This window comes from Pecten maximus, chromosome 11 (assembly GCF_902652985.1).
Source record: "Pecten maximus chromosome 11, xPecMax1.1, whole genome shotgun sequence".
NCBI classification, from domain to species: Eukaryota; Metazoa; Mollusca; class Bivalvia; order Pectinida; family Pectinidae; genus Pecten; species Pecten maximus.
The window spans coordinates 5565624-5698560 of NC_047025.1; the positions used below are offsets into that span (position 1 = coordinate 5565624).

Consider the following 132937-nt stretch of genomic DNA (forward strand, 5'->3'; position numbering starts at 1 on the left):
TACGTCTCAAGTTTTATAAATATCCTTACAATGTCTCCAGTTTTATACATATCCTTACAATACATCTCTAGTTTTATAAATATCCTTACAATACGTCTCCAGTTTTATAAATATCCTTACAATGTCTCGAGTTTTATAAATATCCTTACAATACGTCTCAAGTTTTATAAATATCCTTACAATACGTCTCCAGTTTTATAAATATCCTTACAATACATCTCCAGTTTTATAAATATCCTTACAATGTCTCCAGTTTTATAAATATCCTTACAATACATCTCCAGTTTTATAAATATCCTTACAATACGTCTCAAGTTTTATAAATATCCTTACAATACATCTCCAGTTTTATAAATATCCTTACAATACGTCTCAAGTGTTATAAATATCCTTACAATACGTCTCCAGTTTTATAAATATCCTTACAATACATCTCCAGTTTTATAAATATCCTTACAATACGTCTCAAGTTTTATAAATATCCTTACACAATGTCTCGTGTTTTATAAATATCCTTACAATACATCTCAAGTTTTATAAATATCCTTACAATACGTATCCTTACAATATCTCCAGTTTTATAAATATCCTTACAATACATCTCAAGTTTTATAAATATCCTTACAATACGTCTCAAGTGTTATAAATATCCTTACAATACGTCTCAAGTTTTATAAATATCCTTACAATACATCTCCAGTTTTATAAATATCCTTACAATACGTCTCAAGTTTTATAAATATCCTTACAATACATCTCAAGTTTTATAAATATCCTTACAATACATCTCCAGTTTTATAAATATCCTTACAATACGTCTCAAGTTTTATAAATATCCTTACAATGTCTCGTGTTTTATAAATATCCTTACAATGTCTCGTGTTTTATAAATATCCTTACAATACGTCTCAAGTTTTATAAATATCCTTACAATACGTATCCTTACAATATCTCCAGTTTTATAAATATCCTTACACGATGTCTCGTGTTTTATAAATATCCTTACACAATGTCTCGTGTTTTATAAATATCCTTACAATGTCTCGTGTTTTATAAATATCCTTACAATACGTCTCAAGTTTTATAAATATCCTTACACGATGTCTCGTGTTTTATAAATATCCTTACACAATGTCTCGTGTTTTATAAATATCCTTACAATGTCTCTAGTTTTATAAATATCCTTACAATACGTCTCCAGTTTTATAAATATCCTTACAATGTCTCGTGTTTTATAAATATCCTTACAATACGTCTCAAGTTTTATAAATATCCTTACACAATGTCTCGTGTTTTATAAATATCCTTACGATACATCTCCAGTTTTATAAATATCCTTACAATACGTCTCCAGTTTTATAAATATCCTTACGATACATCTCCAGTTTTATAAATATCCTTACAATGTCTCTAGTTTTATAAATATCCTTACAATACGTCTCCAGTTTTATAAATATCTTTACAATACGTCTCAAGTTTTATAAATATCCTTACACAATGTCTCGTGTTTTATAAATATCCTTACGATACATCTCCAGTTTTATAAATATCCTTACAGTACGTCTCAAGTTTTATAAATATCCTTACAATACATCTCCAGTTTTATAAATATCCTTACAATACGTCTCCAGTTTTATAAATATCTTTACAATACGTCTCAAGTTTTATAAATATCCTTACACAATGTCTCGTGTTTTATAAATATCCTTACGATACATCTCCAGTTTTATAAATATCCTTACAGTACGTTTCAAGTTTTATAAATATCCTTACAATACATCTCCAGTTTTATAAATATCCTTACAATACGTCTCCAGTTTTATAAATATCCTTACAATACATCTCTAGTTTTATAAATATCCTTACAATAAGTCTCCAGTTTTATAAATATCCTTACAATACATCTCCAGTTTTATAAATATCCTTACAATACGTCTCAAGTTTTATAAATATCCTTACAATACGTCTCCAGTTTTATAAATATCCTTACAATGTCTCTAGTTTTATAAATATCCTTACAATACGTCTCCAGTTTTATAAATATCTTTACAATACGTCTCAAGTTTTATAAATATCCTTACAATACATCTCCAGTTTTATAAATATCCTCATATTTACGTCTCCAGTTTCATAAATATCCTTACAATACGTCTCCAGTTTTATAAATATCCTTACAGAACGTTCCAGTTTTATAAATATCATTACAATAGATCTCAAGTTTTATAAATATCCTTACTATACATCTCCAGTTTTATAAATATCCTTACAATGTCTCCAGTTTTATACATATCCTTACAATACATCTCAAGTTTTATAAATATCCTTACAATACGTCTCCAGTTTTATAAATATCCTTACAATACATCTCAAGTTTTATAAATATCCTTACTATACATCTCCAGTTTTATAAATATCCTTACAATGTCTCCAGTTTTATACATATCCTTACAATACGTCTCGAGTTTTATAAATATCCTTACAATACATCTCCAGTTTTATAAATATCCTTACACAATGTCTAGTGTTTTATAAATATCCTTACAATACATCTCAAGTTTTATAAATATCCTTACAATACATCTCCAGTTTTATAAATATCATTACAATACATCTCCAGTTTTATAAATATCCTTACAATGTCTCCAGTTTTATAAATATCCTTACAATACATCTCAAGTTTTATAAATATCATTACAATACGTCTCCAGTTTTATAAATATCCTTACAATGTCTCCAGTTTTATAAATATCCTTACAATGTCTCCAGTTTTATAAATATCCTTACAATACATCTCCAGTTTTATAAATATCCTTACAATACATCTCCAGTTTTATAAATATCCTTACAATAAGTCTCCAGTTTTATAAATATCCTTACAATACGTCTCCAGTTTTATAAATATCCTTACAATACATCTCCAGTTTTATAAATATACTTACAATACGTCTCAAGTTTTATAAATATCCTTACAATACATCTCAAGTTTTATAAATATCCTTACTATACATCTCCAGTTTTATAAATATCCTTACAATACGTCTCCAGTTTTATAAATATCCTTACAGTACGTCTCAAGTTTTATAAATATCCTTACAATACATCTCTAGTTTTATAAATATCCTTACAATACGTCTCAAGTTTTATAAATATCCTTACAATACGTCTTCAGTTTTATAAATATCCTTACAATACATCTCCAGTTTTATAAATATCCTTACAATACGTCTCTAGTTTTATAAATATCCTTACAATACGTCTCAAGTTTTATAAATATCCTTACAATACGTCTCTAGTTTTATAAATATCCTTACAATACGTCTCAAGTTTTATAAATATCCTTACAATACGTCTCTAGTTTTATAAATATCCTTACAATACGTCTTCAGTTTTATAAATATCCTTACAATACATCTCCAGTTTTATAAATATCCTTACAATACGTCTCTAGTTTTATAAATATCCTTACAATACGTCTCCAGTTTTATAAATATCCTTACAATACATCTCCAGTTTTATAAATATCCTTACAATACGTCTCTAGTTTTATAAATATCCTTACAATACGTCTCCAGTTTTATAAATATCCTTACAATGTCTCTAGTTTTATACATATCCTTACAATACGTCTCGAGTTTTATAAATATCCTTACAATAAGTCTCCAGTTTTATAAATATCCTTACAATACGTCTCCAGTTTTATAAATATCCTTACAATACATCTCAAGTTTTATAAATATCCTTACTATACATCTCCAGTTTTATAAATATCCTTACAATACGTCTCCAGTTTTATAAATAACCTTACAATACATCTCCAGGTTTATAAATATCCTTACAATACGTCTCAAGTTTTATAAATATCCTTACAATACGTATCCAGTTTTATAAATATCCTTACACAATGTCTCGTGTTTTATAAATATCCTTACAATACATCTCCAATTTTATAAATATCCTTACAATACATCTCCAATTTTATAAATATCCTTACAATACGTCTCAAGTTTTATAAATATCCTTACACAATGTCTCGTGTTTTATAAATATCCTAACAATACATCTCCAATTTTATAAATATCCTTACAATACATCTCTAGTTTTATAAATATCCTTACACAATGTCTCGTGTTTTATAAATATCCTTACAATACATCTCCAATTTTATAAATATCCTTACAATACATCTCCAGTTTTATCAATATCCTTACAATACGTCTCAAGTTTTATCAATATCCTTACAATACGTCTTCAGTTTTATAAATATCCTTACAATACGTCTCAAGTTTTATAAATATCCTTACAATACATCTCCAGTTTTATAAATATCCTCATATTTACGTCTCCAGTTTCATAAATATCCTTACAATACGTCTCCAGTTTTATAAATATCCTTACAGAACGTTCCAGTTTTATAAATATCATTACAATAGATCTCAAGTTTTATAAATATCCTTACTATACATCTCCAGTTTTATAAATATCCTTACAATGTCTCCAGTTTTATACATATCCTTACAATACATCTCAAGTTTTATAAATATCCTTACAATACGTCTCCAGTTTTATAAATATCCTTACAATACATCTCAAGTTTTATAAATATCCTTACTATACATCTCCAGTTTTATAAATATCCTTACAATGTCTCCAGTTTTATACATATCCTTACAATACGTCTCGAGTTTTATAAATATCCTTACAATACATCTCCAGTTTTATAAATATCCTTACACAATGTCTAGTGTTTTATAAATATCCTTACAATACATCTCAAGTTTTATAAATATCCTTACAATACATCTCCAGTTTTATAAATATCATTACAATACATCTCAAGTTTTATAAATATCATTACAATACGTCTCAAGTTTTATAAATATCCTTACAATGTCTCCAGTTTTATAAATATCCTTACAATGTCTCCAGTTTTATAAATATCCTTACAATACATCTCAAGTTTTATAAATATCATTACAATACGTCTCCAGTTTTATAAATATCCTTACAATGTCTCCAGTTTTATAAATATCCTTACAATGTCTCCAGTTTTATAAATATCCTTACAATACATCTCCAGTTTTATAAATATCCTTACAATACATCTCCAGTTTTATAAATATCCTTACAATAAGTCTCCAGTTTTATAAATATCCTTACAATACGTCTCCAGTTTTATAAATATCCTTACAATACATCTCCAGTTTTATAAATATACTTACAATACGTCTCAAGTTTTATAAATATCCTTACAATACATCTCAAGTTTTATAAATATCCTTACTATACATCTCCAGTTTTATAAATATCCTTACAATACGTCTCCAGTTTTATAAATATCCTTACAGTACGTCTCAAGTTTTATAAATATCCTTACAATACATCTCTAGTTTTATAAATATCCTTACAATACGTCTCAAGTTTTATAAATATCCTTACAATACGTCTTCAGTTTTATAAATATCCTTACAATACATCTCCAGTTTTATAAATATCCTTACAATACGTCTCTAGTTTTATAAATATCCTTACAATACGTCTCAAGTTTGATAAATATCCTTACAATACGTCTCTAGTTTTATAAATATCCTTACAATACGTCTCAAGTTTTATAAATATCCTTACAATACGTCTCCAGTTTTATAAATAACCTTACAATACATCTCCAGGTTTATAAATATCCTTACAATACGTCTCAAGTTTTATAAATATCCTTACAATACGTATCCAGTTTTATAAATATCCTTACAATACGTATCCAGTTTTATAAATATCCTTACACAATGTCTCGTGTTTTATAAATATCCTTACAATACATCTCCAATTTTATAAATATCCTTACAATACATCTCCAATTTTATAAATATCCTTACAATACGTCTCAAGTTTTATAAATATCCTTACACAATGTCTCGTGTTTTATAAATATCCTAACAATACATCTCCAATTTTATAAATATCCTTACAATACATCTCTAGTTTTATAAATATCCTTACACAATGTCTCGTGTTTTATAAATATCCTTACAATACATCTCCAATTTTATAAATATCCTTACAATACATCTCCAGTTTTATCAATATCCTTACAATACGTCTCAAGTTTTATCAATATCCTTACAATACGTCTTCAGTTTTATAAATATCCTTACAATACGTCTCAAGTTTTATAAATATCCTTACAATACATCTCCAGTTTTATAAATATCCTCATATTTACGTCTCCAGTTTCATAAATATCCTTACAATACGTCTCCAGTTTTATAAATATCCTTACAGAACGTTCCAGTTTTATAAATATCATTACAATAGATCTCAAGTTTTATAAATATCCTTACTATACATCTCCAGTTTTATAAATATCCTTACAATGTCTCCAGTTTTATACATATCCTTACAATACATCTCAAGTTTTATAAATATCCTTACAATACGTCTCCAGTTTTATAAATATCCTTACAATACATCTCAAGTTTTATAAATATCCTTACTATACATCTCCAGTTTTATAAATATCCTTACAATGTCTCCAGTTTTATACATATCCTTACAATACGTCTCGAGTTTTATAAATATCCTTACAATACATCTCCAGTTTTATAAATATCCTTACACAATGTCTAGTGTTTTATAAATATCCTTACAATACATCTCAAGTTTTATAAATATCCTTACAATACATCTCCAGTTTTATAAATATCATTACAATACATCTCAAGTTTTATAAATATCATTACAATACGTCTCAAGTTTTATAAATATCCTTACAATGTCTCCAGTTTTATAAATATCCTTACAATACATCTCAAGTTTTATAAATATCATTACAATACGTCTCCAGTTTTATAAATATCCTTACAATGTCTCCAGTTTTATAAATATCCTTACAATGTCTCCAGTTTTATAAATATCCTTACAATACATATCCAGTTTTATAAATATCCTTACAATACATCTCCAGTTTTATAAATATCCTTACAATAAGTCTCCAGTTTTATAAATATCCTTACAATACGTCTCCAGTTTTATAAATATCCTTACAATACATCTCCAGTTTTATAAATATACTTACAATACGTCTCAAGTTTTATAAATATCCTTACAATACATCTCAAGTTTTATAAATATCCTTACTATACATCTCCAGTTTTATAAATATCCTTACAATACGTCTCCAGTTTTATAAATATCCTTACAGTACGTCTCAAGTTTTATAAATATCCTTACAATACATCTCTAGTTTTATAAATATCCTTACAATACGTCTCAAGTTTTATAAATATCCTTACAATACGTCTTCAGTTTTATAAATATCCTTACAATACATCTCCAGTTTTATAAATATCCTTACAATACGTCTCTAGTTTTATAAATATCCTTACAATACGTCTCAAGTTTTATAAATATCCTTACAATACGTCTCTAGTTTTATAAATATCCTTACAATACGTCTCAAGTTTTATAAATATCCTTACAATACGTCTCAAGTTTTATAAATATCCTTACAATACGTCTTCAGTTTTATAAATATCCTTACAATACATCTCCAGTTTTATAAATATCCTTACAATACGTCTCTAGTTTTATAAATATCCTTACAATACGTCTTCAGTTTTATAAATATCCTTACAATACATCTCCAGTTTTATAAATATCCTTACAATACGTCTCTAGTTTTATAAATATCCTTACAATACGTCTCCAGTTTTATAAATATCCTTACAATACATCTCCAGTTTTATAAATATCCTTACAATACGTCTCTAGTTTTATAAATATCCTTACAATGTCTCCAGTTTTATAAATATCCTTACAATACGTCTCCAGTTTTATAAATATCCTTACAATGTCTCTAGTTTTATACATATCCTTACAATACGTCTCGAGTTTTATAAATATCCTTACAATGTCTCCAGTTTTATAAATATCCTTACAATACGTCTCCAGTTTTATAAATATCCTTACAATGTCTCCAGTTTTATAAATATCCTTACAATACGTCTCGAGTTTTATAAATATCCTTACAATAAGTCTCCAGTTTTATAAATATCCTTACAATACGTCTCCAGTTTTATAAATATCCTTACAATACATCTCAAGTTTTATAAATATCCTTACTATACATCTCCAGTTTTATAAATATCCTTACAATACGTCTCCAGTTTTATAAATAACCTTACAATACATCTCCAGGTTTATAAATATCCTTACAATACCTCTCCAGTTATATAAATATCCTTACAATACATCTCCAGTTTTATAAATATCCTTACAATACGTCTCCAGTTTTATAAATATCCTTACAATACATCTCCAGTTTTATAAATATCCTTACAATACGTCTTCAGTTTTATAAATATCCTTACAATACATCTCCAGGTTTATAAATATCCTTACAATACGTCTCCAGTTTTATAAATATCCTTACAATACATCTCCAGTTTTATAAATATCCTTACAATACGTCTTCAGTTTTATAAATATCCTTACAATACATCTCCAGGTTTATAAATATCCTTACAATACATCTCCAGTTTTATAAATATCCTTACAATGTCTCCAGTTTTATAAATATCCTTACAATACATCTCCAGTTTTATAAATATCCTTACAATACGTCTTCAGTCTTATAAATATCCTTACACAATGTCTCGTGTTTTATAAATATCCTTACAATACATCTCCAGTTTTATAAATATCCTTACAATACGTATCCAGTTTGATAAATATCCTTACAATACGTCTCCAATTTTATAAATATCCTTACAATACGTCTCAAGTTTTATAAATATCCTTACAATACCTCTCCAGTTATATAAATATCCTTACAATACATCTCCAATTTAATAAATATCCTTACAATACATCTCCAATTTTATAAATATCCTTACAATACGTCTCAAGTTTTATAAATATCCTTACACAATGTCTCGTGTTTTATAAATATCCTAACAATACATCTCCAATTTTATAAATATCCTTACAATACATCTCTAGTTTTATAAATATCCTTACACAATGTCTCGTGTTTTATAAATATCCTTACAATACATCTCCAATTTTATAAATATCCTTACAATACATCTCCAGTTTTATCAATATCCTTACAATACGTCTCAAGTTTTATCAATATCCTTACAATACGTCTTCAGTTTTATAAATATCCTTACAATACGTCTCCAGTTTTATAAATATCCTTACAATACATCTCCAGTTTTATAAATATCCTTACACAATGTCTCGTGTTTTATAAATATCCTTACAATACATCTCCAGTTTTATAAATATCCTTACACAATGTCTCGTGTTTTATAAATATCCTTACAATACATCTCCAATTTTATAAATATCCTTACAATACATCTCCAATTTTATAAATATCCTTACAATACGTCTCAAGTTTTATAAATATCCTTACAATATCTCAAGTTTTATAAATATCCTTACAATACGTCTCAAGTTTTATAAATATCCTTAAAGAAAATTTATATCCTGAAGGTACTTCTCAAATTTCGGCCGAGGGTATATCTGACTAGGTACAAAATGTTACATGACCTCTAATCTGTCCATGTGATAAAGTACATGGTATAAAATATATCATTATAGTAAGGTGCTAATTCCAAGCCCTTATTGGAGGAGTGACATCATGTGACAAATCTGCAATATGTAACCCATACAACATTCTATTAATAGAAAATTGTTACAGACCTCGGATATTTCCCTTCATTTAAATATTAAATAATTCCCTTGGGTTAGGTAGTAAATTGATCTGTAGCTACTCATACTGAAGGAACATACCAAATTTCAACAACATACCTTGAGGCAAGGCTGAGAAAAGTGAGGGAAAATGAGTGGATGGACTGACAGAGGGACGAACGCGGAGGAAACCTATAGTCTCCCAGGTTTAACCAGATGGAGACTATAACAATTTATATCCTAGATCTAGACTCATTTCAAGTTTGATTTTTCACGTTTTCCATGCTAGATTCATGAACATTACTCCAGATTCCATTCACGATTCCATATAATTAAAATAAAAATAAATAACTTCGGTCATAACAGTTTTAAAATAAATAATGTTTATGTAAAACATTATACAGTTCTAAATTTACATTGTAACATTTTCAAAGCTGGTTTCATGACATTATTCAGTTCTAAAATTGCAATAAACATTTTTCAAGCTAAATTCATAAACATTATTGATATTCAGTTCTCAAGTTACAAGTACATTTTAACAGTTCCCAAGCTGGATTCATGAATATAACAGTTTCACATAAAGCAACGATGAGTAGATTTATGTCGGTGATCCAAAACGTTTTAGGATGAAACTAAAGACAGACGTCTGTACATGGCAATGTCACATTGTATCCTGAGTTTCATGAAGTCCTGTCTGCACGATTTTAAAACATCCTCAAGATGTCTGCCTCCCTAAACTGGGACTAAGAAAGTCTAAAAACCTATCACAGATCAGCATATGTCCTTCACCTATAGAACAGGTGACCACGCTAATTATAAACCTAAGTTAAATCGTCATTATAAAGTGCTCAAGGGGCTGGTGTTCAATACTTCGTCCATACTCCTAATGGCACATTCTGCCTCAGTTTTTATCTTTTCTATCACCCACTCCATTGCGTCTCGTCCCTGTAAGTCAAAATATCCACTGATTAGCAATATTCAAATAAATTTGATTTATCAAAATCAGAATCCATATTAATACTAATTCCATCAGGATATTGGGATTCATGTTTCAGTCTTTAATCAAATATAAAACAATAATTCTTGAAAAATAATCCTGATTTTTTTTTTTGCTGTATTATAACTTCCAATTTCATTGTCATTATTTGTTTGTTGTTTTAAGCCACTCCTCCGACTCTGCTAAATATTCTCGACTGTAAGGTATTATTGCTAAATATTCTCGGCTGTGAGGTATTTCCAATAACTCAAGATATTTAGGTTAATGGTTTCTTACCGTACTAGTATTGCTCACTACGTTATCTGCCACCAAACTCTCCAAATATCCGGCAAATGGTATCATGCTGTTCACTGTCACTTTTGTGGAATGACTCAAGCAAGTCCTGTTAATAGACAAAGGTGAAAGTCAAATATCTCTTACCAGAAATTCCAAAAAACTACACCACAGACACTCGGCCAGCAATTAGCAACACCCCCCCCCCCCCACCCCCCCCCACCCCCATCCCAATCTCAAAGAGAAAATACAGGGGGGCTAATTACCAATCATCCCTTGGCATGTATTTAATACTTAAAGGAAAGTTCTTACTGAATATATATAAAACTCACTTAAATCAGGGATTTTCCTACTACAGAAACAGGGTCCGTTTAAAGGACTCATTCCCCTAAAAAAATCTTATGAAAATTCCCAATTTGCCACTTATTTTGAAGTCAGTTTTGAATGATTAAGTATGCTTTATATACAAAGATCTATACTAAAGCAATTTTGTTAAATAAAAAACAGCTAGAGATAACAAAATGAAATCAAAAATAATACAAAAGCAATATTCATCAAAGAAATACTGAAATTTGTATGAATTTCACTATTTTTTGTTTTTCCCAATGCAATGTCACATTTTGTGGCATAGAAATTCCCAATTCAATGGACCCTGGACCCAGTTGAAAAATTGCAGGAAAATCCCTGTAAATGAAAGTGCACCATCTATATAAACCATGATCAAACCTATGATATCCAGCAAGGCTGTAAAATCAAAATATTGTAACAATTCATTCTTTTTCACATTCAGCCTCATATATTAATCACATTGATCATTACAAAATTTTGTTCTACAATTACATTTGTATGTCACTGTCATCACAGTTTTGGTTTGTTTGTTTTTGTTTAACGTCCTTTAAACAACCAGGGTCATTTAAGGACGTGCCAGGTTTTGGAGGCGGAGGAAAGCCGGGGTACCCGGAGAATAACCACCGGCCTACGGTCAGTACCTGGCAACTGCCCCACATAGGTTTCGAACTGGCAACCCAGAGGTGGAAGGCTAGTGTTAAAGTGTCGGGACACCTTAACCACTCGGCCACCACGGCCCCACAGTCATCATAATTTGATAGAGGATGTGATAAGTTATCATGACCTCATAAGTTCCTCAAATCACCATCATCAGTCTCACGACGCAAAATTATACATACATATATATATGGGTAAAATATAAAATATGGATGAAATGTTACTGATAGAACGGGAAGGCGTTGTTCGATATTGCGCAATTTGTCTCGGAATGATAAAAATTAAAACTTACTTGTTTTTATTGTCAGAACAAGGGGAATATGTTAAAGTTTCATCAATTGTAACTAGGGAACTGTATGTGATCTGTAAATAGAAAACAAAGACAGTTTAACATCAGAACGGTATACTTAATTAAGTTTCTTAAAAACTTTTATTTTTACACATAAAATCCATTGTTAGCCGGATTCTTTACTTGAATAGATTTCCCATGTTGAAACTATCTGAGCTAAAAAATTATCTGATTTTCTTTATTTTCTCTAGCAGTCATTCTACAAAAACACTGCCCCACCCAACTTAAGCTTACCCCAAAACATATTTATTGGTACCTATATAAACTTGAATAATTTTCAAAATACTGGATCGCTCTCTAAATTAGTATTAATTTTTAATAAAAACAAATTCTCCATCAAAAGAAAAATCCCATAAAACGGGAAAATCTCCAAATATTGATGAAATATGTAAGTATTATAGCAAAGAATAGATGTGAAATGTTAAAGTTTAAAGAATATTTCAAGACACTGTGGCCCTTCATTTCCCCTAAATTTCATAATGGGTAGTGTTCCCAAAATCCAAGAATAACCAGGCCCTGATATAATTATATACATAATATATTCTTGTAGGAAGATTGTTGCTACAGTATTACTTACATTCCTGGAGACGAGTGTTAGTGTTTTATTTCTTGGGTCACACTTTGAATGTTCACTTCCATAAGCAAGTTTTTGGTCTCCTAGTAACTACAAAGAGAATAAAGATTTAATTAGATGACAAAAATCCAAGATGGCCACCGGATCTGTAGGCCATTTTTGTTTGCTCGATTATAATTTCATAATCAAAGATACACAATATGGAACCACGAGGAACATCTAGATAAAACTTTAGCAGTGTTCGAAAGTAAAGGTGGTCCGATGGCCCGAGGCTATAGAAAACCTGGCCGGTCTATGTAAAATTTCTAAATGTTGGCCCGATTGGCTATGAAAAGTCCTGACATACATTTTAATTCATGTTAACAACATTCCTATATTTTCTGACAAACGATCATATGAAATCAGAGTTTACAATCAAGGTGTTTTTACTGAGAATAGCGCGTTATTGGCTTCAAACATTTAAGTGAGTATGAACTTGATGATGCAAGCTTTTGCGTGATGCAGTTATGCTACTTTAAACAATATAATAAATTTATGTTTACAAAATAGGTCTATCGAAAAATAACTTGAGCTAAGGGATTTAAATTTTCTGTAGACCAATTGTCTAAGGAATTTTCATACATACTTTCAAACACTGCTTTAGGTCCATCATGTATATAGAGAATTTTAATTGTCAAAGAATACCATATACTTGGCTGTGCAAGAGAAGAAAAGCTACTATCAAAATGAGAAAAATGAATCCAGTATTACGTACTTGACAGTTCAAACAGAACAGATCTTCGCTAGCTTTTTAAGGGTTATGATCTGCCTATAACCCTTTTCAACCTTCGTTAATAAGGCCAACATTTAACAATTCATGCAGATTGATTCCTACTGGATGCAGCTAAAACTGGAGAAGAGGAAAGGTGGAACATAACCCTTGGCTAGCTAAGAGACATTACCCAAATGTTTGATAATTTGTCCCGATGATCTGATATATTTTAAAACTATGAAGAACTTACCCCTCTGGCAATCGATGGAATAAACCACTTGGTCTTCATCAATCTGTGTGTTTGAAGGATTCCCTCTTTACTGATTTCTCGCTCCACTATATCAGTTCCAACAACAGATTTAGTCAGTGGATTGGGGTATTTCCTCCATACTGCCTGTACGACTGTGTCCCACGGATGTCTGTGGAAATTTGGAATATATGTTGTTAGGACAGATTAGTAATATTTTATTCAATCCAAAATTGACGTATATAATCATCAGTGTACATTTGAAAACAATTCATCTCGGGATTTTTATTTTACTCTAAGGATTTTACAACTGAGAGTCACTGACTCCTGAGATTTTGATCCTACTTTCGTTTACTGTTCAGTAGTTTCATTCACTATTCAGTACAAGTTATAATAACTATAATTTACTTGTTGTCAAATTGAATACTATGAATCAATTAATTTGTGGGGTTTTTTTGTTGATGAATTCAATATGTTTAGTAAAAGTGTCGCCGCGCGCAATCTCCAGTTTGAGCAAAGTCCTCAAACTGGAGTTCCTCAAACTGGAGTTCTCCAGTTTGTCAACATTTGACCCTTGACAGGTATGGATTACAGCATATTTAGTAGGAGAAAAAAATGTCACGACCACTGTCAACCAGATATGGACTCGAACCAGGGACCTTCAAACTCTAGACAGACGCTCTAACCATTTGAGCTACCTGGCCACTGGCGTTCAACCCAGTCTAGTTCCACTACATTCCTCATTCTTTCAACAATGTTTTCGGCCCTGAAGACACACAGGAGACCCTATACCACCTTCCATCTAGGTCTTTAGTTGGATTAATGTTACAGGAGAGGAAAAATGCAACAGCTAACCCCAGACTCGAACAAGAGACCCCCCCCCCGACTCTAAGCGGACACTGTCACTCTAACCTTACCTTAACCCTACCTCACCTCTAGCATTCAGCCAGTCACGTTAGGCTAAAACATATTCAGAAACTAGGCGTACCTAAGGGCAGAACATACAGTACACGCCCTTCAAACGTCATATAGTGTTATCGGCGAATGCCAATATTGTTATTACTATCTTTCATTAAAATAATATTTGCATCATCTTAAGTGTGGTTAGCTGGCATGTTATTTATCTCACTTTTCACTACAAACAAAGACAATGTTTGATTTTCTAACAGTTTGAGGAAAAAAAGTAATTAAAGGTCTTAAACTCATTAAATACCACTTGGTACTATAATTGGTTTCAGCCTACCAAGTTTCAAAGAAATTGGTCGAAAAATGTCTCGGGACAATATTGAAGTACTAGAAATAAACAAATGATAATAACTGTTGCAAAAATACCGGTAGTTGAATCAAAATTTCTTTCCTGAAAACACAACTCCAAATCATGATTATAATGTATACCGAGTTTCAAGGAGCAAGATCGATAAAAATTTATATAAGTTTAATTTATTAAGAGGGGATTACTACTGGACAACTCCTTTGATATATATAGAGAATACATGGTCAGTGTCTTAAAATATAAGCTGTATTTTGGCAAGGGTAAAGAAAGACCAAAATGGCGAGCCACTTTTGTCTTTTTGTCCGGAGTATTCTATTTATCCTGCGCATGCAACATTAAAAAAATAATCATCAAAAATAATGATTTTGAAGTGAAACAGTGTCAAAAATGACAGATATATGTTCGCCTTTTACATACATGTCAACCTCTGAAACCTCCAATGAGGGAGATCTCCCTCATTCCACATCCAAAATGAGGGAGAAAGTGCGTGAAAAAAATCGCGACATTTTTGTTGCATTTAGGTGATGTTCCTAATGAGCCTGTGCAGGTGTAAATTAACTCGGGCTACATTTGATATTAAAATTTGACTACAATGGTTAATGTTCTTAGAAATTTCATAGAGAGGAACTGTATTTAGTGATTAATAATGATGTAGTCACTTGAAATCTGCAACCAGTATACAAAAGTAACTACTTATCTCCTGATTTTTTTATTTATTTTGTTCTGAAATATATAAATGTATTTATCAAATTATCTCCCTTCCTTTCTCAAATAATAATTACACAGTAATTTATTAATTTTTGTTTTACTACTAGTTCTATTGTGACATAAAACAAACTTCTTAAAAAGTGTTTTAAACGTTGTTTCACTTTGAAATAGGTCAGTCAAATTGACACACGTGCTAAGATTCCAAAATACAGCTGTTTTCCGTCACTGCCATATACAGCAAAAATATATACGGTGGGTGTATTCCGACAATGCAGTGGCAGTTGTAGGATAAAAATATTTCCATTGCCAGCTATTGTTGGGCTTTCAGAACCAATGAGAAGATCACAGGCTACATGATGATAGCTTTTAGTCTCTGGCTAATTATTTTCATTGATGCCAATGCAACCAACAATTCAAAGCACCTGTCATAAGTGTTTTGCTATGTAATCCTCCAACATTTTTGGTCTAAAATTCACATAACATGAAGTTATTGGTGCATATATATAGAGAATACATGGTCAGTGTCTTAAAATATAAGCTGTATTTTGGCGAGGGTAAAGAAAGACAAAAGTGGCGAGCCACTTTTGTCTTTCTGTCCCGAGCCAAAAATACAGCTTATATTTTAAGACACTGACCATGTATTCTATTTATCCTGTAACAATAAAAACAAAATTATCAAAAAATAGTCATTTTGAAGTGAAACGGTGTCAAAAATGACAGAAATATGTTCGCCTTTTAAACATAGTTTCACTTTGAAGTAGGTCAGTCGAACTGACGCACGTGCTAAGATTCCAAAATACAGCTGTTTTCCATCACTGCCGTATACAGCAAAAATATATACGGTGGGTGTATTCCAACAATGCGGTGGCAGTTGCAGGATAAATATGGTGATAGAGATGACTGGGATATTTCTTTGTGCAGAAAAATCCACAAGGAGCACGAGAGGACACTGGAAGTAATGTCTAAAACAAGCAAATCAGTGTTTTTATATTCAACTTCAATGTATGATCTACTTTTTGTGTGTAGATATAGACATTTTCTTTTGTTAAAATGTTCTTGATCATGTTCAACTGAAGGAGAAACATCAATTTGGAAATATGCCAAGAGAATATTTCACAGCATCTGAAACCCAGACATCGTAATTTTATGGTAGTCTCGATTCTTGTTTCCTCAACATTTGCTGAGCCAAACTAGTTAGGCCTTGATAACAAGAATGTTCATGGTGTGTACTGCATTTTAGATGTTTTATATACTATCTAATCAATGAAGTATTAATAGATCCACTGGGCCAAAGGGGCATGTCAAGTCTTATATATATTTAAAAAATAGACAGAAATGCCCGTGTTGGGTCCAAAGAACGATTATGCAACCCACTAAGGTTATCGGAACTGCTTAAATAATCAGGTTCCAACATTATCCGACTGCAGAGTCACAGATGAACCGATCAGTAATACTCATTATGACTGCCGGGTGCCCTGGAAATATGAATATCATTTAAAAAGAAAACTCTATAATTATATAAATTGATGGCGTAGTTGCCGGCAGTAGACCTTGACGGCTTTAATGTCGAAAGATTCAAGGACATCGAGAAACCGGAACGAATCACTGTTCATGATTGTGGAGAGGAGTATGATCGAAAATATCATGACAATATCATATCATAATCAAGAGGACACACATACACCATATTCATAGTAAAAGTAGATTTTATGGTCGGCCTAACGCCAGTTTACACCAGTCGGAAATGGGACGAAAGGTCCTACAATCCGACAGGCATCGGAAGCTATTCACGAATCACGGATGAAATGTGACAGAAACACAAACATTTTTTTCGTTTTATATCAATTAATGAATAATATACTTACTGAAAAACGTGATTTGATTTAGTCTCCCTTCATCTTACCGGCTTCAATTCAATGTCAAAAGCTTACGCAACGAAAATGTGTATTTCGCACATGCCTGGTTACACTAAAAGGAAAGATGGATTTTAAAGACGACAACAAGCGTCTAACGTTAACAGTTTTTAAAATAACTTTAATGTAAGCTTACAGTATAGATTCATGGATCTTGGGATAAACTTAATGAAATCGGGATATTGGAGTATTAAGATGGTTGTTCTGATGTCTTTAGTATATCTTATATCGAATATATAATTACATTTGTAAAATATGTTCTAGAGAATGTGTTCGCAAGATATCCGGAAGTTGTCTCCCTTAGCCTGCAGGAGAGCAACATTACAGAGTGTAAAGAACGATAACTCTGGAAGTTGGAAATTTGACAGATTCCAACTAGGCCCTATATATGGGACACCTTAGAAGCAGCATAGCATTGACGATATAAATCACCAGAAATATCAAGAAGACTTTACTTGTCCAAGAGATTCAATTTACGTCCGTGTTTGTATTTTATCAAGATTGAATTGTCGGTTTTCGCTTTTGTGATTGCATATCTATTTTTGTTTCAAACTCATGTAGTTACATTTATACTATATATACTCACATTATACCACTATAGTTTGAATTAAATGCAAATCGTGTTGTTCAGTCAAAATGTCTTACAAGACACGCTGAAAGAACAAGTTCTTTATCAAAAATTAAAAAACGATTACAACAAAAAATCAGACATAAATTAACTTTTTTGTTTTTTCCCCTCTAGATAATTATAAAGTACTGTCTGTACTGTTATTTTTCGGCATAGCCGTATAATTTTTTTTTTTTTTTTGACCCCGATATGACGCGACAGGTGGCGTTACTGGTCCAGATGAAGTATGTGATTGGTCAATGTAGCAGTAAATGCAAAATGCAATTATGCAGTTAAAAACGAAACAAAGTTTTTTTTATATTTGTTTTATTTTTTAAGACATTTTTAATACATAAATATAAGAACCACACACACACAAACACACATCACTTCCAATTGGTATGGTTTGCCTGTCATCATAATCATAATTGTATCATACTAATCATCATCATAACCTCATCATCATCATAGTAATCATCATAATCATCATCCTTGTAATCTTATCATCGTACTCAACATCATACTAATCATCATCATCATCATAGTAATCATCAAAAATCTCATCATCATCATCATCATCGTCATAATATCATCATCTTCATCATCATCATAATCATAATCATTGTAATCTGATCATCATCAGCTCATCCTAACCATAATCTCATCATCATTGTAATCTTATCATCATACTCAACATCATACTAATCATCATCATCATCATCATCATCATCATCTCATCATCATCATAGTAATCATCATCATCATAGTAATCATCATCATCATAGTAATCATAAAAAATCTCATCATCATCATCATCGTCATAATATCATCATTGTAGTCTTATCATCATGCTAATCATCATCAGCTCATCATAACCATAATCTCATCATCATCATCATTGTAATCTTATCATTATACTCAACATCATACTAATCATCATCATCATCATCATCATACAGTAGTAATCATCATCATCATAGTAATCATCATCATAGTAATCATCAAAAATCTCATCATCATCATCGTCATAATATCATCATCTTCATCATCATCATCATCATCATCATCATCATCCTAATCATCATCATTGTAATCTTACCATCATGCTAATCATCATCAGCTCATCATAACCATAATCTCATCACCATCCTACTCATCATCATTGTAATCTTATATTATCATTATAATCATCATCATCATCATCATCATCATCATCAATTAAACAAGGAGATAAATATATAAAAAAAAATATACATACTCCTATACTTGTATATATATTCTGATATACATGTACATACATTCACACACACACACACACACACACACACACATACATATTCAGTTCCCTGGTAGCCTGATCAATCCTGTCGAGGGCTCAGCTTCTGTGTTGGTCATATCAACTCTTGCCACGTCAACTGAGCCATCGGCACGATTAACCAGGCTCCACACTGATAACACCAACTACATCTAGCATTTACACACAAAACATACATACACATTCAAAACAATATCATACCCACATGTACCTGAGAGAGAGAGATAGAGATAGAGAGAGAGAGAGAGAGAGAGACTAGACAAGAGATCACAAAAGCATTTTGATAATTAACATTGATTCCAATTGTTATTTATTCAAGTGGTACCATAAACATATAAACTCCAGCATCCAGCAGCTCAAGTAGGGAGAAGTAGTTTACATACAAGCATACAAGGTACGCATGTATATTTACATAAATAATAATACATAATGTACATGTATTATCATATATTGACATACTAAATCAAAATTGTAAAGAAAATTAACTATCAGATAGTTCAATAAGTTTTTCCCATTTTTTCCATTCATTTTCACATTTCAGCTGTGCACCTCCACCTTTACTGTTGGCTATATACTTTTGAAATATGTAATGTTCTTTAATTGAATTGATTAAGGCATGAGGACTTAAGGCTTTATGCAAGCATCTTGTTTTGTATATAAAAAACTTAATTATGATCAAAATTTCATTGTCTATTCTATTTAAAGGAGAATATCTATTATTTAAAAACACACCAAAAAGAAAACTTTGTTTATTGTATTGGAATGGGATATACAGCGCATCCAAAAGTGTCTCTATACTTTGCAAAAATCTCTGAGTTTCTCTACATTCCCATAAGATATGAACGATAGTTTCTCTTTCACGATTACATAAATTACATATTGGATTATTTACTAATCCCACTTTGAATAAAAACGAATTTGTCGTTAAAATATTTTGAACTATCCTATACTGGAACCATTGTAATTTTGTGCTTTTCGTAACCTTGAACGGATTATTATATATATTGACCCAATTCAATTCAATATCTTCAAATGATTCTTCCCATTTTCTTCTACCAGTTGATATAAGAGCATTTTTTACCATAATATTATATAGATCCTTTGTCCCTTTGACACTTTTCATGAACAGTAATATATTATTGGGAATAACTGGATATACTATTTTCGTGTGATTCTCAACATTCAGCCTCGTTAAAAGTACTTTGACAGCTGAGATTACACCCTGAAATTGAAGAAAGTTTGTATTGAGCTGATATAGCTCTTTAAATTCTTGAAATGTATAGAAGGAACTTGTACCAGGATCTTTTACCAAATCATTAATTATTGTTACACCTCTGTTATACCAGGGCTTGTAAAAGACTGTCTTCCCTCCAATAATTATACTTTTATTATACCAAAGAGGTATTGTCAATGTACCTGTCAGCCTTTTTATTTTTTCTTTCACCCCCTCAGCATCAATAAATTGTTTCCATGCTTTTAAAACATCTTTCCAGAATTTATTCTTACATTTTGTTCGGCATTCCTCAATAAACTCGCTACCACATGTTGATAATTTTTGTATATCAGTGTGTGATTCAAAAATAATTTGCCATTTGCATGTTTTTTTTAGCAACCGCCTTACCCAGCTAAGTTTCAGTGAATCAATAAATAGTTTTACGTTTACCATTTTCAGACCCCCTTCATGATAATCTTGTGTTATAATATCTCTCTTTACTTTATCTACCTTACTATTCCATAAAAAGTTAAAAAGGATTGAGTTGAGCTCTTGAAGAAATTGTTCATTTGGATTAGGTAGAGAAATAAATAGATGGTTGAATTGAGATAACAAAAGAGACTTAATTAAGGCTATTCTCCCTATGGGTGTAAGTATTCTTCTACTCCATGTCTTTATCAGTGCTTTAAGTTTAATTAACTTTTTATCAAAATTTAGTTTGGGAATTACATGCAGGTTCACATCAAATTCAATTCCAAGCAATGTGAATTTTGTTCTTCCCCATTGTAAATTTAATTCCGGTAGGAAGGTATCATCACTGTAACTTTTGCTCCCTATCCAAACAACCTGTGTTTTATCAACATTAAGTTTTAACCCAGAGATGTTTGCAAAGGTGTTCAACTCAGTAATGGATTCATTTAAAGATAATTCCGAGCCATTAAGTATAAGTGTGGTATCATCAGCATACTGCGAAATTAGAATGGGAAAAACGAAACAAAGTTAAGAATGCAAGCTGAATGAGTGAATGTATCTTTTCAAATGACACATTAATACAATTATATTCATGATTCAAATGCAGTCTTACTTATTATCAACAAAAATGATTCAAACTGATCTAATTTTGTTATCCGTGCTGAAACGCATTAGTTCGTTAATTTATTTCACTATCAGTTTTACATTATAACCACCAGCATAAAACTATGCCGTTGATCTTTTTTAAAGATATTTCTTGTTTTCTCCGTACTATTATCCCCACAGTTATCCTATAGTAAATCCGAGACGAGATATGATTCAAAACACAATATAGAACCTATGCCATGTTAAACTTTTCAAACTTTTCAAAGTAACACTACGTACGACACTTACTGTATGTCTCGGGTCATGTATAACCACTTCCCTTAATGACTTTTTAAACTGTTAATTGTCAGCGTCAAACTATCTACCTAGTGTTTAATTTGGACAAGCGAAAATCAGACATAACCGTTTTCGTTTTTGAGGTCAAAACGGTTGAGCCAGTTGGACCAGCGTTGTTCGAGGTAAAGACGAACCTGGTGATTTATATTGTTTTCAGACGAGCCTGGGCAAAGACTTCCAAGGTCTGTATATTATTATTTGCAGGTCCGTCGGGATATATGTTTGAAATAATACGTTTAAAAACTGCCGAACCGGTTTGTACGCATAAACGATCAGCCCTCTATATATATACAATATAGCCGATCGAGGCACAGGTGCCCGACTCGTCTCATCTATATATGTACTCTTATATGCTATTATTTCATAAAACAAGTCAGGCACCTGTGATCGAGGAAAATCGAATCTGGAAGAAAGATTTTATACAAAATACACTGTATCTTTTCGGCTCTTTTGTTCTCATGTATGTGAATGTTTTACAACGCGTTTTAAGGTTTTGTGATGACCATATCCGCGCCCGGATACTCACCACGATGTACTTGGCTGGTAAGGTGGTGTATAATTAGACAGAGCTCGAGCACTCTTTATAACATTATATAATACCTAAGATCAGTTTCATACTAAAATTTTAAAGACAATTTCTTTATCTATTTATTTAATGGCATATGTACAAGTGGTTATAATAACTTAATAAAGAGTATATCTTTGAAGTCCTTACCTAATAATTATCTTTAATACTGCATTCACAACAGACTCGGGGAGACTATTCCGATCTATCTACTGCTCTAAATCAGACGATTTGTTGCTGTTGTTGTTGTTGTTGTTTACTGTTGTGGTTTTTTTTCATTAGAAAGTGGAGTCGACGTCACAATTTCAATGCAGTCTAAACGTACGTACACCACATACATTATATGATATTTTGAAGATTTTTCAAAATCGCTTTTGCAAAACCCACTGTACGCCATACATGTAATAACGACAAAATATTTGTCAGACTTATCTATTCCTTTAGTCTGAGATTCGATTTTTAGATTAATCCACATGCCTAATTTTCCCACCATGTAATACAGCTTTATAATGAGCATTCCTTGGCTATACCTACGCCAGCCATTACACAACAACATGTACACCATGCACAGCTAGACTGGACACATGGACATGCTGGCTATTTGTTAGGACTAGATACAGTAAGTGTTTTGTATATTTCCAGACGTTTAAGAGGTTAACTTGTTTAGTGGATCCTATTTCATTGTATGTTACATGTACTTTTCTTGGATGATACATTATACAAACTTACGAAATAAAATATGTTTTTTTTACGAATATTCGGTAAAATGACACACTCCCGTGTACATATACATTGTAGCTTGTACAATTTATCTGCAGGGAGATAATTTCTTTATAATTTTTTAATTGACTAAGTAATTGAACTTTTAATGACCATTTTTATGTCGATACGAACATTTTACAGACACTACAATAGCCTGATTCAGTGATTTTTTATCAGTCGTTCGTATGAATAATTATCCATTGAGCTTGCAACATGATTATATTCAGTTCATAAAGGTCATAATAATCATATTTAAAAATGTACAATACTGTTAACTTTGCCAGTTATCTTTCAAAACACATATTTCTTGTTTTGCGCGCGTGTTATACTTAACAAAAAATTATAAAACAATAAAAACAAAACATAAAACAAAATGGAAAAGAAATATGCAAAGTTAATCTAAAACATATACTTTCGGGTACAAAGTCTTTCCGCAAAATTTGATTTTACTAGATTTCTTTGTATTTTCAACTTGTTGCGAAAGTTTGTGTATATTAACAGCGACCTATATATGTCTCTGATATTAACTACTGTTAGTAAATAAATAACTTCAAATAACGACAACGGAAATAAATGGGATTCTTGTGAAAATGAACTTGAAGCATGTCAACAAATTTGGGGGAAATATTAAAAATAATTTTAAAACAAACAAGAAATATCTTTAAAAAAGATAAACGGCATAGTTTTAATTGTATCAGTTTGAATCATTTTTGGTGATAATAAGACTGCATTTGAATCAGGAATATAATCTTATTAATACGTCATTTGAAAAGATACATCCACTTATTCAGCTTGCATTCAATCTTATCTTTGTTTCGTTTTTAACTGCATATCTTCATTTTGCATCTACCGCTACATTGATCAATCACATACTTCATCTTGATTGTAACGCCACCTGTCGCGTCATATCCGGGGCCAAAAGAAAATTAGACGGCTATGCCGAAAAAAAAACCCAGACATTTCTCTCAGATGTGGCCACCGTGTACCTCTTGTTGTCGCTTGTTGACGCTCTCGTCGCTTTTATGTAACCCATATCTGATATGTGTGTGTTCGGACTTCATGTGCTGAGTTCAGACCACCGAAGGATAGGTTATCTGGTTCAGTGATAAATATAGAAAATGATGATGTTTTCAATCATTAATAAAGAAACATTATGTTGTCAAAAGATAAAGAAGACAATATTTTGCTGATTAGTTCACAATTACTAACAAAATGTTTCATTGGTTAATTCTTCCGTAGAAGCCTAACGCTGACCAATAGAAAATCATTTACTATACACCATAGGCTGAAGAGCGCTATAGCAACAGACAGCAATATGGCGTTCACAAACAACCCAGTTTTGTTTTAGTGCTAGATATTGTTTGATTTTACATATTGAAGAGGTATGTAGGACATGCATTGTATTTTCATTTGAAGTCATGATTCTGTTTATGCTCACGAAATCAATTCTTTGTATTTCTTTTTTATCTCTCTCAACGTTCTCGATCTTTTTTCAGTCTTTGGATTTTAGAAAGATCCATCTTCATTTGATTTTGGACCTATATAATACCTCAGTATGACTAGTTTTTGACACTATTTTTGAGTTGATCTCTCTGACAGTTATGATTTGAACAAAAAGGAGCAATCTGAATAATATTTTCAGCTTGTCTTAATTATTCATAAGCCTTCGGAACATTTGTTCTGGGGATGGGGGTTCATGATCAAAACACGCACCTGCTTATTTGCCTTCTCGGCTGTTTTTGATTTTATTTTTAAAATATGCATAAAAATACCGAGTTATTTCATTTAAACAATATTTTGCTAGTTTATTCGTTAACTGGTATATAATAATAGGTTAAAAATCAACTGAAATTAACTCGGGCATATTCCATCATTTCTTGGCATGTTGATATATGTAGCCATATACGGTATTTAAGAAAATATGTGTTGTCGGTTAATAACACCAAGTAGATATCATTTTCAGTTTATGATAATGGAAGGTAAGTAAAATGCTAAATGATACAAAATTCAGAAAACAATATACTGACAATAACTATTAACGGACTAGAATTTAACTGATATGTACTACAAAATACAAAATGTAGATAGAACACACACACAAAATTTAATAATAATAATCATAAAAATATGTCATACCAATATTTAAGAATACATTTTTAATAAATACCTACTTAATTACAGAATAAGTGTTTGAAGGAATAAACATATACTAAGTATTTTTTTAATTATCTAAACTGATCAACACTGTATGATTAATTAACTAATAATTAGTCTTATATTAAATGAAAGTTGGAATTAATGTATCAGGAGGAAAATTATTGAACTGCAAACAGATAACTGAAACATTTTGATGATCTTTGGTTGTTCAAGAATTAAGTGATCGATGATACAGGAAATTGAGAGAATACTTTTCATTACTAAGATTTAGGTCCATATAATAGAATTTACAATGTAAATGCTACTGTGCATTGCTTTTAATCTGATTGCTTTAGTGTTTATTTTTTTGTTGACAGCTTTTCCAAAAGTTAATGAGAATTTTATAATTTTATTTATTTTTTTGAAAAGTTATGTTTGGCTATTTATTACAGGTTTGAAAAGCTTTTGCTCACAGGAAGCTTTATATACATCATGTTGATCCAGAACTTTATGTTTTATATTGTTTCAAACCTGTATGTGAACTTTTGTATTGTTTCATATATATTTACAATGTATATGTGTGTTTTGCATTTGTTTCACACCTGTATATTGCATTGTTTCAGACCTCTACCTAACCATCATGCCTCTAGGGCCATTTGGAGAGGTGGTTGGGACCACTGGCACTCTAGAGGCCCTTGGTCCGGAGGCTGCCAACTACAGGAGCAAAGTCATTGCTCCTAGGAACCCCAAACTCCTGAAGCCGGGAGATGAGGAAGGACACAAGGTTATATCTGTTTTCTAGTGTACCGCCATATCAATAGCCCAAAAAATTGCAAAAATAATAAAATTAGAAGAAAAAATCTTTGTTTTCTAAGAAATTTCTGTACATATGAGTTCACAATAACAGTATTATTTTTTGTTAATATAATCAATTACTATTAAATTTATGTTTTGAAATTTCTTCAATTTTGTAACTCAAGGGAGATAATCTGCGATTCTCATCCTTTTTTGCATTTATCATCTTTTTTTTTTTATATATAAATTTTATGACTTATTCATCATTTTGAAGCACTCAATAAGTAATAACAGTTTACTTCACTAAACCCATAACCAGCTTCTTATTTCTCAATGTTTTACACACAATTTTATTGATGTTTATTCCACATCGTTTTCCAGATGACACCGAGTAAGTTTTTGTTCGACATGCAAATGGACACTGAACAGAAGCTGGCCAATACACATTACATGAAGGTTCCAAGGAAAATCGAGCTGCTGGATATGGCCGACACCAGCTTACAAAGGGTCAGTACAACATTATCATTGTTTATAGACCAAGTTTTATAGCACATGAACTGTTAGTGGTAATTATACTCTGCTCATATAACACCATTTCTACTGTAGTGGGACTGGACTGGGTCGATACGGTGGTGGTATAAGGGTCTCGTGTGTCTTCGAAGGCGAATACTTGGAAAAAAGGAGGAAGGTGTGTAGCGGGACTGGACTGGGTCGATCATCGGTGACCAGGTAGCTCAGTTGGTAGAGCATCCGGCTAGTGTTTGGAGGTCCCGGGTTCGAACCCCAGTCTGGCCGCTACATTTTCTCCTCTCCTGTTACACTAATGATAATATTCAGTTTGTCTGCATTTAAAAATCCATAGCTGCCTCGTTAAAAATTATGCTTTAACAATCATTTTCTGATATATTTGTTGTGAGGTTGTTAAACCAAGATGTTTTTGTAACAAAGGGAGGTAATCTAGTTTACGTTTGTCTCATTGGTGATTATAACATTGTGTGATATGTCTGTAAAAACTTTTCATTTACAGGAAGAGGAAATAACAAAAAAAACCTCGGTAATGGCTAACAAAGTGTCACTCAATCTTAAATAAAGCTTGATCACTCAGTCTTGAGGTTGTCGAAAATTTAATATCATATACAGTATAGGAGGCAGAAATACTGGAGCCAAATTACATATGTCATTGTTTCTTTTAATTATTACTTAAATAAGAGGTAAAAGAGGAGTGATCTAGTTTTGATAAGATTGATCTACATTTATATATATTGATATTGTATGCACTGACCAGTGTATGATATATAATGACCAGTTGTATCAGATCCTCATCTGGAAATAGTCAGACATGAAATATTTACCAATAAAAGATCTTTAGAGCCTATCATCAATTATTGTGATTTTTAGGTCCCACCACCAACTTTAATGATCTAAAGACCCCATTAATAATTAAAATGATCTTTATTTCCCACCACCAACTATAATAATGATCTTTAGCCAAGGTCCTGTCACCAATTATAATGATCTTTAGGCCCCAATCACCAATTGTAATGATCTTTAGGGCCCCATCACCAATTATAATTATTTTTAGGCCCCAATCACCAATTATAATGATCTTTAGGCCCCAATCACCAATTATAATGATCTTTAGGCCCAAATCACCAATTATAATGATCTTTAGGCCCCAATCACCAATTATAATGATCTTTAGGCCAGACACCAATTATAATGATCTTTAGGCCCCAATCACCAATTATAATGAACTTTAGTCCCCAGTCACCAATTATGATGATCTTTAGGCCCAAATCACCAATCATAATGATCTTTAGGCCCCAATCACCAATTATAATGATCTTTAGGCCCCAATCACCAATTATAATGATCTTTAGGCCAGACACCAATTATAATGATCTTTAGGCCCAAATCACCAATTATAATGATCTTTAGGCCCCATCACCAATTATAATGATCTTTAGGCCGAGTTGCTAATTATAATTATATTGTAAAGGTCTTGTCACCTGTCAAATTGATCTGTAGGTCTCGCTACGTGTTACAATTGTTGAATCTCGATCATTTCCTGGTTTACAATGTCTGCCCCAGTTAAACTGGTCCTGTATAATCACGCAATAGCATGTGACTGCAATTACCCAGCATGCATCATATATATATATACAGCATGTATGTATCAATCCAGTTGTATATTTTGTTGGGCGGGTGAGACAATCATTATTGTGATCACTGTTTTTCAAACATTCGAAAAATAATCTACACTTTTTGTTATTTTCAGCATGTCTTAAGTAAAAATGGAACATTTAAAATCAATGGACATCAGATCGGTCAAATCTTTGTTATAAGTAAAAAAAAAAAATCAATTTCAGCTTCATATGCATGATTGGCCAAATCATTTTTTTTTTTAAACAGAAACACCAATAAAATAGTGTAAGTTTAGTATTAAAATTTTCAGAATATAAATTTACTTGTGAGTGGATAATGATTTTCAAGATAATTATCTTTTTTTTTCATTGCTGTCTGCAAAATATTCTATTCAGGATCATAGCTTTGTGCAAATTAAGCAATATATAAACATAGCAGTTTCTTCATTTTTTCCCCCCCAAAAAAATGTTGTGTATGTTGAAGGACACTTATAGCTAAATTGGTTAAGTTTTAGTTTTCTACCGGACTCTGAACAACTGTTTTATTGTAAATCCTTACAACTGACTAGATACTTTGTTTTGACAGTTTTCACAAGTCAACATAGATGAACCAATGTTCCAGCCCTACCCATCAGAGATATTTTTCCAGAACTTTAAGCCCTTCGAAGTGTATGAAGTGCCGCTGATTTTGAGGAACAATGACAAGGTAATTAAGATGGGACATATAGTGTTAACACCCATGTTCGTCCTGTCTCGTTGCATTGCGTCACGATGGAATGAAATTAGCTAATCCCAGGAACTGCTGATACGATCCTCACGAAACTATGTTTCGGGGTGTCAAGTTACAGCAGGGACACTTATGTCTTACAGACGTTTTCTAGTTTATAATATTTTTGTCCTAAATAAGCATACATAGTGATTTTGGATATTTCAACCAATTAGCCTTACAAAAACCCATAAACATTCTTCAGGATATCGGAGACAGTTATACTTCAGAACAAGGCCCAGTTGTCAAAAGGATATTAAGCTAGTCGCAATATATAACAATTTTAAAAACCATGATAAATTCATTTCTGGTAAAAGTAACCTGACAAAATTTTACAAAACTCTATAGCACTCGACCAGTCTCTTCCTACATGTCTATTTCAAGGAATATACACAGAAGTAAAGTGGAATTATGATTTTTACGAATCAAGTGATTAAGCTAATCACATTTAAAAAACTGGATCCAGTTGATTAGTAATATCCTGGCAGTTAATGAGTGTTTATCTCAGTTCTGTTTACATTTCAAGGTCTAACTGTCAATCATATCATGAATGCTTAATCATAAATAAGAAGTTTGAAAGACTCGAAACTCTTTTAGAAATCCGTGTAAAGGATTGTGCTTTTTAAGATGTATTCAATATAACCTTGTGATATTACAGGTTCCTCGCCTAGTCAAAGTGACCCAGGCTGATTCGCCGTATTTCAGCGTGATTAGTCCTCATGATGTTGGACATAAAGTGGGACCAGGACTCCCCACAACCTTCAAAATACAATTTACTCCCGATGAGAAAAAGGTAAGCTTATTAAGAAGTACAGTCTACCCTCGTTATATCGCCATATTTCCTCCGTGTCAATTATGGCGGTATAACGAGGGTGGCGTTAGTATAGAATCATGAAAATTACAACAGTAAAAGATAATACCCTAATTCTATAAATAGAACACTAAAGAGTTCCTCCATCGCAGAAAAAACGGACCAAGATGGCGATATCGTCGAGGGTAATATATAGAGTTTGGGACGTTTGTATTGTTATGAATGTCGCGGATGGTGGTATGCGAGGGTGGCGAACTTAACAAGGGAATTATATAGAAGGGAAATCCGTTCTAGGGGTGTAGGTGGCGGTATGCGAGGGTGGCGGTAGATTCGGGTGGCGATAGGGTCGAGGGTACACTGTATATACATTCAATAAAGGCATTATTTAATCTGAGCTGTTGTTAAAATTATATAAATTTACCTAGTGAATCAGAAAACACTGAAGGCTGAGAACGGAGCAAGGAGGATGTTCATTTGATAACTTTCCTCCATCTCCCTGTGACCTCTCTCCATAGACAGTCTACTTGATAGAATATGTATTAGATATATTTGAGTTCACCAGATACCCTAGCTAGAAGGAAAAAAATTAGGCTAAATGACAAGACTTGTGCAGATAAAAATTATAATTTTGAAGTTTTTCTTCAGGAAGATTCTATTATGTTTTTGTTTACTTTTTGTTTACTTTTAAAATCATAATTTTCTGTTATCAGGACTACAACCATGAGTTGGTGTGTATTACGGAACGTGAGAAGTTTATTGTTCCTGTCAAAGCGATCGGATCACGCGCTATACTGGACTTCCCGGATAACATTGTCTTTCCTGTGGGACCGGTCAAAAACACAATGAGCAGGACACTTCTTATCCGAAACATTGGCAATAAGGAAGCCAGGTTTACTCTCTCTGTAGACAAGTAAGTTGAACTTATTATCCATAATTCTAAAAAATGTAACTTGAAATTACAGGTATAGGCCAGGTTTTGTATATTTGAGTGATATAAATTTCATCCAAATCGTTGAGAATTTTACATTATGCTTGATATTTAGACTGGCCCCCTGTTTCAAGAATATTAAAATTATAAATAAAATTGAGGTTCTCTAAGATATACATTCTGTATGTCGGATTCTAGACCAAAGTTTCAAACTAGGGGGAGATAATCTAGTATTAGACATTTAGCATAGCAAATCTTAACAAAAAAACCTTAGGGGCTGGTGACCACTATACTTAAATTAAAATACTTATAAAAGTATACTGTGTATATTTACAAATTAAATAAAGATACTGACTATTTATTAATATTATCAAATTTCCAGAGATCTTTTATCATTTTAATTATAACTGCTCATTTAACTGAACTTTTCTACTTTGTATTATATCTAACAATAGATTTCTACTTGTTTTTTATTTTTTTATTTACCAAGCTATCAGAGGATGTAACAGTTCCAATTAATTATTTTTCAGACCATTTACAGTAAGTCCAGAGATAGGAACATTGCCAGTACAGGACAGCATGCAGGTCACTGTGGAGTTTAGACCAAACAAGACTGGCGATCACATGAAAGATCTCAGCCTCCATTATCATACAGGTAATTTGGCTGTCGTATATGTATGTAGGGCCAAAATAAAAATAAAGTTGGTTTTGGTGTAACCCGCCCGACCCCAAAAAAATTTTATTGTGAAAAATAAAACATTGATTTTTAACGTTTTGACCGTTTTGGATATTTATGTCTGGAAGTTGCTGTACAGGTTTGTAACTAAGTCTCCCAAACCCAAATAAGGTTGGTGTGTGTTTCTTTTGTTTAAAAACACATAATTAATAATGATTTCCATATTCTGGTTTGTTTTCGTATTAGAGGTTGAAAATCTTTTCAGAACTCAATAAAAAAAATGTCAGCCCTACCTACCTACCCATATGTAAGATCCCCAGGTCCGGTTACAGCAAACCAAGATATTTGTAAGGGCTGGCCTAGTATTTTAAATTGATAAAGTTCCTGCACATCAAATATTTAAAAACTTAATCATATCAAAAAGTTTTGATTTCATCATGTAGTTTAAAAATCCAGTAAATAGGTTTGAAATTAATATGTAAGAGGATGTCATATGAAAGTTATGATTCAATTTATTTCATCTTTTTATGCCTCTGCCATGAAATGGGGGGGGGTACCCATGTCTGTCCCGACCCGATGCAATGTAACTAGCTTATCTCAGGAACTGCTGATGTGATCCTCACCAAATTGTGTTTCATGTGCTAGAGGAGACATTTTTGTCTTACAGACATTTTCTAGTTTTAACTATGTGAGGCATGGGACCCAGTGTCCAATATGACTCAATGCACAACAGCTAAACTTTCTTAATTCAATAAAACCAACCATTTCAGGTGAAGATGTATTGATAGCTCTTCACGGACAAGCTCAGGACGGAAACGTACGGCTGGATAAAAACTCTCTGAGAATTGAAAACACCTTTATATCCATGGCCAATGAGAGAACAATTATGATTCACAACAGGACCGACGTGATCGCTCACTTCCGCTGGACACAATTCGCAACACAGGAAGAGGAAAACCACCAGAAAAACAGGTCAGAACCGATTTTTAAAGTAGATTCATCATTTGATAACTTAGTAATAATTTCAACTCATCCGATTTTGTGACATGAGGTTAATTAAGGTCAAAGGTCAAGATAACTGTTGTATGTACCATATGAAATTTATCCTCCAATAAATCCCCTCCCCTAGTGTTAAAGGTTTAGTACCACATTTATCCTCAAATAAACCCAATCCCCCAGACTAGTGTAAAAGTTTGGTATTAATGTTTGAGGAGGGCTTATTTATGAACTACTTCTTGAACCACAATTTTAAAATTGATAATTCTTCCAAATTGAAAAGGAGGGCTTATTTATGAACTACTTCTTGAACCACAATTTTAAAATTGATAATTCTTCCAAATTGAAAAGGAGGACTAATTTGTGGCCAGGAGCTTATTTGGGGATAATTATTGATTTTTCCTGTAAGCACATACCATTGATTAGAGGTTGTAATTGTGACTGCATCTACTAGAAAGTACAACATTATCATTCAGGGAGGCTGAATTCTTATCTCGGACCGGACAGGATGTTTCACTAAAAAAAAATTAAAATTCTATTAAATTGGTGCACAGTGAAATGATCTCCAGTTTAACCTTACTGCTATACAGATTTTGGTTTGTAGTCTACTGCAGCACACTGATATACTGTTTTCAACCCTGCCTATAATTATATATTATCTGTACAGAATGACCAGCACACTAACATCAGAGGAAGAGTCCGATACCGAGAAGTTCCTCCAGGAATGTGTCCAGGATCCCACTCTTCGTGATAAACTTTCCATACTGGGACGGACTTTCCAGAATAGAAGGATGGTAGGAACAAACTTCTCTTATTTACCTAAAAAAAAACAGGGGTTTTCAGTAATTTTTTGTCAAATTTTATAAAGCATTACCGCAATCTGCATATTTTCTTGGATTCAAAGTTTTTTTTACTTATTCTGAATAGTTCTATATAATATCTAATATTTGTAAATTAAGGAGATTGCTTTAACTTCACAGGATTTGCCTGTTCACAATTAAGTTCTTATGTTAGATTGTTTGCAATTTCTACAAAATGAAATGTTCTGAAATGAAAAAAAAAATCTGTGTAAGTTATGACACTTAAGAATTCATCATCAGAAATTTTGGTTTTCAGCTGGTGGAAAATGACAACATGCTTTTTAACGATGATGTGGTTAAGATTGAGCCTGTCGAGGGAGACATTTGGCCAAACTCTAGCTTTGAAGTCAATGTAATATTCAAGCCAAGAGAAGCTCAAAGCTACACAAGGACTGCCTTCTGTGATGTAACTGGGCGAGAGAGTCGTCTGCCCTTGAGGATTCGCGGCGATGGTATTGGACCGAATGTACAATTCTCGTTTGAATCCTTAGACATGGGGAATATTTTCATTGGCTCTAAGCACACTTACGAGGTTGTGCTTGCGAATAAAGGTGACATTGATGCTATTTATAGTGTGATGCCGAACTCCAGCATCTTTGGACCGTGTTTTAGCTTCAACCCTTCGGAAGGCATCGTGATGCCAGGCGGCCACCAGGCTATCCACATCTCCTTTTCCAGTCCCTACCTCGGAGACTTCCAGGAAACCTTCAAGTTCCAAATAGATGGCCAGCCCGAAATACTGGAGGTCCAGTTCAGGTACAGACTTATATCTATATACACTAGTTTGTGTATAATAAACTTTCCATATTGTGTCCCTTTCGTAACATTAAAATCTTGATACATTTTATCTCATTTAATAAACGGTTTATAATTAATTTTTCTTTGTTTTCATGGTAAATACTCAAATGTGATTGGTCGAAAAATCCTTTCATTCTTCTATAAAGAAATTCCGAGAATGGCACGAAAAATGTGACGTCACAATACGACAATTGACGTTGCGTATTGATTTGAGAAAAAGGATCCCATTTAAAACCAGTAAAATTGTACATAAAACATGTTTTAAATTAGAAAATCATTTTCAAAAATTGATTATAAGCGTTGATGTCAATTTTTTTTTAGTTAAATTTTGTTTGCGGATTCATACAGTTTGCAAACAAAATTTGTTTCATACCCCGATGAAACTAAAAAAAAATGACATCAATGCTTAAATGTAGGATCTTAAATGAGTTTTCAGTTTGTATAGATTTCATGAAACAACTCTTAGAAGTTTATATTTTTGCGAGCCTTATTGTCAACAACAAAATAAAACTTTTAGGCAAGTTTCATAAAATCTCATATGAAATGAAAACAAGATATTAAAAAGATGCTTTTTATCTCATAACTAAAAAAAAACATACGTTTTGACAAGTTTGTGGAGGGCAAAATCATACAAGAGTGGCCATTTTCTTGTGCTATGTACATTTAAAATACATGATGTCATTGTCCATATTATGATGTCACAATGATGATATTAGTCTGTCATTTTCAGTCCTAACTGAATCTCTGCAAATATTTATTGAAGAAAATGAAACCCAGAAACATCTTATTCTTTGATAAGTAGTTTGTTGTCTTTGCCATTTTTTTTATATATATATATATATATATTGTCATGTTGAGATATGGTTATAGACTTATTTATATCTATTTCAGTGGCTCTGTGATAGGACCAACTTTTCAGTTCAATGTCCCAAAGCTCAGGTTTGGGGTTGTTTCATACGGTAAGTCGTGACGATGGACTGAAATAGTGTATAAATCATACATACGTACGTACGGGGTATTCTAAATTTTGAAGCACAAGATTTTTAATATGTTTGAATTTAACTTTGGTTGAAACCAATTTGGGACAGGACCCAATAAATGGTGCAGGCAATGCTTTATATGAATCCTCCCCATGTATCACTCATGATATACATGTTTTATAAAATGAAAGTTTGTAATATATTACAACAACCTAGATGCTTTGGTGATAAATGGTACAGAGTTAAATATATCAAAAATGTGAGAGAAAGTCTTCATCACTGATTCGTGAAAATACTGTAAGCATGGAAATTTATGTGAGGGGAAAATTCTTTTGTTTGTGAAGATTTCCCTCATGCGTATAATTTGGATATCAATTTGCATAATCTCGAACTACAAATGGGTGGATCGAGCGCGAAAATTACACTCATGGGTATAGTTTACATATCAAAATCACGAAATTAACCCCCCACGAAAACAACCACGTTTACAGTAAATGATACAAATTCAGATCATTTAGATTGCACAGAATTAGCTCCTGTTTCCCAGGAACAGAACTTTTATTTCCTATCTCTGTTTTTGTCAGGATTCCTCAACACCCAGACTTGTATGTTAAAAAACACATCCCTTGTGCCTATGACTTTCCACTTACGAGTGCCGGGAGACGGTAACACGGACAGTATCTGCTGCACTAGCGACCTCGAAAGTGATTCCAGCTCTCCCCTACCCAAACCAGGGGCAGGGCCCTCGAGGGAGTTCGAGATCATTCCAGCATCTGGAACTCTTCAACCTCAAAGTGAGACCAAAATCACCGTTAAGTTCATCTCGAACACGATTAAGAAGTACGAGATGGTTATGGTGGTTGATGTAGACAATGTTGGCGAGGAAATCCTGTCGCTGCCGATTCACGCAAAGTATGTATACTGTGGTCTCCTGCCTCAAAGTTAATGATGCAAGTATTGAATATAGGTCTGTGATGTTACAAACTAAATTTAATGGCCACATAAACTCTTGTGGAATGGACACGTTTTAATCTTTTCATCTGCTCAGTAATCGTCGTTACATGTGGTGATTGAATGCGTAGGATCTGCAATATTTCTTCATGAAAACGTCATCCGTTTCATTTGATATATCTACATAATGTGTAATGTAAAAACGTAATGATAATGAAACTTTTTTTCCTTTGAATATTATGCAAGACATGTGATTTTATCAACATGTTGGAAATCATTAGGTTGTTATAATCGGTATGATAATAAGTTGGTGGAATACAATCGTCAATATCTCCAGAATTACGATTATGAAATTGAAAACAAAACAATTTAAGGTATTTTTGTTATTCATTTAATATTCAACATAACGGTCGTTTCCTTGAAAACTGGACTCTTATTTTTCTTGTGAAATCAAAGAACGATCCCATTGCTTACTCTCACATCAGGATTACTGATCAAATTCAATTTGATGTCAGTAGTTTTTGGGTGGTACATCAAAAGGTTTTATTAATAGCAGTTTTTCACAATATTTTGTTTAGTTATTAGCTCCTGCTAAATTGTACAAAAGTTACAATCATGCCAAACCTTTGTATTTACAGGTGCATTGTGCCAAATGTGTCCGTACTGAGTCCGATGCTTGACTACGGCCGATGTTTCCTGAGGCATTCCTACGAACACAGTGTCAAGCTCCATAACGACACTGATCTTCCTGCCAAATACGAATTAATCCAACAACATATAGATAGAGACACACCAATCACATACAGTAGTCCTAAACCAAAGGTAAGTCCTACTCCAGGTTTATCATATAAAATAGTCCTAAACTAAAGGTAAAGTCCTACTCTAGGTTTATCATATGAAATAGTCCTAAACCAAAGGTAAGTCCTACTCCAGGTTTATCATATAAAATAGTCCTAAACTAAAGTTCAAGTCCTATTCAAGGTTTATCATATAAAATAGTCCTAAACTATCAAAGTCCTACTCCAGGTTTATCATCAAATACAATAATTGATCATCAGGCATCGTGGAGCCCATTCTCTGTGTAAGACACAGGAGCCTGTGTTGTATATATATTAATATGAGGTAGTGATGACTTTGTAGGGAATCGTGGAGCCCCACTCTCTCTGTGTCAGACACAGGGGCCTGTGTTGTATATATATTAATATGAGGTAGCGATGACTTTTTAGGGAATCGTGGAGCCCCACTCTCTCTGTGTGAGACACAGGGGCCTGTGTTGTATATATATCAATATGAGGTAGCGATGACTTTGTAGGGAATCGCGGAGCCCCACTCTCTGTGTGAGACACAGGGGCCTGTGTTGTATATATTAATATGAGGTAGCGATGACTTTGTAGGGAATCGTGGAGCCCCACACTGTGTGAGACACAGGGGCCTGTGTTGTATATATATTAATATGAGGTAGCAATGACTTTGTAGGGAATCGTGGAGCCCCACTCTCTTTGTGAGACACAGGGGCCTGTGTTGTTTATATATTAATATAAGGTAGCGATGACTTTGTAGGGAATCATGGAGCCCCACTCTCTTTGTGAGACACAGGGGCCTGTGTTGTTTATATATTAATATGAGGTAGCGATGACTTTGTAGGGAATCATGGAGCCCCACTCTCTTTGTGAGACACAGGGGCCTGTGTTGTTTATATATTAATATGAGGTAGTGATGACTTTGTAGGGAATCGTGGAGCCCCACTCTCTTTGTGAGACACAGGGGCCTGTGTTCTAATATTTATATGAGGTAGCGATGACTTTGTAGGGAATCGTGGAGCCCCACTCTCTGTGTGAAGTCCCCATGGTTATACAGGCTGAGATGTTGGAGGAACAACACGTTATTTCCTATTTCTCCATATTTGGAAGTCCAGATCCTCCACTGGTAAGTTATCTTTTAAATTAGTACTATTTCTAGATATATGATATTATATATGATATAAGTAATAAATGATTATTAGGCAGGTGGTAACAGTCTTATATTATATACCAAACATTTTTTAAAAATTTTTTTACTTTTATTTTAAATGTAAAAGGAAGAAAAATTCATTCTTAACCGTCATACTGGTATGAAGGAAAACATTTTACATTTTCATTTTGTACGAAGCCAATGTTATATATATATATTAGAGACAATGGTTATATAACTTGCTGTAAATGTACATATTATAGCGGTAATCTTATTTTAGCGATTTTTACGTTTGAAGAATTTCGCTAAATTTGTATTGTTTTAATGGTAGCTTAATGTTTTATGAGACAAGAATTGTCGGTGTACTAATTTATCATTCCACTAATCAGTTTTAATTTGGTTCTGCGCTAAAATTTTAGCACGCTAAAATAAGTATATTAACAGTATTTATCAGTAAGTAGTAAAAGTATACAAACTTATGGACACGGTTGTATAACTGGTGTGTCTTTTCAGTCTGTACAGATGAGCTGTACTGGAGAGGGTCCTGTCGTACACATCTCTCCGATGGACATCGACTGGAACGTAATCCCGGTACTGACGGACACTCCTATGAAAGTCACACTGTCTAATGAATCCCTCATTCCAGCAAAGTTCACGGCACATATGGTAAGATCAAGTTCTTAAATTCAAAAGGTAAAGAATGAATTAAGAAGTTTTGGTTTTAGTGATTCATGGAATGTTACTTTTAGAAAGATTTTGCATGAATAAGTGAAATACAATTATGAAACTTTTTGATCTCGGACACTGATACCTCAAAGCTTATCATGATGTTCAAATTCCAATCCTGTTTCAGGTGAAAATCTATATAAAGCATAATCGTTAACCTCGACTACTCTTATGTCTCAACAGTTTTTATTACCTGGCCGACTGAGAGATAATGAGGTTCAAAATTTAATGCATAATTTAATGGTCTCTCAGATTTCTGTTTCACCTTCATCAAAAGTTGAGAGAAATCTTAGAATATTGTTAACCCTTATCGTGCTAAATGCGGCAAATGCCGCGGCGCCGATCCAAGTCTGTGTCTGCTAATCGCGACATATGCTGCTTTCCGAGGTTGTGTTTATATACCGTCCAAAAATAGATACGGGATTGCCTGCAATCGGTAGTACTATAATAGTAATTGACGTCATACCTTCCCAACATGCCTTTGCAGTAATTCTGAGTAATTTGATTGGCTAATAAAAATACTATCGGAGGTTTCCTTCACTGTTGTGACCTTCGATACAAAATGTCTGACTGGAGTGAGTCAGCTTTTGCGGACGACAAAGAAAGGGATGCGTTCCTCCGTGAATATTTTGATTCTGACGCCGAGGAAGAATTTGAAGGTTTCGAGGACATTGATTTAGTAAATAATGTTGTAATTCAAAGACAGATCCCGATGGATCAAAGCGTAAGAGATCGTGAATTCGAAGAAGATACCGACTGGTCTCGTAATGATACAATACCAGTAAATGCGCCATTCACAGGTACGTCTCGTATCAAGTTTAACTTAGATGATGATATGGAACCGATCGATTTTGTAAACAAATTCTTTACACAAGAATTCGTTGAGACTGTTGTGACGGAAACAAATAGATATGCTAATCAACGTCTTGAAGCAAATCGCGAGAACCTGGCCCCCCCATAGTCGAATTGGCAAATGGCGTAATACCAACGTACCTGAAATAAACATTTTTTTTGCTCTAATTATCGCCATTGGGATTGTTCATAAGAGTCAACTTGTTGAATATTGGTCAACATATGAAGAGGAGGTTGTAAACTTTAAAAAAAAGTATATGGTTTATGTAGATAAACCTGAAAATGAATTCACAGTATTAAAATGAAAAGTAAACACATTTTTTGCTGTTTTTCACTGTTTTATTCAGCATTGAGGGCAAAGGGAAGTAATTACATGATTAGCATGATAAGGGTTAATAAGGATTGTTTATTAAGAGTGTTGATTAGGGGTAGATTTGTAAAAAAAATTTTTTTTTAGGTGAGAAACAAATCGGTGTTCCGTGTAGAGCCATCCGAGGGAGAAATCCCAGCAGAGAAGACGCTGGAGCTGACAGTAACAGCTAACCTCAATGATTGTGTGAGGTAAGGGGGTCGCTCAGTGATGAAGTTGGCACACAATTCTTTTTTAACTGATTTATTGGAATCTATCGCAAAAATATGTACCATTGTAAATATGTTTTCAGCATAATTATTGTTGTTGTTGTTGACAGATTCCAGGATAAATTGCAAGTGAACTTTTTGGAAAGTCAGGTTCGTCACATCCCCCTGACTGCATACGGACAAGGCACTACTATTGTGTCTGATCCTCCACTGACTTCTCACCTCAACCTAGGACCAAACTTCAGGTAAGTTACGACAAACCTCAGGTAAAGTTATCACTGACAAACCTCAGGTAAATGACAAATCTCAGGTAAATGACAAACCTCAGGTAAAGTTATCACTGACAAACTTATGTAAAGTTATCACTGACAAACCTCAGGTAAAGTTATCACTGACAAACTTATGTAAAGTTATCACTGACAAACCTCAGGTAAAGTTATTAATGACAAATCTCAAGTAAAGTTATTAGTTACAAATCTTAGGTAAAGTTATCACTGACAAACCTCGGGTAAAGTTATCACTGACAAACTTCAGGTAAATGACAAATCTTAGGTAAAGTTATCACTGACAAACATAAGTTAAGTTATCTCTGACAAACATAAGGTAAAGTTGTCACTGACAAATCTTAGGTAAAGTTATCACTGACAAACCTCAGGTAAAGTTATCACTGACAAACCTCAGGTAAAGTTATCATTAAAAACCTCAGGTAAAGTTAAAATATCACTGACAAACCTCAGGTAAAGTTATCACTGACAAAACTCAGGTAAAGTTATCATTGACAAACTGCGGGTAAAGTTATCACTGACAAATCTCAGGTAAAGTAATCACTGACAAATCTTAGGTAAAGTTATCACTGACAAACCTCACGACAGGTAATTTTGTCATTGATAATGAAACCGCAGGTAAAGTTGTCGCTGACAAATATAAGGTCAAGTTGTTATCAACAAACCTGACAATATCTTATTTGAATATACCGGGTACTGATAGATCTGTTGTCTACTAAGATTATGTAACATATTTGTGTTTATTTTACCAGTAACCGGCCCCTACAGAAGACCTTCACCTTGACCAACAAGAGTCGACGCCACCAACAGCTTGTCTGGAGTTTGGATGGCTTTGGTCCCATCGCCAAGGCTAAAAAGGAAATGGCTTCCTACAATGCACTTGACATGAAGTTCAAAGTACGTCCAAGTTTTTACTGCTATCTGACTAGAGCAATTGTCTTTTTCTTCATAAAACTGTATTTTTGTTTACTATGTATACAGTATATAATTATGATATACAGTTTTAAACTGTATAATTAATTATGATATGTTATTATGATATAAAGTTTCAGATTTTATATGATGATCCAGATTAAAGGATTTAATGATATAATTTTCAGAACACTCCCCCACCACCAGAACCGAGACGGCCCATATTCAAACTGAACCCCAACAGGTTTGACCTTTCACCTGGTGCCAGTATGGACATGCATATTGAGGGACTGGTTGACAGGTAAGTATCTTATTCAGTCTAGCCTTACACACGTTATATAATTTAGGTTTTTTGGGATAACTAGAAATAGAAATTACGAAATTATCAGGAAAACGCAGGAGAAATGAAATCCATTATTTTAAAAAAGATCCAGGGCAAAAAAAGCTGAGTTCAGGTGACGAATATGTGCTATTCCATTAGAAAAGAGCATCGGAACATTTTAAATGAAATTCATTGTCTGTGTAGTTTTGATTTTGAGAAAGTAAAAATTATTTGACACAAATTTTACTTTTGTGTTTTTTTTTCTTTACAGTCCTCAAAATGTGAAAGAGAGGATGTTGTGTCACGCGATCATTGGACGACAGGGAGGGAAGGAGTTAATCATGAGAGTGGACGTATCAGCCGACTTCATCAGTCCGCTATTAGAGTTCTCCACCAAAGCAGTATACTTCAGGGTTGACAAGGTTAGAGCTATAGCTGTATAGAGTATACATCAGGCCATTGACTGGCGATCACTGATATGCCATGATTTTCATTTCACAGAAAAATTATTAAATTAATTCAATGGGTAATTGGGCAATAGGCTTAATGCCCATATAAGCTCTTTCACACAAGTGTTGAAAGGGTACTTTTAGATATGTTAGTTGTAAAGGATAAACTTCTTATAAATGACAGGCCAATTGAAATATGGAATGATGGTGAAGAAGAGTTATTTCCCTTAGGCCACATTCAATTGTCTCTGACGGGTCATTGTTCTCTGATATATGGAAAAGAATTTTGATGGGGGTTCAGATAATTGTGGAAATGTTGGAATATGGTACTCTCCTTGTACTGAGGTAGGGTTGAAATACCTGGTATTGGTTTGGAATTGGTTTTAAGTCTACTACAGGCTAGACTCGAATATAGCAAATTAGCAAACTTCAGCTGTCAAAATCCAATATGGCCACCTGTCAGCCATTTTGTATTCCTGATCAGACTAAAAATTGAGTAGGCACAACAAGAGACCAAGGGAAATTTGAAATGTCCTTCAAAAAACTTCGTACCTGAACCTCCATAACATGACATATTGTTCATCATAAGTAATTAAGATGGATAGTAATTTTTTATACTGTTACACTAACTGTAAATACTACATATTGTGGCGCAGTGATGCACACACAAGGGTTCTTCTCTGACAGATGTCGACCGATTCTAATACTAAATATTTCTGTTAATACAGAAACCAGAGGAGGAACTCAGCCTCCAGGTTAGAGAGCTGAAAATGACAAATGTGTCCACGTTGCCCCTGTCCACCGGTCTGAAGCTACAGCATCCCTTTCAGATTATTTTGGACGATGGCTCACCAACTTCAGAAACGGTGAGTTATATAACCAAACCTCCATACAATCAATTTTAAAGTTATATTTACAGTACAGCAATGCAATACAGCAATCAATTGTAACGTTATATTTACGGTACAGCAATGCAATACAACAATCAATTGTAAAGTTATATTTACAGTACAGCAATGCAATACAGCAATCAATTGTAAAGTTATATTTACAGTACAGCAATGCAATACAGCAATCAATTGTAAAGTTATATTTACAGTACAGCAATGCAATACAGCAATCAATTGTAAAGTTATATTTACCGTACAGCAATGCAATACAGCAATCAATTGTGAAGTTATATTTACGGTACAGCAATGCAATACAGCAATCAATTGTAAAGTTATATTTACAGTACAGCAATGTAATACAGCAATCAGTTGTGAAGTTATATTTACGGTACAGCAATGCAATACAGCAATCAATTGTAAAGTTATATTTACAGTACAGCAATGTAATACAGCAATCAATTGTAAAGTTATATTTACAGTACAGCAATGTAATACAGCAATCAATTGTAAAGTTATATTTACAGTACAGCAATGCAATACAGCAATCAATTGTAAAGTTATATTTACAGTACAGCAATGCAATACAGCAATCAATTGTAAAGTTATATTTACAGTACATCAATGTAATACAGCAATCAATTGTAAAGTTATATTTACAGTACATCAATGTAATACAGCAATCAATTGTAAAGTTACATTTACAGTACAGCAATGTAATACAGCAATCAATTGTAAAGTTACATTTACAGTACAGCAATGTAATACAGCAATCAATTGTAAAGTTACATTTACAGTACAGCAATGTAATACAGCAATCAATTGTAAAGTTACATTTACAGTACAGCAATATAATACAGCAATCAATTGTAAAGTTATATTTACAGTACAGCAATGTAATACAGCAGTCAATTGTAAAGTTATATTTACAGTACAGCAATGTAATACAAAAATCAATTATAAAGTTATATTTACGGTACAGCAATGCAATACATTTAGCAATCATTGTTATATTTACAGTATTGCAATGATGTAACAGCAATCAATTGTTATGTTTACAGTACAGCAATGTAATACAGCAATGAATTGTCACAGCACGCTGTAATTGCTATTTTTATATCTAACAGGAAGTCCGACTTGATGTTAATGAAGAGTATACGCTGATGATCCAGTTTGATCCGGCCTATAAAGATGACCTCCACATACGTACCATTGACGAGATTCTCCATGTCACCTACCGGGAACATCCTCATATAGTAAGTTTGATTGCAAGGAACATATAGATAATCTTTATTTATTTATCAATAATAATTATTGTGAAACAAGTTTTTAATATATCTAAAACTTATAAAACAGAGTACGTGGAGAAAACGTGAGAAAGAGGTCGAGTCTGTGACCTTCAAACTTTTTTCACAACTTTTCATCAGTTTTGTTACCAGAAAATTTTTTAAAAACCCCTGTAACGAAGTTAGGAGCAGTATACTGGAATCAGCCTGTCTGTCAGTCTGTCATCCATATATCTTGTCCAGACAACTCCTACTAAAGTACTGTTCCAATTTCAACAAAACTTGGCTTGTATAATCAGTACAACATGTAGTTGTGCATCCCGACTTTTTTTTTTTACGATATGCATTTTTCAAAATGACCATGGCTTTGATTGGTTGAGGCTTGTCCGGACAACTCCTACTAAAGTACTGTTCCGATTTCAACAAAACTTGGCTTGTATAATCGGTACAACATGTAGTTGTGCATCCTGACTTTTTTTTTATGATAATTGCTTTTTTCAAAATGGCTGCTGATTGGTTGACACTTGTTTTTTCCAGGATTACATAGCATTGAGAGGAGAGGTGTACTTTCCTAACATTGACTTTGAGAAGACAGTGGTAGACTTTGGATGTATTTTAAATGATACAGAGGTCACTCGGTACGTTAACATTACCAACAATAGTCCGATGGAGGTGAAGTACCGCTGGTCGTTCCTGGTCGGTAAGGAGCCGAATGTGGTGATCAGACACCCGCCAAAACCGGTAGTGACGCTGCCCCAGATCGAGGAGACAGAGGAGGCGGCCGCGGAGGTCCAGCCGGAGATAGCTGTCCTCATACAGGAGCCATCACAGACACATCTGGCCGACAATGAGGAGGTGAAGGAGGAAGAGGAGAAGGCCGACCATGAACCGACAAAGGTTTGTGTTAACGTAACAAATCACGAAAGACCGTTCAAATCTCGGATCCTTAAACTGTTACTTTAGAAAAAAATTATGTTGATAATTCTCTCCTGAACATTTTGTGGAGTTAGTATGTAACTCTATCTTTTACTTAGTTCACATTTCAATTTCAATATGAGTAAAATTATTTGTTGCTAGGAAAGTGATCACATTTCAACTTCAATATGAGTAAAATTATCTGTTGCTAGGAAAGTGAGGTGTTGCTAGGCAGCAGTATCCATGGTGACGCAGAGGACCTTCAAAAGGAACAAGAGTCTGACCGCTCATTTGACAACAAAGCCACAGAGGAACACCAGTCCAGCTTCCACACACAGGACGACGAAAGTCTGAAGGCTGTCGACAGCGATGATGAAAGGCCGGAAAAGGGCCAACTGGAGCAGGAAGAGGCCCCAGAGGGAGGTGTTGATAAAAACCAAATGGAGGGATTGCGCTTAAGTTTGACCTCTCTCCGTGACATTGCCCTTGATGAAGATCCTCTTCAGACAAATCGCGCCCTGAGCGCCTTGTTGGAGAACAATCGAGAAGAAACCCCAGTAGGTATAGAGGAGGTGTTCGATATCCTGCCACTGTATGGAATACTACAGCCAGGCGACACTGAGCAAGTCACCATGACCTTCTATGGCCATGCAGACATCTGGGGGGAGACCAAGGCGATCTGTGAAGTAGAGGGAGGCCCCACCTACGAACTTCTCCTCAAAGGAGAGGCTTCCTTAGTGGACTACAAAATTGACTGCAAGGAGATTGATTATGGAAAACAGGTATGTGAAAAATATTGATTATCTAAAACAGGTATGTGAAAAATATTGATTATCGAAAACAGGTATGTAAAAATTTTGATTATCTAAAACAGGTTTGTGAAAATATTGATTATCTAAAACAGGTATGTGAAAAATATTGGTTATCGAAAACAGGTATGTGAAAAATATTGATTATCGAAAACAGGTATGTAAAAATTTTGATTATCTAAAACAGGTTTGTGAAAATATTGATTATCAAAAACAAGTATGTGTAGGGGTTGGGAGATGAGAGTAAATTGCCTTCTCGCATTGTATTCTATGTAAATAATCCATATGTAAAGTAAGGGAGTATGACTTGTTTGTTTACAGATGTATGACCATGTGGCTTCAGCAGAAATAACCCTTTGTAACACTGGGAAGGTCGGTTTTGAATTTTGTGCCATGGGAATGGACCCTACTCTGTCCAAGAAGCCTGCTCCTGGAATTCCTATCATGGTACCTCACACTGTAAGTACTCACTAGGGTAAACTCAGAATAGTCAGAATTAGGACCTTCAACTGAGGTCAAGGTCACAATTGAGACCTTCAACTGAGGTCAAGGTCACAATCGAGACCCTCAACTGAGGTCAGGGTCACAATTGAGACCTTCAACTGAGGTCAAGGTCACAATCAAGACCTTCAACTGAGGTCAGTGTTACAATCAAGAACTTCATCTCAGGTCAAGGTCACAATCTAGAACTCTATCTCAGGTCAAGGTCATAATCTGGAGCTCCACCAGAGGTCAAGGTCACAATCAGGACTTCTATCTCAAGTCAGGGTCACAATCAGAGCCTCCGTCTTAGATTGAGGCCAGTATCAAAATTTGATATGCTGATATGATAGAGATAATATTTGATTAAGCCTTGAGAGTGTAGTTTCAATGTAGAAACACTGGTATAACTTACTGTTACAATTGTATTCTTCTGGAAAATAGTTTTGCTTTTCTTAGGTTTATCTTATTTATATCAATGAGTCTGGTGTAAAGGACTTATTTCAAGTTCTGCAGCAGAAATTAACTTAACTTATATAAAAACCTGACTATTGACTTGTTCAAGGGTTTTGTGGAACCATTGTCGGAGCAGAAGCTAGTCATCAAGTATCTTCCTGGCGTGCCAGAAGTGTTCTCCAAAACATTCCACATCCAAGTGGCTCACTTTGAACCAGACAAGATTTGTATCCAAGGAGAGGGTGTGTTTCCACGGATATCTCTTGACCTGCCACGGACTTCGGACCCAGAGGGACATTACCAGGAAACAGTAAGACAAGCAAAGGAGAATCTATATTCTGCCAGAACTTTCAACAAACCACTGACAGAACGTCCCCAGAGTTGTCTCCCCTCGTCACAACGTGTGCCTGGGGACCCGCTCATGACACAGGTAAAGACTTTCTCATCTTTCCAACAATTTTCTGTACCCAAATCTTGCTTATGCTTTGCCTAATTGTTATTTGTGAATTTCTTTTTTCTTTAATATTTGTAACATGATAGAACAAAAAAATTTTTTTTTTTTATTACTGAACATCTGCAGAAACCTGTACGTGAATGAATTGTTTCAACCTTTAAAAGAAAGCTTCAGTTGTTGAGATATATATTTATGGTACAGGACATGCCCACTCAGCCACCAGAGTTGGAAGTGCAGATGGAGCTAGAAAGGATGACTGTCAAGGAGTTCGCCATGGATACGCAGAATAACCAATCGGCACGAATAAATGCTGGACTTGACACAACCCCGCCGGATAGTAACGAGACCCGTGAGTCTACTGACACGGAGGGGCGACCCAGACGAAAGAAAGTCAAGTGAGTTCTTGTTAGTTACTACAGGGGTCGCGATGGCCGAGTGGTTAAGGTGTCCCGACACTTTATCACTAGCCCTCCACCTCTGGGTTGCAAGTTTGAAACCTACGTGGGGCAGTTGCGAGGTACTGACCGTAGGCCATTGTTTTTTCTCTGGGTACTCCGGCTTTCCTCGACCTCCAAAACCTGGCACGTCCTTAAATGACCCTGGCTGTTAATAGGACATTAAACAAAAACAAACCAAAGTCACTGCAATATTAGCAACATCATCATCAATGATAATATAGCTATATATGTTAAATAATCTGAATGTATTATGATTATATTAAATGTATTTTAACCTGATTTTTTTTATACTCATTCTACTGGTCCAGGAATGTTTTGTCTTTTCATCAACATTAAGAAGTTGCTAGAATTATTAATCCCCTACCTGTGAGAAAAGGTGGACTATAGGTTTCCTCTCCGTCCGTCTTGTATGTAATATGTACAAAATACACCCTCACAGTTATTTCTTTAAAGAGTTTTGAGACAAGAAGGTTCAAGCAGGGATAGCACATGGATTTTCCTACAGTAGAAACAGGGTCTGTTAAAAGGACCCATTCCCCTAAAAAATCTTGTGAAATTTCCCATTTTACCACTGAAAAATTCCCAATTTTGAAATCACTTTAGAATGATTAAGTTAGTTTTATCTACAATGACATATACTAAGGCACTTTTGAAAAATAAAAAAACAGCTATAGATAACAAAATGAAATAAAACAAATTAATATAAAGGCAATATTCATCAAAGAAAAACTGAAATTTGTATGAATTTCACAATTTTTTGTTTTTCCCAATGTCACATTTTGTCGCGTAGAAATTCCCAATTCAATGGACCCTGGACCTAGTTGAAAAATTGTAGGAAAATCCCTGTAGCAAGACATTACAAAAATTTTGCTATTAACCATAAAATTTACCTTGCAGATCGAAACTACCAGAGTACCTGCTAGACTTTGGCTACGTCGTGTTGGGAACGGTGAGGACACATATTGTACGAGCCACAAACACTGGCTGGTTCCCTACGTCCTTCCAGGTGGAGCGAGAAGATATCCACCATTTTGGATTCCACGTGGAGTTGGACCGGGTCAGGAACCTTCCTGGATCACCCGATCACGAGACAGTGGACTTTGTTGTTAGTTTTGATCCAAGAGGTGCGAATCTATCGGAGGGATCTGTGGAAACCGTTGTTCCTATCAATGTAAGTATACCACTTGAGGATTATTGTAACGACATAAATCATTTTTCACTTGCCATTATCAAAGTTTGTATTGATTTAAGAATCCAATCTTTTCCATTTAACCTCAGTGCTTTGAATTGTCCTCGTCTTGAATCATGATGCTAGAGGGCTTCCATCGTGACCATCCCATATAGTTCTAGTTGTGAGAATATTACTTAACCTGCCAGATTTGATCTTCATTTGTATGGTGTTAAGTCTATAAAGCAGAAAATGCTTAACCTTCCGGAACACCTGGTCTTAGTCTTCCTGTACATTCTCATAGGTCTCAATGTAAAACTATGTTTTATTTCTATTTTGTCATCTTTTTTATTATTTTGATTTAGATTTACGATTTCGTTTCCATGTCTTTATTCTCTGTTTTTTTTCAGATTATAAATGGGCCGGTTATCCAGATTCGACTCCGAGCGAAGGTGACAATGCCAGATATGGAAATCTCTGACGATACATTAGACTTCAACGAGACAAAGTGTGGTGAATGTAAGGTCATCACTATCCAGCTTCACAATCATCAACAGGTCAAGTGTGAGTGGAACTCCCTGCCTGCTGACAAGGACAGCAAAAAGGTCAGTATTATCTCACCACAGACGGAAAAATAGAAAATAAAACATCATCACAAATCTACATAATAATAAAATTGTTAGTACCATTAACTGCAAAGTTTGAAAGGCATTTTACGTTTTGTTTTTCTCGTTCGACAGTTGGACAAACATGTCCCCATGCACTTACGCCGTAAGATGAAACAAGAGAAACAGAAGCCGCGACACTTTGAGATAATGCCAGCTACTGGTACTCTGGTACCTGGCCAACGACAGAATGTTCAAGTGAAGTTCATGCCAACGGAAGAGGTATTAATAGTTACTGTTAAAGTATTACTGGTGTTTTATACTGTCACAGTGTTACAGGACTGTTGGGTCATGCAGACAAAATAATTTGTCAATTGAATGAATATTTGTCGAGACTTACCTTGAAAGATATATATAAAATCCAACAAACCTGGTCTTAAAGCTAAAACCATTTTGACCAGGTTAAGCAAAAGTGGGTGTTTATAGTTGTTTACTGTTTACATAATAATGTGACATGATTAAATTAGTTTTTTTTCCAATGAAGTTGAAAATCTTAGGAACCATGATGCAGAATGAATAATATTTTATTTTTTTTTTTTTTTTCAGAAATACTACGAACAGCGTATCCTCATCAGAATAGCTCAGAGTAGCCAGAGGATTTTGCTGTTATGTCGCGGCCAGGGTAGGGAGCCTCACCTGGACTTTGATAGAAACATGGTCGAGTTTGGACCCATTCTCCCCCATAGTACTGGTGATGAACAGGACATTATAATTAGAAATCCTTGCAGCTTCCCTATTGAATTCTACAATCTGGAATTTGACTCTAACTACCTAGAGGAAGAAAAGGTAGGTGCAAATCTTCACTGTTATGTTTTTTGATAACCCTACTTAATTATCATTGTGGACAGATTTTGACATCAGCCTGTTTTTCATCCATCCTACTAAATTTGCTTGGAATGCAGCCTATTGCCTAAGATACTTAATGGATTTTGATGAAATATATCAAATTTAGAATGGATTTTGATGAAATATATCAAATTTAGAATTGACTTCTGAAAATGAGTTTTAATTTCAAGTATGTGTGTGCATTGCAGTTGTAGCTCATGCCCAGCCCAGCTGAAATATTAAGAAAAGTTCCCAGCAGCACAGGGCAATAAACCCATCAAACAAACAAACAAATAATCGGCAATACTCAAACAAAGACTAAAATTCCGAACCTATCAAGTTCCATTTGACAATGATTTTCGAAATTAATTGTATAAGTGATGGTAATTTTACTTTTCTAACAGATACTGCGTCTGATGAAGGGCTACGATGAAATGAATACCATCCTACTCCCACCGCGTGGACCATCTGAGAAACTCCCACAGGAACTCACAGAACATTATGATGGTATGTAGAACTTAAGATTAAAACAATGGATGTAAACACCTGTATTTCTGACTTAACAATGACTAATTATTTCATCACTTATAAAGTTTACCTGGAACCTTCAATTAAATGAAAATGAAATTATTCAAATTAAAAGTCATCAATTCTATTTAGTTAATTTGTTCCCTGCAGCAGCATATCAAAATGCTTGATATACAACACACGTTATTGCTAGAAAAATAAATCTATGGTTTAAGCCGATCCTTGATCAATGTGGGCATTAATTTCATTTTATAGAGCAAATGAAAAAGTTGGAGGAGATTGAGCGTACCCGGAGAGAGGCTGAGGAAGCGGCTGCAGAAGCTGCTCGTTTAGAGGAGGACAAAGATGGTAGGTCTCTCTAGCAAGTCTGTCTGGCCGCCATACTTTTGTTAGACTTGCTTTGAGGTCCATTTTTTCATTGGAATTTGTGAGAGTTATAATCAATATACTGATTTTTACGCAAATGTTCTTTTTAGGTAATATCAAATTGAATGTTATTAAAATAAAAAAGTTTTTCAAATTTGTGATAAATTTTGAGACCAAAATCAAAAGCTTAAAGTTAATTAAAATAAAATTTGGATGGTTTTTAAGTGGTAATTTATGACGTGACGGTTTGACAGGTGAGAGCGGATATGGTGATGGACGAGGAGAGGACTCTGAGGTAAAGACGGATGGAGCTTTAGGTACGGCTGCTGGCTCCCACCCTCCGTCTGTCATAGAGGATATCGAGGATAGACTGAAGAAGGAAGAGGAAAGTGAAGGTAATGCTTGAATGGTGAATCTGGGGGAAGGAGAAGTGGGGCTCTATATATGGAAATAGAAGTAATTCCTTTGAATGAAGTATTGGGTGAGCATTGCAGGCCCAAGGGGCCTCTTGTTGTGAGATATGTTCAATCAGTATTACCGGAGGTATATGACATCTGATTTACAGGAAACTATTGCATTAATCAAAAGAATTATTAATATGTATAAATTTGAACAATGCCATTTTTGCAAAAAGTTATAGGATGCTTTTTGTCAGGTTTTTTTTTTTTTTTTTGAAAAGTCAATGTCTCTGAGAGTGTCGTATTAATAGCATCTTTGCTGTTGTTAGCCCGGTCCACCAGTGCACTTGGAGTTGGCGAGCTTGAGATTACGCCAGTATCAGCTGCCATCGCCCGCCATCTTGGGATAGACCTTACACCAGAAGGAACAGCTGCACGCAACCGAAGGGGGATAGCGGTCATTGTCAACGGTGCCCCGATGTCGGGTAAGGCATCACCTGTCTATAAAGGCCACCTCTGTGTAACAACATGTCTATAAAGACAACCTCTATATAAAAACAACATGTCTGTTAACGCCACCTCTATATAGAAACAACCTGTATATAAAGGCCACCTCTCTATAACAATAACCTGTATATAAAGGACACCTCTGTATAAAAACAACCTGTCTATAAAGACCACCTCTGTATAACAACCTTTCTGTAAAGGACACCTCTATATAACAATAACCTGTCTATAAAGCCACCTCTTTATAACAATAACCTGTTTGTAAAGGACACCTGTATATAACAAACCTGTCTATAAAGGCCACATGTATATAACAACCTTTCTGTAAAGGACACCTCTATATAACAATTACCTGTATATAAAGGACACCTCTGTATAACAACAACCTGTCTATAAAGGACACCTGTATAATAACAACCTGTCTATAAGGGACACCTCTGTATAACAACAAACTGTCTATAAAGGACACCTATATAACAACAACCTGTCTACAAAGGACACCTCTGTATAACAACAACCTGTCTATAAAGACCACCTCTGTATAACAACAACCTGTCTATAAAGAGCACCTCTGTATAACAACCTGTCTGTAAAGGCCACCTCTATATAACAATAACTTGTCTATAAAGGATACATCTGTATAACAACAACCTGTCTATAAAGGACACTTGTGTATATCATTAACCTCTCTATAAAGGACACCTCTGTATAACAATAACCGATGGTTAAATGTTTCAACCCCCAATGTTAACAATTCATTTTATATAAAACTCTATATTAGAACACCTGCCTATAAAGGCCACTGTTCTCTGTTCCTTGAGTGACTGTTATAGACAGGTTTGACTGTACTTTTTAGGGAAAACCGTAACGGCCGTGGCACTAGCCAGAATGTACGAAGCGGCTATACTGACGATAGACCAGGTCGTCCTGGACGCTATCTCGACGGGAACAAAGTCAGGCATGCGCGCCCGTGAGATGTGTCAGGAGGCTGCTCGTAAGAGGGCCGAGGAGCTAAAACTTTTGGAGGGGGAGGAAATCGAAAAGAAGGCGGGTGGAGGTCTGAGTGTCGAGGCAGTGACTGCTCACACACAGGGAACCAGTAAGTACCACACCAAGATAATGGACATTGAGTCTTCATGATAATGAAAACAAAATTTGGTCTTTCTGACGATGTAAACGATCATTTCAATTTCTATTGGAATTGTAAAATTATGATATTGGTCATGATCCTTCTATAAAATTTGATTCCCTCTTCATGAAAAGGAAGTTTTGATTTTATCTTATTTTATAATTTATAACAAGACGATATTATTTTGACATTTTGGAAGCACTGGTTAATATAATTATGATGTCATCTTTTCTCAAACTGCTTATTAATGCTATGTCCATCCAGGATTGTGTATTGAAAGCCAAACCAATTAATATGTCCATGAATTGTGTGTTATAAGTCAAATTGCTTAATAACATCTGTCCAAGGATTGTGTGTTGTAAGTCAAATTGCTTATTAATGTGTCCAAGGATTGTGTGTTGTAAGTCAAATTGCTTATTAATGTGTCCAAGGATTGTGTGTTGTAAGCCAAACTGCTAAATATGTCCAAGGATTGTGTGTTGTAAGTCAAATTGCTTATTAATGTGTCCAAGGATTGTGTGTTGTAAGTCAAATTGCTTATTAATGTGTCCAAGGATTATGTGTTGTAAGCCAAATTGCCTAATACGTCCCTGGATTGTGTGTTGTAAGTCAAATTGCTTATAAATGTGTCCAAGGATTGTGTGTTGTAAACCAAAGTGCTTAATATGTCCTAGGATCAAGTCTCACTACTAATTTGTCACTTATAAATTTAATACACTTCCATAATGTGTGTCAATTGCTTATTGTGCTGTCAATGGCTTGTGCTGTCACTTGCGTTTTGTGCTGTCACTTGTGTTTTGTGCTGTCAATGGCTTGTTCTGTCACTTGCGTTTTGTGCTGTCACTTGCTTTTTGTGCTGTCACTTGCTTTTTGTTCTTCCACTTGCTTGTTTCACTACCCTAACCTTGCATTTGTGACCTTCACCTTCAGCAAGCACTGCGGCTGTCTCACAGGCTCACTCCGTCGTGTCCAATCGTAAGACTAGCACTGTTTCAGATGTGAAGGGCAAGGACAAGCATCACGGTGGCAGCGTGGCCGGGGCGAAGACCGGGATCAATACATCATCTATAGATGGAGCCACTGGTAGCCAGGTCAGTATAACCCTTCAGTCCATGCACTAGTGTGACTTTACATCAATGACTTGCATGTTGTGCAGAGCAATATCATAATTTTTGTTGATTTTTAATAAAAAAAAAAAAATATTTAATTAAAATATGTTGAATTTGAAGTCCATATACTGTGAATTTGTAGAATCTAAGACATTCTGGTCAGAGTCGAAACATTTCCGAAGAATTCATACTTTATTTATAATATTCATATTTCAAATATCTGATAATCTCAAGTTATCTAAGGAGCTCTAGGATATGGGTGAAAATACTAAAGAGGGATACTTTTTAAGTATTTGATGGCATGGTATACTGTAAAACGTGCTTATTTTAGCGCAAACACAGAAAAAAACGTAAAATATGTTTTATCAGTGTGTGGATATGAATTAGTGCAGTTGGGAGATTCAAATCCAGAAAATCTTCATCTCAGAAACCAGCTCAACATGCAACTGCTTTCCAGTTTTAAATTCAAAATTTTAGTGATGTGCCTAAATTAGCACTGCATAAACAGTACGAAAAGCGCTAAAATCAAACTACCTCTGAAATAAGTACATTAACAGTATATTTTAAATAAACTTGCATATAAGCCATTCTCTGATCACGGTAGGCAGCTCTGCATGAGTCCAGTTTGGTGAAGTTTCATATCCTCTGAAAAATATTACAACTGTGAGATTTAGGGAATTTGTACTGATATCCTGCCAGGGTTTCACACTGGTGAGAAATAGGTTCTTGTACTTTTATCTCTCATGATTTCAAGATTACTTTCAAGTTTCACACTAGTGAGAAATACGTTCTTGTACTTTTATCTCTCATGATTTCAAGATTACTTGACTACACAGTTGAGGATTTATCAACAAAATTCTAACAAATTAACTTAAGCAAGAGGAGTGTATGTCCATACTAAATCATTTCAACAGGTAACTTACGGAGGCCACGGGGCAGTTCGAGCCAAGCCAGGGGAACCCCCTACCTCTAATTCAGACAAGGTTACAATTACCTTCATGCACCTATCGTACTATATCATAGCTGTTAGTTCAAAGTTCAAAATGTACCATATTTGATAAAACCACAAACATATGAACAGACTTTGGCATATATCACAACCAGTGTATGATTTGAGCATGGCGTTTTCCATGATTTGTGCAAGATGTTTCAAAAATGTCACACCTACCTACATGATACACTGGTTGTGATACATATACCAAAGTGTGTCCATATTTATACTTACCAGACCTGAACAGCATGTTTTATGATACATTACAAACATTTATATAAACAATACAATTTTTTATTTTGTTGTTTGTATCTATACAAGTTTGTTTTGTAATTGTTCCAAAGTCAGGTCAGTAATATCAAGTATGGTACTTTTTTGATTTTTTTTTTTTTTTTGTTGTTGCAGCAGTATTTTTGTTATTTTTTGTTTAAATATTTTTTTTTATTATTTATTTATTTTTATTTTTTGTTGTAGCATGTCTTTATAAAGGATGTGATGAATAATATTTTTAGTTGTTATTTAGTTTAAGGTCCCGACCAGTAAGACTATAGTGGGAGCTATGTTAGTAGACCTAGATTTTATTTTCTTGCCTTGTTTTTGATTTGGAATTACAGTTTTATTTTCTGGCCTTGTTTTTCATTTGGAATTACAGTTTTATTTTCTCGCCTTTTTTGAATCGGAATAAAAAAAAAAAAATTTGCCTTGTTTTTGCATTAGAATTACAGTTTTATTTTCTTGCCTTGTTTTTTTGAGTTGGAAATTATAAAATTTTATTTTCTGGCCTCCTTTTTGAGTTGGAAATTATAAAATTTTATTTTCTCACCTTGTTTTTGAGTTGGAATTAAATTATTACATTTTAATTTATACATGATCTATTCTTTCTCTATGTTGACAAAAGTTGTTTTGCTTTTTGCATGTGTATATGGTAGCTAGTGTACTAATTTTCAACTATAATTACAACACGTAACAGTTTTACTGATTACCGGCAGCTAGGTCAGCAGGACATTTGATAATAAATGGAGACTGGTGCTATACTCTCTAACACAAGTAATTGGCAATTTTGTTGGGTTTTTTTTTGCGTTTTTCTTCATATAATTATAATTAATTTTTCTTTGTTTTCATGGTAAATACTCAAATGTGATTGGTCGAAAAATTCTTTTCATTCTTCTATGAAAGAAATTCCGAGAATGGTGCGAAAAATGTGACGTCACAATACGACAATTGACTTGAGAAAAAGAATCCCAAATAAAACCCGTAAAATTGTACATAAAACATGTTTTGAATTAGAAAAAGACAATTAATTGAAATTAATTATAAGCATTGAGGTTGATTGCTTATGAAAGGAATTTTTTTTGCAAACTTTGTAAGAATCCGCGGCATAGCGGATTCTTACAAAGTTTGCAAAAAAAATTCTTTCATTCCCACGATGAAAATAAAAAAAATCAACCTCAATGCTTAAATGATATATTTTATATTCATAGATATATTTTTTGAGAATGACACTTTGTGGGGGGATTATAGGCAAATGGTGCATGCATTTTTGTTTTGTTATTATATATCACTTTTTCTGTGCATGTAATATTAGAGACAGCTGCTGGATATTTTCTTAATTCCACACATGTCTGCATGCTCTCTGACTTTATCATCAGTTTATTATTTGCAAATCTCTCAATTAGTAAAATTTATCATTTACTTAATAAGAATTTTCTTAATATCTCAGTAATGCAGAGAAAATATTTTTATTGTAAAATGTAGTATCTCCAAAGAGGTTCTTAGACATAGACAGGCATTTGAAAATGTTTTCATCATAATTGAAATAAAAAATATTGAACAGGAATTGGGCAAGTCAGACTTTCCCTATAATAATACAAGCCCTCTTCATTAAAGATATAAGGGGCCGCGGTGGCCGAGTGGTTAAGGTGTCCCGACACTTTATCACTAGCCCTCCACCTCTGGGTTGCGAGTTCGAAACCTACGTGGGGCAGTTGTCAGATACTGACCAGTAGGCCGGTGGTTTTTCTCCGGGTACTCAAGCCTTCCTCCACCTCCAAAACCTGGCACGTCCTTAAATGACCCTGGCTGTTAATAGGACATTAAACAAAATAAATAAAAAATCATTACAGATGTAAGGGAGACAATTTTTGGAGTACGAGTGTGTTACATACAATGATGTTGATGTAGTCAGCCTTTTTTTCTGGTCTTAAAATGCTTTGCTAAATAATCAGTGAAATATGTACTCAAGATTTGGTGGTACTTCTTAGTCTTGTATACATTTGTATTAACTGTTACGAGCGTTATATTGACTGAGTTAAATTTCACCAACAATGTTTGTTTTCTTCAATCCTTTTAGGATTCTGTGTTGTTAGTTCAGGAAAAATCTCAACTACAGGTTCTCAAAAAACTTAAGCAGGTACAGTGCCTGTCTAACACCTGAGTGTTACAGCATATTACAGCGTGATTACAGCGTGATTACAGCTTGGTGGTGTGTTGTGACATTACTGTAATTAATCCAATGATACGCTGACCTTGTCTTTACAGGAACCCCACTATAATATTGAGATCATTTAAGAAAGAAGTCAGTGTGGTGTTTAAATGTCTTTCCTTAAACTCTAAATATTGAAGACATCTAATTTAAAAAAAAAAAAAAAAAAAAAATCTGAATAAATTTTTTTCTTTTTGATTTGCTTGTAAAAGAAAATTACGTACAAAACTGGACCTAAAAAAATGGTGTTAAAATGACTAGCTACACCTGTCCTTGACCTAATTAAATTTCTATTGTTATGTAAATGATTCAACTGCTTGTGTATATCAATTAGGACAGTAATTCAGTGTGATACTGAAGAACTGTTCTACAATTAGATAGTCAAATAACATTAGACAATTATTTGCTTCACATGATCAAATTTAATTTGTGTAGATAACATCAGTTATGTTGATTAGAACAGTAACTTAGTATGATATACATTGATTTACTGTTCTGCCATTAGATAGTTAAATAACATTAGTCAGTTTTTTGCTTTATATTATGATTATGCAAATTTAATATGTTCAGGAAATATCAGATAATTAATCCAAAGATAAATCGTCGCTTAATTTCTTTGTGCTTGATATATACACCTAGCTTCCAGTTTGTGTTTTATCGTCAAACTGTGGCCACTAATCAGTTGAATTGCATTGTATTATTTATATTCTGAATTTTAAGTCTAAATTAAAAAATCACTTTGATTAAGGCAGAAGCCTCCTAATTGTTATGAAAAATGATAAAGTTTTAGTTAAGTTTACAAATTTTAAATGAAACACCCTGGTGATAAACCCAGCAAAACAAAACAAAAACAAATATTAGGCCACTTCCCTTACTCCAGGGATAAGCTTAAATGTAGTTCCTGAATTTTGTGAATCTTCAAGTTTCAAGTTAAAACAGACTATATTGCTTGAAGTGGTTATTACGCCCATGTTTTTATCCATTGTGACAAGAGTTTAATGTTTTAACAATATGCAGTAAATTAAATTAATTGTGTATTTAAATATGTAAGATGATAAATAAATGTGAAAGTTCCATAAACAATGTACCATTGTAACATTGTCTTGTTAAATCTTATGATTAGGAAAGGGTTTGCTAATAATACTTTGGTATTTTAATTAGTCTAGAGTAAAACTAAATTAATTTCAAATGTAAGACTATTGTTACAAGAAATATTTGTTTGGTTTTGTACTGGGGTTGATTAATGGACCAGTAGCCACTTCTAACAGTTTGAACGGTGATGGTAGATCTAGTCTGTTTAAAATTAATCTGATATTGAATTTGAAAAGCCGAAATGTGTTGCAGGATGTAATAAAAATCCACTAGACACTTCCATATGGTATCCAGTTTTAGTAAAATTTAAGAAAATGCAATAAGTCAGTAATGCATGGGGCAAGTATAAAATAATACATTTTTTCTTCAATAATTTTTTCAAGTTAAGATTTACTTTAAAAAAAAGTATAACAATACATTGTATCATAAAAGGTTGTTTTCTTATCCTGGACTGCCTCTTACTTCTACAGGTACCAAGCAGCCCCCCACCATTAGCAGCGCCCATTGCTCGACGACTCAGCGTCAGCGCAAGTGTCGCCGGCGAGGAGGGACTTATGAGCTGCGTCCTCCCTGAGGACCTCCTGGTCGACATCATCTCAGAGAGATTACAGGTAGGTTATACAGGGTTCACGGAGAGGTCACAGGTAGGTTATACAGGGTTCACGGAGAGGTCACAGGTAGGTTATACAGGGTTCACAGAGAGGTCACAGGTAGGTTATACAGGGTTCACAGAAAGGTCACTGGTAGGTTATACAGGGTTCACGGAGAGGTCACAGGTAGGTTATACAGGGTTCACGGAGAGGTCATAGGTAGGTTATACAGGGTTCACGGAGAGGTCACAGGTAGGTTATACAGGGTTCACAGAGAGGTCACAGGTAGGTTATACAGGGTTCACAGAAAGGTCACAGGTAGGTTATACAGGGTTCACAGAGAGGTCACTGGGAGGTTATACAGGGTTTCCAGTGAAGTAACAGGTAGGTTATACAGGGTTCACGGAGAGGTCACAGGTAGGTTATACAGGGTTCACGGAGAGGTCACAGGTAGGTTATACAGGGTTCACGGAGAGGTCACAGGTAGATTATACAGGGTTCACGGAGAGGTCACAGGGAGGTTATACAGGGTTCACAGAGAGGACACAGGTAGGTTATACAGGGTTCACAGAGAGGTCACAGGTTGGTTATGCAGGGTTCACGGAGAGGTCACAGGTTGGTTATACAGGGTTCACGGAGAGGTCACAGGTTGGTTATACAGGGTTCACGGAGAGGTCACAGGTAGGTTATACAGGGTTCACGGAGAGGTCACAGGTAGGTTATACAGGGTTCACGGAGAGGTCACAGGTAGGTTATACAGGGTTCACGGAGAGGTCACAGGTAGGTTATACAGGGTTCACGGAGAGGTCACAGGTTGGTTATATAGGGTTCACGGAGAGGCTATAGGTAAGTTATGTGACAGGTTTTCATGTACAGTCTCCAGGAGTGGGGGCAATTTCTTGAGTTTCAGTAAACAAGAGGTCTCTTGGTGATGCTAGCCAAATGTGATTAGTTTTTTTAACAGTCCACCAAAAACCAGGATGACAGACAACATGTTGAATAATTTTGTTACGAAGTTCTCAATGGTGGCCAAAAGTTGGTAATCTAAAATCATGGATTTCCACTTACAGAAGCTAAGTTAGAGAACATCACCAGACTCCGGGCAACTGAATGTCTTTCATTATGTAAATGACTGCCATTGCGATTTTGTAGCTGTACAAATTTCATTCTGTTTATAGCTGAATGACTGCCATCGTGGAGTCGTACTAGATGGCCTGGAAACTTTGTTCGCTCAAAACCTCCAGACGGCCGCCAATGTTATCCTGAAGGCCCTGAATAATAGACGCTTCATCTATTTCATCTCACTAAAGCTTGACTACAGTGTATTGAAGGAACAGGAGAAAAAGGCCCAGGAGGAAAATGGTAGGTCACATAACACACTTTTATATTAAATATCTACTGTTAAAACAATATTTATCACATAACTGGCCTGTTCAGACTACTTTGTCATACGGCCATAAATATCATAAGGGACATGGCTTATGTTTCAGTAGTATAAGTTGTGATGCCATGAATAATTTATGGCAAATGTATGTGTGACGCCACATGATTGTCTCATTAAAGAAAATCATAATTTGAGATTCGAGACTTGCCTGTCTTACATAGAAATATATTTAGAATTTTTACTTATATTCTTACTTATAAATATGAGTTTTGTGAGAAATAGAATTTTATACTTGTGGCAGAATTTATTAAACTTGTTAAATAATTTTATATGCCACTAAAGGCTTGTTAAGATGTAGCATGTGAAATTCCATATATATTGAGCCATTCATGGAAGATCTAGTTTAACTAACACACACTGATCATAGTTTGGTTTATAACTTTTACAGAACGCCTGGCTAAAGAAGAGGAAGAGAAAGACAGGATGAGATTGGAAGAGATGTCGGAGGATGAGTATGATGCCCTGCCAGAGAAAGACAAAGCAGCTGTTGACATGAAAAGACTGGAAATTAAGAAGGAAAGAATCAGGAAGTGAGTATTCAGCATATATATACAAGTATTCAATATGTATCCAAGTATTCAACAAATATATACAAGTATTCCATGTGTATCCAAGTATTCAACATGTATCAAAGTACTAATATTCACTATGTATTCAAGTATTCAATATGTATTCAAGTATTGAACATGTATCCAAGTAATTAATATGTATTCAAGTATTCAATATGTATCCAAGTACTCAATATGTATCAAAATATTCAATATGTATCCAAGTATTCAACATGTATCAAAGTACTAATATTCACTATGTATTCAAGTATTCAATATGTATTCAAGTATTGAACTTGTATCCAAGTATTCAATATGTATCAAAATATTCAACATGTATCCAATTATTCAATATGTATCCAAGTATTCAACATATAACCATGTATTCAACTATCCAAGTATTCAACATATATTCAAGTATTAAAATTTTTTTTTAGCAAACCAAATTATTCCAATTTGTGATTTAAAAGTTATAGCTACTAATTATTTAAATCTGCTTTTGTGATAGGGAAAACGAAGAACGTATGGAACGTGACCGTTTGGAGCGGGAGGCTGCTGAAGCTGAGGCCCGGAGACTTGAGGAGGAAAAGTAATTGATTAATTAATAGTAATTTCAAAAATGTATTTTTCAGTATACCTCATAATATAAAGTGTCATTTGTAACTCAGAGTCAGTGTAATCAAGTATACTTCTGAGTCAGTATAAATTAGTGTAAAATTTCTTTTCTTTGTGTCCAAGTTTCTGACCAGTTATAATTATGTAATGTCTGTTTTAGACCCAAAAAGAAGGGTAAGAAGGGTCCAGAGAAACCTAAAGAAGAGCCTGCTAAGGATGGTAAGAAAAGTGTGGTTGCCACAGGTAAAACAGCCAGCACTGAGCGTGTGCAGAAGTCCCAAGGCGGCCCTAAACCCCATGACAGTGACCACCCTGTCAGTAAGGCAGGTTCTAGTGTCACAGACCGACCCGAGTCCCACCAGACCGAGAAAAGCGACACAGTTCTGGACGATGGAAAGTAAGTTTAAGGGATAAGATTTTAATAAAACTGTCATATACAATATACAGATACCTAATAATGTACCTACCGTATTGGTTGTTATTAACGCCCAGGGCGGGTTTAAGAAATGGTTAAAGAGGGTATGCTTATTTAGGTAATTAAATCTATATTATGGACAAAAAGTCAGTAAGATAAATGTTTGATGCAATGTAACCTGGTATTTAAGATTTAGTGGGAGTCAAGCTCTAATCAACAAGCTTAAGTCTCGACATATAAAATGTATATGTAATATGAAATTGCTTTAAAATTAGAAGGGTCGTTTATAGGAGAAGGGGCTCTAATTGTGGCAAATATGGTAAATATATAAGTCAAATATATTGTCAAGTCAGAAAGGAAGGTCAATCCAGTCATGTTCTACATTCAACAGCAATCTATTCTGCATCATATTTTGATATTGTGGCTTCAGTCATGTTACTGCAGGGTGGAGGACCAATTTCTTCTCTTCGTCTATTCAGCTTTCACTGTAGGGCTCATTTTTATCTCTGCTTGTCTTTGATACAAATCATATACTGTTAACAGACTACGTTTGGCGTACACAAATTTTCATGTAATACCAAATTAAAACAGATTAGTGCAATAAGAATTAGATTTTCCATAGAAATATTATATAGAAAATGTAATTAGCACAGTGATAATTTCAGACAATGCTTCTAGAATGAAAAGTTATAGTATTTGAAGACTACCACTAAAATACATATGTTTTAACTGGACCTAATCAATGTGATGTTCTATGTTTTTTAAGGAAGGGGAAAAAAGGAGGCAAGGATGCAAAGAAACCTGGGGATGGAAAAGGAAAAGTCGGATAAAGAAAAAGGAGAGAGTGAGGCAGAAATTTGCCATGATCCTCTCAAAGAATCCGAAATCTTACTCATGCAACGTTTCCGTACTATAGAGCATTCTAGTAAGGAGATTGCTGACCTCATAGAATTCTGGGACAGGACAACTCTGGGCATCAAACGACCACCCACTCCATCAGAAAAGTCCGAGGAAGATGGACAACATCATCCACCATCTGGCAAAAAAGCCAAGGGAAAAGGTATGTATGCATATAATTTATAAAAAAATTTTAAAAAAAATTATAAATTACCTCCCCTTATAAAATTCTTAACCATGATTATCTCCCCTTATGAAACCCATATCAATTATTACCTCCCTTCAGTAAAGGATGACATATACCTTTAATCCACTGCAAAAGTGTTACAGTATTAAATGTGAAGAAGTTTGGAATCATAGGTTGTCTCCCCTTATCAAGCAGAATCTCCTTATAAACTGTAAACAAAATTGTGTATGTGTATAAATTTTTCGCTTCAAGTCTTATTTAGACTCATTGTTGACTTGTCAATTTCATTGTCAGTTCATATATTTTCATACCTTATTGTGCCTTTAATATATTTTTTTTTTATTTTCTGCTCTTTTATCTAATGATTCCGAAGGTGGTAATTTAAGATACTAATTGATATTAGCCACAGACACATAACTATTACTCTTTCCGTCATATTTGTATTAAATGAACCTGTACAATTATCCCGGAGCTAATTGTAACATATAGTCAAACTGTCATTTCTGTGGACAGATAAACACGACAAACAGGAGAAAGAAAAGGAGAAGGAAAGACAAAAACAGATTGAGAAAGAAAACGCTGAAAGAGCCGCTAAAGAGGTAAATATCAGTCACTGTTAAACATGTACAATATTTCCTCACAAAAAAATTGTCTTTGTTTAATGCAATATATTATCTTCAATATGCCCTCCCATATGTCAATTGTCATTGTTAAAGTTGTATAATCGATGATATTTCCTCACAAAAACGTTGTCTGTTCTAATTGATATAACTTAAACTATATGATATGTAATGAAATGCGATGTTTTTGTTTTGAAAATATGTAAGTTATTATTATTGATATTATCATAATTTGTCGAAAAAACAATTGTCAGTATATTTTTGATAATGATTAGGAATGAAAACAAAATAATGTAAGGTATATTTTCTTAATTCAATTTTTCAACTTCATTGCTTGTCCCTGAAAACTTGACATATGTTTTTCACATGAGTATATATATATTGTAGACCTTTAGAGTATGATTTTATGTAGCGTTTGTTACAATAAGTATAACGCTTGTTCTTGTTTTCGGGCAATATTTACATTTTTGTTAATTGTCAGCTGATATTTACAGCACTAGTAAAGAACCATATAAAATATGTTCTATGTTAATATTTCTTTGAAAATTGAGATGAATTATACAGACCCCGTTGGCATGTTGCTTATATATGTGTGATATGTGATTGTGATGTAGATCAAATGGGAGATAACTTTGGTATTCACATTGTAGGCTGCGGCAGCGGCTAACCAGCAGGGAGATATGGCAGATGGCGAAGCTGTAGAAGAAGCTCCAAAGGAGGATGACAGTTCTGGCATCCCCCATTTCCAAATAGACTGCTCCGACAAATCCATCACACCCTTCGATAAGCTCATGGACCTACAGAAACTGCCGTCCATGAATGAGGTACTGTATGTCGGAGTGAAGAGCGATGACAAAAAATATGTCCTAGTTTCTAGGTAGACATATGATCTGTTTGGAACAAAAAATGTATCTTCAAGAGTCAAAACCAACTGTTGGTGATAGTCTTAAGAGACTGAATTTACAAAATTTGTTCCAATGTCTATTATAGTTGTATATAATCTCACTAGATAGCTGATCGTGAACGATACATGCATGCTCCAGGTCTTCCATGACTTGGTGTTTAGATGTTTAAAGCAATAAATTATTAATCTCTAAAACCTTTATAATTAGATTTTGTTAGACATTCAGGGTTCAGGGGGGAAAAGTTCAAGGCTTAGCCACTTTTGAAGATTCAAAACAAATATAAAGATATAAAAAACAGTTCACATTTTGTTATAAATATCATCCCCAGATAGGATTTAATGTCCAAATTCAGTTAGTTTATCGGTAGATGATAATCCTGTTTTAGTTTCAGCTGTTAATATATAAATATATTTATTTTTTTGCAGGTCCTGGATGGAATTGGACTTGGCCCCCGAGGTCCCCCTATACCTCCATCTGCCACATTCGCCGTTGTGCCCTACCCTGTGAAGAGACGAGCTCCACCTGTCTCCGAGTTCGGAGGTCGCTACATATTTGTTGCTTCGTCTCCAGATGATCCGTAAGTGTTGCCATGGTAACTTGTCATTAGTGGTGTGCACATTTTTATCTGACCTTTACATAATGTTATTTGGTAATTAATGCATAATGTCAAAACAAGCCAATTATTAATTTATAAATTTAAATTTCAAAATCTTGCGACAAAACTTTTATATTCCATGCGACTAGTTACAGATGGGATATATAGTTTTGTATCATATTTCTGTCCATATTTGTTTCCGAAGGCATGAAGGACCTCTTTTAGATATTTTCTCAATATTGTATAGTATCGTATCTGTCTATGTGTATGTCCATATTTCTTTCGATCGCGCGAAGGTCTGCCAGAGCAACCTTGCATTCGAAGACAAACTTTCGAACTTGGCACGCCTATTCCTGTCATGAAAGAATGAACCTGTTTCTTAACACTTCATTGTCAATTTGGGTCGTACAAGAAAACAGTTTTTCCATGTGATTTAGTGATTCTGCAGGATTTGAAATAACTGAAGCTTCTAACTTGTGATTCCAGTTAATGCTAAGAAAAGCTGTCAAAAATACAAACATTAAATTGGTACTTAGTTTACAAAGTTATTAATATTGCGAAAATGTTGGAAATGATATATGTCACAAACCATCAATAGAGAAATTGTATAATATCAACTTAATGTACCTGGTAGTGAGAGGGTAAATTGTGTTGTTTTGTGTTGACAGAAACATTGGTTTGCTCGATGCTAAAGATCCCGAACCCGAGGAGGAAAAGTCAGTTACCCCAGACAAAGGTAATGATTTGACAACGCCAACCAAGGGAAAGTCAGGAAAGACCGACAAGTCTGCAGGAAAGGAGGATAAGAAAGGCGAGAGAAAGAAGAGTGCTGAGAGGAAACAGACCTCCAAAACGACATCACGTCGCAATTCAATGCAGGTTCCGTCCCCACCCCCAGGGGCTGCCACACCTGTGTCGGACCTAGACAGGTATCTGTTACAACAATGCTTAACGATAATTATTAATTATAGGAAAATTTCAGAGTAGCCTAGCTTATCTACATCAATATGTCAATAATCGACAATAAGAGTGTAGAAAATTAAAGAGAAATATTTCGATTGTTTAGAGGAACAATGACGTATCTCCAACATGGAGTGCCTAGAAATAAAGGGCCGTATCTCAAATTTATCCAATTTTAGATTTTAATCAATTACAATTAAGAGTGAAATTTTCTTAAAGAATTTGTACATTATATCATTTGAAATGGTCTAGTTCTGTTAAAATACTATGCATTTTAAAAGAATTAGACAATTTCCATTGATATTAAGTATAAATTCTATAAGAAAAGCTCACTCATAATTGTAATTTATTAAAATCTAAAAACTGATAAACTTGAGTCACGGCCCTTTACTTCTAGGCACTCCATGTTGGAGATACGTCCTTGTTCCTCTAAACAATCGATATATTTACAAAAGTAAACTGTTACAAATGTTTTAAGTCTGACTTGATGGAATATTAAAATTTTCTCCATACTTCGGAAACTGTTTCTGATTGTTAGCATGAGAATCAAATTTGGAATACACACATTTCTATCAGGGTATTCAGTATATAGATACTTACTATATAAATGTTTTGATTGGTTGATTTTTTGAGTGTTTCTCCACTGATTGGTTAACGTCTCGCTGTAGAACTTCCAACTAAAAGTTTAATCTGTTTGTAGGATGTGTTTTAATATCTTGATGCAGTGAATTTTTTCCCCTAATAATCAGCATGGACTTGCTTTGATATTTAACCAGTTTGATCTGTTGATTGTGTGCTAGCAACTTGATTCTTCTTCTACTTGACCATACCTATCACCATTGTGCATGCTGCATTCAGGATTTCCTACAGGATTTCATTCAGGATTTCATGAAGGATTTCCTGTGAAAACAGTTTCAACACCCACTTAAATCCCTCAAACAGATTTCACAAGTAAAAGTCAATTTCAAATAGGTTGTTGTAAGTATTAATGGAAATAAATCTGTAATATCACAATTGAATGACCCTGTAAGCCATTAAGGAATTTTAATTTGATGTAACGCCAGCATAGTGACATAGAAAGTTACTGTCAGACTCAAATTCAAGTAAGTCATTGTGCTGATCTGAATCAATAAAATTCATTTAAAGTTCATATTAAAGATATAGACATAGAGTGCAATATTTCTGAATAAAGAATAAAATTCAAGGGGTCATATGGTGTCAGGTTTTTTAGTTGAAATTTACTTCTTTTTTTTTCATAGATATTAGCTTTGAATTATTTAATAGAAACTTTGAAATAAGAGCTAAATCCAGTAGAAAATATCTTTGTTTGGCTGTTTTTTTGTTGTTTTTGGAAATTTTGAATTATAAACATTGGGAGTATTGTGCAATAATCAGTTTATAAATTTTAATCTTCATCTATCTTAAATATAACCGCACATAATTTGAATTTTGAAAAACTAGTTGAGTGAAACTGAAGTATCTTTAAAATTTTATTATGAAAAAAAAAAATTTAAAAAAAAAAATTTCTAAAAAAATATGGTATGTGATTTTTATGCGAAAAAAAAAGAATCACTTTTGGATAATGTTTGATTTGTAACCTCCCCTGTTCGTATCTCGTTTGATATCACATGTGAATTTTAACAAACACACACCTGTTTTCAGATCACTTTATATGTTGTTGTCTCCCTTTGATCCCCCACTGTTCTGCCACATGTGTCACAACTCTCATATTAATTCTCAACAACAACTAGTCGTCCCGAGAAGAAGATTTACGATTGTTGTTGAGAATTCCCTAGTGCACCATTGTAACTCTGTAGCAGTGCATGACTGGCTTCTCCTTGATTCCAGCACTACCGGGGAGGGCTTTGGTGTAGCTGATTCCAAAACACCGAAGTAAGTACTGTCAGAGCACTGCCTCCTGGCTCACCTACACTATTACGCACGGGATCATCAGGCTTCAAAACACCGGCCACAATTCTGTTTTAGGCTTCAAATCATTGTAGCTGTAAATCTTGTCTGTGCTTCAAATCATACCATACGTTTCTTAATGGTCACTGTCTTTATTGTACCATCTCACAAATCGTACACCTCTATCCCTGATTCTCACCATTAGTGAAGTGATACATTTGATATGTGTTAGATTTATACATTTATCATAATATATACAAGGCTTCAAATTGCAACTCATCATTCTAGACAAAATGTAATGTAGAACAACGTTTTATAAGTTATATTCTTTATGCTAATTCTAAAAGTGTTTCTCACAAAAGGAAAATTCTAAAATTCTAATTTTTTTTTTTTTTTTTTTTTCAATTTCATTTTTATTTTTATTTTAATTGTTTGAATTTGAATACCTTTACTTTTGCTTTTTATATTTTGATAAAATATGGGTAGCATGATTTTGGGATTTGTACCCACTCATGTAGAAAGCCAGAATGTAAACCACTTTATATTGGCCAAACCCACCGGTAAGCTTGTTCGCTATCAAGAGGAAGTCGTTTTGAGGTTGACCTATTTTTGAAAAGGGAAATCATCATTCAACAGCATACAGGTGAGCAAAACGGGTCTTTTGGACCTTTTTTTGTACATTTTGGATGTAAAAAATTATACGTATATATTAGGATATTGATATTTCCGTTGCAAGTCGACCAATCAGAGTAGAAAAAAATCAGTGACATCTCTTACATCACAAAGATCTGTGACATCACAAAACATGTCTGTGGTATCACAAAGATCTTTGACGTCACAAAAATCGGTGACATCTCAAAAGTCAGTGACATCACAAAGATCGGTGACATCGCAAAGGTCGGTGACATCGCAAAGGTCGATGACATCACAAAGGTCGGTGACATCAGGAAACCTGAAGTTGCTACAGCAACAGCATTTGACAGGACTAGAAACAAGCGAAAACTCCGACAACATCAGGAGAGAATTGGAGCTCCAAGTACTCCGAATGGTCCCTTTACCGTAAATATCACAGAGAGGAAAATACATTAAACAAAAATAATTCCATTTTCACTTTTCCATTATTTCACACAAATATTTTAGAAAATGGGATTATTATTTATTTAGTTCTTTATTTTTCTCATAAGTCGTTTAAATTTTTTGTGTTTTTTTTTTTTTTTTTTATCTATCTTTATAGTGTTAAAATTTTGCAGTACAAGTGTGTGATTTATATATATCACACAAAAAAAACTGGAATTATCATTTATATGTTTAAATTTGGATATTGAACTCAGACAAACAATAGTCCTAATAATATCTGGGGCCAGAATGTTGAATCTGGCTCGACTGCAATCATGATAGCATAATTGTGCCAGAGTCTTCAGTCTCAGCTAACTATTTTGCTGATTTGACCTCAGGTAGTGGAGTCAGAAATTTATCTCACCATGCTTTTTATTCAGTTTCGCTGCCAGAATGTTTTATTTTTACAACTTGCTAGTTTTGACTTTTCCTACTGACATTTCATTATACTTGCACTATAACTCTACTAATATCCTGTGTGATGGCAGAAACATGCAACTTTTCCTCACTCAATGCCAATTCCAAATGAACAATAACATTATGTTGGGTTTTTTTTAATCTTGATAGCTGAGATTATATTTGTTAATTTTTTCCGTTGGATAAAAATTCTACATCTGTGAGGACATGTTGCATTTTCTCTAAAAAAATATCTTCTTAACCTCATTAGTCTGACATTAAAACCCATTTTAACACAGTAATCTGTGATGATATACTTTGTAGGTCAACCGAGACGAAGGTTCAAATGATCTATTACAATCATCTATTTCAATACTCCCTTGAATAATCACCTTTAATATTTATTTCTTGTCAAATGTTCCTGAACCAAGCTTGGTAAAATTTAACAGGTGAGAGGTAAACTTAAAAGGATTAATTACTTTCGTTGGAAAAAATTGGATAAAATTGAATAAAATTTCAAGAAGCTTCTTCTGGAGATTGAGATAAGCTTAAAAACAACGGAGAATACAGTCATAATATTGAAACCATAATTCCAACTTAAAATCGATGAATCAAGGGCAAAATGCTATCAAAAAACATTTTTATATAGACCCAAGACAAAGTACAGGAACACCAGGTGTTTTGGAAGGATAATCGTCTTCTGCGTCATCGATGACACTCAGCATACAAACCTTCTCGAAATGAGAATGAGAGGGAATTTAAAAGAAAATTGGATGACTGCATTCCTAAGATTTGATAAGAAATAAATGCATAATTAAAAAAAAAAAAAAAAATGCAAAATTCATTTAAAAAAATCTTTATTAAAAACTGTTGTGTAAATGTTACAACCATGTTGTTCCTGCATTCTTCGTGTTTTTACTAGGTTATCAATCTTCCGATGGATTGTCCCAGCTAATGGGGAGGTAATTCTACGCCTGCGCTTCCAGTCCGAGGAGCTTGGCCAATTTGACCAGACGCTCAACTTTGAAATTGTTGGTACTCGTCGACGTTACCAGCTGTATTGCCGTGGGATATGTGCCTTCCCCTCCATCAGTAGAGAACCGAGGTAAGGATATTATATCATTATATCTCATTACAATCAAAGATTAACCAATGTGGGACTATAGGTGTTATTTTTCCAACAGCGTCAGCCGTGTTGTCCGTGATAAAAGGTTGTTTTTTCATGCCCCCAACTTTTGGGCGCAAAGGGATGTCCAGGGTTGTTTCTGAAATTTTCAATTTAAGGTGACATCATAATTGCTACTTATTATGGATGTAAAAAAAAAAAAAAAAAAAATTAAATTGAAATACATGTTTGAATGTTACCCATATTCCACAACAGTGGTGTCATATGTGAGTGCCAGGTTGCTTATTTTTGTTTTTGTTATTTGTAGAATTGTGTTCCCGAGCCGTAAGAAGAGTAAGAAATCCGATGAAATTGTACATAAGAAGTACATCCTGTCGTCAGATACATTTGAGTTTGGTCCGCTGCTCATCATGAAATCTAGAGAAAGGTAATAACTGATATCTATTACACACATAAACATCATCAACTGAATCAAAACAATTATCACACACCTTAATTTTATTATGAATTATGGTTATATAATTCATAAAATTATAATTTTAACAGAAGTTTGAACAACATGTACCAGCAACTGTAAAATTAAAATGTATATTGAAGGTTTATTAGGAGGGCTGGTACTCAGTATAATCCTGTGACTATTACATTGTAATAATTGGTCAAAGATTGAAAATAATTAAAAATCAGTCAAAATAATTGAAAATTAGTCAAAATAATTGAAAATTAGTCAAAATAATTGAAAATTAGTCAAAACAAAAAAGTAAAACCAATCATCAATGGTGTATAAAGTCAATTAAAAAGGAAACTGAAATTATAAATATTTGGCTTCATGTATTTCTGTAACCAAGAAGTAGTTGACCTTATATATAAATATAAAATAAAAAATGTTAAAAATCATTAAATGCTCTGTTTGTGTTCAGTTTAAAAAAAATTGATAACAAATGCTATGTAAAATATGTAATAAATGTACTTAGATGTACAAAAATTTTCTACAAAAGGGACAATTCTGTTCTAAATTTAGAAAACCGATTATAATTAATAGTCAATCTTTTTGAGTATCGATTATCAATTCTGGAAGTGAAACCGATTCCCATCACTAATGACTATAATGCTATGTATTTTATAGGTACAAGGAGGGCCGGTACCCAGAAAACATGGAGAAACTATTAATAAACAACACATCCCCGTTAGAGGCCGACATCAGCTTCTGTTTCCAGCATGACAGTAAGGGCGAAACATTCCTCCTCGACCCGCCCAACATGACGCTGAAGCCCGGCGACACACAGACTCTCACCATATGGGCGTACCCACGCTCCCCAGAGGTTTACGAGGACGCTATAGTTTGCTGTATCCGGGAGAATCCAGAACCTGTTGTCTTCAAAGTTACCTGTGTCGGGGTGAAAGCTGAGCTGGAACTGGACAAGAAGGCGTTACACTTTGAGAAAGTCCTTCTACACAGGTACATAGATAGCTTTAAGAAGAAAACATAATTTCAAAACATTTTCTTTTAATTCTATTTTATATTATTGTAATTAAAATATGCATTTTAGCTAGTTTCTTGTCTATTTTGTATTGTTTGGGAGCTGCTCTGTGATGTGAACACACAGTTTACTGACGAGTTGGAATATGGACGTAATTAATCTTTGTTGATAGATCACATTAGACTTGAGAAGATTAACAAGCTAGATACAAACTGCTGTAACGATAAAAGTCAAAATTGCTGAATATCGCTCAACTTTGTTTATAATTTTCAAAACCCTATGGCAAATTTTAGATATGCCAAACTACTTCCTCTTGTCAGATGGAATTCATTATAAACAAGTTTTATTGTAATATTGAATAAAATCATCTGGTTATTTTTGATAAAAGTGTTTTTAGAAAGTTTTTATTTGTCAAATGACAATGTGGAGATATATCAAATTTACAGGAAGGACACTAAGACGATCTACCTAAGGAACAGCACTATGCTGCCAGTAAGATGGAAACTCAGCCTGTTGGAGAACCTTGGGGATGACTTCACGGTGGCTGCGGACAATGGCATTGTAGAGCCTCGGTCTGAATATCCACTGCATTTTTACTTCCGAGCTATGAAGCCTGTACAAAGTGCTCGCAAAATGATCCGACTAGAGGTCAGTAATTATGTGAATGACATTGACACACTTTCAAAATGCGACCAATGTCAAATGATTTTTAATCAGCCTTGGAATAAATTGTTTGACTGTTATCTTTTTGAAATTTATAAAAAAATAAAAACTTCTGTAAAGTTTGAAAGTCACGCTTTTGAAAAAGTTGTTCAGATGTAGATCTACTAAATACATTTTTGCCTTCCCTGCATTGTGATAAGAAATTATGAATGAACATCAATGTTCGTTTAAAAACCACTGGACTAATCCACATCAATGCTGCTTCCCTATAACTCCTATAAAAACTACCCAATATTATGTTTAAATTTCATCATTTAAAAAAGTCATATGTCAACATGTCCCATCCCTGGGGATGATTTTTTCTTCCTTATTGAGCTTTTAAATCAATACACAGTTTCAGCATTCTAGCTGACCTGCTTATGTTCAACACCAGTTTTTGAAATACCGCTGACTTGTTGTGTTTCAGATTTATGATGTAGACGAGATATTCGGCATGTTTAGCACAGAGAACATCACCGTCACAGCCGAGGCTTATGACATCGCCCTGGACATGAGCTTCCCCAAAGGTAGGTAGTCATATTTTAGTAAGATCAGAATTTGTATACCCCTGCAACGAAGTTAGGGGGGTATACTGGAATCAGGTTGTCCGTCCGTCTGTCTTTAGACACATTTTGTCCGGACAACTCCTCCTAAAACAATAGGCCGATTCCAATGAAACTTCACACACATATTAATGATCATGTGTTGATGTGCATGCCACTTTCTTTTTCTCAAAATTATGGTTGCTATGGCAACTGGTCACTATAAACAGGTTTTCTGATAAGAACCATAACTTTAAGTTTGTCCGGACAACTCCTCCTAAACCGATGGGCCGATTTCAATGAAACTTCACACAAATATAGAGGACCAAGTGTAGATGTGCATGCCACTTTCTTTATCTCAAAATTATGGTTGCTATGGCAACTGGTCACTATATTTTTGATAAGTCAAGAGCCTTTCTTACATATGATTTTCACACCAGAGCTTTTTTGGGGTATATTTTTGTGAACCTCTCTATTGACTGTGTTTATATATTTTTTGTGTAGGAGCTGATGGTGGATTGGATTTCGGAACAATACGGGTTGGAGAAGAACAGAAACAACAATGCACTCTGAAAAACAGAGGCAAATACGAAATACAATACCAGTGAGTATTTGTTTGGCATATTGTTAATTCACATGTAGACTTTAGTCACTTAATTAATTTGAAATCATCCGGATACTGAATTTATTTTACTTCTTAATAATGACAATATACAAAGCTAATTATATATCGTAAGATACACGTGATATCAAGTCCCTTTGGTTGATTTACCTAGTACATAAATTTTACTACTTTACAGATTTGATCTGGAGGACTGTGATCCAGACAATCCTAGCGCATCCAAGCTGTTCACTATTATACCTCAGAAGGGCAGCTTGAGTCCCCTGGACCGACCGACCCAGGTCACGGTCTTGTTCAAGTCCATGAAGGAAGTCCACATCAAAGACCAGGCCATCCTAAAGTGCCTGGTTATCGAGCCGAACGTGGCTGAGGGAGGAGAAATCATCGCTAGTATCCCTGTCAAAGTCACCGTAAAGGCCGGCTTTAATAAGTACAACGTCTTACCGATGAACGACATCAACTTCGGCTCAATGATTGTCAACAGCAAGAAAACCCGACAGTTCGTTATCCAGAACAAAGGCGAGTTCGACATGAAGTACACCATTGTTAAGATGATCAAGGAAACTCAGCAGTCGCAGACTCGTCACGCTCGCCCGTAAGTTTCCATACTTTAATTACTAAATAACTACTAATTGGCCTTTTCCCTTCCTACAATATGTTCGTCTCTGGGTTGTGGTTATCTCAGCACACTAGCACCAGTTTGTAATAGTTTCGTAAAGTGTCTGAAAAAATAGATATTCAATTTTGTTCTCATTGCTCAGATTTTATTTGGTCACTTTCAGTAATTTTTTAATTGATTACAAAATTCTGAATTGAAATTGATGAGGAAAATGCTTGTTATCATGGTTAAATACTAATTTGATCATGTCTTTATACAATTTTCTCTATCTTGGTGCTTAGGATAGAAAAGAGTAAAAGGGTCAATATCTTGTCTGAAAGATGGATTCCTACATATCTGCTTTATGTCAACCATTAGGTTGTTTTACATTAAATGCCAAACTGCAGCATCTGTCGTGTGTCCTCAATCCAGCAAAACTAGTCTAGCTTACCAAGAGAATACATCTAGCCTTGACACTGCCGCTTGGAAATAATTTGCAATTTATATTACAATCGATGGAGAATATTTTGCAATGATTGCTAATTATCCTGTGAGCAATACGAGCCCTTTGGACCTTTTTTATGTATAATCTGTGTCAGCTTCAACCTTCATGTACATTTCAAACATGGTCTTATATTTTGCAATGATTATCCTTATCCTGTGAGCAATTCAGGCCCTTTGGACCTCTTGTTTATATATACATGTGTATATATATATATGTGTCAGCTTCAACCTTCATGTATATTTCAAACATGGTCTTACATTTTTGCAATGCGTATGCTTATCCTGTGAGCAATACGGGCCCTTTGGACCTCTTGTTTGTATAATCTGTGTTGGCATTAACCTTCAGTGTGTATATATATATATATATACATTATTTCAAACATGGTTTTATGCTTGTCAGGTCATTAATATAATTTCTTTCAGAAAATTTTGAATTCAATAAATGTATTTAATTATATCATGAATTAATTATGTAGAGGAATCCATCTGGCCACAACCTGTAATCACTAATTATAGACCGTGTATATAAAAATACACCTAGTAAGTGTGTACTGCAGCTTCAGCTTGTTTATAACAGCACAAATTTCATGAGCATGCAGAATTAAGTAAAATGTTTCATGACTGAACAATTGGTCTCAGTCTTATAGAACATTAACTGTTAATATTTAACAGTAACTCGGATAATAACTAATGTTTGTTTGTGGACGAAAAAAAGTATACTAAAATGCAATTTGTGCTGATTGTAACATATATATGATACCTTTCTCATATATACAAATTAAAATATCTATTTATTTTGAAAATGGCAGCCATTCTTTATCTTTCTATCTGGTGAAACTCTACAGTAGAATGTGTGCAGACAGATATTTATTGTATTTTTGTTAATTTTGGTGGCGATGAAATTTTTTAAAAAGTTTTTGAGCATGGTTTTGGTATAACTACTTGAAATCTGAGAGAAAATTTTGAAAAAAATTTGTTGAGCATGGTTTTGGTATAACTATCTGCCCGCTGGAATTGAAAAATGATATTTGTCTGCTACACACTACGTAACACTGACTGATATATACCCTCTATCACCATCAGCCCAATTAAGGACAATAAGCGAAGTAAGTCACGGGACGGCTCTAGCTCCGGCCGGTCAGTGGCCAGACCAAAGAAGGCTGACTCCGTGAGGTAGGTGTCTCACTCAGTGTTGGTGTTGTCTCCACTGGCACACACCATGGACACCTGTGTAATGTAATGTGTTGGCTGCTGTGTAGTGTGACCCCAGTGTGACCTTGGCTGTGTAGTGTGACCTTGGCTGTGTAGTGTGACCTCAGTGTGACCTTGGCTCTGTAGTGTGACCCCAGTGTGACCTTGGCTCTGTAGTGTGACCCCAGTGTGACCTTGGCTCTGTAGTGTGACTCCAGTGTGACCTTGGCTGTGTAGTGTGACTCAAGCTGTGAAACATAAAACCAATGAGACCATTGCTCTGTAGTGTGACCCTAGCTGTGTAGTGTGACCCCAGTGTGACCTTGGCTAAGTAGTGTGATCCCAGTGTGACTCAAGCTGTGAAACATAAACCAAGTGAGACCATGACTCTGTAGTGTGACCCTGGCTCTGTAGTGTGACCCGAGTGTGACCCTGGCTCTGTAGTGTGACCCCAGTGTGACCCTGGCTCTGTAATGTGACCCCAGTGTGACCCTGGCTCTGTAATGTGACCCCAGTGTGACCCTGGCTCTGTAGTGTGACCCAAGTGTGTCCTGAGCTGTGTAGTGTGACCCAAGTGTGTCCTGAGCTGTGTAGTGTGACCCAAGTGTGTCCTGAGCTGTGTAGTGTGACCCAAGTGTGTCCTGAGCTGTGTAGTGTGTCCTGAGCTGTGTAATGTGACCCCAGTGTGACCCTGGCTATGTAATGTGACCCCAGTGTGACCCTGGCTCTGTAGTGTGACCCAAGTGTGTCCTGAGCTGTTTAGTGTGACTCCAGTGTGTCCTGAGCTGTTTAGTGTGATCCCAGTGTGTCCTAAGCTGTTTAGTGTGACTCCAGTGTGTCCTGAGCTGTGTAGTGTGACCCCGGTGTGTCCCGAGCTGTTTAGTGTGAGTCTAGTGTGTCCTAAGCTGTTTAGTGTGACCCCAGTGTGTCCTAAGCTGTTTAGTGTGACCCCAGTGTGTCCTGAGCTGTTTAGTGTTACCCCAGTGTGTCCTAAGCTGTTTAGTGTGACCCCAGTGTGTCCTAAGCTGTTTAGTGTGACCCCAGCTGTGTCCTGAGCTGTTTAGTGTGACCCCAGCTGTGTCCTGAGCTGTTTAGTGTGACCCAAGTGTGTCCTGAGCTCTGTAGTGTGACCCCGGTGTGTCCTGAGCTGTGTTATGTGACCCAAGTGACTGTCTTTAGCTGTGTTGTGTGACCTTATTGTGTCCTGAGCTGTGTTGTGTGACCTTAGTGTGTCCTGAGCTGTTTAGTGTGACCCCAGCTGTGTCCTGAGTTGTTTAGTGTGACCCCAGCTGTGTCCTGAGTTGTTTAGTGTGACCCAAGTTTGTCCTGAGCTGTCTAGTGTGACCCCAGTGTGTCCTGAGCTGTTAAGTGTGACCCCAGTGTGTCCTGAGCTGTTTAGTGTGACCCAAGTGTGTCCTGAGCTCTGTAGTGTGACCCCGGTGTGTCCTGAGCTGCGTTATGTGACCCAGGTGACTGTCTTTAGCTGTGTTGTGTGACCTTATTGTGTCCTGAGCTGTGTTGTGTGACCTTAGTGTGTCCTGAATTGTTTAGTGTGACCCTAGTGTGTCCTGAGCTGTGTAGTGTGACCCCAGTGTGTCCTGAGCTGTGCAGTGTGACCCCAGCTGTGTCCTGAGCTGTTTAGTGTGACCCCAGCTGTGTAATGTGACCCCAATGTGACCCCAGTTAAGTCCTGTATGATCTTGTGTCGTATGTGTGATTTCAGCAGTATGTTTGTGTCCCTTTAAGTTTGTGTAGATTTTATTTAGCTGGAGAAGGAAACTGCACTCTTTTTTGTATTTCTGCACACTTTTAATACCTTGACATTCTGCCTTTATTAATCTTATATTGATGGTGGTAGCTTTTCTGTCTAATACATTGATTTCATACTAGAATTGATTAAAAACGACCAAGATTTCATCAGAAAAGATTTCTCATTAATGAATTTTTTTAAATATATGTATAGGTATTTGAAATATATAAGTTAATTATTTTTGTTACTTAAATTTGTTTATTTGTTTATATGAATGTTTAAATGACCTCTGAGAATGTAATATTCTGATGTAATTTTGAGAGCTTTTAACATCTATTTTGATGTAATGAACACGACAGTGAATACAGCACCACTCACAGTCAGGTCCAGCTCACTAGCGGCGTATCACGCATGAACAATGTGGTAGTTAATAGACGCTTACACAACAGCACCAGGTAATGTCTCAAGTGGGGGCAGGCTGAGGGGCTGACTTGTCAGGGGCAGGCTGAGGGGCAGACTGAGGGGCTGACTTGTCAGGGACAGGCTGATGGCTGACTTGTCAGGGACAAGATGAGGGGCTGACTTGTCAGGGACAGGATGAGGGGCTGACTTGTCAGGGACAAGATGAGGGGCTGACTTGTCAGGGACAAGATGAGGGGCTGACTTGTCAGGGACAAGATGAGGGGCTGACTTGTCAGGGACAAGATGAGGGGCTGACTTGTAAGGGACAGGCTGAGGGACTGACTTGTAAGGGGCAGGCTGAGGGGCTGACTTGTAAGGGGCAGGCTGAAGGGCTGACTTGTATGGGGCAGGCTGAAGGGCTGACTTGTAAGGGGCAGGCTGAAGGGCTGACTTGTAAGGGGCAGGCTGAGGGGCTGACTTGTAAAGGGCAGGTTGAGGGGCTGACTTGTAAAGGGCAGGCTGAGGGGCTGACTTGTAAGGTTCAGACTGAGTGGCCAACAGACAGGTCATAAACTCTCCTGTGGGATTATATAGACTTGTGTTAAACTTCTCACTCTGCCCTCCAGATGTTAGATGTTCAAATTAAGGCAGCAGTCCAGTAGGTGGTGACTTTGGGATATTTTGTATAAGACCCTATAATTCAAAGTGAATCAAAATATGATTGGTTCTTAATTGTTTGTGACCTGCTCTCAATATTCAAATTGATAATTAAATTTTCTCTTTTGTCAAGAGCAAACTATTGAGATTTGGCAAAATTTTAAAATTTTAAAATGTGTACATTTTCTTGAATGTAATAACAAATATTTAGCATGTAACATATATATGTTGTCTGAAAAGACGACGTAGAATCTACGAATAAAGCATCAGTCATCTTCACTGAAAAACACGTACATTATTTTTTGTACATGACCTCAAAGTCTAAACCAGTAGTAGTGTATCCACATCACCATGGTTACACGTTGGAGTCTGGACTGCCTCCCTTAGATCGGCGTTTGTTCATTTATGCGTTATTTGTTAAATATACTGTATATTACACTGAAAATATGTTTCACTAATATTTTATATTTATGTTATACATTACTAATATGTTTATATTACTGTTATTTAATCTTACACTATCTGTATATAAAGTTATATTTCAACTCAGTCTGATTAAAATTTATCAAGTTGCCAAAATTCATGCTTGTGCTGATTTTTTTTTTTTTTTTTTTTAATCTGTTAATATTTTTTTCAGGTTAATAAAACTATGGCATCTACCTTATCAAAAGGCTATAATTGTTTTATTATAAAATGATTGTCTTTATTTTTATTGATCGTTCTGATCCTAGTCTGTTAAGCTTTGTTTTCAATTAAGTTTTACTGAATTAACTTTGATTAATAATTTAAAATCAAAATCACACGCATCCAAGAAGTTCAACCAGCGATGAAAAGTTAACTTATTTGTTTCCACTTTCCAGACCTTCGACGTTAAATATAGCAAATACTTTTTTGTTATAATATCATAGTCCTGCGAATGATGCTGTACTGGAGTTAAAATTATAACGGCTTCATGATTAGAAGCAGAATATTGAGAGTCTAATGACAAATATCTATAAAATATCAGAAAACTTAAATATTAATGAAAATTGACTCACTCTACAGTTCACAGAAACTTGATGAAGAAAAAATGAGCAATAGGCATGCCCCTCATGTTGAATTTAAATCAGGAACATTAAGAAAAAGGATATTACATATTGTACATCTGTTAGGTCTAGCTTGTAAAACATTTAATGAAGCTGATATGTCCATGTTACCTAGCCTACGAGTGATGATCAATGTTGTACTTCATCGTAAAGTGTCCTAATTAAATACAGGATAAAAATCTGTTGAAATCCGATAGAAAATAGAAAACTTGAGAACGATCAGATTAATGATACTGGTTGGCGACTGCATGTTGAAGATTTCTAATACTAAGTCCTGTGATTGGTTACAGACAAGAAGGGGTAACACAGTCACGCCTGCCACTACAGATGTTTGTCGTTTCACCAGCCATCGGTATGATATCCTGTAACAATAGTCAGGTGATAAACGTGGAATGTATAGCAGAAACACCAGGCAGCTGTGAGGAGGTAGGTGTAACAATATGTCCTCAAGTCGCAGTCTTCGCTTTGTGCTGCAACAAAAACTATAAGCTTGGTAATTTCTCCCAAGAGTGAAAATTGATAGCTCTGCAATAATAAAAATGTTTTCTGCTAGTAACAGTACAAAAACATATAACCGTTAGTTCTATTTTAACTGCTCTGAAAAGTAATTTGGATTTCTCTGTTAAGTGTTTTGGGCTCCTAACAGTAAAGTCTCTTAGTTAATTAGTACCTGGACATTTCTGTACCAATTATATGCTGTATGTATTCATCAGATATGTTCTACTTAGAAGATGATAGCTCTGTATTCTAGACTTTTCTTAATACACACTTTCTTAAATATGAATTATTAATTTTTGAAAACTAATGAATTACATTGAATTGTGTAGGAGCTGGCTATAGATATTTCTGACCGAGACCCTAACGACCATCCTGGCGGTATTCCCTACAAACTCATCGCAGAGGCATGCATTCCATCCATCAACGTGGACGACATCGGCTCAATCTTTGAGGAACATAGAGTTTGCAAGAACCTTAGTGTCTGGCAGCATAACAACCAGGTAAACAAACTGATGACAACTAGATATACACACACGACAACTAGATATACACACATGACAACCAGGTATACACACATGACAACTAGATATACACACATGACAACCAGATATACACACATGACAACCAGGTATACACACATGACAACCAGATATACACACATGACAACTAGATATACACACATGACAACTAGATATACACACTTGACAACCAGGTATACATACATGACAACTAGATATACACACATGACAACTAGATATACACACATGACAACTAGATATACCATTTGACAACCAGATATACACACTTGACAACCAGATTTACGCACTTGACAACCAGATATACACACATGACAACCAGATTTACACACTTGACAACCAGATATACACACATGACAACAAGATAAACAGCCATCATAACTAGATATACACATCACAACCAGTAGCAGATGTGTTTATTTTTGAATATGGGATAAATGACAACTCTACTTATTTTCGTCACAGCTACAAATGGAAAATGAAGGCGGAGTGTATGGAGAAGACGAGAAGAAATTCGTATTTAACAATGTGATCGTGGGACACAAAGCAACAGCCAGATTCAAGATCGCTAATGTGAACAAAGTTCCTTGTGACGTTGTGATGTCACTCAAGCCAATCCTTGTAAAGGGAATGACAAAGCACTTGGACGTGTTTGAGATTGAGCCAGCGAAGGCTCTGATACCAAACCATAGTCATGTGTATGCTACAGTTACATTCACACCTCCATCCATGCAGACATTCTCCGCGACATTCGAGGCTAGCATTGAAGGTGTTCCGTCCAACCAAGCCAAAGGTCGTACCTTGACCTTTGACATTTCTGGTGAGGGCAACTTGCCTCGCATCAGCATCCAGAAACCTACAGTTAGGAACAAGAGGGGACAGCCCGTTGGTTCTGTTTAAGCGTATATTATTGGGACGAAGTGATGTGATGCCACTGATACTGGTCAATGATGGCACTCTGCCAAGTAAGGTCGATATCGACCTTATTGACCCGGACAAAGCCTTCAAACTGAAACCAAAGGGCTCTACACAGGCTGTAATGGAGGATGACTTTGGAGGTAATATCATCGGTTTGTTTAAAAAATAATTAACGATGATTCGTGTATTGTTGCAGGATATACAACGAGGACTGAGGATATTTTGCAATTTAATTAATAACGAAGGCCTGCAGGCCTGAGTTATTAATTAAAATTGCAAAATATCCGAGTCCGAGTTCTCAGCTAATTAGTTATTATAATTCAAATTTAAATTATAATTATGATATTTCAAAGTTTCCTGCAAAAGTTTTCGGAACAAATTCTAGAATGAATTAGTCAAAAGCTCAGGTTTCCAGTTGGATTTCAAGCACAGGTTTCTATGCAGTGTAAGGGTTTCCAGAAATAAGATTTCCAGTTAAGGATCGATTCACCCTGGAGTCCTGCATCTTGTTTAAATAATTATTGGTGTGCCTACCTTAAACCTACATTAATTTCCATTTTTGTTTCGGCCCTCTTTTGAAGACTTAGACCCTGGCTTATGCTGGGCATGAAAAGATGAACACTATCATGCAACTAGTTAATTTGTCCTGTCCCACCACTTATCTATTGGACCCGGATAAAATGAAAATTGTTCAGATCCCCTCTCTTTTACCACAATGTATAACCACAATGTACAAGACAGTTGTAGATTATTAAAGAAAATAACATAACATTTACTGTAATAAGATTTTTATTTAAATTTTTTTTTTTCTCCATATTTACAGAAGTCACCAAGCGCCCTCACACAGCTTCTGTGATCGTGAATGTAGGCGAGGCTGCGGCCTTTGATGTGATCTTCAAACCTGGTGCTGTACAAAGATCTCAGGCTCACATTCGACTAACTGTGATAGATAACCAGTACGAGGATTCTGTCATCCAGCTGGTTGGAGAGGGCTACGAAGAGGAGATAACTCTGGATAACATTACTAGTGTGGACGTACCTGTGGATCCCGAAAATGAGGAGGGCAACATGGCAGAGGATGATGTGGGAGGTAGGTTGTCCAGCTGTACAGGAGAAGTCCCTGGTCGTGGTATAGAAATGGTCTGTGTCCTATGACCAGATAATTATTCATGTATTATTTTTCTGGGTGTTAAGAAATGAAAATACCGTATTTATTCTAATAAACGCCCCGGGGGCGTGAAATTTTTCCAAGGGGGGGCGTTTAATGGAGATCAAAATTTCAGAGTCGGTAAGTTGTGAGATATGTTGTATGTACCCATTTCACGCCATGAAACATGTGTATATGTATCCAAAACATTGTAAAACTAAGTGACAAACATTTTGTGTATGAAATTGCAAGAAACATAAACTTTGTTATTTATACTTACGGTAGTTGTACATTACGTACAACATATACATTGTTTGAAACACGGGGTCGAGTGTGTTAAATTGCGTCATAAACCGGTCACGATCCAGTTTACTCTCATCACTTGTAGTTTATTATATCTGCTATCAATCATGTCGGGTTTGAAGTGAAGTTATATGAAGTAAGTTTCAAACTGAAAGTTGTAAACTACGCCGAGCAAAAGGGAAAACATGCGGCAGCTACTGTGTTTAAGGTTGACCGGAAACGAGTGCGGGACTGGTGCCAAAACAAACAAAAACTAAAAAACATTTCTAAAACATCAAAACGCTGTAAGGGAGGAGGAAGGTCAGTAAAATTCCAAAATATTGACGTCCAGGAAGCTGAGGATGTACTGGAAAATTTAATGGGAGGTGCAGTTGAACTCGGTGAAAGTGAAAGTGAATCCACCGGAAGTGATGATGACAGCGAGGTCAGTGGCGCGTATGACAGCCCGGGACATTAACGTTTGTTGATACGATATAGTGGTACTGTGTATATAGTTACTGAAACTTTGTTTTGTGGTTTGTGTTAGTTTTATGTTGGATATCCTTTAAATAATTACCTCTGGACACACGTGGATGTGCCACGGTAAGTTCTTTTTCTCGAATTGAGGAATTTTCTTTCCAAAAAAAGGGTGGGGGGGCGTTTATTAGGGTGGGGGCGTTTATTAGAATAAATACGGTACTCATTCGATAATGATTGTCCTGGGGTTTGTCCTAGCCCTTGTTGACTGAATCCGTAAGTCAAACTATGAAATAGATTCAGAGCTCCACTCTTTAACTTTATATAAAGTTGCTTGACATGAAGAAGGAACATATTCATGCTACCATGTTTCCCCTAGAAAACTGCTTGTCCTACTAATGACTTGTTGGGTCGATATAAAAAACACCAGGGCCCTGAAAGTCATACCACAAGGGACTACAACAGGGGATTACCCCAGGGGCCAGTCATACCACAGGGGACTACCCCAGGGGCCAGTCATACCACAGGGGACTACCACAGGGGACTACCCCAGGGGATTACCCCAGGGGCCAGTCATACCACAGGGGACTACCCCAGGGCCCAGTCATACCACAAGGGACTTGGTCTTAAGCAAGTGATTTATATTAATTGATCATTCTTATGTCTTTTTTTCAGCTGCCAAGCCAAACTTGATAAAGTTCGGTGATTGTGCCATCGGAGAACCTCGTACCCTCACATTTGCTATGACCAACCATTCCAAAACTGACATTTACCGCTTCCAATGGCCAGAGAATGCACAGCTGAAATTCTCACCAAATGTGGGCCACCTTCATCCAGAAACAACCAAAGATATGACCGTCACGTTCAAAAGTGACCAGCCGAAAACTTTAACTGAGGAAAAGGTCAACTGCAAGGTCAACAAGATCACGTTCGAGAAACCGGACAAAGTGGCCGACTGGGACGATCGAATCAGGACAGTGAAATGGGTAGATGTACCAACTTCTCCGCAGCCTTCCAGTGTCAATGATGGGTGTGTATTACACTGGACACAATGTCCTAATTACACATAGAATAATTAATCATCATCTCATTATCAGCCCCTACCAGTGAAACCTGGGGGACTGTCTGTCAGTCCATCCACTCAGTTTTCCGCACTTTTCTCAGCCATGCTTCATGATATGTTAGTGAAAGTTGTTATGTAACTTCAGTATCAGTAACTACAGATCAAGTTCGAGTTTCGTTGTTTTGGGGTCAAGGTCAAGGTCACTTACTATTTTTACTGCGGCCAGTAGGGCACATGTATTGCTTTAGCAATACCCAGCATGTAAATCTTCATTTTGCTAGTCACCTGGCCACAACTCAAAAGTCTTTACACTGTTGTACAGTTGTAACTGCTCTGATCCTGGCCTTAACTGCTGAGCACTGAAATTTTCCGAGGCGATTTTGTAAATCTCCTCTGGAAACTAATAAAAATTATCATCAGCCTTGTATCTAGTCAAGAGTTTTCCTTGTTCCTGGCCACAGTGCAGACAATACACTTCACCATATAATGTAACTCACCTAGAAAAGATTTAGCATTCTCGGCACAAATATCTTTACTTCTGCGCCACGAAATGTTATTTGAATTGATTCTCAGTGGTTTCGGTTTATAACAATATTTTGTGTGTATAAGTACATTGTATGTAAACATAAAAAATAGTTTATAACAAAGGACTGTGGTCATTCTATAAACACTCGGGTTGTTGTTTCAGTGGTAACAAAGCACCGCTGTCATCCCGACCAGCCAAAAAGAAGGTGATAGAGACGGAGGCAGAACCAGTGTTTACTGAGGTTCCCGATTCTACCCGCCAGGTGGACCTACTGGTTACTGCACTGTGTGACTACAGCAAATATAAGTGCAAGATCGAGGCTGTCAACTTCCGAGACACTCTCATGTTCCAGACCAGGGTGTATGAGTAAGTCTTGAAACTATTCTATATTTTATCCTCGGGGGAAAATTATGCCATGGAGACCCATTCACTCAGCTTTTACAGTCGTAAGGCTGACGTAATGTTTGTATGCTAATTATCATGTGATTTAGAGTTTGGACACACGTACACATTTTCTAGATCCAGAAATCAATTATTTTCCCCATTAGCAGATCATTGTAAAAATTTACAACAAAAATCAGTTAAAGATCTGAAATATTTAAACTAAGATATGGCTATAGGAATTATGTGTTTATGTTGTTTATGCTAAAACTCAACATTTGAAATATAAAATGAATTATTTGTTTACTTACAGTTTTACTCTGAGCAACAAAGGCACTGTGCAGATGGACTATAGTTGGCAAGTAGTTATGGAAAACATGCCTACCTTCCAGCGCGCTGTCACTTTCATGTCTGAGGCAGAACGACCGGAGTCACGCATGGATCTGGCCGATAGCAGTTATGTCCCGTTCACCGTAGAACCAGAATTCGGAACTTTACAAGCTGGCAAAAAAGCTAGCTTCAAAGTGCGATTCTCACCGTTAGATATGAATGATTACGAGGCCAGACTGATATGCTCGTAAGTATTCAAATTTGGATGAAGGATATTTTTAAAATAATGATGGAATTTAACTTGTCAAGTATTCAAACTTGGACGAAAGATATTTTTAAAATAAGGATGAAATTTAACTTGTCAAGTATTCAAACTTGGACGAAAGATATTTTTAAAATAAGGATGAAATTTAACTTGTCAAGTATTCAAACTTGGATGAAGGATATTTTTAAAATAAGGATGAAATTTAACTGTTAGTGACTGATCAATTACAAAATATAGTTTATTCAGTTAGAAAATCATCTAGGTTCATTATTATTTATCATTTCAAATTAAGACAATAGTTGATAATCATGTAAATACATGTTTGTTTGTTTGTTTTTGTTGTTTTTTTTCAATTAATTTTTTCAATTTTCATTTTTTACACTTTTCAGTGTCCCAAATCTAGAGAAGACCCAACAGGGGCCAGTTGTGGCCCTCAGAGGAAAGAGTCTGATGCCATATTGCCACTTTGAGCTGGAAGACTCCGACTATATTTCCAGCTCCAGGCGTAATCCGGAGATGAGAGGGCCAAGGGGAGCTCCTGCAGGCTCCACTCTGGACCCCAATACTCGAGTCATAGAGTTCAACTGTATCGGAGTTGGTGTCAAGAACCTCAAGTAAGTCAGACAATTAATAGACGAGTCACCTGTGTCACATTACTTACTCTGTAACTTGATATATATATATATTTGCCTTCCTGCTTTTATGACATTCAGCCCCTAAAAACAGCAAAATTTGCTAGATTGATAAAGAGAATTATTTTTTATGCCCCCTGCCATGAAAGGGGGGGGGGGGGGCATATAGCTAGTGTTACCCAAGTCTGTCCCATCCCCTCCCATCCCGTCCCATCCCGTCCCATCCCATCCTGATGCAATGTAACTAGCTAATCTCAGGAACTGCTGTGGTTTCTTGGTGTCAAATGGCAAGTTACAGACATTTTCTAGTTTTTGTTCTTAATCACAAAAGTTATATATCTCTATATAGACTAGTACATGTAGATGTTTAAATGACTGTTGTTTAGCAAATTTCAAGTTCACTGATCAATTTCTCAAATGTTTGAAACAATATTACCTTGACCTGATTTCAAGATAATTGAAGTTGTCAAAAACTAGTGATATTCTACCTGTATTGTAAGGTATGAAACTTAAAGACTTTAAAAGTCATTGATATGAGCTGCTTGGCAAAATGGGAAACAGGTACACAGCACTTAGACCAAAGTTTGACTGATAATTAAGTTAGCGATGAGTATCTGTATAACCAAGTTAACGATGGTTGTATGTATTTTTCAGAACTTTTGCCATCGTAAACCCCACCAACCAACCGTACAACTTCGAGTGGACATGCGAGGATGATGCTGATCCAAAGAAGCCTGCATCCTTCAACTGTGTTGTACCCAAAGGCCTCATCAAAAGTGGGAAGAAGTTTCAGGTACTGTACTTCATCAGTAGTTTAATATATACCCTTTGATATGTAACTCATCATTTATGTTACTGATTTTTTTTTTTTTTTTTGATTTTTCTATTTTTTTTTAAATGGCATTTTTTCCCCATTAAAAAAAATTGAATTGAAAATTGAAAAAACAAAACAAAAAAAAACCCAACATTTTTACTAAATGATAAAAAATGAAATACAGCCTGTATATGTGTCAGGTTGAATGTACTTGCATGTATTAATTTCATGAATTTTATAACAGGTTTCCTTCGAGTACATCTCACATCAAGTGGACATTGTGGAGTCCTTTTGGAAGTTCCATATCCCTGAGCAGGACATCACTGTTCCGTTCCTGTTGGTTGGAAAGGCGCGTGAACCAGACATCTCCATGGATCGTTCTCACATGAACTTTAAAGCGCTCCTAATAGGTATGTAGTGGGAATGTATGATTATATTAATTGATAATTTAAACAAATAAACAAAACCCTGTCGAATATCATTATCTCGAAGTTACAGTTGGGTCATTAAAATCATTGAGATATCGAGTTATCTGAGCATATCTTGTATATATTTTTGCTGTTAGAAATTAATTTTTACTTTGAGTTCAGGGTTTATCAGGGTTTGAGTTAATGAAGTTTGACTGTTAGATATTGGATTAATTGTCTTCTGTTGAATTAAACATTGTAATAGTTTTAAACTAATACCATCTAATTCTTCGTAATATTTATCTTGAGATGTTCACGGGAACAATGATTATTTACATATACATGCCATTGGCAAACTATTGATTTAAGGAAGAAAAAAGTGAGATTTAAAGGATATTCACCGTATATCCATCACATACCCATTCTGACATCCTGATTATGGGGGATGATGACAGTTCACTGTCAAAATAGCTCTTCCACCTAAACCCTTATGCTGTCATAATGAATAACTTTAACATTTACAATCCAAGAAAAAATGGCTCTTTAAACCCTCACACTGTCCGTATTGAATAATTTCGATATTTGAATTTAAAAGTTACAATCCATCAGAAGAGCAGGGATGTAAATTCAGTAATTGAACTAGCATACAATATGATATTTAGTCATTTTAATTGACAGAACTTTACAGCCAAACATTATTTATTGTAACCTAGCAGGCAGTATGTTTGCCAATAAATCTCTGTCATTTAAAATGGCCATAATACCATATCAGGCCTATTCATAATTACTTAGAAATGGCTGTAGCTCCAGAGGAAGAGAGGGGCCGCGGTGACCGAGTGGTTAAGGTGTCTCGACACTTTACCACTAGCCCTCCACCTCTGGGTTGCGAGTTAGAAGCCTACGTGGGGCAGTTGCCAGGTACTGACTGTACGTACACCAGTAGTTTTTCTCCGGGTACTCCGGCTTTACTCCACCTCCAAAACCTGGCATGTCATTAAATGACCCTGGCTGTTAATAGGACGTTAAACAAAAACAAACAAACAAACAAATCCAGAGGAAGAGAATGATGTGAGTAATATGTAACTTGATTTCCAGGTCACCAGGCCGTCGAGCGGGTGTATCTGATCAACCAAGAGGACCAGCCGTTCTACTTCTGCTTTGAGGAGGATTCATGTCACTCGGCCGGATACTCCGACCACCTTCGTGTGGAGCCGATGTCTGGCAACATTCCTGCGAAGTCCAGGTAGATCATCATCATCATCATCTTTCCTGTGTTATCATTAGATATGGTACAACATCAGGTTCTGTTGTTGGTCTGTCGATCAGATGTGAATAGCCTTACCTATATATATATCACAATCAGTATAGGAGTTTTTATGTGTGACTTTTCGGTGACTACACTGCCATTTTTGTTAGACAACAAAAATATCCCATTCTTACTTACAAGTTTACTTATTGTATACATTTGAATTATAGTTTAATAAAAAAAAAAAAAAAAAAATTTTATTTTAAATTTGTTCAAATTGTCCAGATCATTTTGTCTACCATTTAAAGTCCTAACAAACATCGAAAGAAAATCATGGTATTTCTACAATGATATGGCAATTGACATTTAATTTGATTAATTATTTAGTGTTATGCTGGATTTCTCAAGGGAAAAAAAGATTGTATAGGTATAGCTGTAAAATGTTGGTAGACTAGTGTAGACTAATCTTTGGTGTTTATTATATATACAGGTTGGGCGTGGACTTATACTTCACTCCTACCACAGACAAGGAAGTCAACTTTAACATCGTGTGTAGGATCAAGAAAAAGGTGCTACCGGTCACCTTAAACGTGAAGGCTGAAGGCTACTCCATGAACTGTACTCTCACCTGTGAGGACTCGCAGGGTAACAAGCAGGAGTTCTTCCAGGACACCCGCAACATCATCAAGTTCGGAGAGGTAAGAACTGGGTCAGCTGACTCGGCATGGAGCTCTAACCACGCATGTATTTATATCTGTTTCTGACAGTCACCAAATTTGTGTTTACAATGGTAGCATTCTTTATGAAGACTTATACAAAATTTACATGTCAATTTTGAGATTAAAATATCTCAGAAAATCATAAACATTATATTTCAATTTTATCAAAAACGTGTAAACTGACGCTTAATGTAATCTTCATTTTCATCTGTATTTCCAGGTTGAAGTGAATGAACAGCAGATCCGGAACATCTTTGTGATGAATTCGGGCAAATTTAACTTCGACTTCCAGTGGGAACTCAATACTGGGAACAAGAAGCGAGACATGGTGTCAATTTCACCGATGTCCGGAGGAGTCACACACGGGGAAGAGCAGAAGTGTACCCTTCTTTTCTGTCCTCCGTGTAAAACAACACTGAAGGACTGCTCCCTCACTCTGCGGGTAGGTACAGCTCTTACTGTAGTGAAAATGTCTTATATTTCATCAAACATTAATTTTTGTATATCTTAGAAAATGTCTTATATTTCATCAACCATTAATTTTTGTATATCTTAGAAAATGTCTTATATTTCATCAAACATTAATTTTTGTATACCTTAGAAAATGTCTTATATTTCATCAAACATTAATTTTTCTATATCTTAGAAAATGTCCTATATTTAATCAAACATTAATTTTTGTATATCTTAGAAAATGTCCTATATTTCATCGAACATTAATTTTTGTATATCTTAGAAAATGTCTTATATTTCATCAAACATTAATTTTTGTATACCTTAGAAAATGTCTTATATTTCATGAAACAAAGTGAGTTAGATTTACACGACATTTCTTTTTTGTCCCATCAATTTGTACCTAAGCTTTTTTCTTTGTTCTTTGAAGTGTTGACCTTCACTTTCACCTTGAGGAATCTGTAAATTAGGATATTTTTATCTTTTGACAGGTGTCTAATGGTCCGAGCTACCATGTGGCCCTGGAAGGACTTGGTGTCACCCCCGGACTCCACTTTTCTTTCCAGACCTGTAACTTTGGTAGCTGTTTTATTTACCGTGCCGGAATGCCTGCACACTACAAGGTCCTGAAGCTCACAAACAAGGACAAGAAAGAAATTAGGTAAGATTGAGAGTGTTGACTCACAAACAAGGATTGGAGGGAAACTAAGTCAGAACTAGTACACATGATTGACATGAGTTTTAATTTGTATTTGTCGTTAAAGCTAGATCACAGTCGGACACAAGGACAGGTGAAACCTAGGAGTCTCACATCATCTTAACTTGACAATATAGACTTACATGGAGGATTTTCACCCTTTCAACCCTTAGAAATTTAGTGGACTCTGCCATTCATTCATCTTTTTAAGTTCAATATAGTCAGTAGGGGTGAAAGGGTTAAGAAGACAATAAATTGTAAAATAATACGGGGTATTTTTACAGTTATATGAAATATCGTATTTTATTAGCCTGGCCTGTGAGTATTAACACATTGAGTCCGTAAGTTCATCAACCATTTGTTTTACAGTGTCGACTGCTTGTACGCCCAAACCAACCATCTCCATCACAACTTTGAGGCGTGCGTTATCCAGCCAGGCCAGTCTGTTGACGTGACCATTACGTTCTACCCACGCCAGGCAATCAAGTACAACGAGACCCTGACATTTGAGATAAACGGCCTGTCCAAACACAGTATACAAGTGCTCGGAAATGGCACAGAAATGAAGGTAAAATTCTTCAGATTTGGCCGATATTGTACTGATATTCCGAATCACGTGGACGTTTTTTTATTTTTCAACAGTTAAAATGTTAGCTGTAATAGCATTGAATTAAACAGTATGTTTGTATGGTCCTAATGACTTATATAGGTTCATTAAGTTAATTAAGGTTCAGATTACCGTATTTATCCTCAAACAGGTCCCCTCTTAGTTTAAACATTTAGTACCGTATCTATCCTCAAATAAGCCCCTCCTGGAGTGTAAATTTTGAGTACCGTATCTATCCTCAAATAAGCCCCTCCCGGAGTATAAATTTTGAGTACCGTATCTATCCTCAAATAAGCCCCTCCCGGAGTATAAATTTTGAGTACCGTATTTATCCTCAAATATGTCCCCTCTCTTAGTTTAAACATTTAGTACCGTATCTATCCTCAAATAAGCCCCTCTCTGAGTGTAATTTTTTTAAATAGTATCATATCTATCCTCAAATAAGCCCCTCTCGGAGTGTACATTTGTTAAAGAGTACCGTATCTATCCTCAAATAAGCCCCTCTCGGAGTGTACATTTTTTAAAGAGTACTGTATCTATCCTCAAATAAGCCCCTCTCGGAGTGTAAATTTGTTAAAGAGTACCGTATCTATCCTCAAATAAGCCCCTCTCGGAGTGTAAATTTTTTAAAAGAGTACCGTATCTATCCTCAAATAAGCCCCTCTCGGAGTGTAAATTTTTTAAAAGAGTACCGTATTTATCCTCAAATAAGCCCCGCCTTGGGTTTAAAAGTTTTAGATATTAAAGTCTTAGGACTTATTTGTTTTACCTTACTGCTTCAAAATTTATGATTATGCAAAACTTAAGAAGGGGCTTATTTGTGGAAGAATACGGTTTTAGTCATTCAGTCGATACCAAAGTTTATATATATCTTGATAAATAATGAAAGTGAATTAAATGTATTTCGTTAATCTGATTTCAGATCGAGGTTGCTGATCCAAGACACAAAATCTTAAACTTGGGTCCACGAGTCGTAAACGATGTTGTCAAGAAGTACATTCCGATTGTGAACAACAGCCCGGCACCAATAACCTTTAACCTAGCTCTGACCCCTGTGTCGTCAGCCCTTCAGAAACCAGGGGTCATCTCCGTCTCCCCTACCAACACCATCACTCTGGAACCCAAGGGAGGAACCATCAAGGTGGAAGTGATATTCGCCCCCAAGTGTAGGATTCCACAGTTTACGGAGGAGGTGATGTTGGAGTGTGCTGGACTCTATCAGCCCCTGTTTGTCCTCCAGGGCTCCTGTCTCGGCATGGAGATCACTCTGGACACCTATGCCATTCCATTTGGTGCTGTCGTCAAGGACAGTCAAAGTACACGCAAACTCGTGATGAGTAACACAGGCGATATGAATACCAAGTAAGTGTCTAATTCATGGTGACATCACCTCAGTCAGTTGTCAATGGTGACATCACCTCTGTCAGATGTCAATGGTGACATCACCTCAGTCAGTTGTCGATGGTGACATCACCTCAGTCAGTTGCCGATGGCGACATCACCTTGGTCATTTGTCGTTGGTGACATCACCTTGGTCAGTTGTCGTTGGTGGCATCACCTCAGTCAGTTGTCAATGGTGACATCACATCAGTCAGTTGTCAATGGTGACATCACATCAGTCAGTTGTCAATGCTGACATCACATCGGTCAGTTGTCAATGGTGACATCACCTAGGTCAGTTGTCGATGGTGACATCACCTCAGTCAGTTGTCAATGGCATTACCTCAGTCAGTTTTCGATGGTGACATCACCACAGTCAGTTGTCGATGGTGACATCACCTCAGTCAGTTGTCAATGGCATTACCTCAGTCAATTGTCGATGGTGACATCACATCAGTCAGTTATTGATGGTGACATCACCTCGGTCAGTTGTCAATGGTGACATCACATCTGTCAGTTGGCAATTGTGACATCACCTTGGTCAGTTGTCGATGGTGACATCACCTCGGTCAGTTGCCGATGGTGACATCACCTTGGTCAGTTGTCGTTGGTGACATCACCTTGGTCAGTTGTCGTTGGTGACATCACCTCAGTCAGTTGTCGATGGTGACATCACCTCAGTCAGTTGTCGATGGTGACATCACCTCAGTCAGTTGTCGATGGCGACATCACATCGGTCAGTTGTCAATGGTGACATCACCTCAGTCAGTAGTCAATGGTGACATCACCTCAGTCAGTTGTCAATGGTGACATCACATCGGTCAGTTGTCAATAGTCGAATAGTTTTTGATGTAGAAGTGACATACTACCATCCCCGACTGTTTAGAGGTTATATAGTTAATGATATTTGTCTTGTTTCAGGTTTAAGTGGGATAACCGGAAATTTCAGCCAGACTTTTCTATTTCCCCGGCCGAGGGTTACATAACATCAGGAATGGATGTAACGTTTGAGGTGACCTTCCATCCCAAACAGCTCAACCAGGATATCAGATATGATGTAAGTGTGTCTTCCAGCTGAGTAAACAACTAAAGGTTACACTACACATGTGTACACAAGCAATTCACACGTACACAAAAGATACAAGTGAACATTAACAATAACAGAAATGTACACATAGTCAACATTTAGGTTAACACATGTGTACACTGTTGAAAATAAAATGTACACATGATACATATTAAGTGTACATGTATATTGACACAAAAAACTTATAATGTATATACAGTCAAACCTGCTCTAACGGCCACCTTGAATAAGCGGCCACCTCCGTTAAGCGGCCAGTCTGTGGTCCGCCCAATGGAAAACACTATATAATGAACCTTGAATAAGCGGTCACCTGTCTTAAGCGGCCAACGGCCACAAAATCTGCCCCGAGTCGTTGTATCGTCCTGTATTCAGCGGCCATTCTGTCCGGAAGTAGACATCCGCGATGATCACATGACTAGATATTTTTATCGAATGCATCAAAACTTTGTTCTTTGTTGGTATTCATTTCAAAATACACTGTACATGGTATATATATATTGTTATCAAAATCAATAAGTGCATTATAATATGATAAATTCTATAAACTTTTGAAAAAGAATTGGGCAACAGTCCGTTTCTGGCCAACCTGGTTTAAGCAGCCACCTGTCTTAAGCAGCCGATATCTGTCGGTCCCTTGGATGGCCGCTTAATACAGGTTTGACTGTACATAACAACTTAAAATCATACAAAGACTGCAGGGTAAACAGTTTGTTTGGATACAGTATTCTTGTCTGCAGGTTTCAGTTTCTTATCAATTCTTCTTGTAGAGCTTACGCTGCATGTTCCCGGAGTCGAGTCCTCACAAGCCAGTGACCTTGACCTTGACAGGGATGTGTGTGAGTCTCCCGCTACCTAAGGAGACCCAACACCTGTCAACCCATGTGAGACAGGCCGAGACCAAGTTCCTATCCATCCCCAACAAAACCAACATGACCTGGAACCTCAAACCTATCATTGACGGCGAGTACTGGTCAGGGCCGGTCACCTTCACTGTGGAGGCTGGTCAAACTAAACAGTTCCCCCTCACCTACCGTCCACTGACCATGACACCGGAGGGCAAGAAACACCAGGTATGTAATGGTCAGATGAATACAGATCTACAAAATATGTGTAGTTGAGTCTCAAAAATGAAGTAATAAAAACAACGAAATCTATTCTTTTATTCCTGAGTTGACCCTTGACCTGTTTCTTGTATTTTTCAGGGAACTATATTTTTCCCAATGCCTGATGGCCAAGGTTTACTGTTCAATATGATGGGAGTTTCCGAGCCACCAAAGCCGAACGGAAAAGCCTCACTTTGACGTTCCTTGTAAGGTGGCTCATACAGAACTTCTGAGTGTTGACAACTGGCTCAAAAGGCCACAGAGGTAATAGTATAGGATGTTGATAGTAGGAACACGGTCGGTCCCCAACATCCCTAATTATAAGTTCCCGAACCATAAATCTGGATAGTCTGTAAACGATGTAGGGTGTTGAGATGTCAATTATATCATACTTACAATGTATGCAAACTTTGTTAGAATTGGATTAAAATTTTCGAGCAACAGAATCTGATTTACATTCAAAACTTGGAAAAATACCCAAAAAAAAGTTGACGACAGTGCATTTACAAATTTAGTATTAATCATGGCATCACTTTGGCTTTTGAAACAACAGTTTCGCTCATTACACAAGTTAACCAATCTTCATATTGGTGTAAACTTTGACCTTATAAACTTATGGTAAAATCCAGGATATATATTACCGACAACGGTGTTGTTATAATTCTTATCCACCTTTTTATATTTTCAAATTGTCAACAGACACCATAGCGATGTCACCCTTCATAGTAATGCTACACAGATGGCTTTATAAAAATTCAGATGGTCATGTGATGTCAGTTATCCAATGAAATGTCTAGATCAAAATGTGTTTCTAACCCTCCACCCTACAGATTTGCTGTGCTGAGGGAAACCATCAAGGCTGAGAAACTAGACACAGGGACTTCAGTAAAGGGTATGGAGTACATTGACGTCCCTGCCAGTGGTAAAAAGGACTACAAACTGACCTTTTACGCCCACAAGGAGGGCACCACCATGCTCAAGGTAAGCACACCTATGTTCAGGTAGTTTAAACAGTCAAGTAATAAGCATACCTGGTCATAAGTTAGTATACTGGGTTACAATAGCATAGGCCTGTTGGAACTCACCCCATGGTTCCTACAGAATTGAAAAAATCTATGAATTTAAGTCAGAAAATTCATGAAATGAGTGTCATGCCTTGAAATTCTTGGAATTTGACATATAGATACTTTGAAAAGTATACAGATACAGGCCCTCTGGGCCTCTTGTTTGGTATGTGGATTGTTTGTCTTAAATTGTATTGTAATATAAATAATATACACTTGTATCATCAATAAACAATTAATGTAACAGGAAATCATGTTACGTAATCTCAATTTCATCTGAAGGTGATCTCTGTCCCTGAAAGTACTGAAATTTGGCAGCTAAATGTCAATGTATCGATAACCAGTGAGTCAAGAATAAGCTAAATTTTCTGCAAATGAAAAAAGTCTTTGCTATTTACTCTGAGTGCAAAAAAAAAAAAAAGAGAAAAAAAAAAAAAAAAAAAGCTAAATTTGGATCTAAAAGTTGGTCTGTACTGATACAGTAAATGACTTATCTTTTACTTATAGGTAACATTTATCAACGAAAAGACACAGGAGTACCAGTTCTATGAGGTGACTTTCCGGGCCACAAAGCAAGGCACTGTTGGTTCCATCGATCTGTCCACCCCGGTCAGACAGAGCGTACTCCACACAATTTCTATAGAAAACCCTCTGGCCTATGCTGTATCTTTTAACGGCACATGTACAATTCCTGAAGTCCTTATGCCACCTCAGTTCAACGTACCAGCTAACTCAACGGTAAGTTATTAAAAATGTTGTTACCGCCGCGTGCAGTATACCCTTTAATAGTTCTTTTAACCAAATTCAGTTTTCAAACTGAAAATAAAAGTGCAGAGTTCTTAAGTAAGAAAAATAGCAACCTGTTAAGTTGTTTTTAGGATATTTTAGCTGAAGATACTTAATATATATACATGTATATATATATAACTTAGCAACACAAATGACGAAGGAAGACAACTTTTTGACTCGTGCCCTGACCGGGCCTCGAACTCACGATCTACGGCACCCAATCGCCTAGCCAGAAATACCCGCAGTTTATATATATATATATATCTGAAATAATAGCTTATCGTCCGATGTGAATTATGCATTATTACAAGTCGTATTATTGAACAGCATTTTCCTTATATATGCAATTGTTTGTCTTTCTCTCTTCTTGGCTTGTTTTCAGATAAAATTTTAAGAAACTTTGTAATGGTCAACTTGGTAAAAGACAAATATCGTATCTCCTTCACAATCTGTTTTTTACTTCACTCATTGGAGGGGCTGCATTAGCTCAGTCAGTTAGAGTGCCAAAGAATTTTAGGTGAAGCTCCGAGGTGCATGATTTGACGCTCCCTACCAGTGTCATTTTGTCATTCTCGGGAAGCTGAGAACCGGGCAGGTCTGTGCTGTCATGGTTGTGTTCTTGGGCAAGACACTTTACCCTTATTGCTCTGGATGACATGTGACGGGCCTCCAGTATGTTGTTCAGAGAACAAGGATACCCTGCCTCAAAATGACCCTTGCTGTTCATGGGGCAATAAACCTAGCAAACAATCTTGACTTCACTCCTAGCCCTAGCCCGTGTTTCCCCTGGCCCTGACACCATGTCTGGTGTAGGACATGGTGTCAGGGCCAGAGGAAACTCAAGCCCAAAAGAACTTTTGTTAGGTATATATATATATCACCAGTACCGTTTTTCTTGTTTCAGGGCGAGGTTAGCATCGAGTACCAGCCTCTGAAGGTTGGCGACTTCCAGGGCAAAATTGAGTACGTATGTACTGACCTGGGCAGTTACACATATGATCTGAACCTGAAGGCGACTGCGGCTGGACCAGAGAAGGCTTTATACTTCAGGACGTGTCTAGGCCAGGCCCAGTCACACATCGCCAAATTCCTAAACTTCGCTAAACAAGCCAAAGCAGACTACACATGCAAAGTAAGAGCTTTTTTTGCATCTAGGTTTGGAAGAACACACAAATTTGAATCAGTTTTTATAGTACATACATGTATAACATCTTGGTCTTTTCACTTCACAATTTCGCCATTGGATAAGGATATCCAGTTTTAGCGGCTGTACTTTCGACTCTGGGCAAGAACTAAAAAATATAGACACTATGACTTATACAAAAGACTTTGTTGCTCTGTACATCAATTTCCTGCATCCATAGCAAAATGCTTGTGTACAAGATATCTCCTGAATCTCAAACAGATTTGGTTGGATCAAGATATCTACATTTGATGAAATTTAGTGGTCACCGTCAAGATTTAAAGGGTCAAAGGTCACACTCTAACTTTTGGAAAATGTTTACAGGTGATCAACGTTCAAATGTTATTTAATTGGTATGCTGGTAACCATTTGAATGAAACCTGGGAATATTTGGGGGAAATTTTATCACTTTGATAAGAAAAGTTGCTGAAATGTCCGAACATAAAAAGTCTAAAAATAAACATAAAAGTTGTTAAATATAGCGGGTAGTTCTATATGTAATTGTTTGTTGATTCATTGACATCAGATCGATATTTAAAAAAAAAAATTGATGAAATATAAGAATGATCCATACTATATAATAAGTTGCCTTATACTGTCAACCATAGTCCTGACATTTAGATTTATGACTTGTTGATGACTTTTAGCTGATTTGCCCTATAAAAAAGTTGATGAAATATCAAAATGATTCCTGCTATATAGCAAGATGCCTTGTACTGTCAACCAAAGTCCTGACTTTAGATTTATGACTTGTTTATGACTTTTAGCAGATTTGCCTTTTGTCTCGAGAATTCTTCTATTGATTGTTGGTTCCTATTATTTTCCAGACGGATAATTCCGACTTCCATGTAGAGAAATCCGTGGCCGCAGCTCCTGGCTCGACAGGAGGCACGGAAGTGAATCTAGAGGTGACATTCGAGCCATCACGACTAGGTGAACAAAGGGCTACGTTAACGGTGAGCTCTCTACAAGGAGGAGAGTACATATTCCCGCTGTTCGGAACATGTATAGTGCCGAAACCTCAGGGACCTTATATCATCAAGGCTGGCGGTACAACCCACATCTCATTCCGTAACGTGTTCGCGAGTACCACACCATTTATGTTCCAAGTAGACAATCCATTGTTCCACCTAACAAAACAAAGTGAAAATGTGCGGTCTCGGAAGGAACATCGTATTGTTGTGGGCTTTGATGGAAACGACAGCGGCTCTAAAGCTGTCGTCATGGGTAAACTTGTTGTGTCGTGTGCGCGTTCAGCTGGTGGTAGCTCTAACGCCCAGTGGGTGTATTACCTAAGGGGCGTCACATCATAGGCACAATAACAGCTGTGCAAAGACTAATAATATTTATTATAGACCTTGTAAAGGTTGAATATTCATAAAAACCTTAGGAGTTTAATATGAATATAATGATTTTAATGATAAAGGAAAAAAACAACTTGCTGGAATTAAAGATAGATTTATGCAGGAAAATTAGTATCTTGGAAGTTGATTTTCAAATTGAATTCCTGAAAGAACTTTACAGTGTAATATAAATGATAAGGAAAAACAGAACTTGCTAGAATTAAAGATGGACCAAATGAAGAAAACTTTTGAATTGCTGAAAGAACTTTACAGTTTATTATTCAACACATTCCGTCCAATGAAAATAATGTACATGATATTTATTGAAAATTTTATATTTTTACATTCTGCTTGTTTTGTAGATTTTCTATCTGAAATGTTACTTTATATTCAGATAGAAAGACGGAATCGGACAATATATTTCTGTATATGTTGAAATGTAGCTATTCAAAACCAAATGTTACAAAATATTTATTTCCTGTTACCAATATATTAGCATTTCATTACAATAACCAAGTGCTGATGTTATGTCTGTGATAATTTAAAGCATGTGTCACTGAAAACAATAAAGATATTTAATGTATTATTCGATGTGTTTTACATTTATTCCATACCAAAATCCATCACTGTTCTTAAAATGGAATCCGTATGAAGTTACTAGTAAGTTAATCATACAACACAGTCTTAATTAAAAGTTACAAGTAAGTTATAACATACAACACGGTCTTAATTAAAAGTTACTAATAAGTTATAACATACAACACGGTCTGAATTAAAAGTAACTGGTAAGTTATAACATACAACACGGTCTGAATTAAAAGTTACTAGTAAGTTATGACATACAACAGTCTTAATTAAATATTACTAGTAAGTTATAACATACAACACGGTCTGAATTAAAAGTTACTAGTAAGTTATAACATAAAACACGGTCTGAATTAACAGTTACTAGTAAGTTATAACATACAACACAGTCTTAATTAAATATTACTAGTAAGTTATAACATACAACACGGTCTGAATTAAAAGTTAGTAGTAAGTTATAACATACAAGATGGTCTGAATTAAAAGTTACTAGTTATTACATACAACACAGTCTGAATTATAAGTTACTAGTAAGTTATAACATACAACACGGTCTGAATTAACAGTTACTAGTAAGTTATAACATACAACACAGTCTAAATTAAAAGTTACTAGTAAGTTATAACAAACAACACGGTCTAAATTAAAAGTTACTAGTTATAACATACAACACGGTCTGAATTAAATATTACTAGTAAGTTATAACATACAACACGGTCTGAATTAACAGTTACTAGTAAGTTATAACATACAACACAGTCTGAATTAAAAGTTACTAGTAAGTTATAACATACAACACGGTCTGAATTAAAAGTTACTAGTTATAACATACAACACAGTCTGAATTAAAAATTACTAGTTATAACATACAACACGGTCTGAAATAAAAGTTACTAGTTATAACACAACACAGTCTGAATTAAAAGTTACGAGTAAGTTATAACATACAACACGGTCTGAATTATAAATTACTAGTTATAACATACAACACGGTCTGAATTAACAGTTACTAGTAAGTTATAACATACAACACGGTCTAAATTAAAAGTTACTAGTACGTTATAACATACAACACGGTCTGAATTAAAAGTTACTAGTTATAACATACAACACAGTCTGAATTAAAAGTTACTAGTAAGTTATAACATACAACACGGCCTGAAATAAAAGTTACTAGTTATAACATACAACAAGGTCTAAATTAAAAGTTACTAGTAAGTTATAACATACAACACAGTCTGAATTAAAAGTTACTAGTAAGTTATAACATACAACACGGCCTGAAATAAAAGTTACTAGTTATAACATACAACACAGTCTGAATTAAATATTACTAGTAAGTTATAACATACAACACGGTCTAAATTAAAAGTTACTAGTACGTTATAACATACAACACGGTCTGAATTAAAAGTTACTAGTTATAACATACAACACAGTCTGAATTAAAAGTTACTAGTAAGTTATAACATACAACACGGCCTGAAATAAAAGTTACTAGTTATAACATACAACACGGTCTAAATTAAAAGTTACTAGTAAGTTATAACATACAACACGGTCTGAATTTAAAGTTACTAGTAAGTTATAACATACAACACGGTCTGAATTAAAAGTTACTAGTAAGTTATAACATACAACACGGCCTGAAATAAAAGTTACTAGTTATAACATACAACACAGTCTGAATTAAATATTACTAGTAAGTTATAACATACAACACGGTCTGAATTAAAAGTTACTAGTTATAACATACAACACGGTCTGAATTATAAGTTACTAGTTATAACATACAACACGGTCTGAATTAAAAGTTACTTGTAAGTTATAACATACAACACGGTCTGAATTAAAAGTTACTAGTAAGTTATAACATACAACACGGTCTGAATTAAAAGTTACTAGTAAGTTATAACATATAACAAGGTCTGAATTAAAAGTTACTAGTAAGTTATAACATACAACACGGTCTGAATTAAAAGTTACTAGTAAGTTATAACATACAACACGGTCTGAATTAAAAGTTACTAGTTATAACATACAACACGGTCTGAATTATAAGTTACTACCTATAACATACAACACGGTCTGAATTAAAAGTTACTAGTTATAACATACAACACGGTCTGAATTAAAAGTTACTAGTAAGTTGTAACATACAACACGGTCTGAATTAAAAGTTACTAGTTATAACATACAACACGGTCTGAATTAAAAGTTACTAGTAAGTTATAACATACAACACAGTCTGAATTAAAAATTACTAGTAAGTTATAACATACAACACGGTCTGAATTAAAAGTTACTAGTAAGTTATAACATACAACACGGTCTGAATTAAAAGTAACTGGTAAGTTATAGCATACAACACGGTCTGAATGAAAAGTTACTAGTAAGTTATAACATACAACACAGTCTGAATTAAAAGTTACTTGTAAGTTATAACATACAACACGGTCTGAATTAAAAGTTACTAGTTATAACATACAACACGGTCTGAATTAAAAGTTACTAGTAAGTTATAACATACAACACAGTCTGAATTAAAAGTTACTAGTAAGTTATAACATACAACACGGTCTGAATTAAAAGTTACTAGTTATAACATACAACAGTCTGAATTAAAAGTTACTAGTAAGTTATAACATACAACTCGGTCTGAATCAAAAGTAACTAGTAAGTTATAACATACAACAGTCTGAATTAAAAGTTACCAGTAAGTTATAACATACAACACGGTCTGAATGAAAAGTTATAAGTTATAACATACAACACGGTCTGAATTAAAAGTTACTAGTAAGTTATAACATACAACACGGTCTGAATTAAAAGTTACTAATTATAACATACTACACGGTCTGAATTAAAAGTTACTAATAAGTTATAACATACCACACGGTCTGAATTAAAAGTTACTAGTAAGTTATAACATACAACAGTCTGAATTAAAAATTACTAGTAAGTTATAACATACAACACGGTCTGAATTAAAAGTTACTAGTAAGTTATAACATACAACACGGTCTGAATTGGAGACAAACCTATAACTAGAGAGTGTGCATTGCCTGGATCCAATTTCAGAAAAAGAGAAACAAAAAAATATATTTTATCCTAAACAACTGTCAGATTGAAATCAGAAATGTTCATATGACCTAGATCTGTATGACTGACGTCGTCAATGAAGCAAGAGACTCTTGCCATTCCGGAACACATGGTCTTGATTTCATTATACTTTCTCCGTGTAAATCTATTTCTGTTCGTATTCTGACCCCGTTTTATTGATATTGAGTTAGATTTACGGTTTCATTATTTTGTTCTTTTTAGTGTTGACGCCGTATAGTCACAGGTTTTAGTATGTCACTATAGTATCTGTATATCTTCTATTGTTATTTACAATGTGCATGTTTACATAAAATACTTTACTTATTCTGCAACATTATGTTAAATATGTTACTACAATTAATACAAATTATGTAAACAAGTACAGATGTACTTCAAAAGTGTTTTATTTCATTTTCTCCTGGCCGCCGCCGTGGTTTTGCACGTGCCTGTGACGTCATCATATTGACTGTTGCTTATACACCTCCTGATGGTGTACTTATCGCCATTACAAACAGCAAATTTGGTTCCGGATTTGATGCACGCCTGTTTACTGCCGTGTTTGCAGGGACCACACGGCGTCTTCACCACACACCCATGTCCGAGGAGGCAGCCTGAAGGGTAGCACATACATATTATTAAATTCAACTTATTATATTTTACGTAACTATGGAAACGCGAATCGTCCTAGGAATCGCACCCACGTTAATTGAGTCGTCTTAGGAACACATTTACACGGATACGTGGGTCGTCCTAAGAAAATATTTGCATGGAAACGCGAGTCGTCCTAGGAAAACATTTACACGGAAACGTGAGTCGTCATGGGAAAACATTTACACGGAAATGTGGGTCATCCAAGGGAAAACATTTACACGGAAACGTGAGTGGTCAAAGGGAAACATTTACACGGAAACGTGAGTCGTCCAAGGGAAACATTTACACGGAAACGTGAGTCGTCCAAGGGAAAACATTTACACGGAAACGTGAGTCGCCTTAGGAAGATATTTACACAGAAACGTGAGTCGTCCAAGGGAAACATTTACACGGAAAAGTGAGTCGTCCAAGGGAAACATTTACACGGAAACGTGAGTCGTCCAAGGGAAACATTTACACGGAAACGTGAGTCGTCCAAGGGAAACATTTACACGGAAACGTGAGTCGTCCAAGGAAAACATTTACACGGAAACGTGAGTCGTCCAAGGAAACATTTACACGGAAACGTGAGTCGTCCAAGGGAAAAATTTACACGGAAACGTGAGTCGTCCAAGGAAAACATTTACACGGAAACGTGAGTCGCCTTAGGAAGATATTTACACAGAAACGTGAGTCGTCCAAAGAAAATATTTACACGGAAACGTGGGTCGTCCTTGAAAAAACAAACCCAAGGGCAAGCGAGTCGTAAAAAATAAGCACAGGTCAAAGTGAGTCGCACTAGGAAAACATACACACGTCAACTTGTGTTGACCTAGAACATACTCCCACGAAAAGGTGTGTCGCCCAAAGGAAAATACCCCCACGGAAATGTGAGTCGCCCTAAGAAAAATACTCCTACGGAAATGTGTCGTCCTAGAAAAATATTCGAGAGCGAAAAAAAACGCAAATTTATTACTAAGAAGTGCTTTACATTACCTTGTATGGCGGTATCCGCACTTTCCACCACCTTGGCCGTGGGTGACTTGGTGACTGCGATGTGCAGGGACGGCGCCACGCCTGTAACTGGCAGACGGACTTCCGCCCACGGCCACTGGTTCGTGTAATCACAGAAGAAACGCAAGTGGGCGTAGTTATCGTCAGGCCTCGGGCAGTTCCCGCCACTAGGAAATTTCCAAGTATCGAGAATGATCTCGCCATATGTTCTGCCGTACAATTTGGGGGCACTAGTTGTAACACGTATGGCTCCTGTGCAAGGATGGAAGTCGTTTTGCGGCGAGCCAGGTGTCCTACAGTACGGGACGACATACACGCCCACAAGAGTCGTGCGCTGACACGTGCACTTCCGTCATCCCGGAATCCGGTGATTTCACTGCAATATAACCGGTCGTTTTTGAGATTGCCAAACGGTTGTCTACCATAACAAATTCACTGTATGATCCGTAATGATTCAGGCCATTAGACTCGATAAAGACTTTGCCGGCGTTGTTGTGTGGATCCGTGCATTCGCTGTACTTAGCAGGATTTCCTATTTGGAGGGAAGACGCGAGTCCTACATAGGAGGTAGGGGAGTATATATCACTGTTGATCATCCCTTGTCCGTTAAACACGGGATATGATTGATATTGCACGAACTCCGGAGGGCGTCGATACACGATGTCTACCGGAATGTAGGACCACTCTCGGATGTCTGACTGGTTAGTACACATGTACTTGTTCTGCACTGCTCGCTGATAACCAGAACAGGCTGGTTGGCTTTTGGCTTTCCGTGTGTGACGTTTGAACCTCGCACCTTGTGCTACCTCGTCCGTCCGTAACGAGATGCAGCGCGGTATCGCCCTGTTGGTGTCACAGCGAAGATAGTCTGAGCCGCACGTTGGTCTCTGTCTGCGGCAGGTCGGCGAGGCCTCGTACTGGTAGATATTTGTCGTTATCAAGTTACTGTAACCATTGATGTTCCTCAGATTTCCAAATCGCATGGGAGCTTGTGGGGCCTGTTGAGGCGAGCCAAACTGGGCAGGGTAATCGAGAGATGGATCTATCCCATTCTGGACCTGCCGCTGTCGGAACTCCTCCCAGAGGTAGTCTACGAAAGCGTGATGACTAAAGAAGATTGGATCCTGGGCGGCAACGTTAAAGTCATTCATCTGCCCATTCCCTCCCCCTACCCATATATGCACGCCGTCGTGTGCGTCCTCTATTCGGTTCTCTGGAGCTCCACTAGGGAAGGTGATTTCGGAAGTTCTAGTCCTGTTCAGAATTCGCTCGATTCTGTCATTGCTAAAAAGTTCTCCAATAAGACCTATATTCCTGATAAGTGGTCCACTTTGTGTCTGCCAATTAGCATATGGACCGGAAGTGACGAACCCGTCTCCATTTCCAAAAAACAGATCCGACCAAATGACTGACTGAGTCTGTTCGGCCGTGTCTAGTTCCTGATCTAAGGACGAGGCCCAGTATGGGATGGTCACGCCTGGCACGACTTGTCGGAGGGCATTCTCGTATCTGTAACATAGCGCCTTAAATTACAATTAATTTATAACTCTAAACGACGGGGTACACTTTGACTGAAATTAATTAAAGAATGTCGTATTTCTCTTGTGTTTTCAGCGCAAGATTTCTTTTCTTTGCCCTTGATATTATTTTGATGTTCTATTAATCGTTTTTGACAGCAGGCATGTTAAATATATTTCCCCGCCAGATGGCGTAGGAGGAAGTATGACAGTTGATCAGCCTTGCGTTTGATGACTATGTTGGCGTATTGGAGACAGAAACCGAAGTCTGATTAACAACACTGAATATAAGGAGGATATAACAATACTGAAAACATTGAGGGGATCTAAGCATAAAAACGGTAAGTCATTACTCTCCCGTCATGTAAAAGCCTCCGAACAAATTGCGTAATTCTAAACACACATATATATATGTAATCTTAATATGATTTATTTTGTTTTACGGGGTTTAACGTCCTCGTAACAACCAAGGTCATATGAGGACGGGCGTCAAGGAGACACAAACAGCCAGGTCATATGAGGACGGGCGTCAAGGAGACACAAACAGCCAGGTCATATGAGAACGGGGTTCAAGGAGACACAAACAGCCAGGTCATATGAGAACGGGGTTCAAGGAGACACAAATAGCCAGGTCATATGAGGACGGGCGTTAAGGAGACACAAACAGCCAGGTAATATGAGGACGGGCGTCAAGGAGACACAAACAGCCAGGTCATATGAGAACGGGGTTCAAGGAGACACAAACAACCAGGTCATATGAGGACGGGCGTTAAGGAGACACAAACAGCCAGGTCATATGAGGACGGGCGTCAAGGAGACACAAACAGCCAGGTCATATGAGAACGGGGTTCAAGGAGACACAAACAGCCAGGTCATATGAGAACGGGGTTCAAGGAGACACAAATAGCCAGGTCATATGAGGACGGGTGTCAAGGAGACACAAACAGCCAGGTCATATGAGAACAGGTGTCGAGGGGACACTAACAGTCAGGGTCATATGAGAACGGGCGTCAAGGAGACAAAAACAGCCAGGGTCATATGAGGACGGGTGTCAAGGAGACACTGACAGCCAGGGTCATATGAGGACGGGCGTCAAGGAGACACAAACAGCCAGGTCATATGAGGATGGGTGTCAAGGAGACACCGACAGCCAGGTCATATGAGGACGGGTGTCAAGGAGACACAAACAGCCAGGTCATATGAGGACGGGCGTTAAGGAGACACAAACAGCCAGGTCATATGAGAACGGATGCCAAGGAGACACAAACAGCCAGGTCATATGAGGACGGGTGTCAAGGAGACACAAACAGCCATGGTCATATGAGGACGGGCGTCTTGGAGACACAAACAGCCAGGTCATATGAGGACGGGTGTCAAGGAGACATAAACAGCCAGGTCATATGTGGACGGGTGTCAGGGAGACACAAACAGTCAGGTCATATGAGGACGGGTGTCAATGAGACACAAACAGTCAGGTCATATGAGGACGGGTGTCAAGGAGACACAAACAGCCAGGTCATATGTGGACGGGTGTCAGGGAGACACAAACAGCCAAAGTTATATGTGGACGGGTGTCAAGGAGACACAAACAGCCATGGTCATATGAGGACGGTTGTCAAGGAGCACACAAACAGCCAGAGTCATAAGAGGACTGGTGCCAGGGAGACATCTATAGAAGCACAGAAAGTCAGAATAGTAAGGAAAGAAATGAATTATTTAAGATCCGAAAAGTTGTAATGAGGGCAGAAGATTTATTTCTCTTCATGGTCCCCTGAATAGAAGACGGAAGAAAATCCCGATTCGTCAGGGGACCACTTTTAGTCGACGTCGACGATAAACAAACAGCGAGATACAGCAGACATGTTCTTTCCACGCTCCCTGCACGGGTTTAATTCAAATATATTTAAATATATAAATGTTTAAAGTACTAAGGCCAGACAATAAACGATATTTGAGACGAAAAAACAAAAATATTTGCTACATAATACGAGTGCCTATTGAATACCATTTCAAATCTAGCCATCTGCCACAGAGGGTTTATAGACTGAATGTACAGTTAAAATGACATGAGATTTACGTGTATGTACATGTCTACGTCAGATATATCATAGTACCTACATGATGAGGTAGACTCTGTGCCACCCGAGGAAGTTCGGTCCCCTGTGAGCTAGTGGAATAGCGTCCCCTCTGTGGATGTTCGCTATAAAGTCGTATCTTGTGGTGTTTGCTATCTGTAAAAAATACATATAGACCTATATAACCATATATCTATATAACCATATACCTATATAACCATATATCTATATAACCATATACCTATATAACCATATATCTATATAACCATGTACATCTTATTCTGAAATACCATGTTAGTGAAGATATAATAATATATAGTTAGATAATATATGGTGTTCCGTTAGCGCCAAATTTCCAATACCGCTCCTTCGCTCCTTCGACCTAAACGCAAAGGAGCGAAAACACGATGGCGAACGAGCGAAGAAGCGAACGAGCGAAGTTCCATCGCTTCTTTGCCATCGTGTTTTCGCTCCTTCGCTCATAGTGCTTTCGCTTTCGAAGGAGCGAAGGAGCGATATTGGAAATTTAGCCCTAACAGAACACCATAAGATACTGAATTCATCATCTATATCTCAGGACCTGTATACTATCCACAGTACGGGAGATCGCGGATAATATACATGTAGTACTGTGAATTATTTAGATTTCGCAAACAATTTATTTTCGCGAACTTACCTCTTCAGACATATTAGCGAATACGTGATATCGTGGACTCTGATCTAGTAATGACTTTGAATTCGGGAATGAGGAGCTACTATGGGTCATTGACTCCCCAAGATCCCTATATCGGATACAGATTACTTCGCCATCCAAAGGTGTAAATTTCATACAAACAATCGCGAAGATAAATCCAACACGAAATATAAGTGATTTACAGTATATACAGATTATACATGATGAATCTACAACTTAAATATGGAACATCTAATTATGATATTGATTCATTCTCCACATGACAATTTAGGCTTGCCACAGATCACATGATTCTGAGTCAGAAGACTCCGGTCAGATTTAACCTAATGATCATTAAAATGGAGGCATTTATCACCCAGACGAAGTCTTTCGGTTACCCAGAAGAAACGAGTTTTGTCGAATTTCACTTCTCTTATTAGTTATAAGCCAAAGTGCTAGAATTTCAAGAGAAAGTGTTTTGGTCTAAACACATTTGAGTGGATATCAATTTCGATAACATTAAAGTGCACTTACATGGACAATTCTTTAGTAGTTCCGACCACGTTTTCGACATTTTATGAATTTTTTCAACTTCTCACTCAAGAACATCGCTGACAACAGCAATCAACCATTACACAATGCAGACGACTGCATCCTCTATACACCAAAAGCACACTGACAGATCAGACCAAACTACAGGACGACCTAGACATACTATACAATTGGGCAGAAACTTGGCAAATGGAATTCAACGACAAGAAATACAAAGCCATGCAGCCCATCACTACCATATGCAAGGAAATGCACTGTCATAAGTAGAAGATATACCTAGGAGTAGAACATTCGATAAACTTTAAATTCCACACGCAGCATATTGTCAGCAAAGCAAACATAATTTTGAAGAGGATTTTTGGACAAGAACTTGAAACACAACCCACACAAAATCAATGGTATAGTACATAATTAAGCCTAGAAATACCAAATCTAGAAGTCTAGCAGCTCATGCAGCATAGAGCCAACATTTTTTTCTCAGGGCGTCAAGAACATAGACATTTATATAGAAAAATGCAGGGCGATTCTACGTCCACAAACTGCTGAACCGCAACCAACCAGACAGAGACAGTACAGACGGCAAAGGGCCGACGTAAACGGCAGACGTCATCTTCATGCATACGTATTACACCATGGCGTAGCAATCCCTACAACTTACCGCCCCACCTACTCAACTGTAACGACAAAGAACAGCGCTTGCCACATATACCGACACTCATCCATCCCACAGACCATCACAATATGGGACCCCCTGTCATCCAGCGTCGCCATGATTGAGGACCCGGATGCCTTTAGGTGGTAAAGTGGAGAAAGGTGGAAGAGACATTTCCTTCCGACTCGTCTACGATTGTTGCCGAGTACCACATTGAAGTTAAAGATGAAGTTTAAATTGCATGTATGATAAAGATAAATATTTCTATATCAATGAACACAAAAGTCCATGCATGTTTGGTATGGTGTTGTTTAACCCTGGTAAATACTAGCCGCAATATACCGCTAGAGATTTTCTCTTTAGCTCGATCGGTTGAACCAAGACTAGTAAGCCAGAGGTCACTGGTTCGAACCCTGGCGGAGGCAATGGTTCCAATACGATTAACCATGCGCTCTGTTACATTGCTACGTGGGGCTGGACGCTGAATGCTATTCAATCAGAGACTTAGATAACCATGTAATACATATATCTCTGATTCAATTGATAAACCCTTGTCAATGAAATATATAATAATAAACATTCTCCAAGAATTATTAACTATTTAAAAACTCGTTTGGCGACCAAATAGTTTTTTCAGTAGATAGAACTTATCGTTTTAAAATCTCGCGAGACTTACTGGTATTTGTTTCAGTAAGTTGACAGCTCGGTGGTAATTTTCCCGCTCTTGGTTGCTCATGCGCCTGTATTCCCGTCGCACGCGCGGCATTTGACTTTGTCGTTTTTTTCTTTTCTTTAGAGCAGGGATTGATGTGATGCTCTCGATCCACTGTTGATCGGCGAGAGTGATATTCAAACTGCTTTGTTCTAGAAGATTCCAAATATACATCTGCATACATTTCCAGTGTATGTTATAACCGACAGATCGAGTAATGTCCGATGTTCGCCGGTAGGTGTCGTAACAGTTTAATATGTCCGCGTGAATACTGACTTCCTCTATTGTTCCTTTTACTCCGGAAGGGACAAAAGCTAGAACTGTGACGATGACCACTACTGCCAGTGACGTCATCACGAGGCTGGGAATATCACTGTGGGATCAGATGTACCTGTAAAAGAACCGAAATACTGTTACATTATGGCGGGAAAATTCATCTCGTGTCATGGATTATTGGAGGCACGATTCAATGACTTTCATGTTAATATGAGAGAGCCATCGATAAAATGAATTCATTCAAATGTTTCAGCTTTATACTCGGAAACGAGCCTTGAGACACTCTCTGAGAGACGAAAACGAAGAAAATTAAGTCTATTCTACAAAATGGATAGGAACTTAACTCCACATTATCTTAATTCTCTTCTTCCTCCAAATGTCGGCGATACTAACAACTACATCTTACGAACTAACAATAATTACAGAATTCCCCACTACAGACTCTCCCTTACTACCTCCTCCTTTATACCTTCATCTCTACACATGTGGAATGACCTGGATGAATCTACTAGATCATCTCCTTCCTTGGCAACTTTTAAAAAAAGTATATCCAGGTCTGATGAAGATAAATACCCAACATTTTATAATTTTGGTGACAGAAAGACAAATATTATCCATACTAAATTACGACATAGATGCAGTGCATTGAATTATGATTTGTTCCGTGTAAATCTCATAAATAGTCCAGATTGTAGTTGTGGAAATCGTTGCGAGAGTGCCTATCATTATTTCTTTGAATGTGAAAAGTATGTAAATTGCAGAGGCATTTTATTTGACAATTTAAGAAACTTAAATATTAATATAACATTGAATACTTTATTGTATGGTAACAATCTGTATGCCGATAATGTAAATCTAAATATTTTCAGACATGTGCATTATTTTATAAAGTCCAGCAAAAGATTTTAAGATTTTAAGATATGCATTCGTATTATATATACATGTATATAATGTGTTATATTTCATCAATATTGTCTAGGCCAATATATATTATATTGTATTTAGGAGAGGGCGTCAATAAGTTGACATAACTTGTGCCTTATCCTTTTGTTCACTTAATTGACAATAAAATATGTTTAAACTACTAAAAAAAAATGAATTCATTACAGGCACATTTCATTTTAGCTGTATCATCAGTTTCACGTTGTACGATAAGTGTTATTAACCGGGACGGTTTACCGCTAAGTGGTATGATAAATGTGACTAACCGGGACGGTTTACCACTAATCGGTTTAATAAGCGTGACTAACAGGAACGGTTTACTGCTAAGTGGTATGATAAATGTGACTTACTGGGACGGTTTACCGCTAAGTGGTATGCTAAGTGAGACTTACTGGGACGGTTTACCACTAAGTGGTATGATAAGTGTGACTTGCCGGACGGTTAACCGCTAAGTGGTATGATAAGTGAGACTTACTGGGACGGTTTACTGCTAGGTGGTATGATAAGTGTGACTTACTGGGACGGTTTACCGCTAAGTGGTATGATAAGTGTCACTTACTGGGACGGTTTACCGCTAAGTGGTATGATAAGTGAGACTTACTGGGACGGTTTACCACTAAGTGGTATGATAAGTGTGACTTACCGGGACGGTTTAACCACTAAGTGGTATGCTAAGTGTGAATTACAGGGACGGTTTACCGCTTAGTGGTATGATAAGTGTCACTTACTATAAAATTTACCGCTAAGTGGTATGATAAGTGAGACTTACTGGGACGGTTTACCGCTTAGTGGTATGATAAGTGTCACTTACTATAAAATATACCGCTAAGTGGTATGATAAGTGTGACTTACTGGGACGGTTTACTGCTAGGTGGTATGATAAGTGTGACTTGCCGGACGGTTAACCGCTAAGTGGTATGATAAGTGTGACTTACTGGGACGGTTTACCGCTAAGTGGTATGATAAGTGAGACTTACCGGGACGGTTTACCACTAAGTGGTATGATAAGTGTGACTTACCGGGACGGTTTACCACTAAGTGGTATGATAAGTGAGACTTACTGGGACGGTTTACCACTAAGTGATATGATAAGTGAGACTTACTGGGACGGTTTACCGCTAAGTGGTATAATAAGTGCGAGTATTAGAGACGACTTACCGCTAAGCTGTATTTTAAGTGTTACTAAAGATGGCCATTTACTACTAAGACTGACTTTTCTGGTTTTCTGACTTTTCTGGTTTTCACTCGTGATTATCCCTCTTGACCTATTAACTTCTCCATCTACAATACCTATATACGATATGACCATTTTGTGACTTCTGCACTGACCAAACTAGAACAATGACCAGTATATATGACTCATATCCTTGACCAGTACAATGTCTGTCCGTAACTACGCTGTAAATATCATGTACCGAACGAAACAAACATACCCGTCAATCACGGGCGAAAAATACGTTGTATACCGTAACATGTAATGGAGTGTATGAAAACAAATAATTAAAACTGAGAAAAGTGTTAATTAACTTACCATGGAGCTGTGCGTTTCCTGAACAACCAAAAAGTTTCGATGGTGACCACTAACAATATCGCCCTGCGGGGATGAGAATAAACCCGTCAATCTGTCATGTCCATCACCGCCAACACACAATCAATTCTTTCTCTCCAGGTAAACCTTTTGTACATATGCTATATACATTACGTCCATACTTACCAATGTTTATAGAATCATACAAACTCTGACAAATTGTATACATGGATACCGTCGGCATGATTCATATAACGATAGGAGATATATATTGTAATTTGACGTTTTTTTAACAATGAATTTCGTAACTAAAGTCAAGGTTCATCAAGTCCATCTAAAATATCAGCACAAATTAATGTTGACAGATTTGATTTTTTTTAATCTTAACTCCTGACTTGATTATTGACTTCCGAGTGATAGAAGTTGTTCAAATATAAAAAGATTTTTTTTGAGTACTTTTCTTCGCGGTTTCATGCTATCTAAATATTTTCGCGGTACAAACTTTTGTCAGTAATCCTTCAACCGTGAATTCGCTATGGTTATTTGTGTGATTCCTCAGCAACCACGAAAACCGCGAATATATTCCATGCTATAAAGTATCAGAATACTCGACCTATGTGATATCGACATACAGAAATAGAATATTGCTTAATGAACTGTTAGACATTTTGTTTTTTATCTCAAGAAATAAATATTTGAATCAAAATGGTTGCGAAGCATTGTACAGTGATTCCGGGTGGTCCTTAGACCTGACAGTGGCGTAGCTAACCTGTATGACAAAACATCCAATATTTTTCCGAAAAAGAAATGACTATGGATTAAAAAAAAATCCGGGAGAGAACGAGAGAACAGGTCTATTAAGCATCCATATTATTTTCGCCAAGCCGCCTACACCACTGGTTCCATACAGGTATTTTTTTACACCGGTCTTGTTAGGTTACAGTAAAGATGAGTTTGCAGATTTTTCTGCATAAAATCAAGCAAACAATTAACGATTGCATCCAAGATTGTTTTGTAAATTTGAACACTTAGTAATCCTAAGTAATATTCCACAAAATTAAAATTGTACCTTCAGCCAGAAACATATATACATGTGTATATATGTCTATGCTTTCATTCAATATGGCGTGTCAAACGTTGCAATATTCAATGATTGTAAATATATGTGCAACAATATATATATATAATATATATGCAGTAAAAAATATTTATGTGCAATAATTGTAAATATATGTGCAATAAATATATATATATATATATATATATATATATGCAATAAAAAATATTTATGTGCAATAATTATATTTGTGTTAAATAATTACAAATATATATGCAATAAAAAAAGTATGCATTAAAAAATATTTATGTGCAATAAAATATATAGATCTCTATTTGTTCGAAAAAAAAATATTTGTGCATATGTGCGATAATTTGCATTGTGGGATAGCATCTGTGACCTCATCTGAGGTTGATGTAACGACGTTTTTGATTGGTTGAAGAAATCGTCCTGGCGCTTTCACATAGGCAGTCCGGGAAGTTGCGGCGATGAAACGTAAGTCAAAGATGGAAGGGAGTTGTATCCGAGTCAGAAATGACATTGTCGTATGAAGTGTCTTAAACGAAGATCAGTAGTTTGATTTTCAGGATCAGTCAACTTCTACATGGTCGATATAAAAAGCATCGGTGAGATAAAAAAAAAAAACACCCAGCTTGCATGCATATCATGTCACTCGTCTTGTGCACATTACTGCCAAGAAGGTGTTGCGTGTGTACAGTATGTAAACACATGTTATTGTAAACTTGATATTCGAGATATTTTTTATTCTTATTTACAATAACATTTAACCGTTACTACATTAGATACGAAACTTCCGAGTTAGCCTCCCCTTTCGAGCTCTTCAAAAGGAGGTAGAAATGTGTTGCCGCCTTGACGTTTGGTAGTGCCAATGTGAGAATGGATTGGTAGCACAATTGATGGCGAATAGAAGAGGGTCGAACAGGGGGAGTTTCATTACATGAAGGTCAATTCACAACGGCAGAATTATTGGAATAGAGAGATTGTAGAGGGATGTTTATTATGATGTTATACAAATGTAGCGGGACTGGACTGGGTCGATCATCGGTGACCAGGTAGCTCAATATGGTAGATCATACGGCTAGTGTTCGGAGGTCCCGGGTTCGAACCGCGGTCTGGCCGCTACATTTTCTCCTCTCCTGTTACACAAATATTTTATATAGACTGTTTTATTACTTGGAAAGCATTCGTGTTTTAGATATAAGTAATGAAAATGATATGTTTTGTCTACATTATGTTTATGTTTTTCTCCCTCGTGTACAGTAGTGAAAACGGACTCAAGCGCGCCGGTGACACGGGTCAGCATGCGCGAGCGATTCACGTGCGCACTTAAAGAAGAGACTAGAAATTAGACAACGCAATCAACACCACGAGGTGAATTCGTAAGCGGAAAGCTTATTTAAAGTCGTCCAAGACATCCCGGTAAAACGCTGCATACGTCGCTGGAACCCCCAACCCTCGATTGACCCCGGTGCAGGAAGTAGGGAACTAACCACCTGTAACAAGGTAAACGGTAAGCTGTCCTCGTGAAGCACGCGTTGACACTTTACTCGTATTGATAATGCACTTGATGAATTCAAAGAGGCTTATGATCATCATAGCATTCACAGGGGGCTAACTCAATGAAAATGGAATTTACCATACATATTTCGTATTTACTGGATGGACTGGTCAATATACTTAACGACCATATGATTTTTTTCAGAAAAATCGAGATTTAATAAAATATTAAAAAATCGAGGTAATTACTAATAAAACTGTTGACGTCACTGGCAGTCCATCCAGTAAATACGAAATATGTATGGTAAATTCCATTTTCATTGAGTTAGCCCCCTGTGATAGCATTCGCACAGAAAGAGGATGGTGCTCGTACAGAATGTGGGTAAATGGAATGATAGATGCAGATCGACAAAACAGTACTGCAGTAAGTGATGTCAGGAATTTTGGAAATATTCAAACTTTTGGAATAGACCCCAATGAAACTTCCGTTGTTGAGGAAAATGATATCACTATCCCAGAGATAAACCTGCAGAACATAGATAATGTAGAATCAACGTCTTCAGATTCTCGAACGCCAAGCACAGGGACATGTCAAGTCTTATAGAAACAGATAAACTGATAAAATAAGCCAGAAATACCACGATACAATGGGAGGTGCAAATTGGGTTCTTGGCTTTGAAAAGATTTGCTGTTTTTCCTTTGTTGATCAATTTTATTGTTCTTTTTGTTATTTATTCCAGACATATTTACGTGTATATAGAATCTATGTCTCTGTTTATTCTTAATTTCTTTTTGTCAATAATCACACATATAAACGAATTGAGTGTCTCTTTTTGTTTTTAAAGAACAAATACATTTACTACAACGATAAAATGAGATACCAGGCTACTCACTGTACAGTAGGCCTAATAATTTTTATACAAGTTCGTTCTGGCACTACCAAACGTCAAGGCGGCAACACATTTCTACCTCCGTTTGAAGAGCTCGAAAGGGGAGGCTAACTCGGAAGTTTCGTATCTAATGTAGTAACGGTTAAATGTTATTGTAAATAAAAATAAAAAATATCTCGAATATCAAGTTTACAATAACATGTATTTACATACTGTACACACGCAACACCTTCTTGGTAGTAATGTGCACAAGACGAGTGACATGATATGCATGCAAGCTGGGAATTTTTTTTTTACATTATTTGTATCTCACCGATGCTTTTTATACCGACCATGTAGAAGTTGACTGATCCTGAAAATCAAACTACTGACCTTCGTTTAAGACACTACATACGACAATGTCATTTCTGACTCGGATACAACTCCCTTCCATCTTTGACTTACGTTTCATCGCCGCAACTTCCCGGACTGCCTATGTGAAAGCGCCAGGACGATTTCTTCATCCAATCAAAAACGCCATTACATCAACCTCAGATGAGGTCAACATATGCTATCCCACAATGCAAATTATCGTACATATATATATAGATTTTATTGCACAATTTTTTTTTTCGAACAAATATATATTTTATTGCACAAATATTTTTTATTGCATATATATCTTTTTATTGCATATAGATTTGTAATTATTTAACACAAATATAAATATTGCACATAAATATATTTTATTGCATATAAATATTTATTCATGCATATATTTTTTTTTTATTGCACATTTATTTAAAATTATTGCACATAAATATTTTTTGTTGCACATATATTTACAGTTATTGCACATAAATATTTTTTATTGCATATATATATATATATATTGTTGCACATATATTTACAATTATTGAATATTGCAACGTTTGACACGCCATAACTCTAGGGAAAATATTGTTATGTGTTCAATGTAATCGAAATAGGACAGGTGTCGAGGGGCCACTAACGACCAGGGTCATATTAGAACGTGTTGGGGGGACACTTACAGCCAGGGCATACGAGGACGGGTGTCTAGGAGATGCCAATTAACAGACAGGGTCATAAGAGGACAAGTGTCGAGGGGACACTAATAGCTAGGGTCAAATGAGAACGAGTGTCTTTGGAGACGCTTGGAAGTTATGGGCTGATGAATGCCAACTGGACAAAGGCAAATTTAATGAAGCGCGCTAGCACTTCATGTTGAATTTGCCTTTGTTCAGTTGGCATTCATCAGCCCATAACTTCCAAATGAAAGCAGTTCAATGCTTATACTAGTATTTACATTTGACAACAAAGAAAGACTATATCCAGGAATTTTACTCTGATAATGAATAAACCACTATTATCGTCAAAGACGGAACAGCATTTTCAACAGCCATCTTTCGTTATCGCCGACGTGACCATTATGACGTCACTATACTTATGACGTCATAATAAAGATTTGGAAGTTATGAGATTGGTTAAGTTATATAGTGGGACTGCAGTGTAAATGTAAATATTTGAGTATGGCTGTATATGAGGACAGGTGTCTAGGAGACACCAATTTAATATAAATATAATTTCATCCGTTTTACGAAATTAGGATGAAATTAATTTCTCCTTGTTATATTACGCCAATAAGTGGCGCTGTGGGGGTATTTGCACGTGCGAGTGGTGCAAATACGGGCCTGCACGTGGTTTAGTACCTGGACTCGTTATTCAGGCGACATAGGTAGGGTAGTACACACATATATTTTTATTCTGATAATGAAATCTGCTGTCGAGCGTATATATAATTTGTAGGAATTTAGTGGCTTTTGATAGCTTTATGGAACGGATAGTATTAATTATGTTGTTTTTATGTTTGATAAATGCTGTTTGAGTTGATTAAATCATGCGGTACCTCTGTCGCTATGAAATGCATTCATGTGTTTGTTTTGTTTATCCTATTGGATAAGTTAAAGGAGAATCAGCTAGGATCATATGAGGACGGCCAAACAGTCAGGGTCATATATGAGGACTGATGTCGAGAAGACTTTGGAACTCTTTTGTTATCGCAAATCTTTATGAAAAAAAAATTAACAAAATACAGTAGATGTAGATTAGAAAATATTTTCGAAACAAAAATTGATAGGTAATCAAGAATTTGGCTTTTTGATATAGATTTTTTTCTATGCCTATATATATCAAGAAATAATTATATTTTGAACGAACATGTGGACGGCCCGATTTTATTTCCATTAGGCCCTAGGTATATCATGTACTGCTCGGTTCCGCCAAACTTTTCCAGTTATCTCCCCTCATTCACATTTGGCCATGCCATTATGCATATCGGTATTTATTAGTTAAATGATGCCTACATTGTGTATGTTTCGGCAATGGATATTGCTTTAAGATGCGTCTGAGGTTATAAACTAAGCATATTCCCCATTTCGATGCCTTGGCTGTCAAAATGATATTATTTACTTCCCGTCCCTTCGGAACATCAACATCTCGGACTTTTACATAGATATTACGTTAGGCATTTATCAATAGAAAATGGCAGGACTCATCCAAGAATTTCAGGAAAATGAATTACATAATGCTGGTTTTATCTGTCCAATATGTCTTGAAATATTCACGAATCCGGTAATATTATCTTGTGGGAACAACCACGTGTAAGTAGTATGATTATACAGACGTTCTCCTAATGAAAACCAGCCTAGATCATGGTCGTGTTTGTGAGTGTATCACAGAAAGATTCGCCTACGAAAGTAGACTTCAATACATTATTTGCATCAGAGTTAGATCATCCTGTCAATGGATTGGACTTGCATGCCTGCGAGTTCAACATCTTAGAATTTCCATTGATGAAATATTGTAGAATCTACGTGTTCAGATTCTCGAACGCCAAGAACGGAGACATGTCAAGTCTTAGTATAGAAACAGATAAACAGATAAAATAAGCCAGAAATATGTAGGCCTATTATTGGCAAATCATCATGGTTTGTTTTTGTTTAACGTCCTATTAACAGCCAGGGTCATTTAAGGACGTGCCAAGTTTGAAGGTGGAGGAAAGCCGGAGTACCCGGAGAAAAACCACCGGCCTACGGTCAGTACCTGGCAACTGCCCCACGTAGGTTTCGAACTCGCAACCCAGAGGTGGAGGGCTAGTGATAAAGTGCTAGACATGTCCCTGTGTGTTAAGTGTAAAACATTATATATTGAATAAATTCACATGTATGTAGATCTGGTTCTCCCTTGGATAATACGAGAGGTATTAAACTAAAAATGCATATTTTACAATCATATTTAGTAGGTAGTATAGTGCACCTGACAAATAAAATGAAAAATTAGGGTGAAAAAACCTGGGGCGAACGAGATTTACCGTGAATCAACTCTTAGGGCGAACAGGATTAAGGGCGAACCGACCTGTTACTGTAGTGGAACTGGATTGGACTGCAATGCTCGCTAGTGGCCAGGTCAGGTTGCTCAAATGGTTATAGAGTGTCCATCAAGAGTTTGGAGGTCCTGGGTTAGAGTCTGGTCATCCTGGGTTAGAGTCTGGTCATTGCATTTTTCCTCTCTTGTTACTTTTGGTGCCTAATTACCCACAGTGGTGGTATTAAGGGTCTGGTGTGCATGTCTTCGGTGTTGAATGAGGGAGCCAGGAATGTTGCGGAACAGTGGACTGGGCTGCAAGCTGGTGACTGGGTATCTCAAATGGAGTTTTGAGGTCCCGGCTTCGTGTCCAAGTCTGGTCGTTGCATTTTTCCTTTCATATTCATTAGGGGCCGCGGTGGCCGAGCGGATATAAGTATGTGTCCCAACAATTTATCACAAGCCATTCCCCTCTGGGTTGCGAGTTCGCCACCTACATGGGGCAGTTGCCAGGTACTGACCGTATAAGCCAGTGGTTTTTTTCCTGGTACTCCGGCTTTCCACCACCTCCAAAACCTGGCACATCCTCAAATGACCCTGACTGTTAATAGGATGTTAAGCAAAAACCTAACCAAACCAAACCATATCCTTTCTCCCATCATTTGTTGTGAATGAGCTACATCATAAACAGTTTACCTGTTGATTGTTACCTGTATGATGTCTGTTATCTTCATGTACAAAATAAGAAATGTCAGTGATCTTATGTATTGAAATTTTATGATACATGTGCTATAATTTTGTCACCAAAGTAAGTATGTTTGTAGTATATGTTTATCCTCAAATAAGCCCCTTTCCCTTGTGTAAAAGTTTAATACAGTACAGTCGAACCTACCCACCCAAGGGACCGACAGATATTGGCTGCTTAAACCAGGTTGGCCAGAAACGGCCTGTTGCCCAATTCTTTTTTTCAACAGTTTATTGAATTTATCATATTATAATGCACTTATTGATATTGATAACAATATACTATGTACAGTGTATTTTGAAATGAAAACCAACAAAAATCAAAGTTTTGATGAATTTGATAAAAAATACCTGGTCCTGTGATCATCGCGGATGTACTTCAGGAGAAAATGGCCACTTAATACAGGACGATACAACAACTCGGGGCAGCTTTTTGTGGCCATTGGCCACATTAGACAGGTGACCGCTTATTTAAGGTTCATTATATAGTGTTTTCCGTTGGGTGGACCACAGACAAGGTGGCTGTTAGAGCAGGTTTGACTGTATTTATATCCTCAAATCAGCTCCCTCCCCTAGTGTAAAAGTTTAATACAACTGTACAGTATTTATCCTCAAATAAGCCCCTCCCCTTGTGTAAAAGTTTAGTACTGTATTTATCCTCAAATCAGCTCCCTCCCCTTGTGTAAAATTTTAATACAACTGTACAGTATTTATCCTCAAATAAGCCCCTCCACTTGTGTAAAAGTTTAGTACTGTATTTATCCTCAAATCAGCTCCCTCCCCTTGTGTAAAATTTTAATACAACTGTACAGTATTTATCCTCAAATAAGCCCCTCCACTTGTGTGAAAGTTAAGTACATTGTTTATCCTCAAATAATCCCCTCCCTTGTGTAAAAGTTTGATACAGTATTTATCCTGAAATAAGCCCCTCCCCTTGTGTAAAAGTTTAGTACAGTATTTATCCTCAAATCAGCTCCCTCCCCTTGTGTAAAAGTTTAATACTGTATTTATACTCAAACAGGCCCCTCCCCTTGTGTAAAAGTTAAGTACAGTATTTATCCTCAAACAGGCCCCTCCCCTTGTGTAAAAGTTAAGTACAGTATTTATCCTCAAATAAGCCCCTCCCCTTGTGTAAAAGTTTAGTACTGTATTTATCCTCAAACAGGCCCCTCCCCTTGTGTAAAAGTTAAGTACAGTATTTATCCTCAAATAAGTCCCTCCCCTTTTGTAAAGTACAGTATTTATCCTCAAATCAGCTCCCTCCCCTTGTGTAAAAGTTTAGTACAGGATTTATCCTCTAATAAGCCCCCTCCCCTTGTGTTCCCCCTCCCCTTGTGTAAAAGTTTAATACAACTGTACAGTATGTATCCTCAAACAAGCCCCTCCCCTTGTGTAAAGTACTGTATTTATCCTCAAATAAGCCCTTCCACTTGTGTAAAAGTTTAGTACTGTATTTATCCTCAAATCAGCTCCCTCCCCTTGTGTAAAAGTTTAATACATTATTTATCCTCAAACAAGCCCCTCCCCTTGTGTAAAAGTTTAGTACTGTATTTATCCTCAAATAAGTCTCCTCCCCTGTTGTAAAAGTTGAGTATGGGCTTATTTTTAACCATGTTTAGCTTACTACATGTGACTTAAAATTGATGATTGCTTGTTGGAGGAAAATGATCATCTTCAGTGTATTTATTTGGACAGGTATTGTGAGGAATGTGTGCGACCGTACCAACACATGTCTGAACCAGAATGTCCGCAGTGCCGGCGGCCATTCAGACTTGACCAAATGTACCAAGCCCGGGACCTGATGAATCATCTCTGCTCAGCTGTGTCAAGATGCAAATGGTGTGGCGTGAAGGTTAGTAGTATTTGATTAAAGGTCAAGGTCAGTACATAACTCAAGATCAGTATTTAACTCAAGGTCAGTACATAACTCAAGGTCAGTATATAACTCAAGGTCAGTACAAAACTCAAGGTCAGTATATAACTCAAGGTCAGTATATAACTCATTGTCAGTATATAACTCATTGCCAGTATATAACTCAAGGTCAGTATATAATTCAAGGTCAGTACAAAACTCAAGGTCAGTATATAACTCAAGGTCAGTATATAACTCAAGGTCAGTACATAGCTCAAGGTCAGTACATAACTCAAGGTCAGTACTACAGAACGTTTAGAAACCTAACAGAATGGAACAGGTCACTATGAGTAAAGTATTGTTGGAGGGTAAATATGACTAAATACGAATATTTTCCATACAGGTCTGAAATGTTATCTGTACTGTAAAAATGCATGTTTTGATGTCTAAGATTATGGCATGGTCATATGTCAGGGATTTTTCTGCAATTTTTCAAGTGCATTTTTTTGGGTCCAGGGTCCATTGAATTGGGAATTTCTCTGCAACAAAATGTGACATCGGGAAAAACAAAAAATAGTGAAATTCCTACAAATTTCAGTTCTTCTTTGATGAATATTGCCTTAATATTATTTTTGATTTGTGTCTTTTTATATAAAACATACTTAATCATTCAAAAATGACTTCAAAATTGGGAATTCTTTTAGTGGCAAATTGGGAATTTTCACAAGATTTTTTTTTAGAGGAATGGGTCCTTTTATAAGACGAAATTACATTATAAGAATTAACATTAATTATTTTTTCTGTTATACAGTCATAACATAAAAAACTGAGTATACTCCAGTTTTTTCTGTTATGACTGTATAACAGAAAAAATAATTGATGTTAATCCTTAAATAATTAGGAAAATACATGTAAAATTTAATAGGAATCTGTATTCTTATGTTCAGATTTAGGGAGATTGATCAAGGAAGCGCAGCATCTTTTAATGAAGGATCCTGAATATTGTTATCATGTTTTAGTCACCAACATTGCACCCCTCCTCCTCCCCATCACCCACAAGGTACTTTCATGATTTTTGTTTGCATTTTTGCAGCTCACATTACCAGACTTAAAATCACATCTCAAAATATGTCCTCAACGAGACACCTCAATCCAACAGTTCAGGCCTATTGGCAGCACCTCACAAGCAATTCCAAGGTTTGTATACCACAATCCAATGTTAACCTTTATTAGGTGCGACTTGTAAATTCCTTTTCCTTTCAATTAGGTGTCACTTGTTGATTCCTTCATGAGATCTGACTTGTTTTGGATGTTAGAAGCACATAGAAAGTTTTTAATACCACAGACATCTGCTTCTGATTAGTATTTATAGAAAACAAGAAATATCTTTAAAAAAAAGATAAACGGCATAGTTTTAATGCTGGTGGTTATAATGTAAATTTACTGCTGGTGAAATAAATTAACGAACTAATCAATTAATGCATTTCAGCACGGATAACAAAATTATATCAGTTTGAATCATTTTTGGTGACAATAAGACTGCATTTGAATCAGGAATATAATTTTATTAATGTGTCATTTGAATAAATACATCCACTTATTCAGCTTGCATTCAATCTTAATTTTGTTTTGTCTTTAACTGCATATCTGCATTTTGCATTTACCGCTACATTGAACAATCATATACTTCATCTTGACCAGTAACGCCACCTGTCGCGTCATATCCGGAGCCAAAAGAAAATTATACGGCTATGCCGAAAAATTAAACCCTACTCCTACTATATCAACAACTTGAAAAATCTACGATGCATCAATTGTGGAATGGAAGTAGTCTTTATTGGTTGACAATTATAGGTAGTATTGTTTATAGAGCTGTCGACCAATCAGATTGCCCCCTGCACACTCTACTCTGCATATACCACTCTAAGATATACAAACTACTTCCATTCCACAGTCGATGCATCGTCGGCTGTCACGATCCTGTAAGATCCATCTTCTCATCTTTAAATCATTGTCACATGACAAAAGAATAACGTGTTTTGATATTTAAGGATTCTAAACCAAGGTGCTATGCCTGTGTTAATACAGATGCATATTTGAAATTTAGTTTCCTCCTCCTTTTTGTCAGAAAGCTAGTTTCCTTTCATCAATGTACATTTGTATGTTAAAATCTTTGTTTTACTTTAACTACATTTTGTAGTACCTAAGTTCATAAGGGAGCTATGGAGTTTCGTTGTATTTTGATCAAATTTCAGGATCACCTTTCTATGCTATTAGGAATTGTACTTAAAGTTAAATGCTATACATTTATATCACATTTGCTGGATGTTTCTTGAGAGCTACAAAAGTGTTAGGAATTAATTCCTAAATTATTTAATCATTAGTTTACTTAAGTTATTTGTTTTTCAGTAATTTACCAAATCGACTGACCTTCCAGTGTCCGTTGTGTGACCAGCAAAACCTCACCTGTAAAGATCTTGTCCAACACTGCAATGAACGCCACAGGAAGGTCAAAACCAACATGGTAGGTTGGTAGGAAGATATAAATTGAAGAATGGATTTAAATTTGGTATTCAATGTCCAGCGTTGAGTGTGATCGGAGGATGAAGTGGAGTGCTACAATTTGCCATAGGTTTTCATACAAACTTATTATACCCTCACAACAGGGAATGCTACTGGAGCCTGGTTTTCCATCCATCTGTCTGTAGGATCTGTCTGTCTGTGTGTCTGTAGGATCTGTCTGTCTGTGTGTCTGTAGGATCTGTTTGTCTGTAGGATCTGTCTGTCTGTTTGTGTGTCTGTAGCATCCATCCATCTATGTGTCTGTAGGATCTGTCTGTCTGTGTGTCTGTATGATTTGTCTGTCCGTGTTTCTGTAGGATCTGTCCGTCCGTGTGTCTGTAGGATACGTCTGTTTGTGTGTCTGTAGGATCCATCTGTCTGTGTCTGTAGGATCTGTCTGTCTGTGTGTTTGTAGGATCCATCTGTCTGTCTGTGTGTCTGTAGGATCTGTCTGTCTGTCTGTCTGTAGGATCTGCCTGTTTGTGTCTGTAGGATTTGTCTGTCTGTCTGTAGGATCCATATATCCATCTATATTTATATTCTGTGTTGCATTTGCCTATATGTCGTTAGTAAACCAAATTGTATTCATCAGAGTGTATACTACAATTTACAGTGATTCGGTCAGAGTAGGGATACAGCCCCAGGTGTTGCTGGTCAAAACAATGGTCCCCAGTTACATTCGGCCAGGAGAGATTTCGAATGCTAGCATTTATCTACGTAAACCACCACAAAAAAAGCAACGCAAGTTATGAGAGTAAAATTTAATAATAGAAAAAATGAAGTCGACCGACTCGACACAGAATTATTATAAGCTCTATTCCTGATTTATAGGAAGTAATCAAATTGTCACTGTCGTCACACAAGCGGCTCGTTGTCGAATTGTCAGAAATGCTAGACACGACAACATTTAAAGTCCAGCCTTTTTTTAAAAAAATCTTGCGAAAAATCGGCAGTATCGACATGGTTTCTGGTTGTGTATGCATACTGAATTATAGTTGTGTGGTTATTCACTGATGTCAAAGGCCTACCTTACTCCAAAATCGAGCCCCTGTGAAGTTGAACATCGTCTGCTAAGTTAGCGACACTGATGTGACCGGTTAGACTGGATTCTGTTTCTAATGAAATATCCTTGGAATCGTTTTCACCTACCGTCAAGACGAAGTTCATTTAGAATTTAAGAGATGATATTCCTCTGAAAATAACGTAAATCCAGTCGATAGAAACATAAGTGTTTCCGAGGAATCGAGTCTGTCCTGTGCAGTACCCATTCAACGCTGCATCACTTCTAAATGTTAACCGTATATCATGCGCCGAAAAACGGCTTTATTTTTAAACAATCAGAAATTATGCAATTGTGAACAATTTGAAGATATCTACAAACATTTATAAAATATAATATAAAGCCAAATTGTGCAAAAAACATTTCATGTGATTGCTATTGTTAATGACATGAGGGACTATATTATTCCTTCTGGAAATTTCGGCTGTTCCGGTATTTGAACTTGATGAAGTCAGTGATAGGAGAAGCGGCAAATTTAAACGTGTCTTAAGCTACAGTAAATAAAATAAAATTATGAATGTAAATATAAGCATTGAACTGTTACCAAATGGTAGTATACAGTCGATATGAATACAATTTGGGTGACAGATAAATATTTCATTTCGATATGAATACAATTTGGGTGACAGATAAATAGAATGTCGCCCATTAAGGCGACATGAAATATTTATCTGTCACCCAAATTGTATTCATATCGACTGTATACTACCATTTGGTAACAGTTCAATGCTTAAGTGTCTGTAGGATATTCATCCATCCGTCTGTGTCTGTCTGTCTGTGCGTCTGTAGGATACGTCTGTGTGTCTGTAGGATCCATCTGTCTGTGTGTCTGTAGGATCCATCTGTCTGTGTGTCTGTAGGATATATCTGTGTGTCTGTAGGATATATCTGTGTCTGTAGGATCTGTCTGTCTGTGTGTCTGTAGGATCTGTCTGTCTGTGTCTGTAGGATCTGTCTGTCTGTAGGATATATCTGTGTGTCTGTAGGATCTGTCTGTGTGTCTGTAGGATATATCTGTGTGTCTGTAGGATCTGTCTGTGTGTCTGTAGGATCTGTCTGTGTGTCTGTAGGATATATCTGTGTGTCTGTAGGATGTGTTTCTGTGTGTCTGTCTGACTAGGATCTATCCATCTGTCTTTCTGTAGGACCCACTCTCTGCCTATCTGTTAGTCTGTCTGTAGGATCCATCCATCTGTGTCTGTAGGATTTGTCTGTCTGTGTGTCTTTAGGATCCATCTGTCAGCCTATCCGTTGATCCGTTTGTAGGATTTTGTCCACATACAATTTTTTTCCCGAATTCAGTGAAACTTCACTGATGGCGTTATAACACACTGAATTTGTTTACCTATATATAGTTGTCCTTATATGGCCCTTACTGTTGCAAGGACGTTTAAGCCCTAAAAAGGAAACCAATACCTGTACATAGCATTGGGATCTGCCTGTTTTCATGGCAGTTGTGGCGCCTCTGCTACTGTGATTGTAGAGTCTTGTTTGGGCAATTAACTCCCAACAGTTTTGACTCAAACTATTTCAAAATTTGTAGGTGTCATCAGCACAAACTGGCGTTGTATGCACACTGGTTATTTTTAGATCCGCCTATCTTAATTGCAGTTAGGCCCTTTTTACTGTGGAGACTGAATCTTGTCCATAAAACTCTGGACAGCTGTTTTTATCCAATTTGTTGTTTTGCCCTTTTGCCTAAGTATGTGGACTGAATCTTGTTAGAACAATGTTTTCAACTGACAACAGTTTTCATCTCAACATATCAGAACTAATGTAATGACTCCATCACACACCTGTTGGATGGTCGTTGGTATGATTTTATCAATCTAGCCATGTTGGATGTTGTTGATAAGGTTGTGATTTTATGTATCACATTTGCTTAATCTTTTATTGTCAGGTTTGTCCAGTATGTAAGGCAATGCCATGGGGAGACCCAAACCTACAGAGCTCAGATTTCCTTCAGCACCTAAATATCCGACATAAGTTTGAGTACGACACTTTTGTGGTGAGTGATTTTCTCCAGCACCTCAATATCCGACATAAGTTTGAATACGACACTTTTGTGGTGAGTGATTTTCTCCAGCACCTCAATATCCGACATAAGTTTGAGTAGGACACTTTTTTGTCGAGTATTTTCCTTGAGCACCTGAATATCTGATAATACACTTTTGTGGTGAGTGATTTTTCTTCAGCACCTAAATATCCGACATAAGTTTGAGTACGACACTTTTGTGGTGAGTGATTTTCTCCAGCACCTCAATATCCGACATAAGTTTGAGTAGGACACTTTTTTGTCGAGTATTTTCCTTGAGCACCTGAATATCTGATAATACACTTTTGTGGTGAGTGATTTTCTTCAGCACCTAAATATCCGACATAATTTTGAGAACAACATTTTTGTGTCAGGAGTTTGGCACCTAAATATCTGATGTAAGCTTGAGTACGACATTTTTATGGTGAGCAATTTTCTCCATGCAGCACCTAAATATCCGACATAATTTTGAATACAACACTTTTGTGTCAAGCTTTTTGCACCTAAATATCCGACGTAAGTTTGAGTATGACACTTTTGTTGTGAGCACTACGACATTTTTGTGTAAAGTATTTTCCCTACAGCAACTATATAAATATCTGACATAAGTTTGAGTAGACACTTTTGAGGCGAGTGACTTCCAGTTCAAGTATAACACTTAAGTGGTGTGCGTTTTACTTCAGCAAATTCAGCGGCCTAAAGTAGTAATGGCTAAAATTTATTTTTTTTGCAGGATTATGAGCAAGACGATGAAGAAATGCTGCGACAAGCAATCGAGGCATCAATGAAACAGTACTAATGCTGTTGTTAGAAATCTCGCTGTCTGTGATACTGTATAATATGCATTATTGATGAGATTTTTGTGATCACCTTGACAACATCTGACCGTAAATATTTATCAAACTTGTTTGCATTGGGTTAACAGGTCCTTGAATGTGTGGAAAATATTCCTGCTGTCACTGTCGCCGTTTACCACAGTTCCTAGAAAGATTGGAAGAGCATGACAAATTGTGTAAATAAATTTATTTATAATAATATCTTGCCTAATGACATTTGTTTTCATTTATTTTTCATGACAGTCAAACTACAACAGTTTAAGTTTTCACTTTTAAATATTGATTAAATAGGGACAGATTTGTTTCTGTAAAATAATTGAAAAATAAATTTTTGGTTTACTTAAAATTTTAGCACGTTATCACATTTTAACAGATGGGCACATTGGTAAAATGAGTTATTCAGAATGTATGAAATCAAAAACAAGAGGCCTAGGAGCCTTAACGGTCACCTGAATTCTGATGTGTAACTATTCAAAGGCATCTTAGCCTTGTGGTCTTGAAAGTAGGTCAAGGTTATTCATTTGAACAAATTTGGCAACACTTCAATCCAGCATGCTACTGGCCCAATATCATGACCCTGGGACTCTTGGTTATTGAGAAGAAGTTGTTTAAAGGTGCAAATGTGAATATAACCCCTGGAGTGTCGAAGATGGGATTATAGAGTGTGAAAGTGAACGTAACCCCTCAAGTATCAAAATGGGTATAAAGAGAGCGAAAGTGAACATAATCCCAGCATGGAGTATCGAAAATGGGGGTGCCCACCCTTTGATGGCCAGCCAGCTATACATTTCTTCTTGTCTTGTTTTTTCATAAGATTGATATCCTTCAAAATCAGTTGTGTCAAAGATAGTTTTGAGATGTCTTTGGTTTGATGAGTACTTGTGAAATGGAATTGTTTTGTAGAAGTAATTATTAGTCATCTACACAGGCAAAATTCCTTCATGGTGAAATTTTACATGAAAATTTTTATGTGAATTTCACAGGAAAAGGCCAAAAAAGTGAAATTCACATAAAATTTTAATTTTGCCTCTGTAAAAGCACAATTAAAAAGACCCAACTTCCTTGGCAGTTATTTTTCTGTGATTTAGTTATATGATGTTGAAATGTACATGTAACAGTAGTGATGGGAATTATAGTTTCACTTTTAGAATCGATAATATTAGAAATTCGAATTTGATCAATTATAATCAGTTTTCTAAATTTAGCACAGAATTACCCTTTTACAGATAATTTATGTACATCTAAGTACATTTATTACACATCTTCGCCTTCATTATCAATATTTTAATTCTGAACACAAAGCATATATTAAATGGTTGTTATTTTTTTTTTAAATCACCTTCATAGCATGTGAACGATCAATGAATAATAATTGTCGATAAAA

At 35.8% G+C, this 132937-nt stretch overlaps 4 protein-coding genes across 4 annotated transcripts; 2 read left to right on the top strand and 2 right to left on the bottom strand.

The window, feature by feature from the left end:
• Positions 1-10053: 10053 nt before the first annotated feature.
• LOC117337814 (PRELI domain containing protein 3B-like) lies at positions 10054-17876 on the bottom strand. The gene is made up of 6 exons (XM_033898936.1): positions 17736-17876; positions 13893-14061; positions 12895-12981; positions 12261-12331; positions 10967-11072; positions 10054-10638 (listed from the first exon to the last, which is right to left on the bottom strand). Exons 2-6 carry the CDS (start codon positions 13929-13931, stop codon positions 10531-10533), a joined length of 411 nt encoding a protein of 136 aa, XP_033754827.1. The 5' UTR covers positions 13932-14061; positions 17736-17876; the 3' UTR covers positions 10054-10530.
• Positions 17877-24951: 7075 nt separating this feature from the next.
• Positions 24952-101964, top strand: LOC117338137 (hydrocephalus-inducing protein-like). The gene is given in 82 exon segments (XM_033899351.1): positions 24952-25040; positions 26418-26578; positions 26971-27096; positions 29320-29439; positions 30158-30292; positions 31021-31220; positions 31769-31893; positions 32685-32886; positions 33578-33704; positions 34027-34526; positions 35460-35527; positions 36133-36460; positions 37138-37321; positions 38309-38425; positions 38963-39115; positions 40485-40588; positions 40717-40851; positions 41643-41787; positions 41991-42103; positions 42396-42546; positions 43302-43439; positions 44588-44716; positions 45284-45643; positions 45874-46443; positions 46792-46929; positions 47516-47836; positions 48062-48255; positions 49216-49489; positions 49897-50091; positions 50227-50373; positions 50698-50937; positions 51381-51483; positions 51760-51852; positions 52125-52265; positions 52598-52753; positions 53632-53874; positions 54835-54995; positions 55928-55996; positions 60049-60189; positions 61347-61530; positions 62001-62142; positions 62669-62749; positions 62936-63172; positions 63979-64250; positions 64788-64873; positions 65545-65718; positions 66225-66376; positions 67063-67323; positions 69203-69247; positions 71697-71879; positions 72208-72327; positions 73024-73356; positions 73825-74026; positions 74508-74607; positions 75127-75226; positions 75423-75839; positions 77430-77519; positions 81722-81857; positions 82259-82429; positions 82931-83347; positions 83349-83523; positions 84210-84473; positions 85965-86319; positions 87041-87244; positions 87573-87836; positions 88244-88468; positions 89141-89279; positions 89545-89710; positions 90803-90950; positions 91444-91651; positions 91893-92114; positions 92617-92786; positions 93192-93390; positions 94352-94791; positions 95731-95866; positions 96664-96966; positions 97099-97193; positions 97195-97263; positions 97830-97980; positions 98571-98801; positions 99757-99984; positions 100863-101964. Coding segments are annotated over 81 exon segments (15771 nt in total). The 5' UTR covers positions 24952-25040; positions 26418-26434; the 3' UTR covers positions 101349-101964.
• Positions 101837-115735, bottom strand: LOC117338136 (putative tyrosinase-like protein tyr-3). Its single transcript, XM_033899350.1, has 5 exons — positions 115640-115735; positions 112855-113281; positions 110345-110457; positions 106692-108218; positions 101837-105676 (listed from the first exon to the last, which is right to left on the bottom strand). Exons 2-4 carry the CDS (start codon positions 113242-113244, stop codon positions 107003-107005), a joined length of 1719 nt encoding a protein of 572 aa, XP_033755241.1. The 5' UTR covers positions 113245-113281; positions 115640-115735; the 3' UTR covers positions 101837-105676; positions 106692-107002.
• Positions 115736-121606: 5871 nt separating this feature from the next.
• Positions 121607-131759, top strand: LOC117338092 (E3 ubiquitin-protein ligase RNF166-like). The gene is made up of 6 exons (XM_033899289.1): positions 121607-121761; positions 124904-125060; positions 126154-126257; positions 127470-127584; positions 130583-130690; positions 131451-131759. The coding sequence occupies exons 1-6, from the start codon at positions 121643-121645 to the stop codon at positions 131514-131516; spliced, it is 669 nt and encodes a 222-aa protein (XP_033755180.1). The 5' UTR covers positions 121607-121642; the 3' UTR covers positions 131517-131759.
• The last annotated feature ends 1178 nt before the right edge of the window (positions 131760-132937 follow it).

Bases quoted from the DNA above. Each gene is read 5' to 3' on its own strand.
- LOC117337814 (XM_033898936.1), bottom strand. From the start codon at position 13,931: ATGAAGACCAAGTGGTTTATTCCATCGATTGCCAGAGGG. The intron at 12,332-12,894 runs GTAAGTAATACT...TTCTATTTACAG, and splicing joins TAACACTCGTCTCCAGGAAT to ATCACATACAGTTCCCTAGT. The intron at 10,639-10,966 runs GTAAGAAACCAT...TTTGACTTACAG, and splicing joins TAGTGAGCAATACTAGTACG to GGACGAGACGCAATGGAGTG.
- LOC117338136 (XM_033899350.1), bottom strand. From the start codon at position 113,244: ATGACGTCACTGGCAGTAGTGGTCATCGTCACAGTTCTAGCTTTTGTC. The intron at 110,458-112,854 runs GTAAGTCTCGCG...TATTTTTTACAG, and splicing joins ACTTACTGAAACAAATACCA to ATAGCAAACACCACAAGATA. The intron at 108,219-110,344 runs GTAGGTACTATG...GCTATGTTACAG, and splicing joins CACAGAGTCTACCTCATCAT to ATACGAGAATGCCCTCCGAC.
- LOC117338092 (XM_033899289.1), top strand. From the start codon at position 121,643: ATGGCAGGACTCATCCAAGAATTTCAGGAAAATGAATTACATAATGCT. The intron at 126,258-127,469 runs GTTTGTATACCA...TTTGTTTTTCAG, and splicing joins ACCTCACAAGCAATTCCAAG to TAATTTACCAAATCGACTGA. The intron at 127,585-130,582 runs GTAGGTTGGTAG...TTTTATTGTCAG, and splicing joins GGAAGGTCAAAACCAACATG to GTTTGTCCAGTATGTAAGGC.